Genomic DNA, 144,179 nt, shown 5'->3' on the forward strand with positions numbered 1-144,179 from the left:
ACAGAGAGATCCTTGATGAAAACCTGTTCCAGTGCGCTCAGGACCTCAGACTGGGGCAAAGGTTCACCTTCCAACAGGACAACGACTCTAAGCACACAGCCAAGACCACGCAGGAGGGGCTTCGGGACAAGTCTCTGAATGTCCTTAAGTGGCCCGGCCAGAGCCTGGTCTTGAACCCGAGAGAACATCTCTGGAGAGACCTAAAAATAGCTGTGCAGCGACCCTCCCCATCCAACCTGACAGAGCTTGAGAGGATCTGCAGAGAAGAATGGGAGAAACTCCCCAAATACAGGTGTGCCAAGCTTGTATCGTCATACCCAAGAAGACTCGAGGCTGTAATCACTGCTAAATGTGCTTCAACAAAGTACTGCGTAAAGTGTCTGAATACTTATGTAAATGTGATATTTCCGTTTTTTTTATTTTTAATAAATTAGTAAAAATGTATAAAAACCAGTTTACGCTTTGTCATTATGGGGTATTGTGTGTAGATTGATGAGGGAAAAAAACTATTTAATCCATTTTAGATTAAGGCTGTAACGTAACAAAATGTGGAAAAAGTCAAGGTCTGAATACTTTCTGAATGCACTGTAAAGGCTGTGTGTGTTCCTTCAGTCCAGCCATATCCTAGTTAGGTGATGCTCCAGATAAACAAGCCCCAATGTAAACTTATCTCTTTACAGGAATTTACATTCTATGCATGAGATCATCTGACACTTCAGGAGGGTCATCCTTGATGATGTCATTCCATGATTCCATAGGGCCATCAGCATGCTCCTGATTTATGGAGGCTTGATCATGTCAATTATTTATTAGTTAGCTTGCTGAGGGTCTAATGCATCTGAAAATAGAAGCTGGTGGCTGCAATGGCCTCATTGCAAGATATCTTCTGCTGTTACTGTCTCAGTGGGAGTGGTGTGTTGGCTGTAGAGGGTTGTTACTGTCTCAGTTGGAGTGGTGTGTTGGCTGTAGAGGGTTGTTACTGTCTCAGTGGGAGTGGTGTGTTGGCTGTAGAGGGTTGTTACTGTCTCAGTGGGAGTGGTGTGTTGGCTGTAGAGGGTTGTTACTGTCTCAGTAGGAGTGGTGTGTTGGCTGTAGAGGGTTGTTGCTGTCTCAGTTGGAGTGGTGTGTTGGCTGTAGAGGGTTGTTACTATCTCAGTTGGAGTGGTGTGTTGGCTGTAGAGGGTTGTTACTGTCTCAGTGGGAGTGGTGTGTTGGCTGTAGAGGGTTGTTACTGTCTCAGTGGGAGTGGTGTGTTGGCTGTAGAGGGTTGTTACTGTCTCAGTTGGAGTGGTGTGTTGGCTGTAGAGCGTTGTTACTGTCTCAGTGGGAGTGGTGTGTTGGCTGTAGAGGGTTGTTACTGTCTCAGTGGGAGTGGTGTGTTGGCTGTAGAGGGTTGTTACTGTCTCAGTGGGAGTGGTGTGTTGGCTGTTTCTGTCTCTGTATGAGATGAATAGAGATGAGGGACAGGGGAGGTTCATGGTCCTCATACTACACTACCATCAGTCAGTATCAGACAGTTTGTGCTGCATGCTTTATTTGCTTTACGGGTTATACTTTTACCTGAGTCCCCTGTCATAAGGCATTTAACACATGACATGACATAGCTTAAGTTATGAGCAGTCGTAACGGTTGAAGCCAAGAAACGACAACTGACTTTATAGTGACACAACAATGTAGGTTAGATCAGCAAACTGGCTCAGCTAATTCATGGTTTGTGTCATGACACTGTAATATAAGTCTGTTGTCTTCAGTTGACGCCAACTGTTATGTAATTGTTATGGCAGTCTAATGTAGGCCTTATGACGGGGGTTCAAGTAAAGTATTACGCGTTACCTTTCTTATGTAATAATGAGCTGTGATGTGACGAATAAGAGGTACAGGATGTAGGAATGTAGACACTCAGTGTCCCTGACGCTCCTCAGCTACGTCCCAAATGGGACCCTAATCTCTACATAGTGCACAATATAGGGAATAGGGTGCCATTTGGGATATAACCCTCCTGTCAAAACTACTGGTAAGAATATGTCATATCATCGTCCTCTTTCTGTAATGCATTTTGATTATTCAGCATAACTATAGGCTCCCGAGAGAGGATAAAAGTCATCCTTGCTTCCGCTCAAGAATAGTGTGTGTGTGTGTGTGTGTGTGTGTGTGTGTGTGTTTAATCCAGTCAGACATATAAATATTGTTTAGCCTAGTTTTATATTTTATCTTCAGAGAATATGTTCTCAGTCTGCTTGCCAGTCATCCCTAACTAGCCCACTTGGGACACCAGACAGAGACCTTTTTATGCATGGCTGTGCTGCTTAATTTAGCCTTAGCTTCCACACCATCTTGTGTTACTTTTATGGCATACGACCTTCGCGACTTTGACTATGTTCCATAGCCTAGCGGATAGGAGTGTTGGGCCAGTAACAAAAGGTCGCACGTTCGAATCCCGAGCCAGCAAAGTGAAACATTTGCCGATGTGCCCTTGAGCAAGGCACGTAACCCTAATTGCTCCAGGGTCGCCGTTGATAATGGCTGACCCTGGTCCAGACCCCACTCTCTGAGGGTGTTTCAGGGGGAGTTGGGATATGGAGATTTTTATGTTTTTTTCAATTCACACTTGTAACGTGTGAAATGGGACAAATATAAGCGGGTGCTTATAACGTGTGAAATATAACAAATATATAAGTGAGTGCTTAAAGTGGCTTGTGAAAGTATTCACCCCCCTTGGCATTTTTCCTATTTTGTTGCCTTGTATCATTTGATTTACATAACATGCCTACCACTTTGAAGATTTTTTATTGTGAAACAAACAGGAAATAAGACAAAAAAACAGAACTTGAGCGTGCATAACTATTCACCCCCCAAAAGGCAATACTTTGTAGAGCCACCTTTTGCAGCAATTACAGCTGCAGGTCTCTTGGGGTATGTCTCTATAAGCTTGGCACATCTAGCCACTGGGATTTTTGCCCATTCTTCAAGGAAAAACTGCTCCAGCTCCTTCAAGTTGGATGGGTTCCGCTGGTGTACAGCAATCTTTAAGTCATACCACAGATTCTCAATTGGATTGAGGTCTGGGCTTTGACTAGGCCATTCCAAGACATTTAAATATTTCCCCTTAAACCACTCGAGTGTTGCTTTAGCAGTATGCTTAGGGTCATTGTCATGCTGGAAGGTGAACCTCCGTCCCAGTCTCAAATCGCTGGAAGACTGAAACAGGTTTCCCTCAAGAATTTCCCTGTATTTAGCGTCATCCATCATTCCTTCAATTCTGACCAGTTTCCCAGTCCCTGCCGATGAAAAACATCCCCACAGCATGATGCTGCCACCACCATGCTTCACTGTGGGGATGGTGTTCTCGGGGTGATGAGAGGTGTTGGGTTTACGCCAGACATAGCGTTTTCCTTGATGGCCAAAGAGCTCAATTTTAGTCTCATCTGACCAGAGTACTTTCTTCCATATGTTTGGGGAGTCTCCCACATGCCTTTTGGTGAACACCAAACGTGTTTGCTTATTTTTTTCTTTAAGCAATGGCTTTTTTCTGGCCACACTTCCGTAAAGCCCAGCTCTGTGGAGTGTATGGCTTAAAGTGGTCCTATGGACAGATACTCCAATCTCTGCTGTGGAGCTTTGCAGCTCCTTCAGTGTTATCTTGGTCTCTTTGTTGCCTCTGATTAATGCCCTCCTTGCCTGGTCTGTGAGTTTTGGTGGGCGGCCCTCTCTTGGCAGGTTTGTTGTGGTGCCATATTCTTTCAATTTTTTAATAATGGATTTAATGGTGCTCCGTGGGATGTTCAAAGTTTTTGATATTTTTTTACAACTCAAACCTGATCTGTACTTCTCCACAACTTTGTCCCTGACCTGTTTGGAGAGCTCCTTGGTCTTCATGGTGCCGCTTGCTTGGTGGTCCCCTTGCTTAGTGGTGTTGCAGACTCTGGGGCCTTTCACAACAGTTCATGTGACAGATCATGTGACACTTAGATTGCACACAGGTGGACTTTATTTAACTAATTATGTGACTTCTGAAGGTAATTGGTTGCACCAGATCTTATTTAGGGGTTTCATAGCAAAGGGGGTGAATACATATGCAAGCACCACATTTCCATTAATTATTTTTTAGAATTTTTTGAAACAAGTTATTTTTTTCATTTCACTTCACCAATTTTGACTATTTTTTGTATGTGCATTATATGAAATCCAAATAAAAATGCATTTAAATTACAGGTTGTAATGCAACAAAATAGGAAAAACGCCAATGGGGATGAACACTTTTGCAAGGCACTGTATATTTGTCCTATTTCACACATTACAAGTGTGTACAAGTGTGAATTGGAAATGTGTTTTTTGCACTTTACCACATTGTGATGTCAGAGAAAACGTTATAGTGCATTGTTTCTTTTGTGATATCAACAAAAAGGTTTTAGTGCATTGCTACTTCATCATGTCACTATTGCTTTATAGACGTGGTAAAGAGGTCAATGGAACGCAGACCGTGGGGGATAGAAGAAGGATTTGGATATATTTGGCTGTTTTCGCTGCATAACATTTAGACGTAGTCCCTTTTCAGGTTTAGAAGAAGTGACTGCTAAATGCTAACTCCTGTTCGTATAAGCTGGTAGCATAGCTAGCAAAGAGAAATTGGTGGTGGTAGTCAAAGTCATATTTAACTGTAATGCAGTTGATTGGTGACGATGACATGAATATGTATTGGGGTTGACATCTATTCAAGCATTATACTCTTACCTCAACATAGTGTGAAATACACATATAAACAATAGCCTACATTTTGCTGGGGGCGATGAGGAGATTCGGAATCTTTCCCCCACGCGTTTCCTTGGCATGTCCATCGTTTTAGTCAAGTTCCATTGACCTCTTTACCACATCTATGATATCAGCGAAGAGGTTATATTCCATCGTTACTTTGTGATATTAGTGTTACTGTGTGATGTCAGAGGTTAAGGTTATATTCCATTTCTACTTTGTGATGTCAGAGGAAAGGGGTTATATTCCATTGTTACTTTGTGATATTAGTGTTACTTTGTGATGTCAGAGGTTAAGGTTATATTCCATTTCTACTTTGTGATGTCAGAGGTAAGGGGTTCTATTCCATTGTTACTTTGTGATGTCAGAAGAAAAGGGTTATATTCCATTGTTACTTTGTGATGTCAGACGAAAAGTAAAGGTCTTGTCTGCTTGTTTAATGCTACAGTCTCAGATACCGTTTTAGATACTGTTCAATATCTAGTTCTTTCTACATGATGAAGTGCACCCACAGAGGAAGTACAGTCAGTGGCTCGGGTTGCTGTTGTGACTGCAGGTGTGTGTGTGTGTGGTTGCCGTGGTTACAGCTGCTAGTCTGCAGGCCCTGCCTAATCCTGTCTGTGTTCTTGTGGCCCTTCTCTCATGCTGTCAGTCTAACTGATGGCCCGGCCTCCTAGACAGAATGACTGACGTGTGGTTGGCTGAGCACGTCGTTCTGACAGATGGCCCCGCCTAATAGACAGAATGACTGTCGTGTGGTTGGCTGAGCACGTCGTTCTGACAGATATCCCCGCCTCCTAGACAGAATGACAGACATGTGGTTGGCTGGGTCTGTTGTTTACTTCTCTCATCTCATCTCAGGCGGAGTCTGGCTGTTTGGATTTATTTCAGGAGACCTGAGATTAGAAGGGCTCTTACAGACAGCACATTTTAAAAACTGCTTCCCTCTCATATGCAAAACACTCTCAGACAGAAATCACTAAATCAGCTGCCCAAAACTCCCTGCAGCGCGTCCAGCCACCCGTTGTGGTTAAAAAGACACATGGTCTGAAAGAAGGACCTGAAAGATGAAGAAGGGGGAAAAAATATGAAAATGAGAGAGAAAAAAGTAACTGTCACATTTGAGCGGATGTGAATCAGGTAGTTGATCTTTTTTCTCACTTCCCCTCTGAAATACACAGCACTGCCTCTGTCTAAATCTGTCTGCCTGTCTGTACCTGTCTGCCTCTGTCTGCCTGTCTGCCTCTGTCTGCCTGTCTATCTCTGTATGCCTCTGTCTGCCTATCTCTGTATGCCTCTGTCTGCCTGTCTATCTCTGTCTGCCTCTGTCTATCTCTGTCTGCCTCTGTCTGCCTCTGTCTGCCTGTCTGCCTCTGTCTGCCTGTCTATCTCTGTCTGCCTGTCTATCTCTGTCTGCATGCGCTGTCTATCTCTGTCTGAGCCACAAGGGACAAATCACATTTTATTGGTCGCAAACACGTTTTGCAGATGTTATTGCGGGTGTAGCGAAATGCTTGTGTTCCCAGCTCCAACAGTGCAGTAATATCTAACAATACAAAACAATACACACAAATCTAAAAGTAAATAATGGAATTAAGAAATATAGAAATATTAGGACGAGCATTGTCGGAGTCCGGAGTATAAATATATCTCAAATCAAATATTATTTGTCACATGCGCTAAATACAACAGGTGAAATGTTTACTTACAAGCCCTTAACCAACAATGCAGTTTTAAGAAAAATAAGAGTTTAGAAAATATTTACTAAATAAATAAAAAATAGAGAGTAACAATAACGAGGCTACATACAGGGGGTACCGGTACCGAGTCAATTTTAGTCCAGGTAATTGAGGTAATATCTACATGTAGGTAGGGGTAAAGGGACTGCATATATAATAAACAGCAAGTAAAAAAGGGGGGGTCAATGCAAATAGTCCGGGTAGCCATTTGATTAGCTGTTCAGTTGTCACGCCCTGACTCAGGGGACTCTTATATGTTGAGTCAGGGTGTGTGTATTCCTTGTTTGTATATATTATATGTTGTATATCTAGCATGTGTGGATCTATGTTGGCCGGTGTGGTTCCCAATCAGAGGCCGCTGTCGCTCGTTGTCTCTGATTGGGGACCATACTTAAGCAGCCTATTGGCACAGTCTAGTTGTGGGATCTTGTTCCGGTTAAGGTATGTTGTGTGTGCTACCTTGGACTTCACGTTTCGTTTCCTTTGTGGTTTTGTTGTGTGTTTATTAAGTTCAATAAACATGTACGCATATCACGCTGCGCCTTGGTCTGACCCGTCATTCAACGAACGTGACAGAAGATCCCACCAAACGAGGACCAAGCAGCGTGCCCAGGCGGAGCGGATGGCCATGTCACAGGTGGACAAATTGTGGTCATGGGAGGAGATATTTGCGGGGAAAGGACCATGGGCTAAGTTAGATATCCAGGCAGGAGAGGAGCAACGGCAACACGGAGGAGGCCGGTCGAGGAGGAAGCCCGAGAAGCAGCCCCAAGAAAAAATGTTTGGGGGGCACACGGGGTGGTTGGCAGAGCCTAGGGTTAGAGCAGAGCCAACTCCCCGTACTCCCGCGAAGAGGCGTATGACTGGGCAAGCTCCGTGTTATGCGGAGCTACGTACTGTGTCGCCAGTGCGCCGGCACAGTCCTGTACGTCCTGTGCTTGCACCACGCACGTGCCGTGCGAAGATGGGCATCCAGCCAGGACGGGGTGTGCCGGCTCAACGCTCCTGGTCTCCAGTACGCCTCCTCGGTCCCGCATATCCTGCGCCAGTTCTACGAACTGTATCGCCAGTGTGCGTGCACAGCCCAGTGCGTCCTGTGACAGCACCCCGCACGTGTAGTGCGAAAGTGGGCAGCCAGCCAGGACGGGTTCCCATGGTAGCAAAATAAGAAATTCCCCCGTTTAGTAATAATTCAATCAATAATTATTTCCTTTGGGACTTATTAATGGTGCGACTTTTGAAAAATGTTATGATCTGCTTTTGTAATAAACCATTTAAATTAGTCAACCCGTAACCCAGAGTTTTTTTAAGACACCAGTTTTATGAAACGGATGGGACAACCATTTTTTCTCACGCGACCTATTTTAGTCCCTTCCTTGAAACAATTATCACGTATTTCGATGGATCATTAGGTCTCACATGTATACAACCTTATACGATTTTTTGCTAACACTATCCATAACCTAGAGGTCGTAACTGCTCCAGTTTTATGAAATAGACAGAGTTAGAGCAAATCCCCAGTTGTTTGTGACTCTTGACTTGTTTAATGTATCTATCTCACACGACGATAATTATCTCCATTCCTGTTTATATTGTAAAGACTATCTCGTACAATCTCAATATTAACTAGTTTATTTTGGTAATAGCTATCTACCTAGAGTCATTTTCGGACCCTTCTTCCTTCCTTTATAATTATCTTATGAGATTTTGGTAACTATTCTCTGCCCTTCACAAGAATTATTATTCTCATACAAGTTCAAATAATCACACCAAAATCCCTGAATAAAAATTACTGACCTCCTTCCTCGCAGTTGGGATTTAAATGCTTTCCAGATCTCGTCAACGTCTTTATCGTTCATAAGATTAATCACCGGCCTGTTTATAACCTTAACGTCGAAGGCCAGGTCTATTCTATACGGATGCTATCATCCGCCCGTGCACGGTTTCGGTGTCCTTAGAACGATAAAGACGTATTTTGAGATCCGGCTCGAAGGACCATTTGTCACGAGAATTTCTATCTCTAATTAATCAAACTTAATGCTCTGAATAATTCCCAGAGGGTGTAAATTCTCTGGTTTAATCATGAATTAAACAAAGGTCCGCAACCAGCAAGAATGATCTGTATTTTTAATCATGGAGAGCTCTGGCGCCAAAAAATACATACACAGCCTTTATACCCCCTGACACACAAAGGCACTTTGCTCCGCCCACCCAATTAAAAATATATCTGATCTCATTTCACTGAGGAACGCTATCTTTAGTTGCTGATGGTAGGGCGTATCACTCCCCTGTCTCTGGTCTGGCTCAGGTATGCCACTGTTTGCGTTAAACACATTTGTAAGCCTCTCTAAGTACTGGCTGACAGTCTCACTATCCTCTTGTTTACACTCATGTACTTTAGAGAAGTCTGCGTGACGATGGTAATGTTCTCTGAGGCTATTACACAATTCAGTTATTTTCCCAACATACTCTCCGTGATCGGCCCATGGCAAAAGTGCCCTCTGGGCATCCCCTGAAACCCACTGCCCTCTAACGGCAGCCCAAACCTTACTATTCCTGTTTTGGGGTGGGTCATTCCTTCTACCGCTCGGGCCACGTCCCTCTGTGTTCATGGCCTGTATACATCTAAGGTTGCTTGGGCCCCTTCATTCCCTGCCAATAGATTAGGTAAGGCTATCATTGGGTACTGGCCCCCTCCTACTCTCTCATCTCCTGACTCATACTGACTCCCTCCTGAGCTCAGCTCCTAACTGGACTTTTGTTGTGGGGTTAAAGTCTCCTCAGGGACCTGGGTCTTCCACCCTTCGGTCCCTTGACCCCCCTATTGTACCCTAGTACTCTAGTTACTTTCTTAGCCTTCTCTTTCTGGCTTTCTGCTCTTTAACTTCCTTTTTCTGTCTCTCACCCTCCTCTCTCTTTCGAGACTCCGAGAGCCACACCTTGGCTGTATCTAGCCCTTCCACTCGCTCTCTCTCTGCTCTGCCTTTACACACCTTGTGCATCTGTTTTACCATGGATTCGAGTTTGTCTGCGTCCAGATGTCCCACATAATGGAGGTTTCTTCTATCCCTGGACTCCATAAATCTTGTAAAAATTCACTCAAGAATTCACTCAATAAATATTATCCTTTAGACTTATTATTAGGTCTTTATTATTAATTATCGTGACTTTCGATTGATCATTAGGTCTCACACGTATACAACCTTATATGATTATTAGTTAACACTATCGGTAACCCGGAGTTTGTAAGGCTCCAGTTTTCACTGAAACTGATAGAGTTACGGCTAATGTACAGTTGTTTATGACTTTTGACTTGTTTAATATATCTATCTCACACGATAATAGTTATTTCCCTTCTTGATATTTATTGACGTTCCCGGACCGTCTCACTATCACCTCTCCCTCCTCGAAGTTTCACCCCCATTTTTTATTTATCTAGAATACTGGCGCATTGGGTTTTCTCTAGATAAAACGTCTAAAAACGCTGAAGTTTACTTCCTTCCTGTGTACTCTTGTCAATCCTAGATTAGACGCAACACAAGGTCAGTTTATTTTTGGTAATGGCCTCAACTACCTGGAGTCATGCTCGGACCCCCATCCCATTTGCTATAGCTTCCTTTTGCTATACCACTCGTATTTTATACTTATCTAGAATACTGGCGCATTGGGTTTTCTCTAGATAAGCGTCTAAAAACACGATGGCCAAGATTTACTAGATTTTGGTAATCATTCTCTGCCCTTTACAAGAATTACAGATTATTATTGCAAGTTCAGATCACTTTCCACCAAAATCCAATGAATAAAGATTACTGACCTTATTTTTGCAGCTCAATTTTGGTTGGATATCGTCACCGTTTCTGTCGTTTCCAGGTTGTCACTGGCCTGTATTTGAACCCCCAATTTCGGAGGGCAGGTCTTTGTCTATACGGATGTATCATCCGCCCGTGCACGGTTTTCGGTGTCCCCCGGAACGACAGAGGACGGGTATTGATATCCGGCTCGAAAGGACCAAGCTGTCACGAGAATTTTGTTATCTCAATGGTTGAAGTCAACTACTTCTTAAATCTTTGAATAATTCCCAAAAGGTTGTAAATCTCTTAGTTTAAATAAATTAAACAAAGACCCAATTCTGCTCATGGTCAGCATGTTTATTCATGAGAGCGCTCTGCTACAAAATGGTAGTACAATCCTTTTATACGCACATGTCAGAGGAAAAATCCCACCCCGCTGTAGGTGGGCTGTATTTTTCCACTGTACATGGGTTTAGCTCATGTTTTCCTCTGCTCTCCTGACCATCAGGTCACACACACACACATACACACACACATACACACACACACACACACACATACACACACATGTTCTTATCATAGTCTACTCCTTGCTCGGGCAGGCTGCATTCCTTAGTTATCGCCGTCCTCACAATATCCTGAAACATTTTCATACTCTCCTTTCCCTGTGTGTTTTGGGACCAGTCTCCTGTTATTGGTTTCAATCGTTTTGCACTTCTGCTTGCCTAATTACAAGACACAAATACTCTGTTGCTGTGATATAAACACATTTGATTAACTCTCTAAGCTATAGTCTACTAATTAGCCATACATTATTAGTTTAACTGAGGGTGTGACATTTTAGTAATATCTTACTCACACATTTCTTTATCAGTCGGACCGCAGAGTGAAGGAAAAGCAGCCAACGAGTGCTCAGCATATGTGGGAACTCCTTCAAGACTGTTGGAAAAGCATTCCAGGTGATGTCGTAGAAATATTTGACTCAAAAGTGGTCAACTCCAAAATATCTCTCAAGAAACTGGAGGCTGTGAATCCAAAAATTTGACTTTTATTATCTAATGACAAAAGCCGAGCAGTTCCATGGAATGACTGTCTTCCTTTGGCTTAGAGCTCCCTTTATACCCACACAAATGCACAAACATTCTTACATGGCATATTCAGTTACCCCCTTATGGCAAATTCCTAACTTATTTTAGTTCTGCACTGTTAAGAGAATTTCTATCTCTAATTTAACCTAAGCTTGAATCATTAACAGAAGTTGTAAGGCTCTGGTTTTAATCATAAATAATTCAAGGTCCACAACCAGCAAGAATGATCTGTATTTTTATTCATGGAGAGCTCTGGCGCCAAAACCCATACCCTCCTGTTTTATACCCCTTGACACACAAAGGCACTTTGCTCCGCCCACCTTTAGGAGGCTTTCTTAAACAGTTTCCACCTTTCTCCTTCACCCTGGAATGTTTAGTCCCGCCCCCCTCTGTTAGTGGGTTGATAATTCTAACACAGTTTACACATTTATACTGTATTTGGGGTGAAATCCTTTAGTCATTATTCTTAAAATAGAAATTAATCTAACAATCCACCCCTTTGACTAAATGTCTTCACATTCAGGATACATTTATTTTACAAGCATGATTAATCTCAGAGACCACGTCAGAACTAATAAACATTTCATCCAATTGCGGTCTTTCAGGGTCCAATCCTCGTCATCCACCAAGCCTGGAGGATCGTTTTTCACATTCCCCTGGTCAGAGTCCGGAGTCAGTCCATCTCTCATCATTGTTTAGATACTGCATTTCACCAACGCCTGACTCACCAATCCTCAGACACAGGGAACAAGACAACAACCACATAATACAAGAATACCCATACAAACACTGACCGCTCCTAAGATGGTGGCTGCTATGGTTTTCCATTTACCCAATATTTCATCAAACCACCCTATCCACGATGTACTAACTTCTGAGTTCTCAGTTCATTCTTCACTTAGTGCAGTTAATTCTGTAAGAGCTCTGGTGACTGTCCCATCCAGTGTGGTGTTGTTAGGGATAAATGTGCAACAATGGCTTATCATTCTATAGACACCGGCCCTTTCTGCCTGATCTAGAACCAACCTCTACTAAGTTATGAGCGGGATGGTGGATAATCGCTCGGAGATCCCTTTACTGCATCTCTAGTCTGGTTAATAAATCGTTGTTGGTTGTAATAGATATAATTAATCCAATCCACATTTTTGTTTATTGTCACCCACCAGAAAAATGTTGTGGTAAACCCCTCCCATATTTGATTCATAGCTTTGTATTCGTCTGGAACGCCCCTGGGGATGCCTATACCATCTATCCAAATTGGGCTATTTCCTTCCTGACCTATATTTCTCCTCCTCCTGATTATTCTTCCTGTCACTGGTCTTTGATGACTAATTCTTACAGGTTTGGACCAACAATACTGATGCACAAGTACCTACCCATCCTTCTGGTAATGTCTGTCGAATGCTCCCTTTGTTAGTACATGCCCACCACACATCAGTCAGAGGGATGGCAAGGTTCCTAATTTTTCCCCTCCATTCCTTATCTAAATCAGTCACATTAATTATCTCTTTACAGCCATCAAAATCACCCAAGTTACGGGTGCCATTTCTATGTCTGTAACACTGGTATTCACCAGGAGTTAAAGTGAATCTAGGTGGGCTGGCCGAGTATGTCAATTTTGCCAGCCCAATCCCTGTGCAATTGGGCTCTTTTTGATTGGACCCCAGGTCTAATACACAGGGAAACATTGCCTTTGGCATTGGGGCGGTCAACATTGTTGGTCGCCCAATGGAGCATGCATAACAATTGGTCTCCCCCAAGGCCCTAGCGGTGTACTTCATCCACCTTAACCAGAGATTCTCATCAGGGACCCCCTCCACTTCCCCTTGGTTCCATTCTTGGAGGAGAAAATCTTTCATAGTGGACGGGTTAGTCGAATTGACTCCGTCATCCCTTGACTGATCTACTCGGTCTATTGCTATTAATGGATTAATGACAGTACCTGTGCCCTCCATATCTTTTGACTCCATCAAATGTAATCTTAGACAAGTATCCCGTCCGTATTCGTCCGCGCAAGCCCAGTAAGTTCTTTTCATGTCCTCTTTAGTGACCTTTACTATTGTTACTACCATCTCCGTGGGGATGTCGTTATACCTTCTTATCCTCCATCTGGACGTCCAGCCCCCCCCCCGTCTCATATCTCCGTCCCCCAGTATCTCTAAATACCTGAGCCCAGGAACAATCCGCCGAGGGAGCTGAACATAAATACAATGGGATCTTATAATCCCACGTTGCTTGCTTATCCGTCCTGATAAAATCCCTGATCCTAATTTTGAATCTTACTCCCCACCCTTCTCTGACTCTTATTTTGTAGATCACTCGTCCTTGACGGTCAGTATGTCGGGTCGCTCCCCTTTTATTTCTTAATAATGAAAGGCCATAGTGTAATTGGTGCGAGGTGGTGGTGGATCTTGACATACCAAGACTATTGCCGAGACTATGATGCAGCTCAGGGTCACCCATATTCCCAAAAACCGCCAACCCTCTCCTGCCTTTAGTCCTTCTGCTTGGTACCACCCCATACTCACACCCTAATAACACACTACAGTGATGATAGGTTGGGGTAGGAGATCTTCGTTGACAGAGGTGATCCCCGGACCCTATTGGTCTAGTTCTTCTCTCCAACTCTGCGTGTGCTAAGTGGTGCTTGTATGTGGTCTTACCTTCTTGCAGTGGGTAACATGGACCCAGGTTCCTCTCTCTGCTATTCTAATGGCAAAGGCGGTGACCAATATAACCTGATAGGGCCCTTCCCAACAGGCCTGCTTCCAGTTTTCCTTCTAGTGACTGGATGCTCACCAGTCACCTGGTTAGATAGTGGGTCACCTTCTCCTTTAGTTCACCTGTGGGGCACAAAACCTCTGACATACGGGTGTGGTTAATAAACTATCTTCACACATGTTCAGATTAATCTAACAATTTCTGACTGCATTATCTTTCTAGACTGTATCTAAAAAAATGTTTTTTTTTAAAGTATTTTGTCCTCTCCTTCGTATATTATTTAATCCTACAATTAGCCTCTTCCCCCCTCTTGACACATAGTTCTGCTCATGTGTCAATATTACCACCTATCTAAACAATCCCTTAGGTAATTTATCAACCAATTGCCATGCCTTTCATTTTTGAGATTGTCTTTTGCTTCTATATTGCTCCTCCCACTTCCTATGTCTTTATGGCGGCTAAATTCGACTTTCATTCAGTTCAGAATCAATTAGTAATCCAATCAATCTAATTCCTCATAACTAATCCATAAAACCACTCAAAATTCCTCGAGTATCCAATGATTATTTATTTGATTACCCTAAATCTGCTACATGTGATCTCATTTCAAATGATCCATTATCAATTATTTGTTCAACCCCTTAGGAAAATCTGTCTCCCCTTCTATTGTTCCTGTCCCCCTTGTAAATGTCATATTTCAGTTTTTAGCCAATGCAATCACGGTTACATCAAATGTTCATCAATCAATCTTTTATCTTGTAAAAACACTTATGTTTAGTTCAAACTCTGTTCTACCCCGGCTCTCCCGGGCTTGACCTGAAGACTGATTGTTGGACATGACAAGTCCATATTTAAATATTTCAAACCTAACACAACCCCCCCTCCTGCTGTAATCAATCAAGAAGATAGCAAATGAGAGACAGGTTTTAGCCTGAACTCTGCTTAATCCTGGTGACGCTCCCTTCACAAAAATGTTACCCCATCTAGTCCCTATCTTCCTGATCTTATTGCTAAATCAATGATCTATGCAATAGCTGTTTCGCCTTGGATTGTACCTTCCTCTGATTACTGCAGCTCATTGCATCAATTTAGTTTCAAATATCACCCAACAAACCATTCCATCCCACAGCATAGCAAACACCACCCATGAACTGCTGAAAATCCCCTAAATTCAACATAACAACCCTTTATAAACATCATGCTGGGTGTGTTGTTTTTTTATTTGAAAAACCCAATTGAAAAACAACAATCAAAGATAGCCAGGCTCAACTTAATTTGGTAGCTCCCTTTTATGACCTAAATACTGCCTAACTTCACTACTGCTCCCCCTCACTTTTAGCAACATTCCAATGAGATAAGCTAATCTCTTTCTCCTGGTTATACATTTTGTTCCTCAGTTAATGGTATTTTCTCCCTAATATTGCATACTCTTCTTATTTCCATAAATGAGATTTAATCCCTTGCCTTTCCTCTACTATCCTTCTATCATTACGGAATCAATGATAATAACTGTAATAACTATCAATAATAATTGTAATAACTATTACAAATTATATTGTGCCCTTTTTCTGATAATGTTATAATTGTAGCCTATTCCATCACTTTAGTTTAAAATATACGTTTCTTTATAACAAATCCAGAACCCACCACAGGCTGGCGCTATTCCCCCAGCACAACAGCCAATGCCACTTGCTTCCCCGTAACGAAAATAAATTATCGTTCTAAAATTTACCAACTATTTGTATTTTCCCGCTAACCCATTTAAGTTCGCTATTCAATCTCTTTAACCGTTCTCTCTGATTCGGCCCCAATCAATAAAACAAATACTTGATATCGTTGATAAGCATACACTTAATGACATTCCTACCATCTGAACTATGTACTGTCTCTCACTTCTCCCCCCCCCTCTCCTGCTCCTTCCTACATTTATGGGGGAGGCGCGGGGACCTTCCCTACAAATCTTCCTTCTTAGGAAATAATGTCATTCGTACTTGTAACATATTTTCATAGACCTATCTAGAATACTACTAAAGCTATCTAATGCAACTTTTACACGAAAAAACTCTCTCTCCCTACACCCATTCCCCATTGAATAAGTGCGTCTTCCTAGTTACCCCATAACCACGCCTCAAATGTTCCATTCAGCATTAACCCACCCAAATACTAAGTAGTATCCGGTTATCATTCATACCAGCCGTTGAATTCCCTCATACACACATATTTCACCTTAATCCATTCAAATGCCCAACACAACATAATAGTTCAATGGAACCCTCTATTGGCTCTCTACTATTTATACATTACTTCTATAACCACTTTAGTTATGGTCCGATTACCCATTAAACCTTATCACATAACCGTATCACCTAATCAAACAACGGCACAACCTTAACTCATCTCGGCCGGCTGGTAGCCCAGTAACCAAGAGCACCGTGTCAGTAACCGATAGGTCGCCGGCTCCAACTCCCGAGCCGACCAGGCGAAAAATCTGCCGATGTGCCCCCGAGCAAGGCACCCAACCCCCACTGCTCCTGCAAGTCGCTCCGGACCAGAGCGTCTGCCAAATGACCAAAAATGCAAATGTAAATATTCTCTACTTTTTCACTCATGACGTACGTCTACGTTTGGGTGAGAAAGTTCATACGTATATATCGTTGGAATTATATAGGTACCTCTCAAATAATCACTTTGTGGTGTTTTTAGCCAATTCTTAATCGACACGAATCATTTTTTCAAACATTTTACCCATTGAACCAAAAAATAGACTGTCCTATCTCCGACACTGCCCTTTCCTTTACCCCTGCAGTCACGATGGTTATGACCTGTTCTGTTACAGTATTTACACGGGGCCATACCCCCTTGCCAAATATTCCTTTGTTACAGTTAAAGCACTTCCTCTCTCCTTCGTGCTTAAAAAAGACCCTCGCTGTCTCTAGCCCCTCCCCTCGCTGTTTTTTCAAATCCATTCCACAGTTTACATGCATTTGGTTAATCATAACTTTTAACTTTTCCACATCGAGATGCCCAATAAATCCATACCTCTTCTCCCAAATGGATCCATAAAACATATTTCTTCGATCTCCTCCTAACATATATCTTTTATCCCCCGTTAATTCTCGGACCTCTTTAGAATTTTTATTTCCCATGGTGGAAAAATAAGAAATCCCCCCGTTTAGTAATAATTCAATCCAGAATTATTTTCCTAGGAGCTATTATGATCTGCTTTTGTAATTAACCATTAAAAATTATCTAACCCCTAACCCAGAGTTTTATTTAAAACTCTGGTTTCATGAAAAGAGTCAGATAACAATTTTTTCTCACGCGACTTATTTTTAGCTCCTTCCTTGAAACAATTATCACGTATTCCGATGGATTCTCAAGTCTCACACGTACACAACATTATACAATCATTTGCTAACCCTATTTGTAACCTAGAGGTCGTAACTGCTCCAGTTTCATGAAACAGACAGAGTTATAGCAAATCCCCAGTTGTTTACGCGACTTTTGACCTGTTTAATGTATCCATAGCACACAACGAAAATCATCCCCCTCCCTGTTTATATCGTAACACTGTACCCCGTACAATCTCAATAAAAACTAGTTTATTTTGGTAATAGCTATTTACCTAGGGTCAATTACGGACCCTCCTTTCTTCCATCATAATAATGATTACTTCCTTTGAGATTTTGGTAACTATTCTCTGCCCTTCACAAGAATTACTATTCTTATACAAGTTCAAATCATTTCACCAAAATCCATGAATAAAAATTACTGACCTTTTCCTTGCAGTTTGGATTTAAATGCTTTTTCAAACTCGTTAACGTCTTTATCGTTCATAAGAGTAATCACCGGCCTGTTTATAACCTTAACGTCGAAGGCCAGGACTATTCTCCACGGATGCAATCATCCGCCCGTGCACGGTTTCGGTGTCCTTAGAACGACAAAGACGTATTTAAGATCCGGCTCGAAGGACCACTCTGTTAAGAGAATTTCTATCTCTAATTCAACCTAAGCTTGGATCATTACCAGAGGTTGTAAGGCTCTGGTTTTAATCATAAATGATTCAAGGTCCACAACCAGCAAGAATGATCTGTATTTTTATTCATGGAGAGCTCTGGCGCCAAAACCCATACCCTCCTGTTTTATACCCCTTGACACACAAAGGCACTTTGCTCCGCCCACCTTTAGGAGGCTTTCTTAAACAGTTTCCACCTTTCTCCTTCACCCTGGAATGTTTAGTCCCGCCCCCCTCTGTTAGTGGGTTGATAATTCTAACACAGTTTACACATTTATACTGTATTTGGGGTGAAATCCTTTAGTCATTATTCTTAAAATACAAATTAATCTAACATGCACCACCCTTCTTTTCCAACGTCCAGCTGCCACACAATATGAAGCCTCTCATTCTATCATTCTATTGGCTGCGTGGCTTAGGCCCCTTCTTAAAAAAGAACTAATGTAAAGCATACTGTTGAGAGCCCCTGTGAAAGAGCACATACATTCATTTAAACATAGTCATATACCACATGGCTATATTCCTTATTTAAGCATGTATCTGGATTATAAAATATCAAACATGTTTATTATATTTTACCTTTGGCATCTCCCTACATATGCCTTAATGATACATAAAATCATTCTATAGTGACTACCTCTTGAAGCTGGTTGAGAGAATGCCAAGAGTGTGCAAAGCTGTCATCAAGGCAAAGGGTGGCTATTTGAAGAATCTCAAATATATATTTTGATTTGTTTAACACTTTTTTGGTTACTACATGATTCCATGTGTTATTTCATAGTTTTGATGTCTTCACTATTATTCTACAATTACATTTACATTTTAGTTGGTGTTCTAAAACTTTTGACAGGTAGTGTATATGTGTGATGGGATGTAAAGAAATTATGGACAGAATATGGATACAATATATAGTATATCTGAAGAATACGTAGGATATAATTGTATATGTACAGGGACAAGATACAACTAACATGTTAAACTTGCTACCCTGATGAAGGTAAGGTACCCTTACCAAACCATAGGTTCTAAGTGAAAATTAGGCTTAAATGGAAGTTAGGATTTGTCCCTAAGATATTTGTTTGTGGCGCATTCATGATAACCATTGTGCTGGAGTTTCTTCCTCTGCTCACTAGCTGTACCCTGACATTGTGTTTCGTAGTTATTCTAAGCTATATCCTACTTGTGTAAGCAGCCTCTTGTGATGCTCAGAACATCAGTGGATCAGGAGGGCTGTTGTTGCTCTCGCCCAGCTGCTATTGTGAGTCACCGGGGTGATTCTAGCTAGGGCTTGTGTGTGGAGTTCCAAAAATAAGTACATAATCCACCTACACAGCAGTCAATTCAAAAAGTAAACCAAATTCCAATTTCAATTCCACATTTTCCTCATTGAAAAGCATTGAAGAGATTTGGAATTAGAATTTCAGTGTACCTCCTGAATTGACTGGATTTAAATGGAATTGACTCCAACCCTGGTAAGTACTCAGTAAGTACTCAGTAAATAATCCAGCTACACAGAACAGTACCCAGTAAGTACTCAGTAAATAATCCACCTGCACAGTACAGTACCCAGTAAGTACTCAGTAAATAGTACACCTACACAGAACAGTATTCAGTAAATAATCCACCTACACAGTACAGTACCCAGTAAGTACTCAGTAAATAATCCACCTACACAGTACAGTACCCAGTAAGTACTCAGTAAATAATCCACCTACACAGAACAGTACTCAGTAAATAATCCACCTACACAGTACAGTACCCAGTAAATATGATCACTTTTCATCCAGCGTTTGTATGTTTTCAGTCTGATCTGACTGGTTGCCACCCCTGGCCAGTATCCCCTGTACTCTCCATACTCTGTATCTCCTTGTGGTCCTGTATGGTTCAGTTGGTAGAGCATGGCGCTTGTAACACCAGGATTGTGGGTTTGATTCCCGGGGCCACCCATATGTAAAATGTATGCACGCATGACTGTAAATTGTCATTATATTGCTCTGCAGTTGCTAGATACCGTCACCCTAGCAAACTAGCCTTCTTAGGGCACCACACTCTGTTAGTATGCACTGCCGTTGCTTGGTTCTGTATGGCTGTTTCTTCATGGCTGATCTACCCAATCCTATGGCAGTTTTGTAGAATTTTGCAGCATGACATAAGATGACGTTCTCTTTTGTAGGAGTACCAGCCATGTCTGCCTGAGCAAATGAGGGATGTGATTAATTAGTTTGACTGAAACAAGCATGCACAGGGAGGACCCATGACCTGGGTCATGTTCATTAGGCACGTAACAGAGGAAAACTGAAACGGAGTGAAAACGCTGTGAAACATTTTGCTACGGTGTGCGCTAATGAACACGACCCAGGAAACTACTGAATAATGGAGATGCTGCCATAAAACAAAGATGAACTTGCTATTGCTTGAAATGCCCACTTGCTGGCAGACGTGTACCAGAAAGCTCATCAAATTACAGTTCAACACTGATATAAACAGAGAAAATACAATACCAATATTGTAAGGACAGTATTGTAAATACAGTTGTCCTTACATGTCAGCTAATTAAAAAATATAGGTCTAGATTCTGAATCGTGAATTTTAACATGGTATATTTCATGTAGGCATAAATGAGAAGGCTATTAACTTGTTATAAACTATGCCTATCTTTGATGAACAATCTTGACAACTGGATTCACAGTTTTCGGTATACTTTTGGTTTATAGAAGCAGTTGCATCCAGCTTGAGTCGACATTTAGAACAGTTTCTTATTTGAAACTCCCTGACAAGTGCACAAATAATGATTTGGGAGCATAATGTGAGAAAATGCTGTGATGCCTAACCGTTTCCCCTTAGGGGAGAACTCTGCTCCTCCTAACCTCAAGAGTTCAGTGCCTTTCTCAAACTTTGTGACGTTTCTGCGTGTGCGTACGTGTGTGTACGCCTGTGTCTGTCTGAGTCGCTGCGTGTGTCTTTGTTTGTGTGTTGTTTGTGCGTGTGTATGCGGTCATGAATGTGTGTGTCTACGTATTCTTGTGCATAAAGATTTGTGTGGCTAAAGGCAGCTATAAGAACTAACTGTGTGGACAACAGTGATTCTGTGTCTTCTATTAATAACAGTGGTATAATTAGCACAAACAATAATGGCAGCTCCCTGTGCTCTGACCCCTCTATCTATCATTATGACACATGGGGATGGATGGCTTCTGTATGGACCCACAGGAGCCCAGAGTGTTGGTCTGTGAAAGTGTTGGTCTGTGAAAGTGTTGGTCTGTGAAAGTGTTGGTCTGTGAAAGACTTGGTCTGTGAAAGACTTGGTCTGTGAAAGACTTGGTCTGTGAAAGTGTTGGTCTGTGAAAGTGTTTGTCTGTGAAATAATTTTTGTGCACAAAGGCCAAATAATGACACTCAACCACCATTGGAGGAAAACAAAAGTTAAATAATGGGGCTCTGTTTATTAAACACACACACACACACACACATTTATTCCTCCCTGACTACCATACCAGGTCCCACAGTCCCTTGCAGGTGCTCCATATCAGTACAGTGGAGGTGCATAGCCTACATATTAAAAACAAAACAAAGCAGAAGCAGGATTTGTGCTGACTTCACAGAGCAGGGTCTTGACTGTCTCTCCCGTGACGGGCCTGTTCCGCTAGAACGATGACATGCAGCTGCAGCACTTTGGGTACTTCCTCCTGACTCTGCAGCTTCAAGGCTCTGTTCCAAATGGCACCCTATTCCCTATATCCTTCAAACTCAACTCTGGACCTCGAAGCTAGTTCCACTGCATTTTTTACATTGTGTGTCCCAAATGGCATCCTATTCCCTATATCCTTCAAACTCAACTCTGGACCTCGAAGCCAGTTCCACTGCATTTTTTACATGGCTCCCCTCTAATCAGGGACTGATTTAGCCTAGGGACACCAGGTGTGTGCAATTAATTATCAGGTAGAACAGAAAACCAGCAGGCTCCAGACCTCGTAGGGTAAGAGTTGAAAACCCCTGCCCTATATAGTGCAGTCAGTCCATGTAAGGCTGCTCTCGCTGCTCTGCGACACAGCCTGATTGGCAGAGAGGGAGGGATGAGGCACCAGATTGGGATAGAGGGAGGGATGAGTCACCTGATTGGCAGAGAGGGAGGGGATGAGGCACCTGATTGGCAGAGAGGGAGGGGATGAGGCACCTGATTGGCAGAGAGGGAGGGGATGAGGCACCTGATTGGCAGAGAGGGAGGGATGAGTCACCTGATTGGCAGAGAGGGAGGGATGAGTCACCTGATTGGCAGAGAGGGAGGGGATGAGGCACCTGATTGGCAGAGAGGGAGGGGATGAGGCACCTGATTGGCAGAGAGGGAGGGGATGAGGCACCTGATTGGCAGAGAGGGAGGGATGAGTCACCTGATTGGCAGAGAGGGAGGGGATGAGTCACCTGATTGGCAGAGAGGGAGGGATGAGTCACCTGATTGGCAGAAAAGGGGGTGATGAGGCAGAATGATGGACACAGAGTGATGGCTACTTGTGTTTAAGAATTTAAAGAGTGATTGACACTAGGTGAGTGATTGACACTAGGTGAGTGATTGACAGATGGTGGAACTCACAGTTATTGCTAGCTTGTCTGCCGTGGAAGATAAACTTGGCCATACTCCCCAAAGGGAAATAGAAAACTAAATATGAATGCAGGAACCAAATCTCATTTTAATCAAAGGAGTCAAATCTCGTTAGGACTGTGAATCTGGATTTGTGTGCATGTGTGTGTGTTTATTACTGTGAAGACAATATGTGTATGTCCCAAGTGTGATTTTGTTTTTGTGAGGAACTGCAACAGAAGAGAAGAAGAAGATAATAACATAATCAAATGAATCACAGATTCTTGTCCAGGAACAAATCATTTCTTTTTAACCTGTTGCCAAGCAACAATGAGTTCTTGATTTATACATAAAGGCTGTGTTCCAAATAGTACCCTATTCCCTACATAGTACACTACTTTTGGCTTTGGTCAAAAGTAGTGCACTGTGTAGGGAATAGGATGCCATTTGGGACACAACCAAAGGCTTCATAAACCAATCCTGAGAGGATGGATAAAACCAAAACAACAGAGGGTGGAGGAAGGAATCTGATGCACTGCCTTAGATACAGTAACCTCAACATCTGTACATTTTGAAGACGCTCTTAACCAGAATGACTTACAGGAGTAATTAGGGTTAAGTGCCTTGGTCAAGGACACATTGATAGGTTTTTCACTTAGTCGGCTCAGGGATTCGAACCAGCTACCTTTCGGTTACTGGCCCATCACTCTTAACCGCTAGGCTACTTGCTGCCTGTAGTAGGTTAGCCTGGTCCCAGATCTGTTTGGCCTGTATAACCAACTCCTATGGTCCAATGTCATGTTTTGGCTTAACAATGACCATAGGAGTTGGCTAGACAGCACAAACAGATCTGGGAACCAGGCTAAGTCATCTGTGTGCGTGCGTGTATGACATCTTGCTTTAAATGCCTATACACACAGACAACTGCAAACGTTTTACATTTTTCAGATTGGCATGTTGAAGTATGAATCTAGGCCAATGTCCTGCAGCTTTTGACAGGTTATTTCAATATACCTCTTTCATAAATCCTTTTCAGATAGGAAATTAATCATATATGTTCAAATGTTTTCTGTCTTTCACTATCCAATGAGTTACGCCAGTAAAAAAAACAGGACATTATAATATAATATAGGAGTGTGGAATGGTTTGAAGAATCCAAGGTCCAAAAAGCCTTTATTTGCTGGACATACGGTTGTGTCCCAATGATCTCTCCTTCTTCCTGAAGTGTGCCCTCGTTCACTTCTCTTCACACATTTAAGCATTGGATTGGTTGTAGTCATAGGTTACAAGGGGTTTCCAATATACCAGTCATTTCAAGGGAATGTGACCAAGTGCACCCCTTTGTGAGAAAGGAAAGATTATTAGGATGCAACCATAGAGCCTATTAAAAAACACGTATTCTGATGGATGACTAAATATTCCTATTAAGATTATCCTTTGAAACCGCTTCAGGTCTTGGTGCTGCAGAAAATATTAATGTTATCACGAGTTTTTTTCAATGCATCTGTTTGTTTGTTAGTGTGTGTGTGTGTGTGTGTGGTGTGAGAAGAGAGAGAGAGAGAGAATTTGCCCATAAAGTGTGCTAATCTGTACTCTTACACACACAGCCTTGTTTGTGTGTGCAATCTGTTTTGGTCTAAGAATATCTTGCAGTTTTGACTGAGAGAGAGAGAGAGGAGAGAGAGAGAGAGAGAGAGAGAGAGAGAGAGAGAGAGAGAGAGAGAGAAGAGAGAGAGAGAGAGAGAGAGAGAGAGAGAGAGAGAGAGAGAGAGAGAGAGGAGAGAGAGGAGAGAGAGAGAAGAGAGAGAGAGAGAGAGAGAGAGAGAAGAGAGAGAGAGAGAGAGAGAGAGAGAGAGAGAGAGAGAGAGAGAGAGAGAGAGAGAGAGAGAGAGAGAGAGAGAGAGAGAGAGAGAGAGAGAGAGAGAGGAGAGAGAGAGAGAGGAGAGAAGAGAGAGAGAGAGAGAGAGAGAGAGATGAGAGAGAGAGAGAGAGAGAGAGAGATGAGAAAATGGTCAAGCTCAGAGAGAGGGAGCAGAAGAGAGGGAAGAGAGAGCACAAAAGGGGAAGAGGAGAAAGACAGCAGAGTTCAGCTGCAGCTACTGAAGAGAAGGGGAGAAAGACTGACATCAAGAAAGAGAGAAATAAAGGAGGAGAAGAGGGTGAAGGAAAAATGCTTTGACTACTTGAAGTCACAGTGACACACACCAGGACCTGAGGAGGAATTTCTTCCATGGACGGCAGCCGTCGGCTGAGGAGGCAGACGAGAAGGAACGAAGAAGTAGAGGAGGAGGAGGAGGAGGAGGAGAGCTCTCTCTCTTTCTCTCTCTGGAAAGAAGGGAGACTGGCCTTGATGACAACTTCTCCTTGCTCCACCTCCGTCTGATGAACTGAATCACAGGGAACGAAAGAGAAAGACACTCAGACACTCACACACCAACACTAGTACACTAAGAATCAACCCCCCCCCCACACACACACACAGTTTTGACTGAGCCATCATGGGGACAGTGAGCGAACTTTGCGTGTCCAGTTTCCAAGCGTTCCTTTGTCCTGCGGTGAAGGATCCGCCTCCTCCAGGTAAGATGCCTTGGGAACCAGCTATGTGGATTAGATAGCCTATCGTCAATAGATGATCGATGGTTGTCTTGTTGCCTGCCTCTGTTACTGTATTCATGGTGTCGCCACAGTTAGCGGGAAATAGGGAAATGTGTTGTCCACGTCGGTTGAATTTCATGATCAGATGCTTTGGGTTTGTTTTCATTTTATTCTTGTAGGTAATGTACCTATGTAAATGAGAGTTGCTCTCTCTCTCGGAAATACTTGATCGACATCATGTTACTATTTGATCAATGTTTTGTTCATGTGTCTCTTGGAGATGTACAGTATGACACTCTATGTTGCTTTCAGTGTTGTTCAGAAGGATATGTTAGAGTTTGTCTTTCTGTGTTGTTCAGAAGGATATGTTAGTTTGTCTTTCTGTGTTGTTCAGAAGGATATGTTAGAGTTTGTCTTTCTGTGTTGTTCAGAAGATATGTTAGTTTGTCTTTCTGTGTCGTTCAGAACGATATGTTAGTTTGTCTTTCTGTGTTGTTCAGAAGGACATGTTAGAGTTTGTTTTCTGTGTTGTTCAGAAGGATATGTTAGAGTTTGTCTTTCTGTGTTGTTCAGAAGGATATGTTAGTTTGTCTTTCTGTGTCGTTCAGAAGGATATGTTAGTTTGTCTTTCTGTGTTGTTCAGAAGGATATGTTAGAGTTTGTCTTTCTGTGTTGTTCAGAAGGATATGTTAGTTTGTCTTTCTGTGTTGTTCAGAAGGATATGTTAGTTTGTCTTTCTGTGTCGTTCAGAAGGATATGTTAGTTTGTCTTTCTGTGTTGTTCAGAAGGATATGTTAGAGTTTGTCTTTCTGTGTTGTTCAGAAGGATATGTTAGTTTGTCTTTCTGTGTTGTTCAGAAGGATATGTTAGTTTGTCTTTCTGTGTCGTTCAGAACGATATGTTAGTTTGTCTTTCTGTGTTGTTCAGAAGGACATGTTAGAGTTAGTTTTCTGTGTTGTTCAGAAGGATATGTTAGAGTTTGTCTTTCTGTGTTGTTCAGAAGGATATGTTAGTTTGTCTTTCTGTGTTGTTCAGAAGGATATGTTAGAGTTTGTCTTTCTGTGTTGTTCAGAAGGATATGTTAGTTTGTCTTTCTGTGTTGTTCAGAAGGATATGTTAGAGTTTGATAGTTTTAATATATATATATATATATATATTTATTTATTTTATTATTATTATATTTTTTTTAGGGGGTGGATCAGCTTTAATAGAAGGATATGTTATTAAGAGTCTGATAATATCAGATGCCAGATTTAATTTCTCATATGGTGAGAAGGCAACAATCAGCAATCGTCTTAACAGGTGCAGCCATTGGAATGGATATTGGTTCCTTGCAAAAATGTATGTGTGTTTGGTGCTTGCGTGCCCATGCACCTGTGTTTGACTGTGTGTGCAGCATGAACACTTGGCTTCCCCAGAGGTAATAACAAACCATTGGGACAGAGATATATGTAGCTTGCTGTAGCTAATGAGCTGCTTTCATTATGGTTCAGCTTAAGGCCTTTCTCCCTCCAAACAGAGCAGTAGTGGAGTGAGCCCAGCTAATGCCATTAGTGAGAGTTTATGTAATCCCTCTAGCACCCACCCTCACTTTTGTCATTTAGCAGACGCTGTTATCCAGAGCGACTAACAGTTAGTGAGTGCATACATTATATATATTTTTTTCATACTGGCCCCCCGTGGGAATCGAACCCACAACCCTGCCGTTGCAAGCGCCATGCTCTACCAACTGAGCTACACGGGACACACACACACACACATTGACCTGCGCTCGCAAGAACGCATGCATGCTCACACACACACACACACACACACACACACACACACACACACACACACACACACACACACACACACACACACACACACACACACACACACACACACACACACACACACACACTGCCAGAGGAAATAGGCATACCTTCTGACAAACTAGCATCTCTTACTCTGTAACTAGCTCACTAAATCAAGATCTCACACCATCAAAACATGGACCCGTGAACAAATGCCTGTACAATCACAGACACCTCCCCTGGCTTCCACCCCAGCAGACACAATGACATACAGCTTTGACTCACCTCTGGCCTCACTCTTCTTTTACTTGTCTTATATTGAGACAATAATAGGTTACTGTGCCTTTAATTACTTTTGGCTCCAGTCTCTTTGCGGGCGTGGTTTCAAATCCCACCACTGTTATCAAATGTTTTGAGTTTACAAAACAGGTTCTTGCCCTTATTTCACTGGAAAATTGCTGTGTCCTCATAGACAAAGGGCACGACAGTAGTGTTTATTTGGGATCATCTCCTAAACCCAGATTACCAGGGTCCATTGCTCCTCTATAATCTATCATCACAAACTAGGATGTTAAGATACTAGTTTGTAGCCTCTCCAGTGAATCAGTAATGGGTGACTGGGTTTGTTTATGCTCGCCATCTGTCTCTCCAAACTTCAGATTTCATTTTCATTCGCTTACTGTAAGTCTCAACAAGACAGATATTAGAATTGAACGGTGCCAGAGCGATATTGTGAAAGGGCGGTAGGGATGAAGGGGAAAGTCAAGAGTTGTTACTCCATCGCCTTAAGAGCGAATGCCTCATGGGAATTAGTTGTCCTGGGGGTTATCATTTGGGACATTTTAGTCATTTAGCAGACACTCTTATCCAGAGAGATGTACAGGTGCAATTAGGGTTAAGAGCCTTGCTCAAGGGCACATCGGCAGATTTTTCACCTAGTTGGCTTGGGGATTCCAACCAGCGACCTTTCGGTTACTGGCTCAACACTCTAAACTGCTAGCTGTGGCTGTGTGAGAGAGTGTTGTGTTGACATCGCTCAAGACAAGGGCTTTGTTCTTCATTGTGCTAGCCCCTTAGCAGCTGATAGCGTGCAGCAGGCCATGGTGGTTACAGTGGAGAAGTGATGCTGTCATTGTGATGTGGAAATACCTGAGTCAGCGCTGGTGGCTACAGTGAGGGAAAAAAGAAATGATCAGTCTATAATTTTAATGGTAGGTTTATTTGAACAGTGAGAGACAGAATAACAACAAAATAATCCAGAAAAACGCATGTCAAAAATGTTATAAATTGATTTGCATTTTAATGAGGGAAATAGGTATTTGACCCCCTCTCAATCAGAAAGATTTCTGGCTCCCAGGTGTCTTTTATACAGGTAACAAGCTGAGATTAGGAGCACACTCTTAAAGGGAGTGCTCCTAATCTCAGTTTGTTACCTGTATAAAATACACCTGTCCACAGAAGCAATCAATCAATCAGATTCCAAACTCTCCACCATGGACAAGACCAAAGAGATCTCCAAGGATGTCAGGGACAAGATTGAAGACCTACACAAGGCTGGAATGGGCTACAAGACCATCGCCAAGCAGCTTGGTGAGAAGGTGACAACAGTTGGTGCGATTATTCGCAAATGGAAGAAACACAAAAGACCTGTCAATCTCCCTCGGCCTGGGGCTCCATGCAAGATCTCACCTCGTGGAGTTGCAATGATCATGAGGAAGGTGAGGGATCAGCCCAGAACTACACGGCAGGACCTGGTCAATGACCTGAAGAGAGCTCGGACCACAGTCTCAAAGAAAACAATTGGTAACACACTACGCCGTGAAGGACTGAAATCCTGCAGCGCCCGCAAGGTCCCCCTGCTCAAGAAAGCACATATACAGGGCTGTTTGAAGTTTGCCAATGAACATCTGAATGATTCAGAGGAGATCTGGGTGAAAGTGTTGTGGGCAGATGAGACCAAAATCGAGCTCTTTGGCATCAACTCAACTCGCCGTGTTTGGAGGAGGAGGAATGCTGCCTATGACCCCAAGAACACCATCCCCACCGTCAAACATGGAGGTGGAAACATTATGCTAAGGTGGTGTTTTTCTGCTAAGGGGACAGGACAACTTCACCGCATCAAAGGGACGATGGACGGGACCATGTACTGTCAAATCTTGGGTGAGAACCTCCTTCCCTCAGCCAGGGCATTGAAAATGTGTCGTGGATGGGTATTCCAGCATGACAATGACCCAAAACACACGGCCAAGGCAACAAAGGAGTGGCTCAAGTAGAAGCACATTAAGGTCCTGGAGTGGCCTAGCCAGTCTCCAGACCTTAATCCCATAGAAAATCTGTGGAGGGAGCTGAAGGTTCGAGTTGCCAAACGTCAGCCTCGAAACCGTAATGACTTGGAGAAGATCTGCAAAGAGGAGTGGAACAAAATCCCTCCTGAGATGTGTGCAAACCTGGTGGCCAACTACAAGAAACGTCTGACCTCTGTGATTGCCAACAAGGGTTTTGCCACCAAGTACTAAGTCATGTTTTGCAGAGGGGTCAAATACTTATTTCCCTCATTTAAAATGGAAATCAATTGGGATGGAACCACATGGTGTAAAATACTTAGTGGTGCTTTGAGAAGGGAGGTCACAGGTGTAACAACATTCAGACTTGGAATAGCTCCCCCTGTCCGACATAAGACACAAATAGAATTCTATGCCTTTGGATGTATGAACAATTATACAATTCATCAGACCCAAGTGTTATCAGCAAGAATGTGAGCACGTTTTAAACGATAATTAATCTTTGTTTTGATTTATTTCCTTTTTGATGGCTTTCTATACATTGTAAATCCACAAAATTTGAATAGTAACAGAGGCTCAAGCTGGTAGTATTTTTTGAATCTCCCAGTCTTGAAGAGGAGGTTCACCCATTTTTACATGTGGCCTTATTTTCACTCTTTCTGTGCTTGTAGTTGGTCCCCTGTAGCTCAATTGGTAGAGCATGGCGCTTGTAACGCCAGGGTAGTGGGTTCGATCCCTGGGACCACCCATATGTAAAAATGTATGCACACATGACTGTAAGTCGCTTTGGATAAAAGCGTCTGCTAAATGGCATATTATTATGTTAGCATTTGGCTACTGTATGATACTGTATGATAGTATTATAGGTATATGATGAATAGAATCATATATTTGATTCCTTTATGAAGGCCCTATGATGATTAAAATCATATATTTGATTCCTCCATGAAGCCCCTATGATGATTAGAATCATATATTTGATTCCTTTATGAAGGCCCTATGATGATTAAAATCATATATATGATTTCTCCATGAAGCCCCTATGATGATTAGAATCATATATTTGATTCCTCTATGAAGGCCCTATGATGATTAGAATCATATATTTGATTCCTCCACGAAGCCCTTATGATTAGAATCAAATAATTGATTCCTCCATTAAGCCCTTATGATGATTAGAATCATATATTTGATTCCTCCATGAAGCCCTTATGATGATTAGCATCATATCTACTGTCTGTCTTGTATACAGTTGATATGCCATGTTGCTTTGATTGTATTGCCTGAGTTTGGTTTTGGACTGCATCCAAGTATGTGTTGGTTCTGCAATTCATCAATGGTTCATCAATGGTACAGTGAGGGAAAAAAGTATTTGATCCCCTGCTGATTTTGTGCGTTTGCCCACTGACAAAGACATGATCAGTCTATAATTTTAATGGTAGGTTTATTTGAACAGTGAGAGACAGAATAACAGCAACAAAATCCAGAAAAACGCATGTCAAAAATGTTATAAATTGATTTGCATTTTAATGAGGAAAATAAGTATTTGACCCCTCTGCAAAACATGACTTAGTACTTGGTGGCAAAACCCTTGTTGGCAATCACAGAGGTCAGACGTTTCTTGTAGTTGGCCACCAGGTTTGCATACATCTCAGGAGGGATTTTGCCCCACTCCTCTTTGCAGATCTTCTCCAAGTCATTAAGGTTTCGAGCCTGACGTTTGGCAACTCGAACCTTCAGCTCCCTCCACAGATTTTCTATGGGATTAAGGTCTGGAGACTGGCTAGGCCACTCCAGGACCTTAATGTGCTTCTTCTTGAGCCACTCCTTTGTTGCCTTGGCCGTGTGTTTTGGGTCATTGTCATGCTGGAATACCCATCCATGACCCATTTTCAATGCCCTGGCTGAGGGAAGGAGGTTCTCACCCAAGATTTGACGGTACAAGGCCCCGTCCATCGTCCCTTTGATGCGGTGAAGTTGTCCTGTCCCCTTAGCAGAAAAACACCCCCAAAGCATAATGTTTCCAACTCCATGTTTGACGGTGGGGATGGTGTTCTTGGGGTCATAGGCAGCATTCCTCCTCCTCCAAACACGGCGAGTTGAGTTGATGCCAAAGAGCTCGATTTTGGTCTCATCTGAACTCTGAATCATTCAGATGTTCATTGGCAAACTTCAAACAGCCCTGTATATGTGCTTTCTTGAGAAGGGGGACCTTGCGGGCGCTGCAGGATTTCAGTCCTTCACGGCGTAGTGTGTTACCAATTGTTTTCTTGGTGACTATGGTCCCAGCTGCCTTGAGATCATTGACAAGATCCTCCCATGTAGTTCTGGGCTGATTCCTCACCGTTCTCATGATCATTGCAACTCCACGAGGTGAGATCTTGCATGGAGCCCCAGGCCGAGGGAGATTGACAGGTCTTTTGTGTTTCTTCCATTTGCGAATAATCGCACCAACTGTTGTCACCTTCTCTCCAAGCTGCTTGGCGATGGTCTTGTAGCCCATTCCAGCCTTGTGTAGGTCTTCAATCTTGTCCCTGACATCCTTGGAGCGCTCTTTGGTCTTGGCCATGGTGGAGAGTTTGAAATCTGATTGATTGATTGCTTCTGTGGACAGGTGTCTTTTATACAGGTAACAAGCTGAAATTAGGAGCACTCCCTTTAAGAGTGTGCTCCTAATCTCAGCTCGTTACCTGTATAAAAGTCACCTGGGAGCCAGAAATCTTTCTGATTGAGAGAGGGTCAAATACTTATTTCCCTCATTAAAATGCAAATCAATTTATAACATTTTTGACATGCGTTTTTCTGGATTTTTGTTGTTGTTATTCTGTCTCTCACTGTTCAAATAAACCTACCATTAAAATTATAGACTGATAATTTCTTTGTCAGTGGGAAAACGTACAAAATCAGCAGGAGATCAAATACTTTTTTCCTCACTGTACATAAATGTGCACAGTGCAAGACCAGGCCCTGTGCACTGCAGTGACAGCAAGACCAGGTCTACTGAAATAAACACCATTTGGATGTATTTTAGTGACATTTGCCGCCTAGTTGGTAAAAGTGGGGAATCCGTTGCTGGTAATGTAGAGAAGTGAATGTATCTAATGCTGAGCCAGACAGAGACACCAGACTGTCTGTCAGGCACTTCAAAGAGACTTGAATGTGGGAATCCAAACAGAAGCACATGGAATGCACAAAGCTCTGGCTTTTCAAAAGTACAGCCCACCTGTCTGCTTGTCTGTATGTATGTCTGTTTGTTGCAGCTCCTTTTGTCCAATCTCCATATGCCTCACATTTCTCTCTGGGTGGAATGAAAGGAGTGAGCACACAGAGGCTTGGCTGCTGGTTTGATCCAGTCATACAGAGACAGTGATGGCTACCTGGTCTAGTGAGGGTCAATGGGTGTAAATACCTCCTTCCTAACATAGGTAAAGAGAAGGAAATTGGCCCATTATTTAAACATATGAGTCCTCTTTAGCCTGATACATTGCTTTCATGTCTATCACTCAGACTGGTTACGTTACTCATAGAGCAGTCATGTCTATCACTCAGACTGGTAACGTTACCCATGGAGCAGTCATGTCTATCACTCAGACTGGTAACGTTACCCATGGAGCAGTCATATCTATCACTCAGACTGGTAACGTTACTCATAGAGCAGTCATGTCTATCACTCAGACTGGTAACGTTACCCATGGAGCAGTCATATCTATCACTCAGACTGGTAACGTTACCCATGGAGCAGTCATGTCTATCACTCAGACTGGTAACGTTACCCATGGAGCAGTCATATCTATCACTCAGACTGGTAACGTTACCCATGGAGCAGTCATATCTATCACTCAGATTGGTAACGTTACCCATGGAGCTGTCATGTATATCACTCAGATTGGTAGCCATGAAGCAGTCAGGCATTTAATGTATTTTATGTAAAAGATGGGAGAGACAGCACGATGAATCTAACTATGGGTCGAGACAGAACAGGTAACCATTGTAAGATGTCTTCTGTGAATTCCTAAGGCAACATGACTGATACAGTGCATTCGGAAAGTATTCAGACCCCTTGACTTTTTTCACATTTTGTTATGTTACAGCCTTATTCTAAAATTGATTATATAAAAAAAATGTCCTCATCAATCTACACACAATACCCCATAATGACAAAGCGCAAACAGTTTTTTTCCCGATATTTTTGCAAATGTATAAAAAAATATTTTAACATAATTATTCAGACCCTTTGCTATGAGACTTGAAATTGAGCTCAGGTGCATCCTGTTTCAATTGATCATCCTTGAGATGTTTCTACAACTTCATTGGAGTCCACCTATGGTAAATTCAATTGATTGGACATGATTTGGAAAGGAACACATCTGTTTATATAAGGTGTCACAGTTGACAGTGCATGTCAAATCAAATCAAATCAAATTTTAATTGTCAAATGCGCCGAATACAACAGGTGTAGACCTTACCGTGATATGCTTACTTACAAGCCCTTAACCAACAATACAGTTTTAAGAAAAATACGAGTTAAGAAAACAATAGAGGCTATATACAGGGGGTACCGGTACCAAGTCAATGTACAGGTTAGTCAAGGTGTCAGAGTAAAACCCAAGCCATGAGGTCGAAGGAATTGTCCCTAGAGCCTCTGAGACAGGATTGTGTCAAGGCACAGATCTGGGGGAAAAAATGTCTGCAGCATTGAAGTGGCCTCCATCATTCTTAAATTGAAGAAGTTTGGAACCACCAAGACTCTTCCTAGAGCTCGCCGCCTGGCCAAACTGAGCAATCGGGGGAGAAGGGCCTTGGTCAGGGAGATGACCAAGAACCCGATGGTCACTCTGACAGAGCTCCAGAGTTCCTCTGTGGAGATGGGAGAACCTTCCAGAAGGACAAGAATCTCTGCAGCACTCCACCAATCAGGCCTTTATGGTAGAGTGGCCAGACAGAAGCCACTCCTCAGTAAAAGGCACATGACAGCCCGCTTGCAGTTTGCCAAAAGGCACCTAAAGGACTCTCAGATCATGAGAAACAAGATTCTCTGGTCTGATGAAACCAAGATTGAACTCTTTGGCCTGAATGCCAAGTGTCACGTCTGGAGGAAACCTGACACCATCCCTACGGTGAAGCATGGTGGTGGCAGCATCATGCTCTGGGGATGTTTTTCAGCGGCAGGGACTGGGAGACTAGTTAGGATCGAGGGAAAGATGAACTGAGCAAAGTATAGAGAGATCCTTGATGAAAACCTGCTCCAGAGCGCTCATGACCTCAGACTGGGGGGAAGGTTCACCTTCCAACAGGACAACGACCCTAAGCATACAGCCAAGAAAACGCAGCAGTGGCTTCGGGACAAGTCTCTGAATGTCCTTGAGTGGCCCAGCCAGAGCCCGGACTTGAACCCGATCGAACATCTCTGGAGAGACCTGAAAATAGCTGTGCAGCGACACTCCCCATCCAACCTGACAGAGCTAGAGAGGATCTGCAGAGAAGAATTGGAGAAACTACCCAAATACAGGTGTGCCAAGCTTGTAGCGTCATACCCAAGATGACTCGAGGCTGTAATCGCTGCCAAAGGTGCTTCAACAAAGTACAATGTAAATTGATATTTATGTTTTTATTTTTAATACATTTGCTAACATTTCTAAAATCCTGTTTTTGCTTTGTCATTATGGGGTATTGTGTGTAGATTGATGAAAAAATATATTATAATAATCAGTTTTAGAATAAGGCTGTCACGTTTTATTTCGTTGAAAAAGTCAAGGGATCTGAATACTTTCCGAATGCACTGTATATAAGTGATTATATTGTCTTGGCCCATGTTAGATGACTGTATATCCCTGTGGCCTACAGCAGGGGAATGTAGAATGAGTGTCTTGTCCCAGGCTGGGCTCCAGCAGCACTCCTGTCTAGTCAGGAGGCCTGTATTTCACGCTCCCTGCTGCGGGAATATAAATGGCATTCTATATTCCATATTTAGTGCACTACTTTTGACCCATAGAGATCTGGCCTGTGTAGGGAATAGGGTGCCATTTGGAAATCAGCCAAAGGCTGTCATCAGTCACACACTGGAGCCCTTGTGTATGTGTGTGTGTGTGTGTGTGTGTGTGTGTGTTCACATCTCTGTATGTGTGTTCATGTGTTTATGAGTGGGCAGCAGTTCAGTGTTTTGACATCACCATAGACCACACTGCTCCAGGCTCCTAATAAGAACACCACAGGACTCATTATCTTGCAATAATACTCTCTAAATAATACTCTCTAAAAAATATTACCACACTCTCTAATTCTCACCATGAACCATAGCCATCAATGGATAATCATAGCATCTGGTTGAAATGGCCTCACTTCAACAGTGGGACTGGGGGAATACTGGTACAGATCAATGGTACTTGAGTTTCTTCATAATCATTCTGCGCTTTCTACAGTATATATAGTACTCTAGGATTTGGGCTTGTGATGCTTAAAGTAGAGTCTGTCACAACACACATGTACGCACACACACACACACAGTCTTGTACAACTAAGCTTGTGGGGACACACAATTGAGTCCCATTCAAAATCAGATTTTCCCTAACCTTAAACCTAACCCGAAAACCTAACCTTGAACCTAACCCAAAACCTAACCCTAGCTCCTAACCCTAACCCTTAAACTAACCCTAGCTCCTAACCCTAACATTAATTCTAACCTTAACTCTAAACCCCCTAGAAATAGCATTTGACCTTGTGGGGAACAACAAAATGTCCCCAGTTAGTCAAATCTTTGTTTGTTTACTATTCTATACTTGTGGGGACTTTTGACACGTATAGTTAAACATGTCCACACACACACACACACACACACACACACACACACACACACACACACACACACACACACACACACCAAAGGATAGTGCAGTGCCTGGTGGGAAAGGAAATAAACGTTTAGAAAATAAAACAATATGAGACAATTAGGTAAACAACTCCATATTCTCCATGGGGACTGTCTCAATAGTTTTATTAATGTGCTATCTTTCATCATAATTTGTGCTACTCTTGGATGAGGCAATATCATCTTTATTTAGATTTTCCCGTTACGTTGGCCTGGGAAACTGTAATACATACAAATGTCCTGAAGAGGCCAGTCTTACCATTTGGGATTTTTGGGCAAGGTTAAAAGGGCTGGGTATTTTTAGTGGGTTTAATGTTAACCCATTTTAGTGTGTCAATAAGCTTTGTAAGCCTTGTTTAGATTGGTCCAGTGGTACTGCCAACTCCTTGGCACCTTGGGCTTGTGTCAAACTCAATCACAATGTTCCAAGCCATTATACGATGTGTCCTTGTGAACCACACTGTACTCTGCACAAAAAACCCTTGTGATTTCGGACGAATTGCAACAGGGCCGGGCTCATTGTCAGAGAGTATATAAATATATCACCATGGAGACTTGACTTCCACACCACCTCAGCTGCATGAGAAAATACAATGGCTGCGTCCTGAAAATGGCACCCTATTCCCTAAATAGTGCACTACTTTAGACCAGAGCCCTATGGGTCCTATGCTGGATATATTATAAATGTCAGAGAGTGGCCTTGCTCCCTTTGAAGCCAGGGTGTTGAGTCCTGAGGCCTGTCCCCCTATGGACATGATACTTCTGATTCCAGTACAATCACACCTGAATCAAGTAATCAAGGGCATGATGATTATTTTAACCAGTTAAATATAGGTCTGCTTGTTCTGACCAGATAAAGGGTTGATGATACTTTTACCAGTTGAATCAGGTGCGCACTTGTACTGTGGAACTGGCTGGGGACTAGCTGAGGACAATGGGGAGGTTTGGGGTTTATTACTCAAGGAGAGGTTTGGGGTTTATTCCATTTCTTCCTTGAGCGTCCACACACGTACCATGTGATGTGATGTGGGTTTTCTCATGATGGCCAGCTCAGCTCAGTTAGTCAGTGTGCGCTGTATGTCCACACGGACAGAGATCCCTCAGACAGGGCAGGCTTATGAAGCCAGACCTGTTATATTAGGAGTTAAGACAGACCTGCACGGTGCCTCTCTCTAGTCTAACATGAGAACAATGGCCTGCATGTTGGCTCAGCCCCATTACTCACACAAAACCCTGTAATCCACTGGCCTGATACACATTTCACCCTCAAATGCTTTTTCACAATGCGAGATTGTGAATGTGTGTAACACTGTCTGTATTTATGAGGCTAATGTGCAGTAGCAGCAATAGTAGCCTATATCCAAGTGAACGTGTATCTCTGGGAGTTTTCCACTGTTGTTGTGTATAGGGCTGTGTTTAAATGTATTGCTTTGTCTTTTCTGTGTTTTTAAATCCAGCTGTAGCTATGGAACACTATACATTATGTCTAGAACTTCAGTAGATACAATGAGGGAAAAAAGTATTTGATCCCCTGCTGATTTTGTACGTTTGCCCACTGACAAAGAAATTATCAGTCTATAATTTTAATGGTAGGTTTATTTGAACAGTGAGAGACAGAATAACAACAAAAAAATCCAGAAAAACGCATGTCAGAAATGTTATAAATTGATTTGCATTTTAATTAGGGAAATAAGTATTGCTGACACTGCTACTCCTACTGCTCTCTCCTCGTCTGACCATGTGTTCTCGCATACCCCGAGAGCATCTGGTCAGCGGGGTGGTGGCACAGGAATCCTCATCTCTCCCAAGTGGACATTCTCTCTTTCTCCCCTGACCCATCTGTCTATCTCCTCATTTGAATTCCATGCTGTCACAGTCACTAGCCCATTCAAGCTTAACATCCTTATCATTTATCGCCCTCCAGGTTCCCTTGGAGAGTTCATCAATTAGCTTGACGCCTTGATAAGTTCCTTTCCTGAGGATGGCTCACCCCTTACAGTTCTGGGTGACTTTAACGTCCCTATGTCTACCTTTGACTCATTTCTCTCTGCCTCCTTCTTTCCACTCCTCTCCTATTTTGACCTCACCCTCTCACCGTCCCCCCCTACTCACAAGGCAGGCAATACCCTTGACCTCATCTTTACTAGATGCTGTTCTTCTACTAATCTCATTGCAACTCCCCTCCAAGTCTCCGACCACTACTTTGTATCCTTTTCTCTCTCGCTCTCCTCCAACACTACTCACTCTGCCCCTACTCAGATGGTAATGCGCCGTCGCAACCTTCGCTCTCTCTCTCCCGCTACTCTCTCCTCTTCCATCCTATCATCTCTTCCCTCTGCTCAATCCTTCTCCCTCCAATCTCCTGATTCTGCCTCCTCAACCCTCCTCTCCTCCCTTTCTGCATCCTTTGACTCTCTATGTCCCCTATCCTCCCGGCCGGCTCGGTCCTCCCCTCCTGCTCCGTGGCTTGACGACTCATTGCGAGTTCACAGAACAGGGCTCCGGGCATTCGAGCGGAAATGGAGGAAAACTAGACTCCCTGCGGACCTGGCATCTTTTCACTCCCTCCTCTCTACATTTTCTTCCTCTGTTTCGGCTGCTAAAGCCACTTTCTACCACTCTAAATTCCAAGCATCTGCCTCTAACCCTAGGAAGCTCTTTGCCACCTTCTCCTCCCTGCTGAATCCTCCTCCCCCCTCCTCCCCATTTTGAAAAGAAGGTTGACGACATCCGATCCTCATTTGTTAAGTCAAATGACACCGCTGGTCCTGCTCACACTGCCCTACCCTATGCTTTGACTTCTTTCTCCGCTCTCTCTCCAGATGAAATCTTGCGACTTGTGATGGCCGGCCGCCCAACAACCTGCCCGCTTGACCCTATCCCCTCCTCTCTTCTCCAGACCATTTCCGGAGACCTTCTCCCTTACCTCACCTCGCTCATCAACTCATCCTTGACCGCTGGCTATGTCCCTTCCGTCTTCAAGAGAGCGAGAGTTGCACCCCTTCTCAAAAGACCTACACTCGATCCCTCCGATGTCAACAACTACAGACCAGTATCCCTTCTTTCTTTTCTCTCCAAAACTCTTGAGCGTGCCGTCTTTAGCCAACTCTCTTGCTATCTCTCTCAGAATGACCTTCTTGATCCAAACCAGTCAGGTTTCAAGACTGGTCATTCAACTGAGACTGCTCTTCTCTGTGTCGCGGAGGCTCTCCGCACTGCTAAAGCTAACTCTCTCTCCTCTGCTCTCGTCCTTCTAGACCTATCTGCTGCCTTTGATACTGTGAACCATCAGATCCTCCTCTCCACCCTCTCCGAGTTGGGCATCTCCGGCGCGGCTCACTCTTGGATTGCGTCCTACCTGACAGGTCGCTCCTACCAGGTGGCGTGGCGAGAATCTGTCTCCGCACCACGTGCTCTCACCGCTGGTGTCCCCCAGGGATCAGTTCTAGGCCCTCTCCTATTCTCGCTATACACCAAGTCACTTGGCTCTGTCATATCCTCACATGGCCTCTCCTATCATTGCTACGCAGACGACACACAATTAATCTTCTCCTTTCCCCCTTCTGATAACCAGGTGGTGAATCGCATCTCTGCATGTTTGGCAGACATATCAGTGTGGATGACGGATCACCACCTCAAGCTGAACCTCGGCAAGACGGAGCTTCTCTTCCTCCCGGGGAAGGACTGCCCGTTCCATGATCTCGCAATCACGGTTGACAACTCCGTTGTGTCCTCCTCCCAGAGTGCAAAGAGCCTTACCGTGACCCTGGACAACACCCTGTCGTTCTCCGCTAACATCAAGGCGGTGACCCGATCCTGTAGGTTCATGCTCTACGACATTCGCAGAGTACGACCCTGCCTTACACAGGAAGCGGCACAGGTCCTAATCCAGGCACTTGTCATCTCCCGTCTGGATTACTGAAACTCGCTGTTGGTTGGGCTCCCTGCCTGTGCCATTAAACCCCTACAACTCATCCAGAACGCCGCAGCCCGTCTGGTGTTCAACCTTCCCAAATTCTCTCACGTCACCCCGCTCCTCCGCACACTCCACTGGCTTCCAGTTGAAGCTCGCATCTGCTACAAGACCATGGTGCTTGCCTACGGAGCTGTGAGGGGAACGGCACCTCCGTACCTTCAGGCTCTGATCAGTTCCTACACCCAAACGAGGGCATTGCATTCATCCACCTCTGGCTTGCTGGCCCCACTACCTCTGCGCAAGCACAGTTCCCGCTCAGCCCAGTCAAAACTGTTCGCTGCTCTGGCACCCCAATGGTGGAACAAGCTCCCTCACGACGCCAGGACAGCAGAGTCACTCACCACCTTCCGGAGACACTTGAAACCCCACCTCTTTAAGGAATACCTGGGATAGGATAAAGTAATCATTCTACCCCCCCCCCCTTACCCCACCCCCCCCCCCCCCCCACCCCAAAAAAAGAAAGAAACAAAAATTTAAAATAATAATATATATATATATATATTGTAAAGTGGTTGTCCCACTGGCTATCATAAGGTGAATGCACCAATTTGTATGTCGCTCTGGATAAGAGCGTCTGCTAAATGACGAAAATGTAAATGTAACTGTTTCATCAGACCAGAGGACATTTCTCCAAAAAGTATGATCTTTGTCCCCATGTGCAGTTGCAAACTGTAGTCTGGCTTTTTTATGGCGGTTTTGGAGCAGTGCCTTCTTCCTTGCTGAGCGGCCTTTCAGGTTATGTCAATATAGGACTAGTTTTACTGTAGATATAGATAATTTTGTACCTGTTTCCTCCAGCATCTTCACAGGGTCCTTTGCTGTTGTTCTGGGATTGATTTACACTTTTCGCACCAAAGTACGTTAATCTCTAGGAGACAGAATGCGTCTCCTTCCTGAGCGGTATGACGGCTGCGTGGTCCCATGGTGTTTATACTTGTGTACTATTGTTTGTACAGATGAACGTGGTACCTTCAGGTGTTTGGAAATTGCTGCCAAGGATGAACCAGACTTTTGGAGGTCTACAAAAAAAATTCTGAGGACTTGGCTGATTTCTTTTGATTTCCCAATGATGTCAAGCAAAGAGACACTGAGTTTGAAGGTAGGCCTTGAAATACATTCACAGGTACACCTCCAATTGACTCAAATGATGTCAATTAGCCTATCAGAAGCTTCTAAAGCCATGACATCATTTTCTGGAATTTTCCAAGTGTTTAAAGGCACAGTCAACTTAGTGTATGTAAACGTCTGACCCACTGGAATTGTGATACAGTGAATTATAAGTGAAATAATCTGTCTGTAAACAATTGTTGGAAAAATTACTTGTGTCATGAACAAAGTATATGTCCTAACCGACTTGCCAAAACTATAGTTTGTTAACAAGAAATGTGTGGAGTGGTTGAAAAACGAGTTTTAATGACTCCAACCTAAGTGTATGTAAACTTCCGACTTCAACTGTATGTCCCATGATGTGTTTATCTTCTCATGATAAATACAGTGGGGAGAACAAGTATTTGATACACTGCCGATTTTGCAGGTTTTCCTACTTACAAAGCATGTAGAGGTCTGTAATTTTTTATCATAGGTACACTTCAACTGTGAGAGACGGAATCTAAAACAAAAATCCAGAAAATCACATTGTATGATTTTTAAGTAATTCATTTGCCTTTTATTGCATGACATAAGTATTTGATCACCTACCAACCAGTAAGAATTCCGGCTCTCACAGACCTGTTAGTTTTTCTTTAAGAAGCCCTCCTGTTCTCCACTCATTACCTGTATTAACTGCACCTGTTTGAACTCGTTACCTGTATAAAAGACACCTGTCCACACACTCAATCAAACAGTCTCCAACCTCTCCACAATGGCCAAGACCAGAGAGCTGTGTAAGGACATCAGGGATAAAATTGTAGACCTGCTCAAGGCTGGGATGGGCTACAGGACAATAGGCAAGCAGCTTGGTGAGAAGGCAACAACTGTTGGCGCAATTATTAGAAAATGGAAGAAGTTCAAGATGACGGTCAATCACCCTCGGTCTGGGGCTCCATGCAAGATCTCACCCCGTGGGGCATCAATGATCATGAGGAAGGTGAGGGATCAGCACAGAACTACACGGCAGGACCTGGTCAATGACCTGAAGAGAGCTGGGACCACAGTCTCAAAGAAAACCATTAGTAACACACTACGTCGTCATGGATTAAAATCCTGCAGCGCACGCAAGGTCCCCCTGCTCAAGCCAGCGCATGTCCAGGCCCATCTGAAGTTTGCCAATGACCATCTGGATGATCCAGAGGAGGAATGGGAGAAGGTCATGTGGTCTGATGAGACAAAAATAGAGCTTTTTGGTCTAAACTCCACTCGCCGTGTTTGGAGGAAGAAGAAGGATGAGTACAACACCAAGAACACCATCCCAACCGTGAAGCATGGAGGTGGAAACATCATTCTTTGGGGATGCTTTTCTGCAAAGGGGACAGGACGACTGCACCGTATTGAGGGGAGGATGGATGGGGCCATGTATTGCGAGATCTTGGCCAACAACCTCCTTCCCTCAGTAAGAGCATTGAAGATGGGTCGTGGCTGGGTCTTCCAGCATGACAACGACCCAAAACACACAGCCAGGGCAACTAAGGAGTGGCTCCGTAAGAATCATCTCAACCAGTCGAGTTATACCAAACCTTTTTTGATATACTAAGAGGACCGTTATTAGCATATTTTAACCACTCCTATGTAAATTGTAGATTATCTGACACTCAAGAAGAAGGTCTGATCTCATTATTACTGAAACAGGATACAAGTGGAAAATATAAAGATCCAGTCCATTTACAAAATTGGAGGCCCATTACACTTCAGTGTTGTGATGCAAATATTATAGCAAAATGTATAGCGCATAGAATTAAAAAGGTATTGTCGGATATTATTCATTCTAATCAGACAGGTTTTTTACATGGAAGATACATTGGAGATAATATAAGGCAAGTATTGGAAACAATAGAACACTATGGAAAATATGGGAAACCAGGCCTGCTATTCATAGCAGACTTCGAAAAGGCATTTGACAAAGTTCGACTGGGGTTTATATATACAGTGGGGAGAACAAGTATTTGATACACTGCCGATTTTGCAAGTTTTCCTACTTACAAAGCATGTAGAGGTCTGTAATTTTTATCATAGGTACACTTCAACTGTGAGAGATGGAATCTAAAACAAAAATCCAGAAAATCACATTGTATGATTTATAAGTAATTAATTTGCATTTTATTGCATGACATAAGTATTTGATACATCAGAAAAGCAGAACTTAATATTTGGTACAGAAACCTTTGTTTGCAATTACAGAGATCATACGTTTCCTGTAGGTCTTGACCAGGTTTGCACACACTGCAGCAGGGATTTTGGCCCACTTCGCCATACAGACCTTCTCCAGATCCTTCAGGTTTCGGGGCTGTCGCTGGGCAATATGGACTTTCAGCTCCCTCCAAAGATTTTCTATTGGGTTCAGGTCTGGAGACTGGCTAGGCCACTCCAGGACCTTGAGATCATTCTTACGGAGCCACTCCTTAGTTGCCCTGGCTGTGTGTTTCGGGTCGTTGTCATGCTGTAAGACCTCTACATGCTTTGTAAGTAGGAAAACCTTCAAAATCGGCAGTGTATCAAATACTTGTTCTCCCCACTGTAAATGCCTGGAGCATTTCAATTTTGGAGAATCTCTTATAAAATGGGTCAAAATCATGTATAGTAACCCTAGGTGTAAAATAGTAAATAATGGCTATTTCTCCGAAAGTTTTAAACTGTCAAGAGGAGTGAAACAAGGTTGTCCACTATCGGCATATCTATTTATTGTGGCCATCGAGATGTTAGCTATTAAAATCAGATCCAATAATAATATCAGAGGATTAGAAATCCAGGGCTTAAAAACAAAGGTGTCATTGTACGCTGATGATTCATGTTTTCTTTTAAATCCACAACTAGAATCCCTCCACAGTCTCATAGAAGATCTAGATACATTTTCTAACCTCTCTGGATTACAACCAAATTATGACAAATGTACTATATTACGTATTGGATCACTAAAAAATAAAAATTTTACATTACCATGTAGTTTACCAATAAAATGGTCTGATGGTGATGTGGATATACTCTGAATACATATCCCAAAGGAAATAAATGATCTCACTTCAATACATTTTAATAGAAAGTTAGCAAAAATAGATAAGATCTTACTACCATGGAAAGGAAAATACCTGTCAATTTGTGGAAAAATCACCCTGATTAACTCTTTAGTATTATCCCAGTTTACCTATTTGCTTATGGTCTTGCCTACGCCTAGCGAACAGTTTTTTAAATTATATGAGAAAAAAATATTCCATTTTATTTGGAACGGCAAGCCAGACAAAATTAAAAGGGCATATTTATATAATGAATATTAATTCGGAGGACAGAAATTATTAAATATTGAAGCGTTAGACCTATCACTAAAAGCTTCAGTCATAAAAAAGTTATACTTAAACCCGAACTGGTTCTCAAGCAAATTAGTAAGATTGTCTCACCCAATGTTCAAGAAAGGCCTTTTTCCCTTTATTAAGATTACAACAACTCATTTGCAGTTATTTGAAAAGGAAATCATCTCCCAAATATCACTATTTCTAAAGCAAGCCATAGAAAGTTGGTTGCAATTTCAATTTAATCCTCCAGAAACGACAGAACAAATAATGCAACAAATATTGTGGTTAAATTCAAATATACTAATTGACAAAAAACCTTTATTTTTTGACAGAATGTTTAAAAAAGGTATAATCCTCGTAAATGATATCATCGGTAGAACTGGTGGAGTTATGTCGCACATGCAGCTAACAAAAACATATGGAAATGTCTGCTCTACCCAAAATTACAACCAAATAATTGCAGCCTTACCGCAAAAGTGGAAGAGGAAAGTGGAAGGGGGAGAAAGTAAGGAACTTGTCTGTCGGCCTTGCATTAAAGAACATAATTGGTTAAGGAAAACTGGGATAAATAAAAAAGTATATCAGTTTCACTTAAGGACCAAAGGATTGACAGCCGTCCCATATAGATTGCAAAATAGTTGGGAAGAGATTTTTGACGTACCGATCCCATGGTACAGTGTTTATGAACTGACACGCAAAACGACACCGGATTCAAAAATTAGAATCTTTCAATTTAAATTATTATATAAAATTCTTGCTACCAATAGAATGTTATTTATATGGGGGATACAATCTTCACAGCTCTGCAGATTTTGCTGTGAAGAGACAGAATCATTAGATCATTTGTTTTGGTTCTGTCCATTTGTAGCTTGTTTTTGGACACAGGTCCAGGAATGGCTAAAGGATTGCAATATTTACCTGGAGCTAACCTTGCAGATAGCATTACTGGGTGATCTGAAAAGTCATAGTCAATCGATCAATAATATAATAATACTTTTAGCAAAAATGTTTATTTTTAATTCACAATCTGTAGAAGCAATGAGAATAGAAAGGTTCAGAACTTTTGTAACACATCACAGTACGGTTGAAATATATATGGCAAATAGAAATCCTATATGGATGGTGTTAAGAGATAGATGGGAGGTATTGAATAGAGTTGAAGGATGGGACTAATAACAAATAACAACAAATAATAACAAAGATAGCTAATAATGTAAGCATACTATGTCCATAATAAGTATATAGGTTGTATGTTGGGAGCTTTTGGGAACGAGCACAGTTAGAAAGATATGGCATATAGAAGCAAACCGGATGGACATCATGAAAATGATCGGAGAGGTTGGGAGTAGAAGAAGTTCAGGAGCAAAAAAAAATATATATATATATAATATAATTATTGTAAAATTAACTGTGTCCATAAGGTGTAGATAGTAAGTATAGACCGGAAGTAGAGGCCTGGGCATTGTTGTTCACTAATTAACTCCCAGTAGGTAAAGGATGGCGGGGTTGAAAAGTAATAAAGGGGAGTATATATATAAAAAACATGGGGGATTGGAAGTGATGCAGACAATTACATTGATAGAAGATACAATCTATCTGCAATATTAAGCTGATTCACCCCCCCCCAAAAAAAATAAAAAAAATAATAAATAAATAAAAGAAGCATCTCAAGGTCCTGGAGTGGCCTAGCCAGTCTCCAGACCTGAACCCAATAGAACATCTTTGGAGAGAGCTGAAAGTCCGTATTGCCCAGCGACAGCCACGAAACCTGAAGGACCTGGTCAAGACCTACAGGAAACGTATGATCTCTGTAATTGCAAACAAAGGTTTCTGTACCAAATATTAAGTTCTGCTTTTCTGATGTATCAAATACTTATGTCATGCAATAAAATGCAAATTAATTACTTACAAATCATACAATGTGATTTTCTGGATTCCGTCTCTCACAGTTGACGTGTACCTATGATAAAAATTACAGACCTCTACATGCTTTGTAAGTAGGAAAACCTGCAAAATCGGCAGTGTATCAAATACTTGTTCTCCCCACTGTACGTTGTTACTAGTTGGTTGTAATTTGGTTATATGATGTCTTCTCAACCAGTTTTCAACCACAAAACAACGTCATTAAGATACTTAGAATGTTTTTAGACAAAGAAGCTTTACAGTTGTACATCATTGAGAGAACATAATTGAATATGACCTTTTCAGTATTGGAATTATTTCCTGCTTATTTAGAACGTTAAGCAGTTGCGTGATTTAATGTCCAAGAACAAAGACCTTTCTTTACACTCTATCAGCAAGCGTGACATTTACATAATATTTACATAAACATCCAGTTTACATCAGATTTACTGAAGCATCATCTTTGCATCCGTTAATGTGGATCAAGGAGAGGAAGAGTATGAGCGCAACATATTTGCAGTTTTGCCTACTGTTAAGCATGTCAGAACCCCAGTGCATTTTGGTATGAATAAGGTAAGGGGTCTTTTCCTATCACTTGTCTTCGGGTTTATGCAGGGCTTGAGGGGTGAACTGCTTACAGTGAATTGGATCATTGTTCGAACCGGTCAACAACCGCACACAGAGTAGTACATTGTCATCATGTCTATCTCAAGTTGGCATTTGGGAGCACAACAGGGGAATTCAGTGAATATTCCCCAAAGGAGGATTCCCATACTGTGGCCTAGTGGTGACCAACGTGGGACAATGGGACAAAGGTGGTATTTGGTCAGACTTTAAACGAACAACAACTTCTAAATGCGTTATAGCATTGCTAGATGCTTCACAAGTCATTTACAAGTAAAGTCATACTAGAAAATTCTGTTTTGTTTCAGGCGGAACTCAGTATACACTACCGTTCAAAGGTTTGGGGTCACTTAGAAATGTCATTTTTTTCTAAAGAAAAGCACATTTCTTGTCCATTAAAATAACATGAAATTGATCAGAAATACAGTGTAGACATTTTAAATGTTGTAAATGGCTATTGTAGCTGGAAACGGCTGATTTTCTATGGAATACCTACATAGGCGTACAGACGCCCATTATCAACAACCATCAGTCCTGTGTTCCAATGGCACGTTGTGTTTGCTACTCCAAGTTTATCATTTTAAAAGGTGAATTGATCATTAGCAATTAGCACTTTTCCAATTATGTTAGCACAGCTGAAAACTGTTGTGCTGATTAAAGAAGCAATAAAACTGACCTTCTTGAGACTAGTTGAGTATCTGGAGCATCAGCAATTGTGGGTTCGATTACAGGCTCAAAATGGCCAGAAACAAATAACTTTCTTCTGTAACTTGTCAGTCTATTCTTGTTCTGATAAATGAAGGCTATTCCATGCGAGAAATTGCCAAGAAACTGAAGATCTCGTACAACGCTGTGTACTACTCCCTTCACAGAACAGCGCAAACTTGCTCTAACCAGAATAGAAAGAGGAGTGGGAGGCCCCGGTGCACAACTGAGCAAGAGGACAAATACATTAGAGTGTCTAGTTTGAGAAACAGGCGCCTCACAGGTCCTCAACTGGCAGCTTCATTAAATAGTACCCGCAAAACACCAGTCTCAACGTCAACAGTGAAGAGGCGACTCTGGGATGCTGACCTTCTAGGCAGAGTTGCAAAGAAAAAGCCATATCTCAGACTGCCCATCTTAATCTTTTCTTTTTATTGGCCAGTCTGAGATATGGCTTTTTCTTTGCAACTCTGCCTAGAAGGTCAGCATCCCGGAGTCGCCTCTTCACTGTTGACGCTTATTCTCAAACTGAGATGCTGAAGAGAAAATGGCCTTGTCCAGAACCCCTATCCCCTACCCCCTACCCCCTAGCCCCTACCCCTGGGCCTAGGGCCCATAGACACTTCTGTAGATCTGAAAGGATCAGACCAATATAAGCAGTGTGGTAGCTCCGCCTTGTCCTCTGATAGACTTGGTAGGACATTTACTGTATTGCTTCTAGGCCTACTCTGAGCCATGTAAGCCTAGACCTTCTTCCAGATTTCCACTAGTTTCTAGGGGTTGTTTCAGGATGGGACCAACATCTTCTTCACACCATCTCTCCCAGTTGGTCAGACCAGAGAGAAGCAATAAGGAGAAAGTAGATGGCTCTTTCCCAAGTTGTCTTCCCTTGACTCTTTGCATCCTCTCCTTACCTCGCATTGGAGGAGAAGGTCCGAGGGGAGGGACCTTTAATATTTTCCTCCAATGTGGTTTAAGAAGGAGGCAAGAAGACGAATTGGGAGAGAGTCTACCTGTCATTCCCTCTCTCCCACTTACCCGCCTCCCAAGACTGCTCAAACAGCATTCCTTCTCTTGGGCTTAGTGTTTAAACAGGCAAGGACATCTTCATACCATATCTGACTCACTAATTGCAGTGCCACAGACGTGCTAGTGTTGTGACACAAGTCTTGCTCATCTTTACCAGAATTAACACAGTATAGTATTGATGTTTAGTGAAGATGTCAGCTGACCGCTCCAAGCGCAGTAAACCTCTGTGGAGCTAAAGAGAAAATGCTGCCACAGAGAGGACTTCTTCTTACCAATATTGCTACAAGAACAGTTACCCAACAGTAGGAAACAGGTTTAATGCATTATGAGACTTGTAATAAGCATGTATGACCCCTTTATCATAATCATCCTGACTAAATAACAGCAGTGTAGAGAGATACAAACTATTATAAAGGCATTATAAAGGTGCATACCCTATATGCATATACAGGAGTAAAGAATCACACCCAAGTGTTACAGAAAGTTGCATTAGTGTTGTAGAATGTGTTGTGCAACCGAACCGTGTCATGGCAGAACCAGTAAGGTGGAATAGAGGTCTCTGTTCAACTATTTGTAAGACTAATTAGCCTATAGTATCGGCTGACTGTCAGTGAACCTATGATGAAATGTGAATCACAGCATAGGGCCTATTCCAGGGGCGGACTGGGACCAGAAATCGGCCCGGGTATTTAGTCACACTGGCCCATTTTTTTTAGGGTCAGACAATTTGAGGCCGGTGTCTGTGCCCATTAACCTCTTGAATTTACTAGTTTCATTTACTAATTTAACTTTCAAAAATATTCTTTAAATACTGTATGTTTTTGTATCTCTCTTTGGCATAATACTGCTACAAGCAAAGGCCTACATTATAAGTAGGCTAAAAATGAAAAAGTGATTTATTTACTTTCCATTCGAGTCCCAGATAGTTTGTGTTCCTGTTTACTGTCTCATTGGATTCTGAGGTAGAGTTGCAGTATTCTGAATTCTGAAGTAGGCCTATGTGACCACACACACACACACACCTCCCATTTGAGTCTGACGGATGTGGTGGAGTGTTGCAGGCAGCAATATTGCACAGATTAGCAATGTACTGCACTATCAGTGTGTAAATCACTTTCCCTGCCCCCACCACCACTCAACTCTGCTGCCTGTTTTCCTCCCAACAACAGCAGGGTGTGTGTGCTTGTGAAACTGAGCTCACATATCAGGCAGCCCAAGGCAACAGGTTGGAATAGAGAGAAATAGTAATGCCTTCTTTTTGTAGGGACTATCTCCTCCATGGTTCGTTGGACAAAGCCAATGGGAAAATGAATGTAGGATTTTTGGATAAACACCGAAAATAAGGTCTGTGGTAAACACAGGCTTCGGAGATCTTATACGTTTTGTTCTATGAGATAATCTTCATTAGCTAACTTCACTTTTTGTGAATTTTTAAGCATTTATGTAATATAAAAAACACAAAGGCTTCATAATTCATAAAGGTCATGTTAACTGACTGATATTATCTCATAAAACAAAACTTATAAGATATCCTAAACCTGTATTAACCCCAGACCTTATTTTTGGCGTTTATCCAAAAAGAACTATTCTTTCGCCATTCATTTTTCCCTGATGGCTGAACGAACAAGAGGTATCTCATTTCCGGGTTTTAGGACTACAAACTGGCGAGCCATATTATACCAATGACAGTACAATATAAAGATAGTGAGAAATTGCTTCTCCAATAGAAATCACCGTTCACACTTGTAAGCGAAGTCATGGCGACGTTGGCTTGCTAAACTGATGCCCACAAACGCGTAATCGGGTCTAACGGTCGTCTCGCGCCGAACTGCGCATGTGCAGGCCGTCAAATCAAAGGCACTCCTTCGATATAAAGTTGTGTTTCACAAAAATGAAAACGTGTCAGTATCTCACTTTCACGAGGTTGAAGTAATAAAATGTTCAGTTACTTAATATATTGCTCGCATCTAGGTTGTGCCTTTAGATTTCAAGAAAATTAACAACTAAGGAATAATTTTTCACTCTCATTGACTTCTCAAACCCCCAAACCCGGCCTGGTCTGCTTGGGCTGTTTCACGAACGTTCCCGGAAGATTCGCGGTGTTGCGCCTCTGGGTTTAGAAACTCTGTGATTAAACTGCGTATGAAGCTATACTGGACGTGACGAGCGCGCCATTTGCCGCGCCTCTCCCCGACTAGAGTCACTGCTGCGCAGAAACAGATTGGCTGGTCAAAGTACTCGAAACCACTCCCTTCAACTGCTAACTCCCTTCCTTTGAATAGCAACCCATCATCTATCGTGTTTTATAGACGTGATTCCAGTACATAATAGTAAAAGTTATTCAATTGACAGTTTAAATCGCATTGGTTTCGGATCCGCAAGGTGAGCGGTGAAAACTTTGAAGCGCCCACTCATTTGGAATAGCCTACTAGACCGAAAATGGTTCTCAAGTCGGAAGACGGAGTCGGTAAGTTATTCTAGATAATATGATATTATTCTGATCTGAAATGTATCCGCAAAGTTTGCTCACTTGTTGTCAATAGATAGCCGATTCAATTATGTGTTTTACGAGATGATTTACAGAGCTCAGAAGTTTAGTCTGTAATGTTGCTTTGGTGGTGAGCACGAGAACTCACCCACAAAATGTATTCTACTCTGAGTCGGCGATGGGATGGCCTTGCTTACAATGTTTACTTGCTAAATTGACTAAGAAACAATTCCACCCGGAATGCCACTGATTTACATAGTTTTGAAAACTGATTCCATGCAGCCTACTATTCTAAGGAAAGTTGTTGAGTTTATGATCATATAAATTGTCAATAGAGTTCTACATGATTCCGTTTATTATAATGCGCCCATATCAGTTGTCGCACACATTTATTATTTTGATGATATGTTATTTATTGGCTATTTATTATTTAATTTAGAGGCCTTCAATGTATTACCACAACAATAGTACAGGGACAGCCTAATTTTTCTTGAATAAAAATATAGGCCTGTTTCCATGCTTAACATCAGTTATAGGGATGCATTGTAAAACAAAAAAAATATTTTCGAATCTATAGATTACCTGCACATTTGATATATTATTCTGGTTTAACAGAATCTTGTTGTTCAACTGTTGGGTCCTTGTGTTTAGTGTCACTTTGCAGTGAATTAAACCACTATAAAGGTCTGTTCACTAGCAACAGGTGATTGACTGCAGCCTTGCAGTTTCATCAACAAAGGAGACAGTTGGCACATTCAGTAACACTTAGCAAGAGCCTAAAGTGATCTTATATATGTGTAATAATGCTCAGTACTTTAGTAACGATATTGCATTCATGTTTTTGTTGTATAGTAAGTTGTAATGGAGTTGGGTAGGTTTAGTAATTACACGAGGAATTAGGATTATTCTTTAATCTATGTCTTATTCCACCTGGGTAATAACAAAACAGCTCCATTACAATGCCATTACTAATAAATCACAATGTCACATAATGTTATTACAAGAGCAATCACAGTTTTATAAGAGGAACTTCATGTTAAGTACTACCACACATTCTAAAGAGCTCAGCCATATCAAGGCATTGTTCTTCTAAAGAGATCAGCCATATCAATGTGTTGTTTTGCTAAAGAGATCAGCCATATCAAGGTGTTGTTCTTCTAAAGAGATCAGCCATATCAAGGCGTTGTTCTTCTAAAGAGATCAGCCATATGAAGGCATTGTTCTTCTAAAGAGATCAGCCATATCAAGGCGTTGTTCTTCTAAAGAGATCAGCCATATCAAGGCGTTGTTCTTTGGGTATAATTTCGGTCAATACTTTTATAAGCAAGATCCCCCTCTTATTAGGCTAACAATTTCCTTTAGTCATAACCATTAAATGTGTTATTTTCCTATAAAAATCCCAAAATAAAAGACCCCGTCGCCTTTGATGTCTGTAGTGGAAAGAGTAGGCCTTCATTTTACCTGTATTGTTTCATTTTCTTTTCATCTATGGCTTGGTGAGACTGTGGGCAGTTTTAATTAGCAGTTTTAGCCCAATTCACATCATTATTAATCCTGCTAGAGAAACTGTGAACCCCTCTGACTGATTGACTGAACCCCTCTGACTGACTGACTGATCCCCTCTGACTGACTGACTGATCCCCTCTGACTGACTGATCCCCTCTGACTGACTGACTGATCCCCTCTGACTGACTGACTGAACCCCTCTGACTGACTGACTGAACCCCTCTGACTGACTGACTGAACCCCTCTGACTGACTGACTGAACCCCTCTGACTGACTGACTGATCCCCTCTGACTGACTGAACCCCAGCGACTGCCTTTTTGTTCTCCTGACTTAACAAATACTTTTACCAATATGTTATTGGCCTAATTTCTGGAGGTGGAAATTATATTTTAGATGGTGTCAGCATTAAAGAGTTACCAGAACTGAGCTTGACCTTTTCTCCCAACTGCTACACATTTTCCAGAGGAAACACTGTTATGAAGCTTACCGGTAGTCCCCAGTTACGTTGTTTGTCTACAAGCACAGAACGACGAGAGACCGGAGCCTTGTGAGTCACTCACTGTTGTGCAGCACGTGCCAGGTGATGTAGTTACAGTATGGATTTCACAACTAAATGTTTGCCTGCTAGATATCATATAACTATTAAGTTAACTGTCTAAAATGTGCTAAATGCTCTGCAGTTGTGCATTTGGTTTGCTAAGTTAGTAGCTAGTTATCTAGCTAAGTGGTTAGCTTCTTGCAATCAAGCTCCTCTTGGTAAGAGCAGAGAATCCCCTCCGGATCAAGAGCCTTGCTGTCTAATATTTGTTTTGTGAGTGCAGCAAACCGTTCAAAAGTAGTGCACTAAAATGGGAAAAGGATGCCATTTGGACGGAGCCTATGTCTCTAGCCTGGTTACTGTGCTGATAACATTTCCCCATGAGTGGCCCCTTTCTCTCAGGCAGTCACATTGGACGCAGGAGGGCTCAACGGAACCAAACCAGCTCTTTCCTTCCTCTTCTCTCTCTCTCCTCGTCTTCTACAGCAGGTAGCAACAGGCTTTCATTTTTGTCAGGACAGCAGAAGGCACTGAGGGCTGTTAATGGGGCCCAGTGTTACAGCCTGTAATGGCTGCAGTACTGCTGCTAAGCGTCAGTTTTGTTGTGATATCTGTAGCAAAGCATTTCAAGAACTCTGTAAATGTGCCATTCAAATGTGGTGGCTAGGCTGCCCATGCTTTGGTTGTGTAATTCTAGGAACATTATTTGCACTTGATTTGTTTGGGCTGTGGGAGAGGGAGATAAAAGTGAAAGGATGTTTTTTTAATCCATTATCTATAGAGCGGTGCATGCTAGAGTGCCTACCCACAGTATTCACTGATGTGATCTCTATTGTGTGCTCGGAAGTGACTGGAATAATAGATGACTCTGTCTGTGTGTGTCTGTCTGTGTGTCTGTTTGTCTGTGTGTCTGTGTCTGTTTGTCTGTGTGTCTGTGTGTGTCTATGTGTCTGTCTGTGTGTCCTTGTGTGTGTGAAAGAGAGAGTATGAAAGGGAGCAGGAGGAAGAGAGACCATAGAAACCATGTTAGAGATGGAAGCGATGTGATGATGCTGGCCCAGACAGTTGTGTGAAGCATTGTTGGTTGGCTTTGGGGTCAGAGTCTGACTAATGACTATAGTCTGGACATGATGCATCTCAGCCTGTGATCCATTATACTAGCATACAATACATAACACATATCTTCATTCTACGTCATTTGCAAGTGTGGATACTGGAAAACCAAACGGATCCTGCTTCTCTCAGAGTGGAGGGTGAAGGACAGTGGTCATGAAGGAGGAGGAGGTTGTGTTGGGGTGGGGTGCACTACACCTTTCCCACAGTCAGGGCGTTGACTGACTGCCTCTCACTCTGCGCTTTCTCTCCGCCTCAGAGCTCTGAGAAACGGGCACAACAGGAAGCCAGCAGAGCTCCAAATCAGCCTGGCAGGAAGTGACGTGTGTGTGTGGGGGGGGGGGGGTTCTACTGCTGCTCCCCCTGTACCAGAGTAGAGCACCGGTTCTACTGCTGCTCTCCCTGTACCAGAGTAGAGCACCGGTTCTACTGCTGCTCTCCCTGTACCAGAGTAGAGCACCGGTTCTACTGCTGCTCCCCCTGTACCAGAGTAGAGCACCGGTTCTACTGCTGCTCTCCTTGTACCAGAGTAGAGCACCGGTTCTACTGCTGCTCCCCCTGTACCAGAGTAGAGCACCGGTTCTACTGCTGCTCCCCCTGTACCAGAGTAGAGCACCGGTTCTACTGCTGCTCCCCCTGTACCAGAGTAGAGCACCGGTTCTACTGCTGCTCCCCCTGTACCAGAGTAGAGCACCGGTTCTACTGCTGCTCTCCCTGTACCAGAGTAGAGCACCGGTTCTACTGCTGCTCCCCCTGTACCAGAGTAGAGCACCGGTTCTACTGCTGCTCTCCCTGTACCAGAGTAGAGCACCGGTTCTACTGCTGCTCCCCCTGTACCAGAGTAGAGCACCGGTTCTACTGCTGCTCCCCCTGTACCAGAGTAGAGCACCGGTTCTACTGCTGCTCCCCCTGTACCAGAGTAGAGCACCGGTTCTACTGCTGCTCCCCCTGTACCAGAGTAGAGCACCGGTTCTACTGCTGCTCTCCCTGTACCAGAGTAGAGCACCGGTTCTACAGCTGCTCCCCCTGTACCAGAGTAGAGCACCGGTTCTGATAGGCACCGTACACATGATAACACAAACGTATACGTAGGGGCTCGCACGGACACACATACGCAAGCACACACATACAAACACACATACCCTTAGAAGTTCCTTTCTCATATAGGTCAGCTAGAGTAATTTCCTCTGGCCCAGTTGAAACCCCATGGGCTGGATCATAAGACCACATCTCTAGCTAGTGAGTAAATCATTATGATCCTGTAAACCTTAAAGGGAAACTTCAAAATGTTTCAACTTCATATTCATCATCTCCAGCACCACCCCAACATCAACATACAGTATGTGAAAATGGCGCGTTTCTATGTCTTGTAGTAAAAAAGATAGAGGAAGATAAGTGTTATGTTGGGGTGGTGCTGGAGATGGTGAATATGAAATAGAAACATTTAGAAGTTTCCCTTTAAAGGAGAGCTCCTAGGGGGCTAATGACTAGCTATTGATGAAGGCCCCAGAAGGATCTGTTTTGTGTGCATATAAACCACTGTAGGAGCCTTTATATCAAAGTTGTGATATGACTTTTTTCATCATCTCACTGTGTATAGTCACTTCTTAGTCAACGCCGGTTCAGGTTTGGGACAGATCTGAGATCAGCCAGCTAGCTTTGCTCTCTTTCCCCCTCACTGCGGAGCTGTTTCAGTTGGCTGACCCCAAGTCTCATCACAACAGTAGAGACACAGGAAGAGGAAGGGGAAGTGAACACAGAATCGACCCCTAAACCCTACGCCCTATGCACTTGTGGAGATCTGAGAGGATTTGACTGGTATAAGCAATATGGTGAAACTTCCACATAGCCTATCAGAGGGCATGGTGAAGCTGTCATCATATTAACTACACCTGTTAAATCCTCTCTTAGGTCTCCACAAGTGCATAAGGCATAGGGTTTAGGGGCCGATTTGGGATTGAGCCAGAGAGTGGGAATCAGGGACTTCAGAGTGGCTCAAGCCGACTCATCCAGCTAGCACTGGTTAATATGGGAGGTCTCTCTCTCGGGCTCTCTTTCTCTCCGCCTCCGTCTCTCTCGCTCTCTCTCTCCGTCTCTCTCTCTCTTTCTCTCTCTGTCTCTCGCTCTCTCTCTCCGTCTCTCGGTCTCTCTCCGTCTCTCTTTCTCCGTCTCTCTTTCTCTCTCTCTCTCTCCGTCTCCATCTCTCTTTCTCTCTCTGTCTCTCGCTCTCTCTCTCCGTCTCTCGGTCTCTCTCCATCTCTCTTTCTCCGTCTCTCTTTCTCTCTCTCTCTCTCCGTCTCTCTCTCTCTTTCTCTCTCTCTCTTTCTCTCTCTGTCTCTCGCTCTCTCTCTCCGTCTCTCTTTCTCCGTCTCTCTTTCTCTCTCTCTCTCTCCGTCTCCATCTCTCTCTCTCTCTCCGTCTCTCTCTCTCTCTCCGTCTCTCTCTCTCTCCGTCTCCTCTCTCTCTCTGTCTCTCTCCATCTCTCTGAGACGGTAGAGTACGTAGCTATGACTCAGACTGGTGACAGAAGCCCAGACTCATAGGCCTGACTCACAACAAGAGCTCATGTAGCCTAGTGCCCACTCACTGTCCCTCTAGAGATGGTAAGATATGACTTCACAGAGTCACTAGTCAAACAAGGACATTATGCATTCACTTTCAAGCACGATTCCTCTTGTATTTATAAATGTATTCATGCATTCTTCATCGCAGTATCACAGAGTAGGAGATTGTCATAGCCACGGAGATTGTACTTTGATAACTGTCAGTACAGTGTTATGATATCATGGAACATACATTCATACATAACAGTCACGTTTGTTGTGTTGAAAGGCCCCATATTTACCTGTTGGATCTCTTCTTAAGAACTGAATACAAGTTTGAGCTTGTTATGCCTGAAGACTGTACCTTATCAGATGAAGAACTGTGTGTGTTTCAGTGTGAGTGGGGGGAAGAGACAGAGACAGGCGGAGGAGAATAAAGGAAGAAGAAGAGAAGGAATAGAGAATGGCCACTGGGTGGAGCCTGTATGTTAATGATAGCCACGGCAGAGGAGAGAGAGAGAGAGAGGGAGCGAGAGAGCAAGCGAGGGACTGAGCGAGAGGGAGGGAGGGAGGGAGGGAGGGATGGGGATGGGAAGGAGGGAGAGAGAGAGAGAGAGAGAGAGGGGTGTGTGAGTAAGTGTTTCTCTCCAGTCTCCAGATGGACTGTGGCTGGCTGTGTGCTTGGAGCAGGCAGGCTGTGTAGTGAGTGCTGTGTGGTACAGTAGGGTACACAGACAGCGCCTCTCTCTTTCTCGTCTGCTGGAGGAGCCGGCTGCCTCACTCCCTTTCTCCCTCGCTGGCAATGCTGTCGCTAGCCTCAACAGCCCGGACTAGCTGATTGACAGACACAGGGATTTATTCTATCTTTCATCTCTGAAAAGAGAGTGAGGTGCCCAGGGGATAGGAGAGGGGGAGGAGAGGAAGATAGGAGTTTTTTGGAAAAGACAGAGCTGACATACTTTTAAGGATTGTTCACCCAGGTTAGTTATTTTTGATTTGTCAAAATGTGATTATTGTAATTATAAGCTATCAGTAGCATTTAATTCATTGGGTCTGTGTGTGGTGTGTTTGTGAACACTTTCTTTAAAAGCCAATACAAAATTAAACTCTGTACCATTTTAATGTGTGTGTGTTTGTATGTAGGCCTATTAGTATACATATCTGCATGTGTACACATGCGTGTGTGAGCATGCGTGTTTGTGTGTGCATGTGTACGCATGCGTGTGTTTACACACACACCACACACACCACACACACACACACACACACACACACACACACACACACACACACACAATCCATTTTCATTGCTGCAGTAATAACATCAGCCAGGCTGGAGATAATGCTTCTAAGTCAGATCAATACAATCCTGTTACGAGCACTGTAAATATTGTCTGATGAACGATGGACCTGCTACTCAATACAATACAATACTATCCTGTTACGAGCACTGGGGGGTTAAGTTAGAATCCAGGCTTTTATGAGCAGGTTGTAAAATGGTGGTTAGTTCAGGTTCCGCTACATTATACCAGGGTATAAGATGATACCACACTATAACATGGTCTGTAGGGTTTTTTTGGACAGTGGTGGTGTTGTGAGGGGGAATTCAGCTCTGCTTTGGTATTGGTCAGAAATGTTAGCCTGGTCCCAGATCTGTTTGTGCTATGGTTGGCTCCCGAGTGGCGCAGTGGTCTAAGTCACTGCATCTCAGTGCTAGAGGCGTCACTACAGACCCTGGTTCGATTCCAGGCTGTATCACAATCCGGCCGTGATTGGGAGTCCCATAGGGCGCCCAGCGTCGTCCGGGTTTAGCCGGTGTAGGCCGTCATTGTAAATAAGAATTTGTTCTTAACTGACTTGCCTAGTTATATAAAGGTTAAATTAAAACATTTTAAAAAATAAACATAAACAGATCTGGGACCAGGCTAGTGGTTGGTAAGAAAGCACAAACAGGTCTGGGACCAGGCTAGTGGTTGGTAAGAAAGCACAAACAGATCTGGGACCAGGCTACATAAATGTTCCTGGGACTGAGAAAAAGAAAGCCCCTAGAGCCAAGCGTACGGAACTTAGCGGAACTTTCCTTGTTGAAGGAATGTCACTGTCCTGACAGATCTTCTACACCAGAGTATGTGAGCGGAGTTGAGCGGTCAGAAATCCCGCTCCTCAGAAGCATGGCTCTCGACCTTCGCCTCTCCTGAGTCCGTAGGGGAGTTGCAGCGATGGGACAAGACTGTAACTACCAATTGGATATCATGAAAAGGGGTAAAAACTACACACATTTTTTATTTTATTTTAAATATAAAAGATATCCGGCTCCTCACTCATGGCGCTCCACATCCTTTCCAACCGCTCCGCTAAAAACCGCTCCTCGCTCACAAAAAAAAACTGCCATTCCAGTCATTAAAATCACAAAAACACCCATCTACTTTTGTGACTACCTGGACCTACCATTTGGTTTTGAAGTATTGAAACTAAACCATATGATTTGAATGAACAGTACTTTAATAAACATGAAACAGTGACTGTAAGAAGAGCTCATCATTTCAAATAGGCTACAGGTCAAATTAAACAGCATTTAAACACTCTAAATAGGTCAGGAGCCAGACAGGGAGCCTAAGAAGGAACGAACATGAATTACTTAGGCTATATTATTTCTATTATTTCAAGACTATAGCCTCCAAAGAAATAAATTGTGAAGCATTTGCGAGCGACACACTAGACTGGCAGGGACATAAAGTGCTCAGCATTTAAACAACATTTTGTTGTATTAAATAATTATAGTCTATAAATTGTGCATATAGATTGTGACTTACTTCAAATGAATTACAAATTAAATGAAAAATAAATACTTTGCTACAATGACACACTTAGTTATCTATCCACCTCGTTCCTTTCTTTTAGAATGTGCACGTAGTAAGTACACCATTATGCTTTCGGGATACGTGTCTTTTCAGATTCCACACTGATTATTTAGTTGTGGACCCTACATCACCACACTCCCTCTCTTGGTCCTCATCTTTGTAAGTCACCTTGATTTAGCACCTGTGTGTTTTATCCATTTCTTTATGAAAATATTTAGCTAACTCTATGACAGTAGCTAAAGCAAGGGGCTATAGCAGAACACTAGTAGCCTACAAATGCATGCTGGGCCGGACATGCCCTGAGCTGGTGAAGTGAGCACTACTGGAGCGAAATTGGAGCGGGCGAGAAGGCCGACACTCCTGCCTTTGGGAAACTCGCTCCACGCTCCAGTCAAAATGGGCACGCTACACTCCTCGCTCCGCTGACATACTCTGTTCTACACACAAAGGGGATCTGTGATCATCCCACTGACTCTTCCCACAGCTTCTGTGTTCTCCTGCCATCCACCCATTCACTGTCCCACACCTCCCCAGACAAACACAGAGCTTGTTCTCCTTCAGCCTCCCCGTTCCTCCTCCCCTCCTCCTCCCTACCACCTCTTCACCAGGTCAGGTAGAGACTGAGTCCATAGTGACTCTGTGTGGTCCAGAACTGATGATATCATCATGCTGGTTCTGTCCGGTCCTGTGCTGAATCACAGGGTGAAGGAGAAGGAAGTAAACTGAAGTGTGTGTGTGCGTGCGTGCGTGCGTGCGTGCGTGCGTGCATGCGTGTGTGTGTGTGTGCATGCGTGCGGGGCTTACCGAGAGGTGACACAGGTCAGCCAAAAGGTCAGTGGGCCGGAGGTAAAGAGGAGGCCCTGTTTTGGGGACCGTGCCCAGTGCCACATTGTCTGCATCACTGACTCACTGGCATTCCTTTACAACTCCTCACTGCTGCTGTTCTGTCTTGTAAAGGGGGTCTAGTCAAGGGGTGGGTGTCTGTGTGCGTGAATGCGTGCATGTGTTGGAGGGGGCCACTCTTCCCAAATATATGAAGAGGAGGGGACAGGGAGTCTATAGCTGCAGTACTGAAGAGATCCAGTGAGATGTGGAGATTAAAAAGCAATGACCAGTCTCTTATAAATCACCTTAGTTGTTCAGGCAGACAACAGCTCTGGTAAATGAGATCACATATCAATAGACCTCTAGCTAATAGAGTGTGCTATGGGTGAGTCTATCTATGTATCTGTTTAAATGCATCGTGTTTCACCATGAAGTGAAGCATGGTGGACACTAGGCTCCCTGATTGGTTTAGGCAATTCTATAGAGACTTTGGTGGGGAGGGGTACTGAACTGGACCTTAGCTATGCTTTTAGCTGGGGTGGATGGATGCTCTCCTCTACCCTCCTGCACAGGCCATGAGGTAGAGGGGGAAGACAGACAGACAGAGAGGACCAGGGCTCACTGTGGTTACATTGGGTTACCAAATGTCACCCTATTCCCTTTAAAGTGCACTACTTTTGACTAGGGCCCATAGGGGTGCACTATATAGGGAATAGTGTGCCATTTAGGATGTACCCATGGAGGAGAAACACGATGCAGCACAATGAAAGGAGTGTCTACTTACTGATTACTCCAATGCACACACACTGATTACTACGCATTACTACACATCCTTCCTACACACACAATAATACAAGTATTTGCTATATTCACAAAGCTCTTTCATATCTATGTTAGGCTACACCCAGTCAGCACACAGCTGTTGTCAGTCAGTGGAATGTGTCTGATATGATTTCAGTAAAGCCTATCAGAGTATTAGACAGGTGTTGTGGTGCTGAGAGAGAGAGACTGTGCCCCTCTGGGTTGGGTTGGGGTATACTACCCACTCAGTACCCCTCTAGGTGGGTACAGGCAGTGGTATCAGGGTACAGAAGATTTCTGTCCAACAATACCCCAGAGAGCGCAACTGCCCCAGGAATTTGGCCTTAGCAGCAAGAGGGACCTGGGACGGAATGAACACAGCGGCTTATTTTGGCGGTCACGTTTTTTAGATCAACCTCCGAATTGGGTCAAATCAGATCAGGGGAGGTGGAGAGGGAGAAAGAGAGAGATTTCCTCTGAGCTGTCCTTTGGAATTTTAATTTCCAGATTTCCTGAGGAGATTCTCCAGTGATCTGGACTGAAACCAGTCGTTTGGTATCTCTCCTTCCAAGATGGCAATCTGAGGGGGGAGGAGAGAGATTAACTTGATTGTGGTCCAGAGTGTTGCAGGACGTTGTGAAATACTGAGGTTTGTGTTCGTTCGTTCTCGTGACAACAAGAATAGAAAAAGTCCCCTGATCTGTTCTGTGTATGTCACATATACCACCGCAGACTCGTTTACCAAACTGCTCCCCAACAGAGCAGCTGAAACCCTGTCTGGCTGGACTCAAAATCTATTGGGAAATAAAACAACAACCCACATAAATGGGTCAGTTAGAAATCAGGGTTAATTTAGGCTCAATAAAAGTGAGAGCTAAAGCTCAGCTGCTAGCTGTAGCAGATCAAACCTCAGATTAGTGTGTAGCAGCACCAGACGTGATCTCTCTTTGTCATTCACTGGATTGTCTATAGCAGTAACTCCAACCCTGTTCCTGGAGAGATACCGTCCTGTAGGTTAACTCCAACCCTGTTCCTGGAGAGATACCGTCCTGTAGGTTAACTCCAACCCTGTTCCTGGAGAGATACCGTCCTGTAGGTTAACTCCAACCCTGTTCCTGGAGAGATACCGTCCTGTAGGTTAACTCCAACCCTGTTCCTGGAGAGATACTGTCTTGTAGGTTAACTCCAACCCTGTTCCTGGAGAGATACCGTCCTGTAGGTTAACTCCAACCCTGTTCCTGGAGAGATACCGTCCTGTAGGTTAACTCCAACCCTGTTCCTGGAGAGATACCGTCCTGTAGGTTAACTCCAACCCTGTTCCTGGAGAGATACTGTCTTGTAGGTTAACTCCAACCCTGTTCCTGGAGATACTGTCCTGTAGGTTAACTCCAACCCTGTTCCTGGAGAGATACCGTCCTGTAGGTTAACTCCAACCCTGTTCCTGGAGAGATACCGTCCTGTAGGTTAACTCCAACCCTGTTCCTGGAGAGATACTGTCTTGTAGGTTAACTCCAACCCTGTTCCTGGAGATACTGTCCTGTAGGTTAACTCCAACCCTGTTCCTGGAGAGATACTGTCCTGCAGATTTTAACTCCAACCCTAATCTAGCACACCGGATTCTAATAATTAGCTGGTTGATAATCTGAATGAAGTTGGAGCGAAAACCTACAGGAGGGTAGCTTTTCAGGAACAGGGTTGGAGGGTATCTCTCCAGGAACAGGGTTGGAGGGTATCTCTCCAGGAACAGGGTTGGAGGGTATCTCTCCAGGAACAGGGTTGGAGGGTATCTCTCCAGGAACAGGGTTGGAGGGTATCTCTCCAGGAATAGGGTTGGAGGGTAGCTCTCCAGGAACAGGGTTGGAGGGTAGCTCTCCAGGAACAGGGTTGGAGGGTAGCTCTCCAGGAACAGGGTTGGAGAGCCCTGGTCTAAAGGGCTTTTCACCATTACTGAGTCAAACCAACCTGTACTGAGCTGGCCTGTTTACACGTCCACAATAGTGGCTAGAACCGGGATGAAAAGGAAAATGTGGAAAGATCTGAGCCAGCACAGTACGGTTTGGGTTGGCCCTAAAGAGGCATCCGATGTCTGAGCCAGAACAGTACGGTTTGGGTTGGCCCTAAAGAGGCATCTAATGTCTGAGTCAGCACAGTACGGTTTGGGTTGGCCCTAACGTGTGAAAGAGGCATCTAATGTCTGAGTCAGCACAGTACGGTTTGGGTTGGCCCTAACGTGTGAATGAGGCATCTGATGTCTGAGACAGAACAGTACGGTTTGGGTTGGCCCTAACGTGTGAAAGAGGCATCTGATGTCTGAGACAGAACAGTACGGTTTGGGTTGGCCCTAACGTGTGAAAGAGGCATCTGATGTCTGAGACAGAACAGTACGGTTTGGGTTGGCCCTAACGTGTGAAAGAGGCATCTGATGTCTGAGACAGAACAGTACGGTTTGGGTTGGCCCTAACGTGTGAAAGAGGCATCTGATGTCTGAGCCAGAACAGTACGGTTTGGGTTGGCCCTAACGTGTGAAAGAGGCATCTGATGTCTGAGACAGAACAGTACGGTTTGGGTTGGCCCTAACGTGTGAAAGAGGCATCTGATGTCTGAGCCAGCACAGTACGGTTTGGGTTGACCATAAAGAGTGAAAGCGAAATTTGATGTCTGTACCAGAACAGTTTGCTTCGGCTCGGCACGGTAGTGTGAATCCCTCAGTAAATTCGCTCTCTTTGACCCACACTTTATCTCCCTACCCTTCCTGTGAGCCACCCAGAGGCCCCTGGTGTTGCTGTGGCCAAGAATATATAGTCAACAGAGTTAGTTCTTAATGGCTGTTCTACGTGGTAGATAGTGTTACTGTTTTATTATGGAGAGTTTCAGAGGAAACAGAATGGAGTGCTGACACAGCAGGGGTGAACAGTAAGCCTGAAGGGGGTGTGTGATTCCCCTGGATGACCTGCTTTCCAGGCAGTACTAGGCCCTAGAAAACAGGATGTGGGCGGTGTGCGTCTCTCTCTCATCCCACGCAGACACACACAAACACTTCACACACACACATTTCACACACTTCACACACACACATTTCACACACTCGCCTCTCCCTCTGGTTGGCTACTGTAAGACTGAGAGTGTCTCGTTCACTGGTTTCAAAATGTTGATGACTATCATCACGCTGACCTCTGACCTCTGCAGATGTATTGAACTGTTCGAGTAAATGCAGGATGTTTCTGAGATACAGAGAGGGGAGATTATGAGTTGTCCATCTGATGATGAATATAATGCTATTTCAGTTATCTCATGAATATGTAATGGAACTTCTCTTCACCCCCCATCTCCCACTCTCATGTCTCTGTCTGTTTCTATTGTTGCACATTGTGTGTGTGTGTGTGTGTGTGTGTGTGTGTGTGTCTGTCTGTCTATTTGAATGGTAAATCTCTATTGATAAACTGCGTGAATCAAAGATGTAGCCTAGGCCTATTCACATGAATGCATATTCAATAGGAGTGAGTGCATGCATAGAGTTATTGAGCTTGTTTTGGCTGATTTCATGGGTCTACAGATGAAAAACAATCTGTTTCCCTTCCATTTGGGACTTATTTTATTGTACTGATCAACCAAACCGTTTTTCATGTTCTAGTATCAAAAAAGTACTGAAGTGTCGGTATACCATGCAACACTAGAAAGGACAAAGCTACAAAACAACAAGACAACAATTGTACCTGGGTACTCCTACTCAATATGGCTGACATGATACGGGAATGTCCTTTAGTGAGCTTTGTGTCAGGGGGAACCACAGTAAAACTGTTTCTTCACACTGATTTACAGACACAGACACAGACACAGACACACACACACACACACACACACACACACACACAGCTCTGCTGCTTCCCCTACTGTGGCAGCAGGCGGAATCTTTTATGTTCGTTATTTGCCAGTGGCCTGATCAATGACAGTCAAACAACAGCAATCACAGGCAATATTCACCCAGTATCCCAACACAGTCCCCCTCAGCAATTAGTTGAAGTGGATGGGTTTTCCCAACACCCCCCCACCTCTCTCTCTCAGGGTGTTTCCCAAATGGAAGAGTATTTCCTTTATAGTGCACTACTTTTCAGTAGGGCCCATGTCAAAAGTAGTGCACTATAAGGGCAATAAGGGGTCATTGGGGACACAGGCTTATATTCTGAGAAGGGAAGTGAGTGTGACATGGCACTGATGTCACAACAGGAACGGACTACTCCCTCATGTGGTTCTTTGTCTGATGTGAAGCAGAGGGCTTGTCTTGACCTGCGGCTAGGGCTGTGTGTGTTTCTGATACGGCCCTGAATAGCCTGCTGTGTAAATGTCTGGGGAAGAGGATTCCTATAGTATTATAGGAGGAAGGCCGTAGTTAAGGGATGCCTTGGTCTCTCTCTCTCTCTCTCTTTAACTCTTTCTCTCTTTAACTCTTTCTCTCTCTGGGTCCTGTGGTGTTCTTCTAACTGTCCCTACCAGCCAAGACAGGAATGCAGTGGGTGGCTGTGTATGTGGTTTCCCCCGATGCATCCACCCAGTATGACTTCAATGTTTACTTTCAGGATGAGCAGTTAATTTCCTGCTTGTTAAGCACGCAGCACTGCTCTGGCTTTACTCAGCGTGACATTCACTTGTGTAATCGATGGAAGATGAGGCCCATGAAATGTAAAACGCTATTAAATAAAATCTGCCCTATTGGATTTGGATTTGTACTAGGCCTATCAGCAGCAGCAGCAGTGTGTGTGTGTGTGTGTGTGTGTGTGTGTGTGTGTGTGTGTGTGTGTGTGTGTGTGTAGAGTATGTAAGGACAGGTATCAAATCCATTATTTGTCTCAAGGAGATTCTGACTGGCTGCATAAAGAAATAAAAGGCCATTCTAGTATTTATTTAGTTGTGTGTCTAACAGACATTGGATTTGTCCAATAAGAAACCCTTGTTATTCTTTAGGACTCCTGTAGTCTGTTATTCCTGTTTAAAATGACCAGACATTCTAGTGTTCTTCTCATCATGGTATTGGGTTTGGCAGTTACTTTCAATAATTAAATGAAGCATTTTAATTATGCACTCTAATTTCAGTTTTGTTTTTAGGTTGGAATTTCAGATAAATTCAGCATTTTTCAGATCACATACGTTTTTGCTTTTACATTTTCTCAGCTTTGAGTGAAGCCTCTGTGGTAGGTGTCATGAATTATGAAGGTGTGTGTGTGTGTGGGGAGGAGCGCACGTGTGGTGTGAGCATTCGTGCATGCATGCGCACACATGCTTCGGTGTGTGTGTGTGCATGCTTGTGTCTCAAAAATACATTAAACCTTGTTCTTTCTGGCTGGCTGAGTGTGCCCTTTCCATATGGATCCCTGTGCTGGACTTGTAGCCATAAATACACACACTGGTGTCCATGCTTCACCATCCCTGGGCTTGTTAACCTTCCAGTGAGCCCCACCGGGGTCAACCACAGCCCATGACCTTTGACCTATGAACCTTCCAGCTTATGATCTCCTGTGTGTTGAGGGAGGAGAGAGGTCACCAGCGGGTGCTGTTCACACCACCATAGAGAGAGGCTCTGGGGTGTAGTTAGTTTCCCTGAGTACAGGGACCACCTTGCTTATCGTCTGTGTTTTACCAGGAAATTGATGCATTGGGTTTGAGTGACTCAGACATGGCTCATTGATTGTTTTTGGAAATTGGCTTGTTGTCTCAACATGTATGAAATGATTTGAGTTGGGCTGAGTGAATGTCTGCATTTGAGATTGTTTCAGAATCCTCTGTCACAGGCTCCTGTTGTTGTGAATGGGGTCACCTTTGGTTCGTTCTGTATAGGTATGGCTCTGCTTGACTTTCAATGGCTCTGACGCACACACACACACACACACACACACACACACACACACACACACACACACACACAGAGAGAGCAGCCCCATTATTCAGGACAGATTGCTCCTCCCTCAGTCCTTGTCCCGGGGGAAGCTAATAATAACCGTACATGCAGTGACAGGGCTTTGAGATATGCCACGCTAGTGCTGTCCTGGCACTGCTGGCCTGGGCTTGTATTTCACTTACACTGAGCTGATACACACACACACACACACACACACACACACACCAGAGGATATTATCCCTCAGAGTACAGTATAGAGCATGTCTAGTGTGAACTGGAGGAGCCACAGACCATTACAGAACCTTTGAGTTCATCCAGTTTGTTGCCCGTTGTGTTATTGGGGGTGGATGTGAAGTTCTCACATGAGGAGAAGTGGTTTGTCCTGAATTAGGGCATCATGTCCTGGCAGGTGGAGTTATCTGTGCGACATTCCTTCCATCAGAGACATTGGAGGAGTCCAGGTAGAAGGGGGTAGAGTTGATCTGGCCTGGCTTGTTGCAGTGTTTCCTACCACATTGTGTAGGCCTTGTTCCCCCTGTCTAAAATCATTTGGCTTCAATTGGTTTAATTTTAGGCCCTGGATGTTGTTGTAGGGCGGCCTTTGTAAAGTAATCTGGGGAAAACACTATCCTATTGCTTCGCTGTGATGTGCTGTGGACTTGACTGTTCTTGGAGTGTTTGTAAACACGGTGGGTCAGTAGACTTCTGGCAGGCAGCTGTAAACACGGTGGGGCAGCAGGCAGCCCTGTACTACTGTAAACACGGTGGGTCAGTAGACTTCTGGCAGGCAGCCCTGTACTACTGTAAACACGGTGGGGCAGCAGGCAGCCCTGTACTACTGTAAACACGGTGGGGCAGCAGGCAGCCCTGTACTACTGTAAACACGGTGGGTCAGTAGACTTCTGGCAGGCAGCCCTGTACTACTGTAAACACGGTGGGGCAGCAGGCAGCCCTGTACTACTGTAAACACGGTGGGGCAGCAGGCAGCCCTGTACTACTGTAAACACGGTGGGTCAGTAGACTTCTGGCAGGCAGCCCTGTACTACTGTAAACACGGTGGGGCAGCATGCAGCCCTGTACTACTGTAAACACGGTGGGGCAGCAGGCAGCCCTGTACTACTGTAAACACGGTGGGGCAGCAGGCAGCCCTGTACTACTGTAAACACGGTGGGTCAGTAGGCTTCTGGCAGGCAGCCCTGTACTACTGTAAACACGGTGGGGCAGCAAGCAGCCCTGTACTACTGTAAACACGGTGGGGCAGCAGGCAGCCCTGTACTACTGTAAACACGGTGGGGCAGCAGGCAGCCCTGTACTACTGTAAACATGGTGGGGCAGCAGGCAGCCCTGTACTACTGTAAACACGGTGGGGCAGCAGGCAGCCCTGTACTACTGTAAACACGGTGGGGCAGCAGGCAGCCCTGTACTACTGTAAACATGGTGGGGCAGCAGGCAGCCCTGTACTACTGTAAACACGGTGGGGCAGCATGCAGCCCTGTACTACTGTAAACACGGTGGGGCAGCAGGCAGCCCTGTACTACTGTAAACACGGTGGGGCAGCAGGCAGCCCTGTACTACTGTAAACACGGTGGGTCAGTAGACTTCTGGCAGGCAGCCCTGTACTACTGTAAACACGGTGGGGCAGCAGGCAGCCCTGTACTACTGTAAACACGGTGGGGCAGCAGGCAGCCCTGTACTACTGTAAACACGGTGGGTCAGTAGACTTCTGGCAGGCAGCCCTGTACTACTGTAAACACGGTGGGGCAGCAGGCAGCCCTGTACTACTGTAAACACGGTGGGGCAGCAGGCAGCCCTGTACTACTGTAAACACGGTGGGTCAGTAGACTTCTGGCAGGCAGCCCTGTACTACTGTAAACACGGTGGGGCAGCAGGCAGCCCTGTACTACTGTAAACACGGTGGGTCAGTAGGCTTCTGGCAGGCAGCCCTGTACTACTGTAAATGTATATTTTTTTTATGTTTGTTCTTTGTTATAGGGCCAAAAAGATTGGAGAAGTGGTTTACCCATTCATCTCCGTTTTGGATAGATAGCTCTTCATGTTGTTGTTTGTTTAGTGTTTTCCAATTTTCCCAGAAGTGGTTAGAGTCTAAGGATTCTTCAATTACATTGAGCTGATTTCTGACATGCTGTTCTTTCTTTTTCCATAGTGTATTTCTGTATTGTTTTAGTGATTCACCATAGTGAAGGCGTAGGCTCAGGTTTTCTGGGTCTCTATATTTTTGGTTGGATAGGTTTCTCAATTTCTTTCTTAGGTTTTTGCATTCTTCATCAAACCATTTGTCACTGTTGTTACTTTTCTTCGGTTTTCTGTTAGAGATTTTTAGATTTGATAGGGAAGCTGAGGGGTCAAATATGCTGTTTAGGTTTTCTACTGCCAAGTTTACACCTTCACTATTACAGTGGAACGTTTTGTCCAGGAAGTTGTCTAAAAGGGATTGATTTTGTTGTTGCCTAATTGTTTTTTGGTAGGTTTCGACACTACTTTCCTTCCATCTATAGCATTTCTTAATATTATTCAGTTCCTTTGGCTTTGATGCCTCATGATTGAGTATTGCTCTGTTCAAGTAGACTGTGATTTTGCTGTGGTCTGATAGGGGTGTCAGTGGGCTGACTGTGAACACTGAGAGACTCTGGGTTGAGGTCAGTGATAAAGTAGTCTACAGTACTACTGCCAAGAGTTGAGCTATAGGTGTACCTACCATAGGAGTCCCCTTGAAGCCTACCATTGACTAGGTACATACCCAGTGTGCGACAGAGCTGCAGGAGTTGTGACCCGTTTTTGTTGGTTATGTTGTCGTAGTTGTGCCTAGGGAGGCATATGGGGGAGGGAATGCTGTCACCTCCAGGTAGGTGTTTGTCCCCCTGTGTGCTGAGGGTGTCAGGTTCTTGTCCAGTTCTGGCATTTAGGTCGCCACAGACTAGTACATGTCCCTGGGTCTGGAAATGATTGATTTCCCCCTCCAGGATGGAGAAGCTGTCTTCATTAAAGTATTGGGGTTCTAGTGGGGGGATATAGGTAGCACACAGGAGGACATTTCTCTCTGTTGAGATCATTTCCTTTTGAATTTCTAGCGAAATGTAAAATGTTCCTGTTTTGATTAATTTAATTTAATGAGTTAGGTCTGCTCTATACCAAATTAGCTCACCCCCTGAGTCCCCTTCCCTGTTTCACACCTGGTAGTTTGATGGATGTGACTACCAGCTCTCTGTAACCTAGAGGGCAACCAGTGGGTCTGTCTCCTCTATAGGATGACAATGTCTGTATTTCCGATTTCTTTGGTGAAGTCCAGGTTCCTGCTGTTTAGGCCAAAGGCAGATGACCTCAGGCCTTGGATATTCCAGGATGAAATAGTGAAGGCTTAGTGTTCCATAAAGTGTCTAATGTTGTTGGTCGTGTGGTTTGGCCTCAGGCCAGTAATTGTGAGCAGAGCCTGCTGAGCATCTGGTACATGCCATTGGCTTGGGCTATTGTAAGAGTCGGGGTTGGGCCTGTTTGCCTGCTCACGGCCTGGGTGTATGTGTGACTTTCATGTTGAGGCCCTCTTTGCGGGAGTGGGGGGGGGGGGGGGGGGGGGGTGTTAATTGGTGGGGGTGGGGGTGTAGATGTGGCTGATGGTGCTGTGGTCTCTCTCTTCCTCTGTCTCTCTCTCTTCCTCTCTCTCTGTCTCTCTCTTCCTCTCTCTCTGTCTCTCTCTTCCTCTCTCTGTCTCTCTCTGTCGCTCTCTTCCTCTCTCTCTGTCTCTCGCTTCCTCTCTCAGCCTCTCTCTCTCTCTCTCAGCCTCTCTCTCTGTCTCTCTTCCTCTCTCTGTCTCTCTTCCTCTCTCTGTCTCTCTTCCTCTCTCTGTCTCTCTCTTCCTCTCGCTCTGTCTCTCTCTTCCTCCCTCTCTCTCTCTCTCTCTTCCTCCCTCTCTGTCTCTCTCTTCCTCTCTCTGTCTCTCTCTTCCTCTCTCTCTGTCTCTCTCTTCCTCTCTCTGTCTCTCTCTGTCTCTCTCTTCCTCTCTCTCTTCCTCTCTCTCTCTCTGTCTCTCTCTTCCTCTCTCTCTCTCTCTCTCTCTTCCTCTCTCTCTGTCTCTCTCTTCCTCTCTCTCTGTCTCTCTCTTCCTCTCTCTCTGTCTCTCTCTTCCTCTCTCTGTCTCTCTCTCTCTCTGTCTCTCTCTTCCTCTCTCTCTCTCTCTCTGTCTCTTTCCACCTCTCTTTCTCCTTGTTATTTCTCTCTAGGCTGCCAGACCCGACTTAGAGCCTTCTATCACGTTTTGATAGGATAGTTGTTACCCAGCCTAAGGGAACAGGTAGGTTACAATGAGAATGATAGGGTCAAGGAAGGTGTGTTCTGTGAGTATTTTGGGATAACCCAAACCTCTCTATCACTCTCTCTGTCCCCACAGTGCCAGACGACCTCACCCCTGAGGAGCAGCATGAACTGGAAAACATCCGCCGGCGCAAGCAAGAGCTGCTGGAAGACATTCAGGTACGGTGTGTGTGTGGGGAGGGGGGAGAGTAGGAGAGAAGTGTGTGTGGGATGGGGGATAGTGTGTGTGTGTGTTAAGATGTAGTGAGGGTTACATCAGTATCAAAGCATCTCCCAGTATCATAATGTGTTCCAGACACACATTGACAAGTCGATCCTTAGTTTGTCTACAGTACAGTAGATCCTTAGTTTGTCTACAGTACAGTAGATCCTTAGTTTGTCTACAGTACAGTAGATCCTTAGTTTGTCTACAGTACAGTAGATCTTTAGTTTGTCTACAGTACAGTAGATCTTTAGTTTGTCTACAGTACAGTAGATCCTTAGTTTGTCTACAGTACAGTAGATCTTTAGTTTGTCTACAGTACAGTAGATCCTTAGTGAGTCTACAGTACAGTAGATCCTTAGTTTGTCTACAGTACAGTAGATCCTTAGTTTGTCTACAGTACAGTAGATCTTTAGTTTGTCTACAGTACAGTAGATCTTTAGTTTGTCTACAGTACAGTAGATCCTTAGTGAGTCTACAGTACAGTAGATCCTTAGTTTGTCTACAGTACAGTAGATATTTAGTTTGTCTACAGTACAGTAGATCCTTAGTGAGTCTACAGTACAGTAGATCCTTAGTTTGTCTACAGTACAGTAGATCCTTAGTTTGTCTACAGTACAGTAGATCCTTAGTGAGTCTACAGTACAGTAGATCCTTAGTTTGTCTACAGTACAGTAGATCTTTAGTTTGTCTACAGTACAGTAGATCTTTAGTTTGTCTACAGTACAGTAGATCTTTAGTTTGTCTACAGTACAGTAGATCTTTAGTTTGTCTACAGTACAGTAGATCCTTAGTGAGTCTACAGTACAGTAGATCCTTAGTTTGTCTACAGTACAGTAGATCTTTAGTTTGTCTACAATACAGTAGATCCTTAGTGAGTCTACAGTACAGTAGATCCTTAGTTTGTCTACAGTACAGTAGATCCTTAGTTTGTCTACAGTACAGTAGATCCTTAGTGAGTCTACAGTACAGTAGATCCTTAGTGAGTCTACAGTACAGTAGATCCTTAGTTTGTCTACAGTAGATCCTTAGTTTGTCTACAGTACAGTAGATCTTTAGTTTGTCTACAGTACAGTAGAAGCTTGTTAGTTGGATTTTTTTCTCCTTTCCAAACCTGTTAAATCATTACCCCCAGTGCTCCACCCCTGTAATGTGAAAAATATCACATTCTCTAGTCAGAGAGGCATGGTTGTTCTACATCATAATATTTATATCTGAAAGTTCCACAACGTTGTGCCCTGCTGAACGCAGCCCTGCTTTGGAGGGGTGGAAGGGTGAGGGCAGGTGTTTCAGGGTATGGGGTGTAGGGTGGAAGCTTCTCAACACTTTTCCTGTTGACCCACCAGGCCCCAGACGTTTGTCTGCCCTCCGCAGGCTCTGTCTGTCTTCTCCTCTGCTTTTTGATTAAATATTGACTTCACCTGCCAGTTAGCTCTACCCCTGCCTTAATCCTCCAGCTGCCCCTTTCTGCAAAGAGACTGACTATATCCTCCAAATATTATGGCCCATGAAGAATGTGTGGCATTTCCCCCCACAAAGTGCAGGACCCCCTTTTAGTAAACGGACTATCTTGAGATGGAGCCTAGCTAGTTGTTTGTGTACTGTGTAGTTGTTGAGTGGCAGTGTGAGCAGTAGGGGGACTAACTGTAGGATAATAAGGCAAGACAAGTCAGACCTGGGTCAAATAGCATTTGTTTTCTTTCAAATACTAGGAGTGTTTGATTGAGCAAGGAATTTGAAAGACAAATACTATTTGAATCCAGGTCTTGGAAGAGTGTTAAGAGCTGTAAAATGACTTTATCATTTCATTTGGTGTCACTCCTCACACACCCAGACAGAATGGGGTTAGCTAAGTTCCCATGAGACAAGCAGTGTCCTTCATCCACCCTTCATCTAGTGTGTCAGTCAGTAAAGCTCATATCAAGGCAGAGATGTTAATGTTGCCTCTCCATGGTATCTCATTTGTCCTTTCATTTACCGTTATTTATCCAGGCTCGTCTTACTGCGATCTAATGTCTTTCGCAAGAGAGACCTGGGCCCGTATTCATAAAACATCTCAGAGTAGGAGTTCTGATCTAGGATCAGGGCCCGTATTCATAAAACATCTCAGAGTAGGAGTTCTGATGTAGGATCAGGGCCCGTATTCATAAAACATCTCAGTGTAGGAGTTCTGATCTAGGATCAGGGCCCGTATTCATAAAACATCTCAGTGTAGGAGTTCTGATCTAGGATCAGGGCCCGTATTCATAAAATATCTCATAGTAGGAGTGCGGATCTAGGATCAGGGCCTGTATTCATAAAACATCTCATAGTAGGAGTGTGGATCTAGGATCAGGGCCTGTATTCATAAAATATCTCATAGTAGGAGTGCGGATCTAGGATCAGGGCCTGTATTCATAAAACATCTCATAGTAGGAGTGTGGATCTAGGATCAGGGCCTGTATTCATAAAATATCTCATAGTAGGAGTGCGGATCTAGGATCAGGGCCTGTATTCATAAAACATCTCATAGTAGGAGTGTGGATCTAGGATCAGGTCTCTCCTGTCCATGTAATCTTGATCTAAAAGGCAAAACAGATCCTAGATTAGCACTCCTACTCTGAGAAGTTTTATGAATACACTCCCAGGTCCCGCTGTCCATTTAATATTATTCATTATGATCTGAAGCGCAAAACTGATCCTTTATCGTCACTCCTACAGTACTCTAAGATTCTTTATGTGTATGGGCCCTGGTCAAGATAGCAGCAAGATATAGGTCGTAATCATTAGGGCACAATGTCGCAAAATGTTTTGCAATGGACATCGAAGAATTCCAGGTAGTCCTTCACATTTTTCAGTCTGTTGTATTCTCTGCTTTGGTCCCTAATGAATTAGCAGCTCTCTCTCTCTCTCTCTCTCTCTCTCTCTCTCTCTCTCTCTCTCTCTCTCTCTCTCTCTCTCTCTCTCTCTCGCTCTCTCGCTCTCTCTCTCTCGCTCTCTCTCTATCTATCTATCTATACAGTTGAAGTCAGAAGTTTACATACACTTAGGTTGGAGTCATTAAAACTCGTTTTTCAACCACCCCACACATTTCTTGTTAAAAAAATAAATATTGTAGACCTCCACAAGTCTGGTTCAGCCTTGGGAGCAATTTCCAAACGCCTGAAGGTACCACGTTCATCTGTACAAACAATAGTACGCAAGTATAAACACCATGGGACCACGCAGCCTTCATACCGCTCAGGAAGGAGACGCGTTCTGTGTCCTAGAGATGAGCGTACTTTGGTGTGAAAAGTGCAAATCAATCCCAGAACAACAGCAAAGGACCTTGTGAAGATGCTGGAGGAAACAGGTACAAAAGTATCTACAGTAAAACGAGTCCTATATCGACATAACCTGAAAGGCCGCTCAGCAAGGAGCCAGACTATGGTTTGCAACTGCACATGGGGACAAAGATCGTACTTTTTGGAGAAATGTCCTCTGGTCTGATGAAACAAAAATAGAACTTTTTGGCCATAATGACCATTGTTATGTTTGGAGGAAAAAGGGGGTTACTTGCAAGCCGAAGAACACCATCCCAACCGTGAAGCACGGGGGTGGCAGCATCATGCTGTGGGGGTGCTTTGCTGCAGGAGGGACTGGTGCACTTCACAAAATAGATGGCATCATGAGGAAGGAAAGTTATGTGGATATATTGAAGCAACATCTCAAGACAACAGTCAGGAAGTTAAAGCTTGGTCGCAAATGGGTCTTCCAAATGGACAATGACCCCAAGCATACTTCCAAAGTTGTGGCAAAATGGCTTAAGGACAACAAAGTCAAGGTATTGGAGTGGCCATCACAATGCCCTGACCTCAATCCTATAGAACATTTGTGGGCAGAACTGAAAAAGCGTGTGCGAGCAAGGAGGCCTACAAACCTGACTCAGTTACACCAGCTCTGTCAGGAGGAATTGTGAAAAACTGAGTTTAAATGTATTTGGCTAAGGTGTATGTAAACTCCGACTTCAACTGTATATACTGTATCATCTATCTTACCACACAGCATAGACACACACAGATGACATTCCCTTAGTCTCTGAGTCTAGCAATGTAAAGCACTGGTGACCTCTGTGGCGTGTCCAGTGACCCCGGTCATTCTCAGTAACATCCATGTAGTTAAATGGTCAATATGAGGGACATGGACAGGACAGCAACCATGGCCCTGGGCCAGGTGATTGGCCCCTGCTGTGGCCCTGTGGCCCTTGTGACACTCTAGCATCCCCTGGCCTGGCTGACTGTGACGGACAAACACAGGAGGACAAGAGATCTGACACCCTCTCTTTATTAGCTGTCTGTGTGTCCAGGAGGTCGTGATGTAGTTTCCCCCTCCAGTCTCCATCCTGTTTCACCCTCATACAGGGCCCTGACTGGTGAATGCCCGTCTGGCCCTTCACCCTCCCTTCCTCCCCCCCTCCCTCCCCCCTCCCTCTCTGGAACTGGACTCTCACAGAGCTGTCAGAAAAGGCATAATCGGCAATAACTCCATTAATCTCCCAAACACAACCCCAAAATAATCACATTTTATGCTCCCTACTCCATTTGTATGGAAGTCATTCACCAATGTTCCTCCCTTTAATGTGATTTGTAAAGAAGAAAGGGTTTGGGGAGAAAGAGAGACCTGCTGCAGTGCACATACACATCCGGTTGATATTAGATTGGAGTGGTTAGTGTCAGTGTTGGTTACGGGTATGGGGAGACTGCATGGTGGCAGCAGTGGGCACAGACAGTGCGCACAGACAGTGGGCACAGACAGTGGGCACAGACAGTGGGTACTCACGGGTCTGGAGGAGAAAGTAGAATGTTCTGGATCCTCACAACCTGTCCTGGGACCGCAGACTGAGTGTAATGCTCTAGTGTGTGTGTGTGTGTGTGTGTGTGTGTGTGTGTGTGTGTGTGTGTGTGTGTGTGTGTGTGTCTATCTCTGTTTGTGTTTGGTCCTAACCCTCTCCTCTCTCTAATTTCCAGCGTCTAAAGAATGAGATAGCAGAAGTGACCAGTGAGATTGAGAACCTGGGTTCCACTGAGGAGAGGTGAGTGTGTAACAGTACGAAATCAGGGTTCCTTAGGGTTTTTAGGGTTCTTCAGGGTTCCTTGGGGTTCTTCAGGGTTCCTTGGGTTTTTTTAAGGTTCTTCAGGGTTCCTTGCCATCTCCTATCTCTTACAGTCCAAATTGCTTTGTTTGTAATTCCATTAAACTTAGATAATGACTGTCGTTAAATATTTATACCCAAATGTCCAGATAGTGCCAACCCTCTTCCCCTTCCCAAAACACCACGCACACACATGCACGTACTCGCACACACACACGCTTGCTCACACACACACACATACAATCACACTCCCACAAACACACACACATTGACTAGTGCTTTTAAATGTTTCATCAGCCACACCCACCGTGATGGGGGGAATATTCAATAATGCAGAGGTGTTTGGGTAGAGCAGACAATTGAGGGTCCCTAGGGAAGGAAGAAGTGAAGGGTACTTTGGAGTGTGGGCCGTGGGGTACTCAAGTTGAGGGGGATTCCATTCCACCACCCACCTCCTAAAGTATGTTTTCAGACATGCGTTTAGTTTGCTCTGGCCATTTACTAAATTGTATAAAGAGCTTTCTGAGTCATCTGAGTCTTTACCAATCCATGTGTCAAAGACAATAAGGTGGTGAAATTGTTGTTTTGTTTCTTTGACTTCTCGACACTACAGGCCTGAGAAATGGGCTTTTCCCATCATGCTTATTCTTGAGTCACAATTTCATCACGAATGTTGTCGTCAGTGGCCCATTAGAGCAATTTTAACTGCCAAGCTGATGACAAATGTTACATTCCTGAAAGTATTATTTGAATGAATAAGTGAAGGAATACATAATATTGACCCAATGTGAGATGAGCAAATTCCATTATACTTTTTCTCTCTTTGGACAAAGTTTATATTTACATGGCATCACACAAACACTTATTCTTGGGGCCGGTTTCCCGGACCCTGATGAAGCCTAGTGCTGGACTGAAAAGCATGCTCAATGGAAAATCTCATCTGTATTCATGAAACCAGCCCTTACAGTATCACAAATGGGGGATATTGTACATTTGATGAATCAATAATAATGTATCTCTAATTCATTTAATGTTAATCAAATGGTTACCCGGACTATTTGCATTTACCCCCTTTTTTACGCTGCTGCTACTCTCTGTTTATTATCTATGCATACCCCTACCTACATGTACATATGACCTCAATGACCTGGACTAACCCGTACCCCTCACATTGACTCGGTACCGCTACCCCCTGTATACAGCCTCCGTATTGTTGTTTTTGGTGTTATTTATTTCATTTTAACATTCGTTTATTTAGCAAATATTTTCTTACTCTGCATTGTTGGTTAAGGGCTCGTAAGTTAGCATTTCATGATAAGGTCTACACCTGTTGTATTCGGCACATGTGACAAATACAATTTGATTCTATTTGATTTGATTTGATGTTGCAGGAAAAACATGCAGAGGAATAAACAAGTGGCCATGGGCCGAAAGAAATTCAACATGGACCCTAAAAAGGTGAGTATCACATAGACCAGGGTTTCCCAAAAGCATCGTAGCACTAAGATCTTCTTCATTCCATTGAAACTAAATGCACGAAAGATTATCTTAGTGCTATGATGCTTTTGGGAATCCCAGCCCAGGGGTATTCAAGTTGTTGCTTCTCTGTTCTACCTGATCATTATTTTACCCACCTGGTGTCCCAGATCTAAATCAGTCCCTGGGTAGAGGGGAGCAATGAAACAAAGCAGTGGAACTGGCTTCCAGGTTCAGAGTTGAATTTGAGGGAAATAGACATTCTGAAGGTGTCTTGTGGGTTTGATATACTTGTGCTGTTCCAGGTTGTGGGTTTTTTGCAGTCCCACTGCGCCAACTCTCAGATCTGACAACGTGTAGAGAAGTGTTTGATGTTTCAGGAACCACAATATCTATTGTAGCGACCTTAACCAAACGCCTAGCAACCTCATCAATCAGGAGGTTCCATCCTCTTGACATTATGGTATGGATCGTACCCATGTTTGAGTCCCGGTTGGGCTTACCCCTGATTTCGCTGCAAAATGATTGCAATCTTTTGATATGCGCTGCACGGCTACAAACAATACGGCCTGGAACGCCCCCGTTGTAACGAGGGTCTGACACGGGATGTATGTTGTATTTTCTCAGGGGATTAAGTTCCTGATCGAGAACGACCTGCTGAAGCACACTAGCGATGACATCGCCCAGTTCCTGTACAAGGGGGAGGGGCTAAACAAGACTGCCATCGGAGACTACCTTGGGGAGAGGTCAGTGGGGAGAGCAGTGACGGCCACGTCTCTTTATGGGAGGGGTGTGTGTTTGTCTTGTCTGTTTGTGTGTGTTTCTGTGTGTGTGTGTTTCTGTGTAGTTCAGAAGGACGTCACTACTTTCCTGTCAAAGATGTCCCATTTCCAGATCACATACTTTCCCTAGTGCACCATTTCCTCGGTCAGGACAGGCACACGTCCTTTCCCCCAACGCCCTTTCCCCCAACGCCCTTTCCCCCAACGCCCTTTCCCCCAACTCCCTTTCCCCCAACGCCCTTTCCCCCAACGCCCTTTACCCCAACGCCCTTTACCCCAACGCCCTTTACCCCAACGCCCTTTACCCCAACTCCCTTTACCCCAACGCCCTTTCCCCCAACGCCCTTTCCCCCAACACCCTTTATTAGATCCAAATCTAGGCCCTCAGACCTCAAAACAGAGGCGTCGATTCCTTCACAGTCCATCTGTCTTTCCACTTCATCCATTCTAAATCATGTTATTAAGTACCTAAAAATCCTGGAATGTTGGCTGAAGCAGAATATTTTTTTAAACGTTGAGTCTCTCCTGAAGAGATACCATCTTTTATATTAATTCAAAGCCACATAACAGGCAACACCCAATGGCTGTTCAGTGTGTATATATTACCCAGGGAGCATTGCCTGCCTTATAGTGCTACAGCCTGGGTGTGGTCGGCTAGTTGACGAAGCCAGACCAGGAAATGGAGAGCTGAGTTGTGTTCAGTAGGGCAATGTTTTAAAATGGTTTGCAACGGAAAAGGTAAATGAGAGTTTCATATTGGACCCAGTTCAGGGAGTCCCTCTCTGTTTCAGTCCGTTTTCTTACATTCGGTACCTAATGAACACCACCCATATCTCGTCATGGATGCTCAGTCCAATTGGTATCAAGAGATTTCTGATTCCGGTGCGGGAGGGGCAAACTGTGTGTGTGCTCTCCCTGATTGGTCAGGAATCCCCCGGGCAGAGTTTGGGATTGGCTTTGACCCTGTCAGAGATCGACAGGAGGCCTCCCAGGACCTATCTTAGGGGAGATATCACTAACTCCAAAGGCCACAGATGTCAAGAAGAGTGATGTCATGATAGAGGTGTCACCTTGTGTGTGCCCCCTCCCCCAGTTTTGTATTGATTGTGTGTGTGTTGCGTGTGTATGTGCACGCGCATGCATGCGTGTGTGTGTATGTGCGTTTGTGTGTCTGGCTGTGTGTCTAAATGTCTGTGTGTCTGTGTCTTTTTATGTGTCTCTGTCTCTACACTCAAATAATTTAGCGATGATTTCAGAAAATCATTAACATATTATATTATTTTCCTTATAGAGATGAGTTCAACCTCCAGGTCCTCCATGACTTTGTGGAGCTCCATGAATTCACCGACCTGAACCTGGTCCAGGCCCTGAGGTAAGAGCCTCCCAGTGGGGCTTTATAACCTACAAATCATCAGGCCCCTATGGGTACTTATGAGACACACACCCACACACACTCCAAACATCTCTGACTCTCCAGAGAGCCAAAGCACAGGCTTCTATCACAACCTCTTCCTGATACAGCATTGTCCTGTAGTTACCTAGCATTATCTTTATCCTCCTGATACAGCATTGTCCTGTAGTTACCTAACGTTATCTTTATCCTCCTGATATACCATTGTCCTATAGTTACCTAACGTTATCTTTGTCCTCCTGATATACCATTGTCCTATAGTTACCTAACATTATCTTTATCCTCCTGATATAGCATTTTCCTATAGTTACCTAACGTTATCTTTATCCTCATGATACAGCATTGTCCTGTAGTTACCTAACGTTATCTTTATCCTCCTGATATACCATTGTCCTGTAGTTACCTAACGTTATCTTTATCCTCCTGATATACCATTGTCCTGTAGTTACCTAACGTTATCTTTATCCTCCTGATATACCATTGTCCTATAGTTACCTAACGTTATCTTTATCCTCCTGATATACCATTGTCCTGTAGTTACCTAACGTTATCTTTATCCTCCTGATATACCATTGTCCTATAGTTACCTAACGTTATCTTTATCCTCCTGATATACCATTGTCCTATAGTTACCTAACGTTATCTTTATCCTCCTGATATACCATTGTCCTATAGTTACCTAACGTTATCTTTATCCTCCTGATATACAATTGTCCTATAGTTACCAAACGTTATCTTTATCCTCCTGATATACCATTGTCCTATAGTTACCTAACGTTATCTTTATCCTCCTGATATACCATTGTCCTATAGTTACCTAACGTTATCTTTATCCTCCTGATATACCATTGTCCTATAGTTACCTAACGTTATCTTTATCCTCCTGATATACCATTGTCCTATAGTTACCTAACGTTATCTTTATCCTCCTGATATAGCATTTTCCTATAGTTACCTAACGTTATCTTTATCCTCATGATACAGCATTGTCCTGTAGTTACCTAACGTTATCTTTATCCTCCTGATATACCATTGTCCTGTAGTTACCTAACGTTATCTTTATCCTCCTGATATACCATTGTCCTGTAGTTACCTAACGTTATCTTTATCCTCCTGATATACCATTGTCCTATAGTTACCTAACGTTATCTTTATCCTCCTGATATACCATTGTCCTGTAGTTACCTAACGTTATCTTTATCCTCCTGATATACCATTGTCCTATAGTTACCTAACGTTATCTTTATCCTCCTGATATACCATTGTCCTATAGTTACCTAACGTTATCTTTATCCTCCTGATATACCATTGTCCTATAGTTACCTAACGTTATCTTTATCCTCCTGATATACAATTGTCCTATAGTTACCAAACGTTATCTTTATCCTCCTGATATACCATTGTCCTATAGTTACCTAACGTTATCTTTATCCTCCTGATATACCATTGTCCTATAGTTACCTAACGTTATCTTTATCCTCCTGATATACCATTGTCCTATAGTTACCTAACGTTATCTTTATCCTCCTGATATACCATTGTCCTATAGTTACCTAACGTTATCTTTATCCTCCTGATATACCATTGTCCTGTAGGTACCTAACGTTATCTTTATCCTCCTGATATACCATTGTCCTATAGTTACCTAACGTTATCTTTATCCTCCTGATATACCATTGTCCTGTAGTTACCTAACGTTATCTTTATCCTCCTGATATACCATTGTCCTATAGTTACCTAACGTTATCTTTATCCTCCTGATATACCATTGTCCTATAGTTACCTAACGTTATCTTTATCCTCCTGATATACCATTGTCCTATAGTTACCTAACGTTATCTTTATCCTCCTGATATACCATTGTCCTATAGTTACCTAACGTTATCTTTATCCTCCTGATATACCATTGTCCTATAGTTACCTAACGTTATCTTTATCCTCCTGATATACCATTGTCCTATAGTTACCTAACGTTATCTTTATCCTCCTGATATACCATTGTCCTATAGTTACCTAACGTTATCTTTATCCTCCTGATATAGCATTTTCCTATAGTTACCTAACGTTATCTTTATCCTCATGATACAGCATTGTCCTGTAGTTACCTAACGTTATCTTTATCCTCCTGATATACCATTGTCCTGTAGTTACCTAACGTTATCTTTATCCTCCTGATATACCATTGTCCTGTAGTTACCTAACGTTATCTTTATCCTCCTGATATACCATTGTCCTATAGTTACCTAACGTTATCTTTATCCTCCTGATATACCATTGTCCTGTAGTTACCTAACGTTATCTTTATCCTCCTGATATACCATTGTCCTATAGTTACCTAACGTTATCTTTATCCTCCTGATATACCATTGTCCTATAGTTACCTAACGTTATCTTTATCCTCCTGATATACCATTGTCCTATAGTTACCTAACGTTATCTTTATCCTCCTGATATACAATTGTCCTATAGTTACCAAACGTTATCTTTATCCTCCTGATATACCATTGTCCTATAGTTACCTAACGTTATCTTTATCCTCCTGATATACCATTGTCCTATAGTTACCTAACGTTATCTTTATCCTCCTGATATACCATTGTCCTATAGTTACCTAACGTTATCTTTATCCTCCTGATATACCATTGTCCTATAGTTACCTAACGTTATCTTTATCCTCCTGATATACCATTGTCCTGTAGGTACCTAACGTTATCTTTATCCTCCTGATATACCATTGTCCTATAGTTACCTAACGTTATCTTTATCCTCCTGATATACCATTGTCCTGTAGTTACCTAACGTTATCTTTATCCTCCTGATATACCATTGTCCTATAGTTACCTAACGTTATCTTTATCCTCCTGATATACCATTGTCCTATAGTTACCTAACGTTATCTTTATCCTCCTGATATACCATTGTCCTATAGTTACCTAACGTTATCTTTATCCTCCTGATATACCATTGTCCTATAGTTACCTAACGTTATCTTTATCCTCCTGATATACCATTGTCCTATAGTTACCTAACGTTATCTTTATCCTCCTGATATACCATTGTCCTATAGTTACCTAACGTTATCTTTATCCTCCTGATATAGCATTGTCCTATAGTTACCTAACGTTATCTTTATCCTCCTGATATACCATTGTCCTATAGTTACCTAACGTTATCTTTATCCTCCTGATATACCATTGTCCTGTAGTTACCTAACGTTATCTTTATACTCCTGATATACCATTGTCCTATAGTTACCTAACGTTTTCTTTATCCTCCTGATATACCATTGTCCTGTAGTTACCTAACGTTATCTTTATCCTCCTGATATACCATTGTCCTATAGTTACCTAACGTTATCTTTATCCTCCTGATATACCATTGTCCTATAATTACCTAACGTTATCTTTATCCTCCTGATATACCATTGTCCTATAGTTACCTAACGTTATCTTTATCCTCCTGATATACCATTGTCCTATAGTTACCTAACGTTATCTTTATCCTCCTGATATACCATTGTCCTATAGTTACCTAACGTTATCTTTATCCTCCTAATATACCATTGTCCTATAGTTACCTAACGTTATCTTTATCCTCCTGATATACCATTGTCCTATAGTTACCTAACGTTATCTTTATCCTCCTGATATACCATTGTCCTATAGTTACCTAGCGTTATCTTTATCCTCCTGATATACCATTGTCCTATAGTTACCTAACGTTATCTTTATCCTCCTGATATACAGTGGGGAAAAAAAGTATTTAGTCAGCCACCAATTGTGCAAGTTCTCCCACTTAAAAAGATGAGAGAGGCCTGTAATTTTCATCATAGGTACACGTCAACTATGACAGACAAATTGTGAAGAAAAAAATCCAGAAAATCACATTGTACGATTTTTTATGAATTTATTTGCAAATTATGGTGGAAAATAAGTATTTGGTCACCTACAAACAAGCAAGATTTTTGGCTCTCACAGACCTGTAACTTTTTCTTTAAGAGGCTCCTCTGTCCTCCACTCGTTACCTGTATTAATGGCACCTGTTTGAACTTGTTATCAGTATAAAAGACACCTGTCCACAACCTCAAACAGTCACACTCCAAACTCCACTATGGCCAAGACCAAAGAGCTGTCAAAGGACACCAGAAACAAAATTGTAGACCTGCACCAGGCTGGGAAGACTGAATATGCAATAGGTAAGCAGCTTGGTTTGAAGAAATCAACTGTGGGAGCCATTAGTAGGAAATGGAAGACATACAAGACCACTGATAATCTCCCTTGATCTGGGGCTCCACGCAAGATCTCACCCCGTGGGGTCAAAATGATCACAAGAACGGTGAGCAAAAATCCCAGAACCACACGGGGGGACCTAGTGAATGACCTGCAGAGAGCTGGGACCAAAGTAACAAAGCCTACCATCAGTAACACACTACGCCGCCAGGGACTCAAATCCTGCAGTGCCAGACGTGCCCCCCTGCTTAAGCCAGTACATGTCCAGGCCCGTCTGAAGTTTGCTAGAGTGCATTTGGATGATCCAGAAGAGGATTGGGAGAATGTCATATGGTCAGATGAAACCAAAATAGAACTTTTTGGTAAAAACTCAACTCGTCGTGTTTGGAGGACAAAGAATGCTGAGTTGCATCCAAAGAACACCATACCTACTCTGAAGCATGGGGTGGAAACATCATGCTTTGGGGCTGTTTTTCTGCAAAGGGACCAGGACGACTGATCCGTGTAAAGGAAAGAATGATTGGGGCCATGTATCGTGAGATTTTGAGTGAAAACCTCCTTCCATCAGCAAGGGCAATGAAGATGAAACGTGGCTGGGTCTTTCAGCATGACAATGATCCCAAACACACCACCCGGGCAACGAAGGAGTGGCTTCGTAAGAAGCATTTCAAGGTCCTGGAGTGGCCTAGCCAGTCTCCAGATCTCAACCCCATAGAAAATCTTTGGAGGGAATTGAAAGTCCGTGTTGCCCAGCGACAGCCCCAAAACATCACTGCTCTAGAGGAGATCTGCATGGAGGAATGGGCCAAAATACCAGCAACAGTGTGTGAAAACCTTGTGAAGACTTACAGAAAACGTTTGACCTGTGTCATTGCCAACAAAGGGTATATAACAAAGTATTGAGAAACTTTTGTTATTGACCAAATACTTATTTTCCACCATAATTTGCAAATAAATTCATTAAAAATCCTACAATGTGATTTTTTGGAGAAAAAAAATCTCATTTTGTCTGTCATAGTTCACGTGTACCTATGATGAAAATGACAGGCCTCTCTCATCTTTTTAAGTGGGAGAACTTTCACAATTGGTGGCTGACTAAATACTTTTTTTCCCCACTGTACCATTGTCCTATAGTTACCTAACGTTATCTTTATCCTCCTGATATACCATTGTCCTATAGTTACCTAACGTTATCTTTATCCTCCTGATATACCATTGTCCTATAGTTACCTAACGTTATCTTTATCCTCCTGATATACCATTGTCCTATAGTTACCTAACGTTATCTTTATCCTCCTGATATACCATTGTCCTATAGTTACCTAACGTTATCTTTATCCTCCTGATATACCATTGTCCTATAGTTACCTAACGTTATCTTTATCCTCCTGATATACCATTGTCCTATAGTTACCTAACGTTATCTTTATCCTCCTGATATACCATTGTCCTATAGTTACCTAACGTTATCTTTATCCTCCTGATATACCATTGTCCTGTAGTTACCTAACGTTATCTTTATCCTCCTGATATACCATTGTCCTATAGTTACCTAACGTTATCTTTATCCTCCTGATATACCATTGTCCTATAGTTACCTAACGTTATCTTTATCCTCCTGATATACCATTGTCCTATAGTTACCTAACGTTATCTTTATCCTCCTGATATACCATTGTCCTGTAGTTACCTAACGTTATCTTTATACTCCTGATATACCATTGTCCTATAGTTACCTAACGTTTTCTTTATCCTCCTGATATACCATTGTCCTGTAGTTACCTAACGTTATCTTTATCCTCCTGATATACCATTGTCCTATAGTTACCTAACGTTATCTTTATCCTCCTGATATACCATTGTCCTATAATTACCTAACGTTATCTTTATCCTCCTGATATACCATTGTCCTATAGTTACCTAACGTTATCTTTATCCTCCTGATATACCATTGTCCTGTAGTTACCAAACGTTATCTTTATCCTCCTGATATACCATTGTCCTATAGTTACCTAACGTTATCTTTATCCTCCTGATATACCATTGTCCTATAGTTACCTAACGTTATCTTTATCCTCCTGATATACCATTGTCCTATAGTTACCTAACGTTATCTTTATCCTCCTGATATACCATTGTCCTATAGTTACCTAACGTTATCTTTATCCTCATGATACAGCATTGTCCTGTAGTTACCTAACGTTATCTTTATCCTCCTGATATACCATTGTCCTGTAGTTACCTAACGTTATCTTTATCCTCCTGATATACCATTGTCCTGTAGTTACCTAACGTTATCTTTATCCTCCTGATATACCATTGTCCTATAGTTACCTAACGTTATCTTTATCCTCCTGATATACCATTGTCCTGTAGTTACCTAACGTTATCTTTATCCTCCTGATATACCATTGTCCTATAGTTACCTAACGTTATCTTTATCCTCCTGATATACCATTGTCCTATAGTTACCTAACGTTATCTTTATCCTCCTGATATACCATTGTCCTATAGTTACCTAACGTTATCTTTATCCTCCTGATATACAATTGTCCTATAGTTACCAAACGTTATCTTTATCCTCCTGATATACCATTGTCCTATAGTTACCTAACGTTATCTTTATCCTCCTGATATACCATTGTCCTATAGTTACCTAACGTTATCTTTATCCTCCTGATATACCATTGTCCTATAGTTACCTAACGTTATCTTTATCCTCCTGATATACCATTGTCCTGTAGTTACCTAACGTTATCTTTATCCTCCTGATATACCATTGTCCTATAGTTACCTAACGTTATCTTTATCCTCCTGATATACCATTGTCCTATAGTTACCTAACGTTATCTTTATCCTCCTGATATACCATTGTCCTATAGTTACCTAACGTTATCTTTATCCTCCTGATATACCATTGTCCTATAGTTACCTAACGTTATCTTTATCCTCCTGATATACCATTGTCCTATAGTTACCTAACGTTATCTTTATCCTCCTGATATACCATTGTCCTGTAGTTACCTAACGTTATCTTTATCCTCCTGATATACCATTGTCCTATAGTTAACTAACGTTATCTTTATCCTCCTGATATAGCATTGTCCTATAGTTACCTAACGTTATCTTTATCCTCCTGATATACCATTGTCCTATAGTTACCTAAAGTTATCTTTATCCTCCTGATATACCATTGTCCTGTAGTTACCTAACGTTATCTTTATACTCCTGATATACCATTGTCCTATAGTTACCTAACGTTTTCTTTATCCTCCTGATATCCCATTGTCCTGTAGTTACCTAACGTTATCTTTATCCTCCTGATATACCATTGTCCTATAGTTACCTAACGTTATCTTTATCCTCCTGATATACCATTGTCCTATAATTACCTAACGTTATCTTTATCCTCCTGATATACCATTGTCCTATAGTTACCTAACGTTATCTTTATCCTCCTGATATACCATTGTCCTGTAGTTACCTAACGTTATCTTTATCCTCCTGATATACCATTGTCCTATAGTTACCTAACGTTATCTTTATCCTCCTGATATACCATTGTCCTATAGTTACCTAACGTTATCTTTATCCTCCTGATATACAGTGGGGAAAAAAAGTATTTAGTCAGCCACCAATTGTGCAAGTTCTCCCACTTAAAAAGATGAGAGAGGCCTGTAATTTTCATCATAGGTACACGTCAACTATGACAGACAAATTGAGAAGAAAAAAATCCAGAAAATCACATTGTACGATTTTTTATGAATTTATTTGCAAATTATGGTGGAAAATAAGTATTTGGTCACCTACAAACAAGCAAGATTTTTGGCTCTCACAGACCTGTAACTTTTTCTTTAAGAGGCTCCTCTGTCCTCCACTCGTTACCTGTATTAATGGCACCTGTTTGAACTTGTTATCAGTATAAAAGACACCTGTCCACAACCTCAAACAGTCACACTCCAAACTCCACTATGGCCAAGACCAAAGAGCTGTCAAAGGACACCAGAAACAAAATTGTAGACCTGCACCAGGCTGGGAAGACTGAATATGCAATAGGTAAGCAGCTTGGTTTGAAGAAATCAACTGTGGGAGCCATTAGTAGGAAATGGAAGACATACAAGACCACTGATAATCTCCCTTGATCTGGGGCTCCACGCAAGATCTCACCCCGTGGGGTCAAAATGATCACAAGAACGGTGAGCAAAAATCCCAGAACCACACGGGGGGACCTAGTGAATGACCTGCAGAGAGCTGGGACCAAAGTAACAAAGCCTACCATCAGTAACACACTACGCCGCCAGGGACTCAAATCCTGCAGTGCCAGACGTGCCCCCCTGCTTAAGCCAGTACATGTCCAGGCCCGTCTGAAGTTTGCTAGAGTGCATTTGGATGATCCAGAAGAGGATTGGGAGAATGTCATATGGTCAGATGAAACCAAAATAGAACTTTTTGGTAAAAACTCAACTCGTCGTGTTTGGAGGACAAAGAATGCTGAGTTGCATCCAAAGAACACCATACCTACTCTGAAGCATGGGGTGGAAACATCATGCTTTGGGGCTGTTTTTCTGCAAAGGGACCAGGACGACTGATCCGTGTAAAGGAAAGAATGATTGGGGCCATGTATCGTGAGATTTTGAGTGAAAACCTCCTTCCATCAGCAAGGGCAATGAAGATGAAACGTGGCTGGGTCTTTCAGCATGACAATGATCCCAAACACACCACCCGGGCAACGAAGGAGTGGCTTCGTAAGAAGCATTTCAAGGTCCTGGAGTGGCCTAGCCAGTCTCCAGATCTCAACCCCATAGAAAATCTTTGGAGGGAATTGAAAGTCCGTGTTGCCCAGCGACAGCCCCAAAACATCACTGCTCTAGAGGAGATCTGCATGGAGGAATGGGCCAAAATACCAGCAACAGTGTGTGAAAACCTTGTGAAGACTTACAGAAAACGTTTGACCTGTGTCATTGCCAACAAAGGGTATATAACAAAGTATTGAGAAACTTTTGTTATTGACCAAATACTTATTTTCCACCATAATTTGCAAATAAATTCATTAAAAATCCTACAATGTGATTTTTTGGAGAAAAAAAATCTCATTTTGTCTGTCATAGTTCACGTGTACCTATGATGAAAATGACAGGCCTCTCTCATCTTTTTAAGTGGGAGAACTTTCACAATTGGTGGCTGACTAAATACTTTTTTTCCCCACTGTACCATTGTCCTATAGTTACCTAACGTTATCTTTATCCTCCTGATATACCATTGTCCTATAGTTACCTAACGTTATCTTCATCCTCCTGATATACCATTGTCCTATAGTTACCTAACGTTATCTTTATCCTCCTGATACAGCATTGTCCTATAGTTACCTAACGTTATCTTTATCCTCCTGATATACCATTGTCCTATAGTTACCTAACGTTATCTTTATCCTCCTGATATACCATTGTCCTATAGTTACCTAATGTTATCTTTATCCTCCTGATATACCATTGTCCTATAGTTACCTAACGTTATCTTTATCCTCCTGATATACCATTGTCCTATAGTTACCTAACGTTATCTTTACCCTCCTGATATACCATTGTCCTATAGTTACCTAACGTTATCTTTATCCTCCTGATATACCATTGTCCTATAGTTACCTAACGTTATCTTTATCCTCCTGATATACCATTGTCCTACAGTTACCTAACGTTATCTTTATCCTCCTGATATACCATTGTCCTAAAGTTACCTAACGTTGCTGTTAATCATTAAATATTTGGGTTATTGTGTCGCTGCCAAACCTTTAATCAGTTTATCTTCCATTAAATCATCTCACACGGGCACAGCTTGTAAGGCCCTGCGATAGACTAGCCTCCTGTCCAGGGGGTGTACCTGTACATCAAGCTGCCTCACTACAGAAACAGGAAGTAGATAGACTAGCCTCCTGTCCAGGGGGTGTACCTGTACATCAAGCTGCCTCACTACAGAAACAGGAGGTAGATAGACTAGCCTCCTGTCCAGGGGGTGTACCTGTACATCAAGCTGCCTCACTACAGAAACAGGAGGTAGATAGACTAGCCTCCTGTCCAGGGGGTGTACCTGTACATCAAGCTGCCTCACTACAGAAACAGGAGGTAGATAGACTAGCCTCCTGTCCAGGGGGTGTACCTGTACATCAAGCTGCCTCACTACAGAAACAGGAGGTAGATAGACTAGCCTCCTGTCCAGGGGGTGTACCTGTACATCAAGCTGCCTCACTACAGAAACAGGAGGTAGATAGACTAGCCTCCTGTCCAGGGGGTGTACCTGTACACCTGCTTCAGTCTACATAAACATGAGATAGACTCCTGCTCCTATAAGCTGTTCCATCTAGCATTAGCCACGGCTCGTGGAAGGCTACTTACTTCCTTACACACTTGTACCAGCCATAACATACTGTAACACAGCACTTCACAGAATAGTTATTAGATAGTAGTTGAGCTGTTACACCACCACCAATGTTAGTATGAAGACGCACTAAGAAAACCCATCTACCAAGACAGAAGAGAACTGCAGGGCTAATATAGTATGGATACAACAAGTTAGGATTTGTCCCAACTATGCACCCTAATTCCCTATAGAGTGCACTACTTGACCGTTTACATGTTGGTTATTTAGTAGACACTCTTAACCAGAGTGCATTTCTCTAAGTTAGATAAAGCAAACAGGAGCCGTTCTGGCTCAGACAAGGCTTACTTACTTTACATGAGAAAAAATTGTCCCACTTTCACACCCTCATCAGTAGTTAACAAAGGCCTTCAGTCATCTAAATATGTGTATCAACCTACTGGTCAAAAGTAGTGCACTACGTAGAAAGTAGGGTGCCATTTGGTATTTAGACAAAGTTAGTAGTTAATAGATGGTATTACTGACTAAGCTCTCTTTCTCCTCCCCTGACAGACAGTTCCTGTGGAGCTTCCGGCTGCCTGGCGAGGCCCAGAAGATCGACCGCATGATGGAGGCATTCGCCCAGAGATACTGCCAGTGCAACCCTGGTGTCTTCCAGTCCACAGGTAGGAACACAGGCTTGGACCTCATTACCAGGCATGTAGTGAAGAGTCAACACGATTTACACTAAAGCATTGTTAGAGCTAGGGTTACCGCCTGTCATGGTGATGGGCGATTGAAGGGTACCATTTGAAGTGTCTACTGAGGGTGAAGTGGTGAATGGATATACAGTACGAATGGATATACAGTATGAATTTTATATTTTAGATCTGAAGTTACTGTATACCCCTGTTATAAGGTATCCCACTCCAACAAGTCTGTGTTCACTGATGCACTTTTCAAAGAGGAAGATGTTATTCTTCAGTGTGCAGGTACAATAGGATGTGAATGCCATTCTAGCAGTATTATTCCTACTGTATTTAGCAGGCATGGTGAAGTGCAGACTTGTGTTCAAAGACTATTCAAAATCAATACTTAATCTGCGCTTGATTGAGCTTGCTTGGCTTAATGGACCAATAGAACAGTCCCAATACTACAAACCTCGCCCATCTTTCACTTCAGGCAGGCTAGAGCAAACGCTCAAAGTATTTGTAAAAAAAAAAATATATATATACTGAACAAAAATATAAACGCAACATGTAAAGTGTTGGTCCCATGTTTCATGAGCTGAAATAAACAATCCCCGTAATGTTCCATACGCACAAAAAGTGTATTTCTCTCAAATTTTGTGCACAAATCTGTTTACATCCTTGTTAGGGAGCATTTTATCCTTTGTCAAGATAATCCATCCACCTGACAGACAGCATGATCATTACACAGGCACACCTTGTGCTGGGGACAATAAAAGGCCACTCTAAAATGTGCAGTTTTGTCACACAACACAATGCCACAGATGTCTCAGGTTTTGAGAAAGTGTGCAATTGGCATGCTGACTGCAGGAATATCCACCAGAGCTGTTTCCAGAGAATAAAATGTTCATTTCTCTACCATAAGCCGCATTCAACGTCATTTTAGAGAATTTGGTAGTACGTCCAACCGGCCTCACAACCGCAGATCACGTGTAACCACAGGGGGTACTGAAGAGTATTTCTGTCTGTAATAAAGCCCTTTTGTGGGGAGAAACTAATTCTGATTGGCTGGGCCTGGCTCCCAAGTGGGTGGGCCTATGCCTAGTCATGTGAAATCCATAGATTTGGGCCTAATGAATTCATTTCAATTGACTGATTTCCTTATATGAACTGTAACTCAGCAAAATCTTTGAAATTGTTTGCATGTTGCGTTTATATTTTTGTTCAGTATAGATAGGGAACCCAGGCATGGTGAAGTGTTTACTGGAAGGGTATGGGAAGGGTATGGGTAGAGCACGGCGCTTGTAACGCCAAAGTAGTGGGTTCGATCCCCGGGACCACCCATACACAAAAAAAATGTATGCACGCATGACTGTAAGTCGCTTTGGATAAAAGCGTCTGCTAAATGGCATATTATATTATTATTATTATATTTATCTGGTGTGTTCACGGGGACATAATGTCCGTGGCAAACGGGCTGCTTGGAACATGGATGCAGACGGATGGAAATAATTCATGACCTTCTCTCTGAGTCAAACAGGCCAGATAATGGAAAGTGCTGCTGCTGTGTCAGCCAGCCTCTGACCACATTGTCTTTCTGCACGCACCTGCATGTACACATGGACACACACACCACACACACTGAGCGACACACACACTGAGCGACACACACACACTTAGCGACCAACACACTCTTTCATGTCTGTCCACCTCACTCTCTTCCTTAACGAGGTTTCTCTCTATCTATCTGAATCTAGTCCACAAAGAGCAATTCTTTCAGCTCCAGTAATTTACATTTTCTATGCTATTGTCCCAGAGACGTGGTATCACTTTATATTTGCGAACACCGCAGCTGACCATCAATCACACCAGTATAAATTGTGTGTCGGCTGTGTGGTGAAAATGTATGCACTCACTAACTGTAAGTGGAGACAGTACTTTCTGTTTCTGGGACTGTGTCCATGAATCTATCTGTATGACAATGTTGGGGTCCCAATTTGCAAATGTGTGTGTGTGTGTGTGTGTGTGTGTGTGCCTGTGTGTGTTCCTGAATGCTTGTGTCTGTGTGTGTGTGTGTGTGTTTTTCTCCAGACACCTGTTACATCCTGTCGTTTGCTATCATCATGCTGAACACCAGCCTCCACAACCCCAACGTGAAGGACAAGCCGGCAGTGGAGCGCTTCATCTCCATGAACAGAGGAATCAACGATGGAGGAGACCTTCCAGAGGACCTACTCAGGGTGTGTGAACAGAGGCATCAACGAGACCTCTCCATCCCTCCATCTGTCTCTCCATCCCTCCATCTGTCTCTCCATCCCTCCATATGTCTCTCCATCCCTCCATATGTCTCTCCATCCCTCCATATGTCTCTCCATCCCTCCATCTGTCTCTCCATCCCTCCATCTGTCTCTCCATCCCTCCATCTGTCTCTCCATCCCTCCATCTGTCTCTCCATCCCTCCATCTCACTCCTGATCCCATCAGATCCCCCTGCCCCAGGGGTCCTATACCTTCCTCTTCAACCCCCTCTCTGTATCTATCTGTACTCAAGTCCTAGTGTTTCTCTCTCCTCCCCACAGAACCTGTATGACAGCATCAAGAACGAGCCCTTCAAAATCCCTGAGGACGACGGGAACGATCTCACACACACCTTCTTTAACCCAGACCGGGAGGGCTGGCTGCTTAAACTGGGTGAGCAGGACTAGACGCTGAAATAACCTTCAGAACGTTTAAATAACGTTGTTGAAGCATTGAAATAATCTTGAAATAACTGTTGTACAGTTAGAAATCCCAAAGGCCTGTATCCTCTCCAATCCTCACCAATATTACTGTGCCCATCGATGACTGTGTTTATCACTGTCTATGATGGTAGGGAAGGTGTGATGGATTCTATCAGAGTGAAACAGAGGCCTACAGACTGACCAATGAGCCCATCTCGATCAGACTGCCTGTGTGTGTGTGTGTGTGTGTGTGTGTGTGTGCGTGTGTGTGTGTTCAATCCATATACAGTATTTGAGGGGCCTCTGCCCACCCCAATGCATTATGGATGAGGCCCTGAGATCAGACGACCACATGTGGAGGGCTTTCAGTAATGCACGACTAGGCATAGTCATACACTCACTCACGCATAGACGCACACATACACACACTCTTACCTACACATGATACACAGGCAGACAGACAGACAGGCAGACAGGCAGACAGACAGACAGACAGATAGCTGCACATTCTGGACATAGAGAGACAACCTGTACAGTGGAGTATAAACCTGTGAACACACACTACTACTATGCTTCCTTCCCCTCTAATGTTACAATTACTCTTCCAGGACTTCCCAATGATCAGTCTTCCAGCAAAGAGAACCACATTATGTCCTGTGATCTAACAGAGACGTACGGACTTCCTAACTCTCCACCCTGTCTGTTTCCCAGTGGATCTTACGCTCTCTGTTTGGATGGATTCACAATGACTCTGATATAAATTCACAATAATCTGGGCCATGTTCATTAGCCACAATGGAAAATTAAAATTAGCGTTTCTTATTGGACAAGTCCAGTAGGTAGTGCCTCCCTGTTTCATTCCATGTTCTCCCGTTTGGTGCCTAATGAACAGGACCCTGAACCTGAATTGAAACCCCTAATCAGTGTGAGTCTTTAGCACCCTTCCAGTAAAATGAAGAAGACTACAATCACACTCCAGTGATACATAACTGGGAATATTGACATTCAGGTGCTACTAATTTGGGTGGAAGGTTAAATAATTGGCCTGAATGGACTGGGACCCTAGAGGAGGTGCTGTGCAATGCGTTGCTTTACAGAAGTTGGCACCAGTGTAACAATGCATTTGGAAGGTTAAATAATTGGCCTGAATGGACTGGGACACTAGAGGTGGTGCTGTGCAATGCGTTGTTTTACAGAAGTTGGCACCAGTGTAACAATGCATTGAACTGAAATGATTTGGGGTGAGCAGAAGCCTCCTCTGGTGGTTATAAATGTACTCCAGAATAACTCCACTTATCCCAGAGCCTTCTATTGAGAGCCTATAATAATCATAATCTAAATAAGGCTCTGAGACTGATACGTCTTCATCAAATCTGATAATATAACAATGTGTAACTTGATGAATTTACTAAATATCAAAATGCGTTTTTGAAGGGTTGTTCCTCTGAGTGCCAACATTGTAAACCAGTGCATTGAGCCACTCCTCCAATCAGATGAGCAAGAAGTGGTGCTATGATTTTTTAAATAATTTAATTTGATTTTTGTTTTCTTTTTCTTCCTCGTTTGTTTGTTTGTTCCCATGATTTTGGCTGTTGTCTTTCCCCAGGAGGTATGTACATCTGCTCTTCCCAAAAACTAGTCCATCTTCTCAGCTCTCCGGTGCTTTCGGTGGTCCACCATTGCTTCCGTTCTCCCTCATTTATTTCTGTTGTACGCTTTTAACGTTTTTGTTTTTTTGTTTGTGGATTTTGTTGCTGTTGGGTTTCCTTGTTCCGCCATTATCGACTGAATCTAGTTTTATTTGTATGTTTGTATGTTTGTTTGTTGGTCTTCCATTGAGCTGGTGGTGTGTCCACGTGCTTCTCTCTCTCTCTGTGTTGGTCGCTGGGCGGTTGCTAGGTGCTTTGCCTGGTTAGGCCGCTTGGGGAACAACATGGCGGCCATTTTGTTTTGTGACCACCGTAGTGACGAGTTTGACCTCACCGTTATGCTGTGGTGATTTACCTTTTCAGTCTCCGTGTTTTGGCGAGCTGCAGTATTCCTCTTTCTAGAAAGAGCACGACAAAGGGTTTGAAGACAGATCTACGAATTAAGTTAGTTTTGAATTAGCAACCTATTAACTACCATTTAGGAACCTATTCAAAATGTACCAGCATTTTAGATCGTGAATAGTAAATCATGTTAGGATTCTCAGAAGTTCTGACCTCACAAGAACAATGTCTGTTGTTGTTAGCTCTTTAATGGGATCATATGAATGGAATACTGCAGCTACACCAACTGGCTCCAGCTCTGCTCTCTCTGTCATGCTGTTAATGGACCTGAAGGGTGATGGTGTGGCTCTGGCCTGGTCTGGTGTGGCTTTGGTCTGCTGTGGCTTTGGCCTGGCCTGGTCTGGCTTTGGTCTGGTATGGCTTTGGCCTGGCCTGGTGCAGACCTGGGTTCAAATAACATCTGTTTTCTTCCAAATACTTCAGCAGCGCTTGATTGAGCGTGCCTCGCACAATGGAACTAAAAGTGCAAAACCCTCCAGGCAGGATCACTCAAACGCTGAAAGTATTTGAAAGAAAACAACTACTGTGATCCCAGGTCTGGTTTGGTGTGGTGCTGGACTGGACTGCAGTGAGGTGGGTGTGGGGAGAATGGAGAATGGGGGATGTGTGTTGAGAAGGGGAGGTTAGGAGGGGAGTGAGGACTGGGTGCCATCTATAGAACCATGCATAAGTGCACTACATGATTAGTGTTTAGAATATAGGCTACATTCTAGCTATTGTGTTTAGGAATAGAGATTGAATCATCTGATGAGACCAAGGAAAGCACATTTTACTTGTCATGTAAATCCTGAGGTCTTCCTCGTTAATTTAAAAGGAATTTTGACAACCAAGTTGCCCATGTTAATCAGAATATGACACAATTATAAAATACATGTTATCTGACTTGAAGCTGGTGGTCGAAAGAGACTAGTGCTGAAAATGTCCTGGGTCATGTTCTGTGGGGCACAGCATTGCAAAACAAAAATCTGTTTTCTTATTGAACACATTCAGCTGTTACAGTACCTCACTGTTTCACTTCATTTCAAAACATTCTCTCCTTACTAAACACGACCCAGGTCCCTCCTAACCCTCACTGCCCACCCCCTCTGTTCTGACCCCCTATGTGCATGGGCGATCGCTCCTCCTCCTCCACACCTCCCCAGCCCAGCACCCCCTGACCCGCCGGCACCGCCCAACAAAAATCTCCTCGGGCCGCCTTGTCCGGGACATTTTTTGCCAGGGTCCTCGCTTTCTGAGTGACTGACAGGAACTGAAGTGATCAACCAATCATCAATCAATCACAATCTCCTCCAAGCCAATCAACTGTCATATCATCAGCTGTGAGATTCTGCCATTTGTCTCTACATGACTCTCTGTCTGTCAAGTGTCGCTTCCAACATTCATATGTCACATTCTGAGGACATGATGACGATAACACAGTGACAAAATGGTGGCAAGGAGAACGTGTTTGTAGCCATGTTCCAATGTCCATACTAGCCCACTACTTAGAATACCTGCCCAATACCACAGGAGGTTGGTGGCACCTTAATTGTGGAGGACTGGCACGTGGTAATGGCTGGAGCAGAATAAGTGGAATGGTATCAAACACATGGTTTCCATGTGTTTGATGACATTCCATTTGCTCCGTTCCAGCCATTATTATGAGCCGTCCTCCCCTCAGCAGCCTCCGCTGCCCAATACATTGTTTCATACTAAGAAGTGTGCTAGTATTTGGATATCGGGACGGAGAGTGTTTAAGTGCCCTATCATGACCTCTGTAGTGTGATAGGTTATCATATACAGTAGCATCGCTGCTATATGATCAACACTTCTGTCAACAACACAGCTCTTCTGTCTTGGTAGATGGGTTTTCTTAGTGCGTCTTCATACTAACGTTGGTGGTGGTGTAGCAGCTCAACGATCATGTAAAACTCTCAGTAGGGTCCAGACATAGAACAGCCAGACATGCCTTTATATCATCATGTTGATTTGTCTTTAATCAAAAATGCCATATATCGTGTTTACTCCTAGAGCATGTAGGTGTGTGTCCATGTACACGTTGTATTGATACAATTATGTTTTGATGGTGGATCTTTAGACTTAAAGAGGAGCCAAAAGGGGTCCCCTAAACTGACAGAAATATTGTCCAGAAATGACCTAATTGGACAGAAAGGTGTCTTCAGACAATAAATTGATTGGTGTTATATCATATATCATTGTGAATACGGCCAGTATTCAAGCCAAAACTATGTGACGTGAAAAATAGCAACTAATCTTCCATAGTGTCTTTAACGACTAGCCCTTCACTAGTTTAAACAGGAAGTTCCAGCCAGAGATAACAATAGAGTGAGTAGCCTACTAGCATAGCATAGCTCCAGGCTAGCTCCAGTTTCCTGTCCCCCCATGACACTGTTTATCGGCATCTCATCCTCCCAGCGTGAGCTAGCTGCCATCTGCTGCTGTGATCAGGTTTCTCCCTGTTACGTTCTCCCCTCGGGTGTAGTTCGTCTGAGGAGGAGAAGTAAATGCCTTTGCCTGCTCATACAAGGTAAACTAGATGGCTGGGGAAGAAATGTGGGGTGTAATGAACTAAAATAACTAGACAACAACCAGATCTCAAGGTTAGCCCTCAGGGGACGTTTAGTAATGTACTTTAAACAAAATAAACAACACCCATAAAGAAACAACAAATCAATCAAATAAACCAGGGAAGGTAAGAGAAGAGAATATTTGGGAACGGGGTCCAATTAATGAAAATAAACAAAAGGTCCCTCTTCTACACACCTAAACCTTCCTATCACACTCTAACCCTAACCCACTTTCCTGCCTGTTTACCAAAAAATACAGGGGTGACACCCGCCCGGCTAACCTAGTGTATAAAACAATGGGTTATCTACGTGGGAATGTACACCCATGGGCAGATCTAGCGGCAGGTAGCTTAGTGGTTAAGAGCGTTGTGCCAGTAACCGAAAGGTCGCTGGTTCTAATCCCTGAGCCGACTAGGTGAAAAATATGTCGATGTGCCCTTGAGCAAGGCACTTAACCCTAATTGCTCATGTAAGTCGCTCTGGATAAGAGCGTCTGCTAAATCACTAAAATGTAAATGTAAATCTACCTTTCCCTTCTCCAGGACCTAGGTAGGGTGGAGTACATCAGGAGGACAGGCTGGAAAACAAACAAAGATAAATTAACACAGCCAAACAACAAGTGGACCAACAACTTGTGGTCCTCTGTAGCTCAGCTGGTAGAGCACGGCGCTTGTAACGCCAAGGTAGTGGGTTCGATCCCCGGGACCACCCATACACAAAAAAATGTATGCACGCATGACTGTAAGTCGCTTTGGATAAAAGCGTCTGCTAAATGGCATATTATATTATTATTATTATTATATATTATTATATAAGTGTCCTCTCCCCCTCTCTTCGAGCTCACACGGCAAACAGGTATACTCTCATCAATCAGCTACAGCTGCCAGGAGGGCGGGCCGAAGCCACGCCCACCATCATCAGCCGCAACTCAGCACACCTGTAATGCCAGAACACACAAACATACTACACAGGAAAATGGGGAGATAGAAAAACACGTCACACGTAACACTCCCTAACAGTTAGTGTGGGTGGTCGGGGGTTGGCCACAGATCAATGAGCTGCTGAGTTAACCAGAGACACCCCGCCGGGCATGAAAGAGGCAAAGGATTTGAGCCATGCAGGCCATGAAAAAACAGGCAACCCCTAATCATTTGTGACATTCAGAGGAAGTTCTTTTTTTAGTCTATAGTTTTATAATTAGTTTTCTTCTTGTCTTTTTTCCAACTAGTATCCCGCTTGTGATTTCCAATAGTAGGAGCTCAGTTAGGGCCAAGTTTTATAATAATAATAATAATAATAATTGTTAGTAGTACTATTTAACATTCCCCGTGGTAGGATCTCATTAACTCCTGGAGGTCTAAACTTTAACAAGTGTTTGGTTTTATATCGCAGCTATTGATCTCCTTTAGAAGTTGTCTACTCTGAGAGAGACTGTTGATCTCCTTTAGAAGTTGTCTACTCTGAGAGAGACTGTTGATCTCCTTTAGAAGTTGTCTACTCTGAGAGAGACTGTTGATCTCCTTTAGAAGTTGTCTACTCTGAGAGAGACTGTTGATCTCCTTTAGAAGTTGTCTACTCTGAGAGAGACTGTTGATCTCCTTTAGAAGTTGTCTACTCTGAGAGAGACTGTTGATCTCCTTTAGAAGTTGTCTACTCTGAGAGAGTCTGTAAGTCCTGAGTCAGCTATACTGAGGAGCTACTGAGGAGAGGTGGGACAGTTAAAATGAGCACTCTGGTTTCAGACACAGTATTAAACATGATATACTGCTCTGTCTAATCTATATGGCTAAGGGCTTTTCACTACAGAGCCGAGCCGAACCAAGCTGTACTGAGCTGGCCTGTTTATGCATCCACCATAGTTGCTGGAACCGTACTGAAAGGAAAATGTGAAAAGAGCATATCCGAGCCAACAGGTTGGCACACTAGTGTAAAAAGGCGATTACAGAATACCTTGGCCCAGTTTACTCAACAGAACTCCTCCGTAACCTCGTGCTTCTCCCTCATGTGGAGCAGAATAACTGGTTGTATGGATGCTATGGTGTGGGTTGTAGGAGGAGCAAGGTACTGTACTGTACTGTACGGTGCTTGATAGGGAATGTAGGGAGATGGGAGTTGTAGTTCTATACCTGTTATCTGCCTGTCTGTCTATCCATGCGTCTGTCTGTCTGCCTGTCTGCTGCTCTGCCCTCCGCTGTCCGGTGCTCATCCCTCTCTCTCTCTCTCCACTGAGTCTGGCTAACACCGTTTCTCTATTCCTCAGGAGGACGCGTCAAAACCTGGAAGAGAAGATGGTTCATTCTCACGGACAACTGTCTGTATTACTTTGAGTACACCACTGTAAGTACAACTGTCTATATTACTTTGAGTACACCACTGTAAGGACAACTGTCTGTATTACTTTGAATACACCACTGTAAGTACAACTGTCTGTATTACTTTGAGTACACCACTGTAAGTACAACTGTCTGTATTACTTTGAATACACCACTGTAAGTACAACTGTCTGTATTACTTTGAGTACACCACTGTAAGTACAACTGTCTGTATTACTTTGAGTACACCACTGTAAGTACAACTGTCTATTACTTTGAGTACACCACTGTAAGTACAACTGTCTGTATTACTTTGAGTACACCACTGTAAGTACAACTGTCCGTATTACTTTGAGCACACTACTGTAAGTACTGGACTGGAACTGGAAGCCTATGTTCCTCAGTTATCATGTTCAATTCAATAAATCTTAAATGTCTGCAACAGGCACACATAAATACATGACTATTATGATGGATATTACAGTTGCAAGTTACAACACATTGTCACACTGTAACCTGTTCTGGTTGTGTACTGCTCTGCTGTGGACTGCTCTACTGTTTGTTCACTGCTCTACTGTGTATTCATCGGCGACAGGTAGCCTAGCGGTTAAGAGCGTTGGGCCAGTAACCAAAATGTTGCTGGTTCGAATCCCTGAGCCGACTAGGTGAAAAATCTGTCAATGTGCCCTTGAGCAAGGCACTTAACCCAAATTGTTCTGGATAAGAGTGTCTGTTAAATGACTATGTAAATGTTAAAACAATTATTCAGAGTATTGTCATTAACAGGGATATTCCACTCACAAAACAACCTAACACTTACCTTTTCCCACTCACCTGTAGTTATTCACCAAAAACGGACATATTCCGCTTAATTGGGTACTTATTAAAGGGACATTGCACTTCAAAATAAAATAAAAAGTCAGATGTTTCCAGACCTCAAAAGTGGTGTAATGTTGAGGTAAGTCCATCTCCCAGGCCATCTGTCGTGTAGATCCAGCTACATGCCCCAATCCCAAATAAATGGAAAAGATAAGCATCATATCATTTCCAGATTTGAGGTGCATATAATTTCCATTCATTTGGGGTTGAGGCATCAACTCATCAGCTGAATCTACACAATCAATATCCCAGGATGTTTGACACATCTTGGTCTGAACATTTTGTAGTGTAATATCCCTTTAGTACCCACCACATTTTGCTGTCTGTATTTTAAGCCATGTCCCACAGCAGTCCTTAACAGATTCATCTTAACGTCCATGTTTCTGTCCTCTTAACAGATTCATCTTAACTTCCATGTTTCTGTCCTCTTAACAGATTCATCTTAACTTCCATGTTTCTGTGCTCTTAACAGATTCATCTTAACTTCCATGTTTCTGTCCTCTTAACAGATTCATCTTAACTTCCATGTTTCTGTCCTCTTAACAGATTCATCTTAACTTCCATGTTTCTGTCCTCTTAACAGATTCATCTTAACTTCCATGTTTCTGTCCTCTTAACAGATTCATCTTAACTTCCATGTTTCTGTCCTCTTAACAGATTCATCTTAACGTCCATGTTTCTGTGCTCTTAACAGATTCATCTTAACTTCCATGTTTCTGTGCTCTTAACAGATTCATCTTAACTTCCATGTTTCTGTCCTCTTAACAGATTCATCTTAACTTCCATGTTTCTGTCCTCTTAACAGATTCATCTTAACTTCCATGTTTCTGTGCTCTTAACAGATTCATCTTAACTTCCATGTTTCTGTCCTCTTAACAGATTCATCTTAACTTCCATGTTTCTGTCCTCTTAACAGATTCATCTTAACTTCCATGTTTCTGTCCTCTTAACAGATTCATCTTAACTTCCATGTTTCTGTCCTCTTAACAGATTCATCTTAACTTCCATGTTTCTGTCCTCTTAACAGATTCATCTTAACTTCCATGTTTCTGTCCTCTTAACAGATTCATCTTAAAGTCCATGTTTCTGTCCTCTTAACAGATTCATCTTAACGTCCATGTTTCTGTCCTCTTAACAGATTCATCTTAACGTCCATGTTTCTGTCCTATAGGACAAAGAGCCCAGAGGGATCATTCCGCTGGAGAACCTCAGCATCCGGGAGGTGGAGGACAAGAAGCCTGTAAGCACACACTGCACCCTCTGCTGGATCGACCACATAACTATCCTTTGGGGACCAAACAAATGATTCCCATTCAAAATCCTATTTTCCCTAACACCTAACCTCAACCCTAATTCTAACCCTAATTGTAAACCTAAACCTAACCTCTAAGCCTAAAATTTTTAAAAAATATTGTGGGGACTGGCAAAATGTCATCGTTTTGCTATCCTTGTGAGGACTTCTGGTTATTAAATACACACACACGCGAGATAAAAGCACCGTCAAATTTATTGATCTTATTCTAAATATAATCAGGAAAATGATCAGGAAATATGATCAGGAAATAAGACGGTTATTTAATCTCCCATTCATTTGGGATTGAGGCATATAGCTGATCAACACAACCAATGATGTGTGACATGGACAAATATTGACATGAGTTCACTTCTGAGATCTGCAAGATATGACAAACTGATTTTGGAGTGATCCATCCTGTTAGTGTTCAGGGGTTGAAAGGAACAAGATCGAGGGGTACAGCCCAATAATCCCCTTCCTCCTGTGCACCCGTTTACTACTCCCCACAAATTGGACCGCATTGGATTGGTGTAAACATGGGCTAGAGGGAGTTTCCATATTGCAGTAATGTCCTTCCAAATCTATGAAGGGAAGTGAACAAGTGCACACTTCGATAGAAAGGAGAGATTACAGTTCAGTAATGTCTCAGACGAGACTTTGTCTCCCCCTGGTGGTAGTGTGGCACAGCACATAATAACACAGCTTGGGTTCATCTCAATTGTACTTCCTTGATTAAACACACGTGCCCGCAGGAACACACACACCTTATTAAACTCAGCATTTCGGACACAGTTGTGGCATTCCTCACATTCTCTCTCCTTGCCTCATTCTCAAAATGTTTTGGAGGAGAAGACCCGAGGGGAGGAACCTTAGATCTTCTGCTCCAATGTGTTTTGAGAAGATGAGGAGGGAGGACCTGAGGAATTAAGAAAATACAATTTAAGATTCACTCTCCTCTCCTCTGCGTAGAACTGCTTTGAGCTCTTCATCCCAGAGAACAAGGACCAGGTGATCAAGGCCTGTAAGACGGAGGCGGACGGCAGGGTGGTGGAGGGGAACCACACCTTCTACAGGATCTCTGCTCCCACCACTGAGGAGAAGGACGAGTGGATGAACAGCATCAAGTCTGTAGTACTGCTTATCAACAAGCTATGACTGGGTTATGGATGTGTTGTGATTTTGTTATGGATGAGTTATGGATGGGTTACAAAGCCCTAATTTAGATACTAGTCAAAGAAAGTGTTACCCCGTTATCCCTCTTCATTTGATGTGTAATCCAAAGATTACTCATAGATTATTTTTGACCTCTGTTCCTTTCCATCATACACCATTGATAATAAACTAGGAACCTGGGAAATTGCAGGGCACCCCAGATTATATTTACAGTGTAAACTGTTATCCCACCAGGGGAGCGTACTCACTTACCCCCCTTCTACCCCCACCCTCACAGAGCTGCCATCAGCAGGGATCCCTTCTATGAGATGCTGGCCACCCGCAAGAAGAAGGTCTCCTCCATGAAGCGACACTAGAGCTGCTCAGGACTCCTCCTCTTCCCCCCATTGAGAGAGTTTGGACCGATCCTGCTGAGACCCTGAGACTTGTGCTTTCAGGCCTGGGGACGGGGTTGGGGCTGGGGCTGCAGACTAGGGGCTAGGGCCTCTGGCCTCGGTCAGCATTTCTCTGGGATAGGCTCTAGCTTTGGGATTCTACAAGCCAACCAACAGGACAGGGAGCATGCTGGAGAGGAGAGCCTCCCCCTCCTAATCTTCCCCCTGCTCCTGTCTCTGTCGCTGAATGCCCACTATCTCTCTCTCAGCTCTGTGTATTTTGGGAGGAGGGGGTCTATCGCTCTTTGGGTGAAATGGATCCCCTCCCTCAAAAAGACACGTGCACACACCCACATACTGAACTCATACTCTCACACACACCAATGTCGTACACTGAACTCATACACATACGCACGTGCGCGCACACACACACACTCACACACACACACACCTTATCTAAACTCAGCAGGTCTGATGGAGTTGTTGTGGCATCCCAACCAAAATATTCTTACTAGCTTTCAAAAAGAAAGGTGAGATGCTTTTCTGTGTGCTTTAATAAGATGGGCAACGTGTGTGTTTGTAAAGCTTACTACTGTATATATTTCCCTCAGAATCTTGAGCTTTTGGGTTTTAGTTTTTGATAACATTTTTAGAAAGACTGAGGGGGAATGGGTTATATTGCCAACCGATTTGAGATTTTTTTAGAAAATGAGAAGAAACTTTTTTGAAGTCTTTCTGTCGAAGTTGCCTCAGGAGATTGTTACTTTGCTCTGGATCGGTCTGTATCAGGATACATTTAGAGATTACAGTTCATAAACTTAGACTCTGTCCAAACTGTCACTCAGTAACCGAAGGAGAGTTAATTTACAGTGAACATGTTTGCACATAATCTGTGACAATAATTGAACTTTGACAGCTATATTCCTCCATACCTGTTTGCCCCTGAACCTTTGTTCTTCATATGTAACCGCAGTTGTATGACAGCAGTTTGGACGCGCTAACTTTGTTGTAAAAACACACTCAGAAACACGGTTGTTAAACACAGGGTCGTGTTCATTAGGCACCGAAACAGAAGAACACGGACTGAAACAGGTGGGGACTACCTTGACTTCTCCAATAAGATGTGCTCGTTTTTGTTTTCCATTGCAACAGGTTTTCCATTGTGTGCCCTAATGAACACTACCCTGATGTGTGGTTTGCACAGGGTCTTATTGTGGGATTATGGGCTAGGGCTCAGCTATCGCTCTTCATTTCCTGTTGGACTTGGAGGTCCATTCAGGGGACTAGAGAGTCTGTTGGAGAGAGTGTATGTGTGTCTGTCAGTCAGTACGGGGCGTAACTCAGGGGCTCACAGAGATTTGAGGTGTCTGGAAACTGAGGTATTGTCCTCGTCTGCCCCATCCCTCTATTCTGTCCACTCTCTCTCTCTCTCTCTCTCTCTCTCTCTCTCTCTCTCTCTCTCTCTCTCTCTCTTGCTGTAACATACACAGAATATAATTTTATGCTATTCTTTGTCATTGTCCACATGATGTGTCCTATCATGCTGCTGGTTAGCTAATTCACAAAGACAGTCTTTCTCAGTCGAGCTGGTTATTTTTACCTCTTAAATGCAACAAAGATGCCCTCACCTATCTTTTTATCCCATAGGAGCACTCTTAAATGTCCTTCCTCATTTGTAGATACAGTATAAAATGCTAGAACAATCCAGGTTTCACCTTCTTCAACCCACCCTCACCATCATAAAGCATTGTAAAAAACAAAATACATTGGAATAGCTCTCTCACTTATTTGAAATAGGCTGTTGCATCCTTTACTGTACTAAGAAGACAGTAATAATACCAGTAAGATGAACAACAATATTATTGTTGACAATATTGATGCTTTCAGGCCGTTCCAGTTAAGCAACAACGCTCGCCAGTTCAAGTGGATTGTCCGTTCCTGGAATTGGAACACCCCGGAATATTTGTTGGATTGGATTTGAGATCAGGAATGTACCATTACGCACCATAGTGGTGGAACTACTCTGATCAGGAATGTACCATTACGCTCCATAGTGGTGGAACTACTCTCCCAGCGCAAGACCGCTCAAGTCGCGCTGAGGGTCCAAATCTGTCAGCACTCATAATGTAAACTCCAGATGTGGCATAATTTACTATAATTTGGTATACATTATTTGTTTTTAAAGCGGAATTGTACATGGCAGCACAATTTCATTCAGTTTACTGCAAATGCAGCTTTATTTGTGCATAAAGCCTTCTCTACTCCGTGATCAGTGCCTGGCTGTCTGTTATTCATATGTTTTTCCTCATTTATGGAGGCAAATTCATGCCAAAAATAAAGAAGCATTGATATTGACAAATTATGAATCAGTATTAGTGTTATTTCAATGTTGTTTTTTTTGCCAAGAATCTGCTTCCATAACTCCATAGCACATAGCCCTGTTTTCCTAGTTAGTTTTTCCTAGCCTTGTCTCAGCGGACTGATTTTAGAGATAACAGGGAAAGCAAATAAAACAATCATAAATCTAGACAGAATTTGGTTATTGATTATTTAGCAAGGTTGTATATACTTAAATGTATAGTGGGTTTATCTGTTTTGTCATGTCATTTTTGAGTTTTAATGTAGCAATATGATATTATTATTATTAGCCATTTTTCTATTTGTTTTGTTTCATAGTGTTTGATTTGAGGTTTCTAATCTAAAGGTGAAATAAAGTAAAGACAAACTTGTCACTACTGCTAACTGACTGTGTGTATACTGGACGGCCATTATGGACTGCAATCTCCTGTCAATTCATTCAAAATATAAAATGTTTGTCTTTAATAATAGCATACAACAATCACTCTAAAAAAACGTTTTGTTTAACATTTATTTTTGCATTATAATTATTACATTTTCATTTTAAGCCCTTGTTCTTAATCTATGAAGAAAACCGAGGGCATTGGACAGATGTTGTTTTTAGCCCAGTTTGGCACTAGAGGGCAACACACTATCAGTACATGTGCTGTAGAGGAGCGAGCTGCACAATAATGAGTCTGCATACTGTCAGAACTTCCACATAGAGGCACATTACTAAATAACAAGCAGTAACTGGAGAACCGCAAAATACTTCAAACTTTTTTGTCATCATTACTTCCTTTAGCTCAATTGTCCTAGAGACCGTTTCAAAAAACGAACATTTATAGCCTTTACATTGCTACAGACTGACTGGGAAATATCTATGTTTACAAGTGAATGTGTATCATATTAAATTATGCCTGGAAATTGAAACTGAATCAATAAAAATGACTATTTGCAATGGAATGGCGGCTGCTGGAAACAACAGTGAATGAATGGCATTGTGATGGTAGAATGTAGAAAACAGCACTGCAAACTAACAAAAACACTGGTTGTCTGCAAGTAGGAAAAGCAGGCTATTCAGGTACAAGCTGCACGTCATATGTTGCAGATTCAATTCAAACATTGCATTCTGGAACTCTAGTATAAGACTCTTATTTTAACTGCCAAAAAAATATATCTACGTATATATTTTCTGCTTGAATCCTGCAAAAGCACCGGATACCTCAATGCCCCATGTATTGTCTCCCATACAGCTTTTATGGGCAGACTAACCTTTTTATAAAAAATATTTTTACAAAACACATCCTTAAATTTAGACAAATATAGTTTTTCTCATGGGTGTGGGGAGATTTGCTCCTTTCTGTCCAATGAGGTAATTTATTGAAAATATTTCTGTAGGGGACCCCTTTTGGCTCAAGTGCACCCCCCAGAGGCAAAAATTCAATAAAGCCTATTTAAAGGCCCAGTGCTATCAAAAATATGATTTCCCTGTGTTTTATATTTCCATACTATGATGTTGGAAAAATACTGTGAAATTGTGAAAATTATGCTAATGCCGTTTTAGTATAAGAGCGGTTTGAAAAGACCACCTGAAATTTCAGCCTGTTTTGGTGAGATGGAGTTTTGACATCACCAGGCTGTATAAGTTAATAGACCAATAACAAAGAGAGTTTCAAACCCCTCTGCCAATAACAGCTTGTTTTCAGGTCCCTTCCATTAGGCTCATCCAATTAGGCCACTCAGACCACTCCCAGACAATCCTAGCAAAATTCTTGCTTCAGTAATTGCTATTTGCTAAGAAGCTGTTTTTGTTTCTTTTAGACCATTTTAATTGAAAAAAATAACTGTAAGGTCCAAAATGCATCTGTTGAAGGTTGTGGATCTTCCAGCAGGACAACAACCCCAAACACACATCAAAAGCACCCTGGAATGGTTCAGGAAGAAATGCTGGACTGTTCTGGAGTAGCCAACGAAGAGTTCAGATCTGAATCACATCCATAAACTATGGCAAGAGCTGAAAACAGCAGTTGGTGGAGGCCATCCCTCTAACATTGAGCAGTTTGCTGCTGAAAAGTGAGCCAAATTGTCAGTAGAAAGGTGCAGCAAGCTCAATGATGGCTACAAGAAGCATTTGTCTGCAGTTATCTTGGCCAAAGGCTGTGTAACTAAGTGCTAGCTCCGGGGTGCCAACAACTTTGTCCATGCCATTTGTCTTTATAAAATAAACTTGAGTTTACAAAAATTAAATAGTTTTTGCAATGTTGAAAATCCAATAACTAGGTGTGGAGAACCAATTTTTTTTTTCAATTTCAACTATATTTGGCTTTAACTGTATGGTTGTCATCCCCATCAGTGTACCACTCTCCTTCAGGCCATGGATGAGGTGTAACCGGTGTGAAATGGCTAGCTAGTTAGCAGTGCGCGCTAGTGCGTTTCAATTGGTGATGTCCATTGCTCTGAGACCTTGAAGTAGTTGTTTCTCTTGCTCTCAAGGGCCATGGCTTTTGTAGAGTGATAGGTAACAATGCTTTGTGGGAGGCAGTTGTTGATGTGTTCAGAGAGTCCCTGGTTCAAGCCCAGGTTGGGGCAAGGAGAGTGTTACAGAGGAATGCAATGATTTCAATCCAGACCTATCCAACTGGACAAAAACGGTTGCATCAACGTTTTTCCATGTCATTCAAAAAACAAACAAAATCTGATTATGTTGAATCAACGTGGAAAACTGATTGGATTTGCAAAAAGTTATCAACGTAAGGGAATTGTCTTTTTTCCACCCAACTTTTAACCTAAATCCAATTAATGACATGCTGATTTTTTGGGGGATTTCACATTGAATTCACATTAGTTGACATCTCAATTAAAAGTAAATCAAAACTAGACGTTTAAATGATGGAAATTTGATGTTCAGTCAGTCTCAACCATCAATCTTAAGATGAATGCACTAACTGTAAGTTGCTCTGGATAAGAGTGTCTGCTGAAATTACAAAACATTTAAAATGTCATAAGCTGTTAAGGAAATACCCTCCTGATTAGCAATGTAGATATACCGTAAACTGTCAATTCAACAATGACAGTGTTTAATCTTTCCCTATCACACCCTTATCAAAATGGAAGTGTTCCAAGCCAGGTGTATCTTTTGAAAGCCATTTTTGTTTGCTCATCAACGTTTACCGCTTTCCATAATTGTCTTCACATAATTCAACTCTAACATTGTAAAACAAAGATGTTGGGAAACGAACAGCATGTTGTCACAGAGAGAGAAAGAATGACAGAGGGAGAGACTAACAATGAGAGGGGGAGAGAGAGAAAGAGAGAGCGAGAGAGGGGTGGAGAGAGAGAGAGAGAGGGAGAGAAAGAGAGGGGGAGAGAGAGAGAGCGGGAGAGAGAGAGGGAGAGAGAGAGCGAGAGAGAGAGGGAGGGAATTCTTTGTTTTTGTAATCCTACTACCCTGTTTTCCACCTCAGGCACTCACATATCTTATAGCACTGTGGAAACATTTCTGAGAAGCACTGTTTGTGTACCATTGTGTCTGTCCTGGGTTATCTCCACAAGGAACATAGATACATAAACAATGTAAGGCATATCACATCAGGAGGGCACATGGAACAACGTCAAGTTTGAACTTGTATTTGTCACAAGCAGAAGTACAGTGAAATGCTTAACTTACCCAACAGTGCAGTATTCAATCTCAAAATAAGAAATAAGAGAGGAAGTTGTATACAGGGTCAGTGCCAATACCAAATGTACAGTGTGCAGGGATACTGGAGTATTGCGGAACACTAGAGTAGAGATACAGAGGGTATTCACAAAGTATCTCAGAGTAGGAGTGCTGATCTAGGATCGTTTTAGCCTTCTAATTTGTGGTGAATAAGAGAAGGAAACTGATCCTAGATCAGCACTACTCTGAGGGGCTTAGTGAATACAGGCCCTGGACTGGCTGGCTGTGCCGTAGGGCTTTGTGAATACAGGCTCTGGACTGGCTGGCTGTGCCGTAGGGCTTTGTGAATACAGGCTCTGGACTGGCTGGCTGTGCCCTAGGGCTTTGTGAGTACAGGCTCTGGACTGGCTGGCTGAGCCGTAGGGCTTTGTGAATACAGGCTCTGGACTGGCTGGCTGTGCCGTAGGGCTAAGTCAGCATTCCCTAACACTCCAAGCCAACAGGATGGGAATACTGAAATAACTCCCCATACCATACCACTCCATGCAGTCATCCACTTGGCTTTGGCCCACGTCCAGTAGGGGCTGTGAGTGACTGTGCAATGAGAGGGCTGTGAATGTACAGATGTAGGATCTTAATTTGATCACCCTGTTGCAGGAGAACTTTCCTGAAATGCAGGACATTTAAAACTTGTAGTGTATTTGACGTTTAAATAGGCTTCTGAAATTTTTTATTTCCACTTTGACATTTCAGACTTGATTTTCCCTCATGAAAAATATATCAACCCCTACAAAATTATCCATTAATTATAACCCACATAATAATTCACATTTCCTGTTGCTGCAGGATTTTTTTTCCTGCAGTGGCAAACTGGCTCAAATGAAGATTCTACACCTGTATGATGCTGTTGTTGGGCTGATGAGGGGGAATGAGACTGAGCACACTGCAGAGTAGTTCATTAAGGTACACCGTCACAAAACGTTTCAAAGCGTTTTGCAACGGAAAACTTAAACAAACCATTCTTATTGGACAAGATCATATAGTACCTCCCTGTTTCACTTCATTCTGGACCCTTTTTTTCTCAGTTTCGTACCTAATGAACACAGCCCAGATCTCTCAGGCATTCAGTCAGTCGGGGCCAGGGCCAGCGGGATCAACCGTCTCCTCCTCTCCTCTCCTCCTCCGGCTAAGTGGAGACATGTGAGGCCAGTCAGGCTTCAATTAGAGCCAGACGGTTTCCCAGAAGCACGGCTGCCTCCCCCTGCCTCCTCGGCCCCACCGCGACGGGAGAGGGGCGGCTGGGCCGCACCCCACAGTGCCCCGGGAAACAGGCCCTGACCTCAGTTGGCCCTGGCCTGACAGGCAGGAGAAAAAGCCTGTTGTATAGACTCAGATAGGCCTATATATTCCCATGCAAACGCTCCTACAACTACAGACATCGCTCCTTTTTTTAAGGGCTGTCTTTCCAGTTCTAGTTGTAAACTAAAGTAACTGTGGTGAGGTTAGCCTGGGTATGCCAGAATGCTTTGAACTTGACGTTTTTTCACTTTAAAGCATGTGCTCCTAGTATGGGCTTGCACCCCAAATGGCACCCTATTCCCTATTGTCCACTACTGGATCCCTGGTCAAAAGGAGTGCACTATGTAGGGAATAAGGTGCCATTTGGGACACAGCCGTGGGCTCCCCGTCAGTTTGCTGGAACTCCAGTGACTACAGTACAAAGCACACAGCTAGCTATTAGACAGGAACACCAGTCACTGTGGTGGTCCTCTAATCACACTCTTCACCACACAGACTCCGTGGAGCCCTTCGCTCATACTCACCACCACCACCACCACGCATAACTCAGCACCTTATTTACCGTACCTCTGTGACACGGCATGCTCCGTAACATGATAATGAGTAACGCAAGCACTTTCAAACAATGGTTATGAGACATTGATTTGTTTAGGACATTTCTAGTGTGTGTGTGTGTGCGTGTGAATTATTCTGTGTGTTTGTGTGTGTGTGTAGATAAAGATGCTTAGAATGGTAAACACATAATAAAGTAGCACACAGCTGCTGGGTCTGTTTTAGTGGTTTACACTATGACCTCATCCTGTTCAAATCCCTTCAGGAATCCTGACTTCTTCAGATAGACACTGACTTCCTCCTGGAAGCTACCTCCAGCAGGATTTCTGAGAAAGGGAGTTAGTGAACACACACACACAATAGACAAGTCCCATGTGCAAAGAAGTCATTGAGAATGCTGGAGAGACACAGGGCCAACGGGACAAACAAGTATAAGCCTAACACTATAAAGCATTGTCTTAATTCTCACAGGGCAGAGACTACACCGGGCTACTTTATCTTGTCATAGTGAATGCAGCAGCTCTTGCATTCTGTGAATCAGTGAATGGATAAGAGTGTCTGAGAAATAACAAAAATGTATTCAAATATTTTTTACCTGACAAAACTACCCAACGCTGCAGCACAAGTATAGTTTAACTGACCCAGTGTGTATCAGGTCTAACGAATCAAAACCCAGATAAGATGTTAATTAAAGTAAACACAAATTTTTTATCAGTTGGTTGTTTGAATACTTTATGATTAGTTGCGATAATGTGCAGTGCCTATTTGCTTTATGACTGTCGCAGCATAATGGTAAGATTACTGGTAAGATTTTGCCTGTTTTTTTACCAACATTTCTCTTCACCTGGTTTTTGAGGATGGATCAAGACGTCTGCGGAATTTGTGGAGTGAGATTGTTCTCCACTCCCTGTTATGTTCTGTGTCTCTGTGATAACACATGACTTATAATCAACAGGTATAATATTGTATTACTTTATATAAGCATGTTTGGAAACACTAGGAATGGAAACACTAGGAACGCCAGCTAACTGTAATTGTAACTAAAGTGTTTCCATTCCCCTTTAAAATGTTATTATTATAAGGCTTGTAATACATTACATATTCATATGCTGCAAAACAGACTGACAATACCTGTTTTTTAGACAGGATCATTATGAGATTATGCTATAAGGGGGTCAAGCATGTTCATGACAAGTCTTACAATGTGTTATACCTATTGTGTAGGCTATAATGTTCATGACAAGTCTTACAATGTGTTATACCTATTGTGTAGGCTATAATGTTCATGACAAGTCTTACAATGTGTTATACCTGTTGTGTAGGCTATAATGTTTATGAAAAGGCAGTCCCGCTTTAAATGACGTGCAGCTTATAAAGGCTTCATAAAGCCTACATAAAACCATCATGAACACTACATAAATGTGTTACAAGTCATCTATGACCGTCATGATCTATAAAGGGTTCATAAATGTGGAATAACTGTGTGAAATAACCACCAATGTCAAATGTGACATAACCCAATATGTCAAATATGACATAAACCTGTGCTTTATAAAGGGTGGCATAAGCACCGCTTAATGAAGGCCTTATAAATCATATTAAATCGAGGCTTCTCAAAGCATTTATAACCCTGTCATGCCTCTTGGTAGAGCATTGCAACCCCAGGATATTGGGTTCGATTCCAGGGACCACCCATACGTGAAAATGTATTCACGCATGACTGTAAGTCGCTTTGGATAAAAGCATCTGCTAAATGTTATATATTACATTATATTTCACTAAAACATTTCTAGGATGGTCCAACTTCTTTCCCTCTTGGATGCATTGTCAATACTGGACCTGACCTCAACTTCCCCCAAAATGCTGTGCTGCAGGATGACACACTCTAAAGTTCAGACATGCACAGCAAAAAACATTGGTAGGGCCTTTTAAAATCTGTTCTTATTTTTTGCCCACTTCTGTCCCCCCAATCCTGTTTTCTTGGTTTTGTTTTTCCAGGTTTAGGATGTCCCCCATTTTTCTGGTTTACCCAAGTTTTTCCACTTTTTAAATAGATAAACAACAAAATTGGATTTTCTGTGTTCACAACAATGCTTAAATCACATCAGGGGATGACTTTTGAGGAATGGGAAAAAACTAAGAAACTCGATTGTTGAGTGTAGTTGCCTTTGAGTGAGCATGCCCTGCACTGTTCTTTGGTTAGTGGGTTTTCTGTAGTGCAATTAGCGCACATGTGATTTGGCCGCCAATGGAATGGGTGAAGTAAAAGGCCAGCAGCCCCATGAAATGACACCATACAGTGCATTCAGAAAGTATTCAGACCCCTTGACTTTTTCCACATTTTGTTACGTTACAGCCTTATTCAAAAATTGATTCAACTGTTTTTTTCCCTCATCAATCTACACACAATACCTCATAATGACAAAGCAAAATTAAGTACAGCGTCATGCGATTTAGAGTCTTTATGGATGTGTTATGAATGACCAAAGATGTCTCACTTCAAACTAAGTATTACAGGACACTACATAAATTGTTAACGTTCTGTTGATTTATGAAGGTTCTCTCATGTTCCACAGGTTACTGTAGGGTGTGAGAGGTATTTAAATTAGTTGATGGTCCTGCAAAGCTGTGTGTGTGTGTCAGAGCCCAGATGATTTGCAGTAGTCCTACCAGAGACTACCACACCAGGTATTACTCTTCTGTTCCCATGGAGACCAGGGATTGATTTAAACCTGTTACAATGGTGCCAACATTTTGTGGCTGATCTTTCAGCAGGGGAGTGGGTGAATGTGTCAAAGACCTGACTGGTCCCAGTACTGCGCGGTATGGCTTGTTGTTGTTGTGTTTGTGTACTGAGGAACATGTAACTTGGTTCCAGAAGAAAGACACTTTACATTTCTTTAGGTTGTTTCTTCTTAGTGTAACGTCATCCTCAGGCAATTGCACACCCAGCACATATAACCCTGGGATACCCCGTGCCCCCCCCCCCCCCCCGCCAACCCCTTAGTTTGGGAACCACTGGCGTAGGCTATAATGTTTATGACAAGTCTTACAATGCGTTATACCTGTTGTGTAGGCTATAATGTTTATGACAACTCTTACAATGAGTTATACCTGTAGTGTAGACTAAAATGTTTATGACAAGTCTTACAGTGTGGTATACCTGTTGTGTAGGCTATAACGTTTAAAGTGACAATTACTCTTTCCTCATCTCCCGAACACATAATGAAAGCACAACACACTGACCTAAATATCAGACAACTTAGGAAGTACACAATGTGAAAGAACATAAAGTATGTACACCTCTTGGCAGGCCACCAGGTAAAATGATACCAAGCCACCAGGTAAAATGGTACATTTTGCTACTGTACCTGAACATCCTACAAACCAACAAAGAACAAGGAAGTGTCTTGATTTTAATGACGCAGTGTCACTAGGGTCTCTATTTCTATCACCCAGGCTCACTGGGGCCTCTATTTATATGACCCAGACTCACTGGGGCCTCTATTTCTATGGCCCAGCCTCACTAGGGCCTCTAGTTCTGTGACCCACTGACAAACACAACACACAGACAAATATGTATTATCTGTCATAAATGGGGTAGCTTGTTCCATCCCTAAATTACCATTTCTTCGTACAGAGTATTTGTCCTCTTCATATGAAATGACAATTATAGAGGAGAAAAATTAACTAATTCTAGTCTAGGTCTAGGACTATATTAACACAAATACCAGGAAAGGAAATAAAATCAAGTTTTCTCCATGGGAGGAGCTGCTGAACTGCTGGGCTTCTTGTTCTGTTTAGAGCCTGTGTGAAAAGGACAACAAGTTCAGTTGTTTGTCCCAGAGGGGTTGTGTGAGTGTGGGATTTTCTGAAGAGGGTTAGTGACTGGCTCTCGTTCTGGGAAGTATTCATCAATTCTAATGCAGTGTAACACAGTGCTTACAGTACATGTGTCAGGGCATGGCGAAGAAAAAAATGGCAGTTCTAGAGATTTCTGCTGATTCTATAAATAGAGCAACTCTGCTGGCAGATTGCCAATCATTGGGGATACTTGTGTTTGTCTCACTCTGTGTGTGCAAAAGGCAATAAAGACAAACTCTCACTTCTCTTTGCACACAGCCTCAGGAAGGTCTCAGAACCAAACAATTTATGCAATAGATCTGCTCTGTAAATAAAAGTGGGTTTAGAACTTTTTTTGATATAGAACATGAACTGAAGTAGCACCCTATCACAACATCTAGATCCCTGGCATGCAGACAAGCAGGAACAGAAGCATTCCTGGATCTTGTGCGTCCCAAATGGCACCCTAATCCCTATATAGTGCACTACTTTTGACCAGGGCCCAAAGGGAGTAAGTGCCCCAGGCAGGTTGTTTGTTTACACTGTGGGATTGTGAAATAATGTTCTCTCTCTCTCCTTCTGGGTTCTCTCTGTTCTCTCTCACTCTCCTTCTAGGAATGCCACGGTAGGAGGACTGGGAAGAGGGAAAAGAGGCAGGAACTTGGACAGGCTCCAGAATAATGTCCTGTCTGTATAGGAGGGTCCGGTAGGGAGGGGACCAGAGGAAATGCCATTGAGAGGGACATGGCTCAGTAGCTCTCTTCTAAGATGGCTGATCTAGGATCAGCTGGGTTCAAGTCCCTCTGATCTAGGATCAGCTGGGTTCAAGTCCCTCTGATCTAGGATCAGCTGGGTTCAAGTCCCTCTGATCTAGGATCAGCTGGGTTTCAAGTCCCTCTGTCTGTATGGGAGGTTCTTACCAATGTCAGGATAGGTTACATTTCTGAGTGTGTATTGTAGCACAGCAAAAAAACATTTACTTCAACGTTGATGTATCTGCAAGCCTACCACCAGGGGCATATTTCAGACATCTGTTTCATTACATGGGTTATTGTTAGATGATTGCTAATGAACTTGGCGCTGGTTGATTTTGTAACAATACCTTACTGTAGCAAGGCAAGGCATTTTGAGAGAGTAACTGTTTAATTCCCAGAGTAGAGGGACTAACGAAGTAGAATACTATTGCAGCTGAATCGTTGTGTACCATATGTGGCTGCAGGAATAAAGCAGTGTACTGTATATCGAGTGCAGGCTATTCTTTCATTATTATGTCGGAACAAAAGATCAGAGACAGAACCTCTGTGTTAGTTAGGGACACTGTTCTACTGTTTCCAGAGGTCACTGACCCTATGTGTAGGAGTGAGGGAATTCTAATACAGGACTGAGAGAGAAAATATGTAATCTGTGCATGACTCACTCTGAGGAACCACCACACAAAAAGACAAGCGCAAAAGAGAAAGTACAAATCAATGGTTACAGACAGGTACAGGAAGTTGGGGCTGCAGCAGGAAATGAGGTGAACAATGAGTGGAGCTCAGAGCCCAGAGAACATCCAGTACCCAGAACACCCTGCAGAGCAGGGAACACTCGAAGAGAACATCCAGTCACACCCACAAGTGACAACAGCCACTCAGCAACATGCTGATCAAGGACTGAGACTGCATTCAAGACCAGGATCCCTGGTGTTACACTCTCCCAGGTGCTCAATGAGAATGATTGATCCCACTGATACTAAGACTGTGCCTACAGTCAGTGTGACTGACTGGGTTTGAATCCGGGTCCTAGCCTCTCAATGAGACAGTGTCCGGGGCGCCAACGCTAGTCTCAAGCAAAGTTACCTCCAGGCTGTCATTGTAAATAAGAATCTGTTCTTAAGTGGCTTGCCTGGTTAAATAAAGGTGAATATAAAATAAACTTCACTTATCATGTGGAATGGGGTCACTGAACGACCTTCTTTACACCAGGAAAGGTTCATTGTTCTATACCTGGTGATCCTCTCAGACCTTGTCCTCGTCATTCAGTCACATATGGTCTCATTTACTGCAGTAGGAACACTGGGATCAAAGCGTTTTCTTCTGGATAAGTAGCCCAGTGCATCCTGGGTGATGGGTGAGGGAGTCATGTGTCCACAAACATCTGCGGCTGAGTCAAAGCCTCCAGACACTAGTTTAGACTGTGTAGTAAAGGTGACTTATCAAGTTTAGATCATGCATGAAACCCAGGTCTCCTCAGCCCATTGAGCTAAAGCCTTGCCATAATCTTGGGGAGCTAACGCCAGTCTTCAAGTCTCAGACAAGGTTTCTCATCAAATGAGTGTGCATTGTTGACTGAACCACCTCCATTAAACACTTTGGCCTAAAGTTACATTGCCTTTCTGCAGACCTGGTGAACATTCACGTAAAGTTATAGTGCCTTTCTGCAGACCTGGTGAACATTCATGTAAAGTTACAGTGCTTTTTTGCAGACCTGGTGAAACATGTTGTCAAGGCCCAACCCGCCGCAGGGCATTGATGCACAGCAACCCCTGTAGCCTGTACCGTGTTTGAACCTTACACGTACACTCTAAATCCATCCGGATATGTCAGACACTGCTTACTGGCACTGCCCAGGATCAGGTTACTATTACCGTGTTTATAGATTACTTTATGGATGTGTGTCTCTGTGTGTGTCTGTGTGTGTCTCTGTGTGTCTCTGTGTGTCTCTCTGTGTCTCTTTGTGTCTCTCTGTGTCTCTTTGTGTCTCTCTGTATGTCTCTGTGTGTCTCTGTGTGTGTCTGTGTGTCTCTGTGTGACTCTGTGTATGTCTCTGTGTGTCTCTGTGTGTGTCTGTGTGTCTCTGTGTGACTCTGTGTATGTCTCTGTGTGTCTCTGTGTGTGTCTGTGTGTGTCTGTGTGTCTCTGTGTGTCTCTGTGTGTCTCTGTGTGTCTCTGTGTGTCTCTGTGTGTCTCTGTGTATGTCTGTGTGTGTGTGTGTGTCTACAAAGCCCATTCAGACAGTGAAATGCCACTGAGTCTCTTCTCAGCCAAACAACCTTTGCTATTATGGTGCAGACAGATTATTTACCATCTGCCCGATGACATCAGACGGCTATTTCGGGGGTTTGTGGGAATCTAAGTCCATTTCTAAGATTCCCATTATGTCATTGGCTTCTCCGTTTCTCCATCTCCTCACTGTACGTTCAATACTGATGGACTGATGGTGGAGGCTGTAACGGGGCTGAATGAGATAGGTGGATGCAGAAACGAACTGGCCATAGGGCAGTTTGGGAAAATGCCAGATGGGCTGGTCCATCTTTAAGGACGAGTGGGTCTGTCTAAATTGGGGGTTTTGTGCAGAATTATCATTATTTGGCAAATAATGGGGGCCTCGAGATAAAAATGGGCCGGTGTGGGGGCCTCGAGAAAAAAAATTACCCGATGTGTCAGAAATGCCGGACCGATTTGTGGTCCCAGTCCGTCTCTGAGTGTATGCAGGATCAAATTAATCCTATTATCTTAGAAAGATGATCCAATCAGATTTCCTGATGTGGCCATTGATCACATTCCTGGCACAGTTCCTATCTTTAAACCCACTGGCTGTATAATAATGTATAATCATTTATAAAGCATTTAAAAGCATTCATAATGGCTTTTGATTGGCTCATGAAAGTTATTATAAAATGTAACCCCTGATTGTCCCAAACCCATAGCAATCCTCCAGTTATTTTGGGGATCTAGTGTAAACCTATGATGTGTAATATCCAGTATAATGCAGATTATATTATAGAACACACTGTATCACATATGTGCTGTTTCTGTCTAGAATGTTTATTTTATTATTCAATTTATTTTATTTTATATGGCCCATCCACCACCCTCTGCATTGTATTGTGTATCTGCTTAGGAGTGTGTGGACTTTGGGGGGAAGAGCTGTAGCTAATGGGGATTTAAACACACCTCAATACGGGTCACCTTAGTGACCTCATAATATGAATACAACTCCCAGGGACGGACTGGGACTAGAAATCCGCCCGGGCATTTCTAACACACAGGCAAATGTTTTCCTCAAGCCCCCCATTATTAGCCAAATAATAATCAAAACCCCAATTTAGACCGGCCCACTGGGCTTAAGATGGACCAGCCCATTTGGCATTTGCCAGAATTGCACTATGGCCAGTCTATCTCTATCTGCAATGAACATTTAATGTGGTAGGTCAATTCACAGTGGCAGAGATAGTGTTATTAGGCTGTCAGTAAAACTGCAGAGAATGGCTTTTGTCCACCATTTTCATGAAATTCACAATGTCAATTATCATGAATTATGTAAATCAAATTAGTATTAAGAATATACTGTTTCATATTAATGTTAATTTAGTGCTTATGGAATTCACATGAATTTCACAGCCTCCATTGTCTACTCCTGAATCACTTACAGTGCACTGAAAAGTGAGACAATATCTGTTACTATTCACATGGAAGGGGATTTGGTCATGTGTGGTGTATGGTGGCACATTGACACATTGCCAGGTCGGCCTCATGACGTTAGTGACATTCCCTTCTATCTTTAACTGCTTCCTCAAAACCACGACAGAGCAAAGAATGTGACAGTAATAATATCTTGCAGGATTTTCCATTCTCCATTCTCACAACCTCCCTTCAAGTACATGACTGTCAAGATACCAGCGCTGGTCAGGCACATGACGTGTTTTTCTCATTCTAGTCTCACTTCTTTACTCGCCAGGTCTTCCTCGGAAAAGAGGTTTCACCCTCAGGGCACTTGCCTATTGGATAAATAAATAAACAAGTCAACAATAGCTTTAGAGAAACTCCTAATAGCGCCTACCTCTATGTCACATGACTAAATTGAAACACACTCCTTCCTTCTTGGTAACTCCGTCACGTGATTGGTCTTCCACTTGAACCCAGTAGCATTTTCTCTTCCTCTCATTGTCTCACCTTAGGCTCATGTCGGGAATAAAACCAGGCGGGAAGTGACCAAGTGGTAAAGTGTGTGTTTGTGTTAGTTTTCTTATCGTGTGTGTGTGTGTGTGTTTGTGTGTGACCAAACAACTATCACGTCTGAAAATAGTTTCTCAATACTCTCATATTGACACCACAAAGTATTTTTCCATCACTGTCGACTAAACAATCCCATCCCTTCTCTGGAGTCCATGTTGTAAGTTATGGCATCGTCTGTATGCCAGTGTCAACTATACAAACACATTCCTTCTATGGAGTCCATGTTGTAAGTTATGGCATCGTCTGTATGCCAGTGTCAACTAAACAAACACATCCCTTCTATGGAGTCCATGTTGTAAGTTATGGCATCGTCTGTATGCCAGTGTCAACTAAACAAACACATCCCTTCTATGGAGTCCATGTTGTAAGTTATGGCATCGTCTGTATGCCAGTGTCAACTAAACAAACACATCCCTTCTATGGAGTCCATGTTGTAAGTTATGGCATCATCTGTATGCCAGTGTCAACTAAACAAACACATCCCTTCTATGGAGTCCATGTTGTCAACAATGATTTGGAGGGAGGAGTCTTTTTAGATGTCTGTACCATGTGTCTGGCTTGAGGGACCAGACGCATACAGTCATGATGTTTTTCCATCTGGACTTTATTTATTTGGGGGGAGTTGTGTTTCCATAGCTAGAGCTGACACCAAGGACTTGTGAAGAGCAGAATCAACTATAAACACTGGGGTAATGTCTTACAGTGGAAATGGGCCATTACTGTATAGCTTTCAGTCAAAATCACACACAGTGACGGTGGCATGTTTTCTGACCTACCACCGGGCGATAAAACATGCACCTCAATGTGCAACATCCCTGACATCCTCCAGCTCAGTGCAGCACATCAACAGTATTTATTTACTAACTGTGCATGGAAATACAGGGGGGAAAACAGGGGACAAAACAGGGGACAAAACAGGGGACAAAACTCATGCATCTTAAAGTGCAGTACAAGTGGCATGAGAACATTGAGGAAACATCATTAGTGATTGATGTGAGACCGTTAATCCAAACCTCTCTGACCATGGCTTATTGTTTACAGCTGTGATGGCATTAGCACACAAGGGTACAAATAGAACAGGGCATGTGACAGAATGGAATTAGTTTTATGTGGTGCATGTGATGCCCTCTAATACATAACTGATTACATCTCAGGACCATTTACCCCAATGTGGATCTGTTCACCCCAAACCAAGGCTTATAGGAACACCAGGGATGGAATTGGGCTGGGGAATCATTTTAAATAGTATTTTATCATGGATGTGTTACTGATTAACTGGTTTAATTTTGTTTGTATACGTTTGTGTATATGTGCTCAGGGGGTGTATTTTTTTGCTCTAACCAAATGTATCTTGTGGAACAATAAAGATTTATTGAATTGAAAGGGTTTCTTGAATTGAATTCCTAGTGATTTTACAGTGATGAGTTCTCAGTAACCTTTTTCCCCAGAAGCTTTTTTCCCCATCTAATTCCACCCCTGGTTTCTTCTAAATCCACCCTGGTTTCTTCTAAATCCACCCTGGTTTCTTCTAATTCCACACCCATTTCTTTCTCCAGTTCTCTCTAACTCAGCCTAGTCCTATGGCTGTTGGGGGGAAACCCTACGGTATTTGATCCAACAGCTGGGGACAGCATTGTCAGGTGTCTTTTCTTTGAAACACTGTGAATTCCTCTTAGTCTTCCAGGCCAGACTGGGACCAAGTGCTGACAGCAGTAAGGGACCATAATGAATGATTAGGAGAAAAAGGGCTGGCCTGTTAAGAAGCACCCTGGCTGTGTAGCATTTACTGGAGGAAGAATTTCATTTCACGCTTGGCAACTACTGGCACAATCAACAATGTCAAACTAGAAAGCTACATTTCCTGAAGAAAATGTGTGTGCTTGCTTCATCCCACACAGCAAAGTTATTAGACCTAAAATCCAGCAAGGTTTTCATTGCCATAAAAAATCTAGACCTTGTCCAGCAAGGTGGATACAGCCCACATTCATTTGAATGTTTTCTGCGATCTTTCCCCTTGATGATTCAAGACTACCAAACTTGTGGTTGATCATATCTATCTTCCTATGAACTGCTTAGAGCCAGAAGTGTCAGATCAGAGTTAGCAGGCATGGTAAATGTCACACAACATGCTGATGATGGAAACAGGTGGGTGTGAGTGTTACTTTGTGGTCTGAAGATTCTGCATCTTTTGAAATGTCCTTCCTGAGATTGGAGGTTTAACCTAAGAATCTTTCCCAATGCCTAGCAACGCATACACAACAGTGCTGCTAGGTATACCTTCGATTTAGTGTTCATCTGTGCTCCTCCATTTTTTTAACTTTGCAAAGGAACATCTGCCCACTTTGATATGGGAGTCTACTAAAGCAATCAGACCTATTGGTGAGTTCTACATTAGCCTCTAACAATTGGAACATCTCCCTCTACCATACAAATACTTTCAGTGTAAAGATTCATGAAATAACCAGAGGGCATAAAGATATGTTCCAAATAGACGAGGGAGCTTGGAACACAATGTTAAGAAGAGGTAAAACATTTTAACTGCCTTTTTGATAAGAAAATACAATTCAGCTTTCACTTTGATGTGTTGTTCCCTCGTACCTTGGCTGTATAAAAGATGGATGTATAAAAGACTGAAATATATTTTCCCTTAAGAGCCAGAGATGTATTGCAGCATCTACATAAATAACCTGTGAAAATAGATGTTTCATGGGAAAATGTCCTTACTTCGCTTCCTACAAGCCAAAACAATACATCAAAAATATTTTTGGTAACCACAATGACTGGGTGGCCTGTGCAGAATCTTCTTAGCGCCAATGAATGCATTTTGAAGACGTGAGGAGGAAGCCATCACAAAGCTCTATTCTTCCCTGTCCATTCGAAAATCAGCTCTCTAAGCATGACTAGTCTGAAACATCAAGTTCACCAGACAAGTCTGCTTTTATGGTATGTTGACATATCTATTTTATGTGGTAACTGTTCAAGATGCTTAGCATACCTTTTAGAAACACTGTAGGATTGTTCTACATTCAGATTCTTTATATATATATATATATATATATATATAAATATATATATATATATTTATAGCTCAGTTGACTGGAAATCAATCTACCCAGTGTTCTTACTCAACTAACCAGGAAGTTATGGTCATTTCGATATCAGGGAGCAGGTCTGAGCATGACTTACTTGCATTGGGCAAGTTATGGTTTTACCAAATTACACTGGAACTGTGCGCAGAATTCTTAGAATTTCACATGAAAGAAGAAGCTTACACATTCCTATGTACAGTATGATTTAACTTTCTCACACAGGAACTAAATCTACAGTGGTGCAAACCGCCAAACAGAAACTAAAGCTACGGTGGTGCTAGCCTCCAAAAAGAAACTAAAGCTACGGTGGTGCTAGACTCCAAACAGGAACTAAAGCTACGGTGGTGCTAGCCTCCAAAAAGAAACTAAAGCTACGGTGGTGCTAGACTCCAAACAGGAACTAAAGCTATGGTGGTGCTAGACTCCAAACAGAAACTAAAGCTACGGTGGTGCTAGCCTCCAAACAGGAACTAAAGCTATGGTGGTGCTAGACTCCAAAAAGAAACTAAAGCTACGGTGGTGCTAGCCTCCAAAAATAAACTAAAGCTACGGTGGTGCTAGCCTCCAAACCAGAACTAAATCTACAGTGGTGCTAGACTACAAACAGAAACTAAAGCTATGGTAGTGATAGCCTCCAAACAGGAATAAGATTGACTGATAAGATATCTCTGGTGCCAGGAAGTTTCCTCCATCTCCCATCACTTCCAGGTACTATACTGTCACCAGTAATGATGCAACACTTTACCCTTGACATCTCACCTACTGTAAACTCCAGTGGAGGCTGCTGAGGAGTGGACCATGTGTTTGATACCATTCCACTTATTACACTTCAGCCATTACCACGAGCCCATCCTCCCCAATGAAGTTGCCACCAACCTCCTGTGGTAAACACAATGAATGGAAGCTACACAGCAGGACACAGATAAGATCATTAGGGCCATAGTATTAATTCACCATCCTCCATTAGAAATATAGGCCTTTTAGTGTTTACAAATGAATGCATGAGGACACACGTGTCTCATTCTGAAAATTGTAAGCATCCACCGAGAGTAGAGTCCAAATCCATGCTGCAATTGTATTTTATCACAGAACAATGTGTAGCCTATGTTTATGCCAATCTAGCTGGGTGCATGGACTTTAGGCCTAAATCTACATTCAGCAAATAGCATTTCCTAGTGTTGAACATTTGTAGCCTCAACCTGAGTTGAAACCTTCAGCGTATCCAGCTGTCTAAATATTGAAAGCTCGGCCTTTCTTCGCAAAGGGCAATTCCACAGATAATCTCATGAAAAGTAGCATTGAAAAAGCTCTTAAGATATCTTACAGTTAAATCAAACTCTGCCGAGCCGAGAACTGCAAGAAATAATCATTCTGACTACGTTCCTGCTTTTCATCCCCTTTTTCCTGCCCGACAAATGGATTTACAGGAAGCTTGTCTCTGTGTCAGTGGGAAAGGCTACAGTATGAAGCAGCTGCTTTCCCCCTGACACTGAATGTTTCAGACCACCAAATAGTCACAACACCTCATCCTATCCGCTCCTATAGGAAAGGTCACTCCACTTCAAGTCACTCCACTTCAAGTCACTCCACTTCAAGGTTGTATGTATAAAAGACTGAAACATATTTTCCCTTAAGAGCCAGAGATGTATTGCAGCATCTACATAAATAACCTGTGAAAATAGACGTTTCATGGGAAAATGTCCTTACTTCGCTTCCTACAAGCCAAAACAATACATCAAAAATATTTTCGGTAACCACAATGATTGGGTGGCCTGTGCGGAATCTTCTTAGCGCCAATGAATGCATTTTGAAGACGTGAGGAGGAAGCCATCACAAAGCTCTATTCTTCCCTGTCCATTCGAAAATCAGCTCTCTAAGCATGACTAGTCTGAAACATCAAGTTCACCAGACAAGTCTGCTTTTATGGTATGTTGACATATCTATTTTATGTGGTAACTGTTCAAGATGCTTAGCATACCTTATAGAAACACTGTAGGATTGTTCTACATTCAGAAAATATTTTTTTATATATACAGTGGGGGGAAAAAGTATTTAGTCAGCCACCAATTGTGCAAGTTCTCCCACTTAAAAAGATGAGAGAGGCCTGTAATTTTCATCATAGGTACACGTCAACTATGACAGACAAAACGAGGAAAGAAAATCCAGAAAATCACATTGTAGGATTTTTAATGAATTTATTTGCAAATTATGGTGGAAAATAAGTATTTGGTCAATAACAAAAGTTTCTCAATACTTTGTTATATACCCTTTGTTGGCAATGACACAGGTCAAACGTTTTCTTTAAGTCTTCACAAGGTTTTCACACACTGTTGCTGGTATTTTGGCCCATTCCTCCATGCAGATCTCCTCTAGAGCAGTGATGTTTTGGGGCTGTCGCTGGGCAACACGGACTTTCAACTCCCTCCAAAGATTTTCTATGGGGTTGAGATCTGGAGACTGGCTAGGCCACTCCAGGACCTTGAAATGCTTCTTACGAAGCCACTCCTTCGTTGCCCGGGCGGTGTGTTTGGGATCATTGTCATGCTAAAAGACACAGCCACGTTTCATCTTCAATGCCCTTGTAGATGGAAGGAGGTTTTCACTCAAAATCTCACGATACATGGCCCCATTCATTCTTTCCTTTACACGGATCAGTCATCCTGGTCCCTTTGCAGAAAAACAGCCCCAAAGCATGATGTTTCCACCCCCATGCTTCACAGTAGGTATGGTGTTCTTTGGATGCAACTCAGCATTCTTTGTCCTCCAAACACGACGAGTTGAGTTTTTACCAAAAAGTTCTATTTTGGTTTCATCTGACCATATGACATTCTCCCAATCCTCTTCTGGATCATCCAAATGCACTCTAGCAAACTTCAGACGGGCCTGGACATGTACTGGCTTAAGCAGGGGGACACGTCTGGCACTGCAGGATTTGAGTCCCTGGCGGCGTAGTGTGTTACTGATGGTAGGCTTTGTTACTTTGGTCCCAGCTCTCTGCAGGTCATTCACTAGGTCCCCCCGTGTGGTTCTTGGATTTTCTTGTGATCATTTTGACCCTACGGGGTGAGATCTTGCGTGGAGCCCCAGATCAAGGGAGATTATCAGTGGTCTTGTATGTCTTCCATTTCCTAATAATTGCTCCCACAGTTGATTTCTTCAAACCAAGCTGCTTACCTATTGCATATTCAGTCTTCCCAGCCTGGTGCAGGTCTACAATTTTGTTTCTGGTGTCCTTTGACAGCTCTTTGGTCTTGGCCATAGTGGAGTTTGGAGTGTGACTGTTTGAGGTTGTGGACAGGTGTCTTTTATACTGATAACAAGTTCAAACAGGTGCCATTAATACAGGTAATGAGTGGAGGACAGAGGAGCCTCTTAAAGAAGAAGTTACAGGTCTGTGAGAGCCAGAAATCTTGTTTGTTTGTAGGTGACCAAATACTTATTTTCCACCATAATTTGCAAATAAATTCATTAAAAATCCTACAATGTGATTTTCTGGATTTTTTTCCTCAATTTGTCTGTCATAATTGACGTGTACCTATGATGAAAATTACAGGCCTCTCTCATCTTTTTAAGTGGGAGAACTTGCACAATTGGTGGCTGACTAAATACTTTTCCCCCCCACTGTATATACCTCAGTTGACTGGAAATAAATCTACCCAGTGGTCTTACTCAACTAACCAGGAAGTTATGGTCATTTCGATATCAGGGATTAGGTCTGAGCATGACTTACTTGCATTGGGCAAGTTATGGTTTTACCAAATTACACTGGAACTGTGCGCAGAATTCTTAGAATTTCACATGAAAGAAGAAGCTTACACATTCCTATGTACAGTATGATTTAACTTTCTCACACAAGAACTAAATCTACAGTGGTGCAAACCGCCAAACAGAAACTAAAGCTACGGTGGTGCTAGCCTCCAAAAAGAAACTAAAGCTACGGTGGTGCTAGACTCCAAACAGGAACTAAAGCTATGGTGGTGCTAGACTCCAAACAGAAACTAAAGCTACGGTGGTGCTAGCCTCCAAACAGGAACTAAAGCTATGGTGGTGCTAGACTCCAAACAGAAACTAAAGCTACGGTGGTGCTAGCCTCCAAAAAGAAACTAAAGCTACGGTGGTGCTAGCCTCCAAACCAGAACTAAAGCTACAGTGGTGCTAGACTACAAACAGAAACTAAAGCTATGGTCATGATTGCCTCCAAACAGGAATAAGATTGACTGATAAGATATCTCTGGTGCCAGGAAGTTTCCTCCATCTCCCATCACTTCTAGGTACTGTACTGTCACCAGTAATGATGCAACACTTTACCCTTGACATTTCACATTGTAGTCATTTAGCAGAGGCTCTTATCCAGAACGACTTACCGTTAGTGAGTGCATACATATATACTGTATATATATATATTTTTTCATACTGGTCCCCCATGGGAAACGAACCCACAACCCTGGCGTTGCAAGCGCCATGCTCTACCAACTGAGCTACACGGGACCCACTGTAAACTCCAGTGGAGGCTGCAGAGGGTGGACGGCTCATAATAGTGGCTGGAGCAGAGCAAATGGAATGGCATGAAACACATAGAAACCATGTGTTTGATACCATTCCACTTATTATGCTTCAGCCATTACCACGAGCCCGTCCTCCCCAATGAAGTTGCCACCAACCTCCTGTGGTAAACACAATGAATGGAAGCTACACAGCAGGACACAGATAAGATCATTAGGGCCATAGTATTCATTCACCATCCTCCATTAGAAATGTAGGCCTTTTAGTGTTTACAAATGAATGCATGAGGACACACGTGTCTCATTCTGAAAATTGTAAGCATCCACCGAGAGCAGAGTCCAAATCCATGCTGCAATTGTATTTTATCACAGAACAATGTGTAGCCTATGCTTATGCCAATCTAGCTGGGTGCATGGACTTTAGGCCTAAATCTACATTCAGTCTGAACAGCATGTAACTGCTTCTGTGGGCCTAAGAGGAGTTTCAGCAAATAGCATTTCCTAGTGTTGAACATTTGTAGCCTCAACCTGAGTTGAAACCTTCAGCGTATCCAGCTGTCTAAATATTGAAAGCTCAGCCTTTCTTCGCAAAGGGCAATTCCACAGATAATCTCATGAAAAGTAGCATTGAAAAAGCTCTTAAGATATCTTACAGTTAAATCAAACTCTGCCGAGCCGAGAACTGCAAGAAATAATCATTCTGACTACGTTCCTGCTTTTCATCCCCCTTTTTCCTGCCCGACAAATGGATTTACAGGAAGCTTGTCTCTGTGTCAGTGGGAAAGGCTACAGTATGAAGCAGCTGCTTTCCCCCTGACACTGAATGTTTCAGACCACCAAATAGTCACAACACCTCATCCTATCCGCTCCTATAGGAAAGGTCACTCCACTTCAAGTCACTCCACTTCAAGTCACTCCACTTCAAGGTTGTATGTATAAAAGACTGAAACATATTTTCCCTTAAGAGCCAGAGATGTATTGCAGCATCTACATAAATAACCTGTGAAAATAGACGTTTCATGGGAAAATGTCCTTACTTCGCTTCCTACAAGCCAAAACAATACATCAAAAATATTTTTGGTAACCACAATGATTGGGTGGCCTGTGCGGAATCTTCTTAGCGCCAATGAATGCATTTTGAAGACGTGAGGAGGAAGCCATCACAAAGCTCTATTCTTCCCTGTCCATTCGAAAATCAGCTCTCTAAGCATGACTAGTCTGAAACATCAAGTTCACCAGACAAGTCTGCTTTTATGGTATGTTGACATATCTATTTTATGTGGTAACTGTTCAAGATGCTTAGCATACCTTTTAGAAACACTGTAGGATTGTTCTACATTCAGAAAATATTTTTTTATATATACAGTGGGGAAAAAAAGTATTTAGTCAGCCACCAATTGTGCAAGTTCTCCCACTTAAAAAGATGAGAGAGGCCTGTAATTTTCATCATAGGTACACGTCAACTATGACAGACAAAATGAGGAAAGAAAATCCAGAAAATCACATTGTAGGATTTTTAATGAATTTATTTGCAAATTATGGTGGAAAATAAGTATTTGGTCAATAACAAAAGTTTCTCATTACTTTGTTATATACCCTTTGTTGGCAATGACACAGGTCAAACGTTTTCTGTAAGTCTTCACAAGGTTTTCACACACTGTTGCTGGTATTTTGGCCCATTCCTCCATGCAGATCTCCTCTAGAGCAGTGATGTTTTGGGGCTGTCGCTGGGCAACATGGACTTTCAACTCCCTCCAAAGATGTTCTATGGGGTTGAGATCTGGAGACTGGCTAGGCCACTCCAGGACCTTGAAATGCTTCTTACGAAGCCACTCCTTCGTTGCCCGGGCGGTGTGTTTGGGATCATTGTCATGCTAAAAGACCCAGCCACGTTTCATCTTCAATGCCCTTGTAGATGGAAGGAGGTTTTCACTCAAAATCTCACGATACATGGCCCCATTCATTCTTTCCTTTACACAGATCAGTCATTCTGGTCCCTTTGCAGAAAAACAGCCCCAAAGCATGATGTTTCCACCCCCATGCTTCACAGTAGGTATGGTGTTCTTTGGATGCAACTCAGCATTCTTTGTCCTCCAAACACGACGAGTTGAGTTTTTACCAAAAAGTTCTATTTTGGTTTCATCTGACCATATGACATTCTCCCAATCCTCTTCTGGATCATCCAAATGCATTCTAGCAAACTTCAGACGGGCCTGGACATGTACTGGCTTAAGCAGGGGGACACGTCTGGCACTGCAGGATTTGATTCCCTGGCGGCGTAGTGTGTTACTGATGGTAGGCTTTGTTACTTTGGTCCCAGCTCTCTGCAGGTCATTCACTAGGTCCCCCCGTGTGGTTCTTGGATTTTTGCTCACCGTTCTTGTGATCATTTTGACTCTATGGGGTGAGATCTTGCGTGGAGCCCCAGATCAAGGGAGATTATCAGTGGTCTTGTATGTCTTCCATTTCCTAATAATTGCTCCCACAGTTGATTTCTTCAAACCAAGCTGCTTACCTATTGCATATTCAGTCTTCCCAGCCTGGTGCAGGTCTACAATTTTGTTTCTGGTGTCCTTTGACAGCTCTTTGATCTTGGCCATAGTGGAGTTTGGAGTGTGACTGTTTGAGGTTGTGGACAGGTGTCTTTTATACTGATAACAAGTTCAAACAGGTGCCATTAATACAGGTAATGAGTGGAGGACAGAGGAGCCTCTTAAAGAAGAAGTTACAGGTCTGTGAGAGCCAGAAATCTTGTTTGTTTGTAGGTGACCAAATACTTATTTTCCACCATAATTTGCAAATAAATTCATTAAAAATCCTACAATGTGATTTTCTGGATTTTTTTCCTCAATTTGTCTGTCATAGTTAACGTGTACCTATGATGAAAATTACAGGCCTCTCTCATCTTTTTAAGTGGGAGAACTTGCACAATTGGTGGCTGACTAAATACTTTTTCCCCCCACTGTATATAGCTCAGTTGACTGGAAATAAATCTACCCAGTGGTCTTACTCAACTAACCAGGAAGTTATGGTCATTTCGATATCAGGGAGTAGGTCTGAGTATGACTTACTTGCATTGGGCAAGTTCTGGTTTTACCAAATTACACTGGAACTGTGCGCAGAATTCTTAGAATTTCACATGAAAGAAGAAGCTTACACATTCCTATGTACAGTATGATTTAACTTTCTCACACAGGAACTAAATCTACAGTGGTGCAAACCGCCAAACAGAAACTAAAGCTACGGTGGTGCTAGCCTCCAAAAAGAAACTAAAGCTACAGTGGTGCAAACCGCCAAACAGAAACTAAAGCTACGGTGGTGCTAGCCTCCAAAAAGAAACTAAAGCTACGGTGGTGCTAGACTACAAACAGAAACTAAAGCTATGGTGGTGCTAGCCTCCAAAAAGAAACTAAAGCTACGGTGGTGCTAGACTACAGACAGAAACTAAAGCTATGGTAGTGATAGCCTCCAAACAGGAATACAATTGACTGATAAGATATCTCTGGTGCCAGGAAGTTTCCTCCATCTCCCATCACTTCTAGGTACTGTACTGTCACCAGTAATGATGCAACACTTTACCCTTGACATTTCACATTGTAGTCATTTAGCAGAGGCTCTTATCCAGAACGACTTACAGTTAGTGAGTGCATACATATATATATATTTTTTTTTTCATACTGGTCCCCCGTGGGAAACGAACCCACAACCCTGGCGTTGCAAGCGCCATGCTCTACCAACTGAGCTACACGGGACCCACTGTAAACTCCAGTGGAGGCTGCAGAGGGGTGGACGGCTCATAATAGTGACTGGAGCAGAGCAAATGGAATGGCATGAAACACATAGAAACCATGTGTTTGATACCATTCCACTTATTATGCTTCAGCCATTACCACGAGCCCGTCCTCCCCAATGAAGTTGCCACCAACCTCCTGTGGTAAACACAATGAATGGAAGCTACACAGCAGGACACAGATAAGATCAAGTTAAATCAAACTCCGCCGAGCAGAGAACTGCAAGAAATAATCATTCTGACTACGTTCCTGCTTTTCATCCCCCTTTTTCCTTCCCGACAAATGGATTTACAGGAAGCTTGTCTCTGTGTCAGTGGGAAAGGCTACAGTATGAAGCAGCTGCTTTCCCCCTGAAACTGAATGTTTCAGACCACCAAATAGTCACAACACCTCATCCTATCCTCTCCTATAGGAAAGGTCACTCCACTTCAAGTCACTCCACTTCAAGTCACTCCACTTCAAGTCACTCCACTTTAAGTCACTCCACTTCAAGGTTTGGAGAGGGCGGATAGTAAATAGTACTCTAAGGCAATACTGGAAAACCTTAGGCTATATTTGTTTAGTGTAACTCACCCACTCTGGTTAAGTCATTCTACAAACCTGGGTGACTGTTTGATGAGACTAGAATACAGACTTGTCTAATGTCTGTGTGTGTGTGTGTATCTGTATGTGTGTATGTGTGTGTGTATCTGTACGTGTGTGTACGTGCGCGTGCATGTTAGTCCCCTGTAGCTCAGTTAGTAGAGCATGGCGCTTGCAACACCAGGGTTGTGGGTTCGTTTCCCACGGTGGGCCATATGAAAAATGTATGCACTCACTAACTGTAAGTCGCTCTGGATAAGAGCATCTGCTAAATGACTAAAATGTAAATGTAATGTTTGTGTGTCAATCTGTGCTTGCGTACGTGTGTGTCTACCCAGCCAAGCCTCTCACCCTGTGCTTCAGATGTCCTGCCAAATGCTCAGAGAGCACACAGGAACAACAAAGGAGAGTGGGCAGTCACAGTTACAGGTCAGTTAGCAGTAGACAGGTCATGCTGACCCCGGACAGACCAGATATCTGACCACTACCCTCCAGTTTAAGTACACACAGACCATAGTTGTTGGCAGACACACAATGAATCATTGCGGAACTTGTATTGTGCGTCATCCTCCACCCCGCTGTTTAACTCATTTCTTTAAATGTTTAAAAATTAATTCCTCTCAGCCTAGATTGTAAATGAAAAATTATAATTTACTCTTTAAACTGAAGAAGACTGTGATAATGCACTTTAAATAAACTCATTTGGTTTTCATTTGAATTCAATCTGTTCTGGTGTCGGTGTAGGCTACAATTTGATGGCTTCTTTGACGTCTGCCAGGTGTCTAAGCCAATGAGATCTCTAGCCTGGCTGTGTGATGAGTTCCTATGACTTCCTCTTTCCTGGTTGGGCTAACTCACCACCACTCCTCTCTATTCACTTCCATTCTTCCCCCAGGAGGGCCCAGTAACCAGCCGTGTGCCTGTCTCACACTGATGACACAACAGGGTTTTCTGGAAAACAAGTGGAATCCAGTGGAGTTGTCTTACTGGCTGCTTCCCCCCCTAGACTGAGGCCCAAATGGCACCCTATTCCCTATGTTGTGCACTTCTTTTGACCAGGACCCATAGGGCTCTGGTCAAAAGTAGTGCACTTGAATAGGGTGCCATTTAGGACACATCCCTAGTCACCCAGCCTAGAGGTCTGATCTGAATCACCGGCACCTGACTCACCTCTATAGACACAGCTGGCTCTCTCCAAAGCTCATTATTAGCTGTGCCGTTACGGCATCATCCCCCCTGGCCCTACTCTCTCTCTCTCTCTCTCTCTCTCTCTCTCTCTCTCTCTCTCTCTCTCTCTCTGTCTCTCTCTCTCTCTGTCTGTCTGTCTGTCTGGTGTCTTCCCTCCCTGGGCTGATGAATATTGAGGTGGGTGAGATGGCAGGGAGTGGTGGAAACCTGGCCTGGTCACACCAGAGTTTGAACCCAGGTCTCCTGCATGCCACAAGACTGTAAGTAGACCCCTGAGCTAATGCCTCGGCATTACTTTGGGGAGCCAATGCAACTCTTCAGATCTCTCCGGCAAGGTTACTCACCATTGAACCACCTTCCTTACCCTAGCCTGGCTGGTTATACCCTGGGTTAATCTACCTACCCATCCCCAGGGCTTGTGTCAGTCAGATCTCTGATGAGTAAGCAGGAAGGGAGAAACAGAGGATGATGAGTAGGGAACAAGTCACACATTACAGTACATGGAGACAGGGAGTGTAACACTAGGGCTGCATCCCAAATGACACCCTATTCTCTATGTCGTCCACTTTAACTCTACCTACATGTACATATGACCTCAATTACCTCAACTAACCTGTGCCCCCGCACATTGACTCTGTACCAGTACCCCCTGTATATAGCCTCACTACTGTTATTTTACTGCTGCTCTTTCATTTATTTATTTTTAAAAAAAATCCACGTATTTATTTTTTACTCAACACTTTTTTTTCTTAACTGCATTGTTGGTTAAGGGCTTGTAAGTAAGTATTTCACTGTAAGATCTACACCTGTTGTATTCGGCGCATGTGACAAATCCAATTTGATTTGATGTGACTGCTTTTGACCAGAGCCCTATTGATCCTAGTCTAAAGTACTAGGGTGCCATTTCGGACACAACTAGAATACTCTCCGCTAGGTCAACGTCTTACACAACAAAATGTAGATCATGTGATTTACTCTATGGGAGTTTAGTGTCACTGTTTTTTTGTTTTGTGATTAGCTATTACATATTTACATCTTCCTGTAATGTCCCGAATTTCTTCCTGTAATGTCCCGAATTTCCCAACTCCTTTCGTTCAAATGTATACTTTGATTTAATGATTCAAATTATATTAAGAATGAAATTGACATTTTTATGAGCAGTGTGAGCATGTAGTAACTTGGTCCAAAGATCTGTCACGGATTTAGCCGAGGCTGCTCCTCCTCCTTGCTCGGGCAGGCTTCGGCGTTCGTCGTCCCCGGAGTACTAGCTGCCACCGATCTAGGTTTCAGCAATCATCTAGATTGGTCTGCTTTGTGTACACCTGTTTCCCATTAGTGTTGATGGTTTCCCTTTATAACCCCTGTCTGTCATTCGTTTGTTGTGTGTGATTGTTCTCCGTTTGTTTTCGGCAGGACTGTGTATTACGATTATTTGTTCCTCCCTGTTTTGGAGGTTTTGTTGTTTTGTACTTTTCATTACATTTATTAGTAAAGTACATCTGCCAGTCTCTCGGTGTCCTGCGCTTGACTTCGTTCACCATATACACGTTTATCCTGACAAGATCTCATAAAGCCATCTGTTCAGTTGGGATCTTGCCATGATAACTGAGCTGTATAGGATAGTAGTCTATGAAAAGCAAAGGATGTAAAAATGTTGCCAGTTCTAAAGAAACTATGTCCCTATAATAAAGTTATAAATGTACCTATAAAGCTCGAACTGTCCAATCCAAACATATTGGCGCCCTCTACGGGGCACTGGCATAGCATTCAGCCGCTGCCAGAGAGGAACACCGTGTTCTGTCTATTCCACCAGGAGGCCCATTTACCAACCACTGTCAATAGTGCTCAGATTAATTAAAGTACTTCTTAAAACGTAAAATGTATCAGATTTTGTGATTACCTTAAAATGTTTTTTTTTTTTGATGTATTTTTCACTATATAGGCCTTTTCTGCAAACCAATAGGTTGGACATATTGATTACCTTAGAATGTTTATAACATGCTAAATATATAGTAGTCTAGTGGTATTATAATGTAATTAGTGCATTATAATAACATTACTATTACCAGCAAAGCTAATACAATATGGCGGTAACAGACAGTTCTTACATGCAATTCGCTGCAGGAAAAGTTATTGCTTGGAACTCCATAACTTCATTTTGGAGGAATAGCGGGGGAGGGGAGGACTTCTCTGTTGAATACCAGGAATCGTCCTTTTAAAAAAACTATTTCTTACTGACAATCTGCCAAGAGGCCCTTACTGGAAAACCAAGGGGGTGGAGCCTCCCGACACGTTATGAGCGCTACTCGCTAGCGCTTAGTGTTCATTAAAGAGGCAACTGATGTACGATCGATGTCTAGTCAGTCCAATGTAGAACACAGACAAAGGACAAAACTGGCACTGTTAACGACATTGCACATCAGCAAGGATACAATTGTTACAATTTGAACAACACAAGACATCAAACTCAAGGAAACAAATATGCTCAAGGGATTGAAGCAATTGGATAAACTTTCAAAGCGCCAAGTGTACAGAGAGAAACCGTAAAAGGTAAGAAATAAGACATGATATAGTTTAAAAGTAACAAAGGCGAAGACAATGTATCATTATAATACATTAGCGATTTTTTTCATGATTGATTTTTGTATGTAAAATTACGCAACAGTTGAAGGATTCCGCTCACCAGGCTGCTCGACTTTACTGGAACTGACCGCGGTGACTGAGCCCGAGGGCATAGATAAAAAAAAAAAAAACGTTCCTGTAAATGAGTAGGACAGAGCACACGGTAGCCTAATTGCAAATCACTTCTATTCTTCTACTGAAATATAATGTTTTCACTTTCACCTTTCACATACAATAGCCATATAGGCGATTTGTCGTAAATAATATGGTTAAAAATCATGTAGCAGTGCGTAATTGGAGTGACAATAGCAACATGAGTAGTGTCGAATCTTATTACTTCTTGTGGTTCTCAATAGTCCGCGACAGGACAAAAAATAGCCAGGGCCTCATTGGTAAAAATGTTCCACTATGTAACATAGCTGTAGCTCAGCTGGTAGAGCACGGCGCTTGTAACGCTTAGGTAGTGGGTTCGATCCCCGGGACCACCCATACACAAAAAAAAATTTATGCACGCATGACTGTAAGTCGCTTTGGATAAAAGCGTCTGCTAAATGGCATATTATATTATATAATATTTGAAATAAAAATTAAAGCATAATCTTTGCCTACATGGGTTGAGGAGTATTAGATTACTCTTAATCCTAAAACAATTACACTATAAATAAACATTTTATCGACTGTTATGTATTTCTGTAATTAAAATGATAGAACTGGATATCTTGAGTTGATAAACTCGAAACTAAACGTCAGTTCTTTGGATCATATTGCCCAATGCCCTGAGGTCCACTCAATGACCAAGTCACTCCACTCTGAGCAGATACTTTTGATACTGATGATTTTCTCTGCTTTATCTCCAGGACTATCCTCTCCAGACACAACAACAACAGAACTAAAGGGCCTTGACCTCTGTAGGGGGATTCGTGACCTCTACTCTCCGACCTCCTCCTTCTAGTCTTCTGCTGTCTGTGTGGTGCCCAGTGCTCACCAGGCAGGTCGCAAAGACGCGGTGCGCAGCGCCATGGTAACCCACAGCAAGTTTGACTCCGTCATGAGCAGCAGCCCCTTCGACACCACCATGCGGCTGCCTCACCGTTACAAGACCTTCAGCTCCAAGGTGCAGTACCAGCTCGTCATCACCACCCTGCACAAGCTCCAGGAGAGCGGCTTCTACTGGGGCTCCATCAACGGCAAGGAGGCCAACGCCATGCTGGCCGCCGAGCCCGTCGGCACCTTCCTGATCCGCGACAGCTCCGACAACCGACACTTCTTCACGCTCAGCGTCAAGACGGTGTCTGGCACCAAGAACCTGCGCATCCAGTGTGACTCTGGGTCCTTTTTACTCCAGACGGACCCCAAGAGCATGCAGGCTGTGCCCCGCTTCGACTGCGTGCTCAAGCTGGTCCACCACTACATGCCACCCACCAAAGGGGCTTCATTGGCAGGGAACACGAGGGGAGGGAATGCCTCCTACTACATCTACTCTGGAGGGGAGAAGATCCCTCTGGAGCTTCTCAAACCTTTCTCCTCCACTATGTCCAGCCTGCAGCACCTGTGTAGGAAAACGGTCAACGGACACCTAGACATATCCAGCAAACGGGACCAGCTTCCCCACCCGCTCAAGGAGTTCCTGCAGGAGTACGACGCGCCCATCTAGGGCACTCTCTGGACATGTAGTGCCCCTGATGGGCATCAGACTTGATAAAAGTGCTATGAAGGGGACTTGGGTCGTTGTGAGAGACAGTGTGGCAGTACCCTGCAGAACTGGGGGGGGGGGAATATGACTGTCTGTATCTGTGTCTTAAAGGGATAGTTCACCCACATCAGGGTGAAGAGGCAGAGAGGAAGGCAGCAGCCAGTCAGTCTGAGAGAGGAAGAAGAAGATGCTTGGTGATGTGGTTCTCACTAGGGCTGGACTGTAGCTACCTCCCAAGCCCAGGAGTGATGTAACGTTACCATGAGGAGTAGAGCTATACTGGTCCACCATCAGCCAGTCACTCTCAACAGGCTGCCAACCAAAAGAAAAGAAGTGGGCGTCGTCATCAGACTTTCCAGTCTCTCGTTCATGCAGGGAGAAAGAGAGAAAGACAGACAGAGAGAGCGAGAAGGAGAGAGAGAGCGAGAGGACGAATGGTTCATTGAGAGGCTAAACGGACAGTCGGCGTGCTGCTAATTGGTTCAGATGTGTGTCAGTCAGGCCTTCGATTGGACCAGAAAATAACTATTTCCCAACATAACTATTTCCCAACCTCAACTCCAACCTCACTGCATGACTAATAACTTCCTCCCAAGGTCCGCTCTCTCTCTTCAGTCTATGAAGGCTCTGTGCCAGCATCTTGCCTGCCTTCACGCCTCTGATGAAGCACACATTCCCACTGCTGCTAACCATGGGGTCTGGCTGTGGCACGGCACCGGCCTGAGACACACACACACCAGCCTCTGCTATCCATTCAACCATTACAGCAGGACTGGCTGTAATGACTGTCCTTAGCTGGCTGTTGGATATTAGTCATGGACATTAGCCCTGAGCCTGGAAGTATTAAACACGTTGGTCGGAGTGCCAAGCTTTTTGGCCCCCTCTGGGAAAACTGGGATCTCTGCCTCAGCCTTGCCAGGAAACTGCCTAGCAACAGGAATTCTAAACCGTGTTCCAATGGGTTACATTCACCATCACCACCTCCAACACCACACTTTGAGTCAATATTTGTAATAAGCCAGAACTGCAAACCAATTATGACCCAATGTTACAGAAGTGTAAAGCACACAAATGGCCGAATGGAGAAATGAACTTTGAGACTTAAAGTGTTGATGATGTGTGTAATGATTGGTTCATTGGCAGGGCTTTTGATATGAACTTGCCAAACCTGCCTTGAACTCGCCAACAAAACGGTTTATTGACAGAACAACAAATACTTGCATGACAAAAAAATGAATGAGGGGTTGCTTTTAAACTTGAGATAATAGCATCACTATATACAGACGAAATAGAGTCAGGGTAAGCCCTCAGTGGATAGGAAATATTCCCCAATGAATGTGGTGGTATTTGTGCCACAGACAGGATACCAGATATCGCTTGCTATTGAATGTATTAAAATCTGAGAATCTCTCTTCCTCTCAAAGAGCGCATCTAAGGTTCATCCTGTTCTATTTTCTTTCTTAAAACCAGACAATGTTTACATGACTGACTGAAAAATGGAAAGATGTTTTCTCCTGTCTTTTATAAAGATATTCATTAGACTAGCCAGGTGACTGGCTGCAGTAGAAGCATGAACGACATTTGAAGAAAAAGACAGCAGAAGCAAGCGGAACTAAAAACTTTGCACATATTTATATTTATATGACATTTCAATAATTTATAATAAAGAGCACTATTTTTCTATGAATTAAATCCTTGTTGTGTGACCTTGTTTGGGGAGGGGGGTACAACATACATGACTATACATTTCGGGTATTTTACACAATATCCTCATCACTACAAATGTCTAAAACATCCCACCTTTTGTCGATGAGACAAAAGGTGGATTTTTATTCATTTCATCGTCGTTTACTACATTTATTTGACAGGAACCATGCACATTAATTAACATTGAATGACTTAGCCAGCCAGCTAATTGTCACCGGTAGTCTAGTAAATTCAACACTACAAACATCAGCACATAGAGTATCACATAGACAATTCAAATAAAGGTTTTTATCTTTTCATTATTATTTCACTAACAACTAGACTTTTAGGGGTCAGTTTCCCAGACATAGAAGCCTAATCCTGGACTCAAACGTGCTTTTTAGTCCTGGACTAGGTTTAACCTGTGTCCGAGAAACCAGCCTCTAAAGTGACTGTTATCTAAACAGATTAGGATTCATTCATCTCTGTATCTAAGATGTTGTCTAAGCCCCTCCCTTTACCATGCAAAGTGTGTGGTGGATCCAGAGAATTACACTAGAAGCGATAGAGTGATATCCCCGCCCCAAGCCTCTGTTCTAGTGAAAGAGGATTAACCTCCCTAAAACCCTGTATAGAGACATCATGGAGGCTGCTGAGGGGAGGACGGCTCATAATAATGGCTGGAATGGAGTGAAAGGAAGGTATCAAACATATATATAAAACAAAAAAAACGTGCTTGATACCATTCCATTCACGCCATTTCAGCATTATTATGAGCCGTCCTCCCCTCAGTAGCCTCCTCTGAGAGACATTACATTGTCATGTATGTTTAGCACGAGAACGACTATACTATAGGAGTTGGCGAGACAGCACAAACCAATCTGTGACCAGGTTACTAAAACACAGGGCCCTAGACACATTATTACCCCTGCATCCACCATCCAACCTAAAGGAGTGGGGTGAAGTTGCCCCTAGATCAGAGTTCTTCAATTCCGGTCCTGGAGGGCCGAAACACCTCTGTTTTTCATCCTCTCCTTCTAATCAGGGGCTAATTCAGACCTGGGACACCAGGTGAGTGCAATTAACTACCAGGTAGAAATAAAAAACAGAAGTGTTTCGGCCCTCCAGGACCGGAATTGAAGAACCCTGCCCTAGATGCTGATCCTGAGTCAGTTCAGCATTTTCTCCACTAATGGTTAGTGTTGATTGGGAGCAGGGGGAAGCTGATACTAGATCTGTACGCTGGAGCCAACCAAAAGGGGCCTAAACAGAGACAGCACTAATCCTTGTTTACTGTTACCCTGCTACAGCCACACCCTGTAATCAAGCTTGGTGCTGCAAGCCCTCCAAACTATGTGTTGTCAGTCTCTGGCACTAGATGTTGTCAGTCTCTGGGACTATGTGTTGTCAGTCTCTGGGACTATGTGTTGTCAGTCTCTGGGACTATGTGTTGTCAGTCTCTGGGACTATGTGTTTTCAGTCTCTGGGACTATGTGTTGTCAGTCTCTGGGACTATGTGTTGTCAGTCTCTGGGACTATGTGTTTTCAGTCTCTGGGACTATGTGTTGTCAGTCTCTGGGACTATGTGTTGTTAGTCGGGCCGTATAGAAGATAAGTAAATATAGACACACAGGCGTATCACAACCGGCCGTGATTGGGAGTCCCATAGGGCAGCGCACAATTGGCCCAGTGTCGTCCGGGTTTGGCCGGTGTAGGCCGTCATTGTAAATAAGAATTTTTTCTTAACTGACTTGCCTAGTTAAATAAAGGTAAAAAAACAAAATAAAAAAGGCGTGTGTCTGCCGGCCATGAATCCAGCCCTCTCAGAATACATGTTCTGTGTTGTGGTTCACTTATCAGGAAATGAATTCAACCGGCATTGAAAACGACCTAGAACTAGAAGTCTGTGTTCCTGCTTGAAGGAACAGTGTGTGTATCTGTCTGTGCGTCAGAAAGTGTGTGTCTGAAGAACCAAGTCATACCAATACAGAAAGAAAGAGGTGTGTTTGAGTTCCTCCTCTCTAGTGTCTGTCACATGGGAGAGAAGTGTTGGCCGGTGCCCTGGGATGCAGACAATAAGCATTGACTTGGCAGTGGTCCCACTACAGAGGAGATTGTCAGTGGTTCTTGGGCCTGTATAAGTGACTTGCTATCATGATTATGGATAATCTTGAATGAATCATGAATAATGATGAGTGAGAAAGTTACAGACGCACAAATATCATACCCACCCCCAAAATGCTAACCTTCCCTGTTATTGTAATGGTGAGAGGTTAGAATGTCTTGGGGGTATAATATTTGTATGTCTGTAACTTTCTCACTCATCATTATTCACAATTCATTCAGGATGATCCATAATCATGGTAGCATCCACATGAATATAGAAGTGTTTAGAAACATATTATATTCTTATTTACAATAAAAGTGACTCCAAAATGACACAACACATTATTTACCATTAATTTCTATTAGGCACAAGATAATCTGAAACACAATTTAAACAAACAGCAAATGCATCCAACAAATTTGTAGAGTCACAAGCTTGATGTAGTCATTGTGTGCTACTTTAATGCACATAAGTGAATATGGCCCAATAATTCTGGTCTCCTAAAATGAAGGGACTATGTACAAAAAGTGATGTCACCCGATATGGATGAAAATACCCTCAGATTAAAGCTGTCAGTCTGCACTTTAACCTCATAGTCAGTGTATAATTTCAAATCCAAAGTGCTGGCGTACAGAGCCAAAGCAACAAAAAATGTGTCGCTGTCCCAATAATTTTGGAGCTCACTGTATCCTCCATTGCCATGAGAGAGTGCAGACAGGAATCTTAGGCTGAGTCCCACATGGCAACATATTCCCTATATTATAGTGCACTACTAGGGTATAATTTGGGACGCAGACTTAGTTTGCACACCACAATTTACTGCATTG

At 43.0% G+C, this 144,179-nt stretch overlaps 2 protein-coding genes across 3 annotated transcripts; both read left to right on the forward strand.

The window, feature by feature from the left end:
* The first annotated feature begins 25,190 nt into the window (after positions 1–25,190).
* Positions 25,191–108,145, forward strand: LOC311103392 (cytohesin-1). Of its 2 annotated transcripts, none has more exons than XM_084144957.1 (13): positions 25,191–25,256; positions 71,861–71,943; positions 76,972–77,036; positions 78,488–78,554; positions 79,200–79,318; positions 80,646–80,726; positions 91,919–92,031; positions 94,126–94,274; positions 94,613–94,724; positions 101,632–101,708; positions 103,734–103,802; positions 104,826–104,980; positions 105,307–108,145. In XM_084144957.1, exons 4-13 carry the CDS (start codon positions 78,495–78,497, stop codon positions 105,383–105,385), a joined length of 1,014 nt encoding a protein of 337 aa, XP_084001083.1. In that variant the 5' UTR covers positions 25,191–25,256; positions 71,861–71,943; positions 76,972–77,036; positions 78,488–78,494; the 3' UTR covers positions 105,386–108,145. The 2 variants fall into 2 exon arrangements, with proteins under 2 accessions (XP_084001083.1, XP_084001084.1); XM_084144958.1 differs by lacking the exon at positions 25,191–25,256 and adding an exon at positions 51,091–51,359.
* Positions 108,146–137,565: 29,420 nt separating this feature from the next.
* On the forward strand, positions 137,566–141,251 carry LOC311148025 (suppressor of cytokine signaling 3-like). Its single transcript, XM_084184909.1, has 2 exons — positions 137,566–137,794; positions 138,724–141,251. The coding sequence occupies exon 2, from the start codon at positions 138,885–138,887 to the stop codon at positions 139,518–139,520; it is 636 nt and encodes a 211-aa protein (XP_084041035.1). The 5' UTR covers positions 137,566–137,794; positions 138,724–138,884; the 3' UTR covers positions 139,521–141,251.
* Positions 141,252–144,179: the final 2,928 nt, after the last annotated feature.

The sequence above is a fragment of the Coregonus lavaretus genome (genome assembly GCF_964263955.1).
Source record: "Coregonus lavaretus genome assembly, chromosome: 2".
Classification (NCBI taxonomy): domain Eukaryota; kingdom Metazoa; phylum Chordata; class Actinopteri; order Salmoniformes; family Salmonidae; genus Coregonus; species Coregonus lavaretus.

Bases quoted from the DNA above. Each gene is read 5' to 3' on its own strand.
- LOC311103392 (XM_084144958.1), top strand. From the start codon at position 51,332: ATGGTTCTCAAGTCGGAAGACGGAGTCG. The intron at 92,032-94,125 runs GTAGGAACACAG...GTTTTTCTCCAG, and splicing joins TGGTGTCTTCCAGTCCACAG to ACACCTGTTACATCCTGTCG. The intron at 94,275-94,612 runs GTGTGTGAACAG...TCCTCCCCACAG, and splicing joins TTCCAGAGGACCTACTCAGG to AACCTGTATGACAGCATCAA.
- LOC311148025 (XM_084184909.1), top strand. From the start codon at position 138,885: ATGGTAACCCACAGCAAGTTTGACTCCGTCATGAGCAGCAGCCCCTTC.